Raw genomic sequence first — 124,915 nt, forward strand, 5'->3', positions numbered from 1 at the left:
GATTGAATGTTTTTATTTCTAACAATTTTTTTTATTTTTTATAACTATTCTAATTTGTCATATTAATTTTTCTGTCATTTTTAATAAAATTTTTAATATTTACATTAAACAAATAAATTTTTAACAAATTTTATCATAAAATAATTAAATTTCAAAAATATTATTATAAAATAAAATTATTCTTATTTAACAATTCATCTCACGAAAATAATTTTAGAAAATTTTAAGAATAATAAAAATGTATTAAAGATAAAAAAAAATATTGAATTTAAAATCCTTTAAATGGAAACTTGTCACTATTCCTGATTGACAAAATTGAAACTTGTCGGTTGTCACTAATAATTAGATCCACATGATGACATAAACATGGAGAACCATTCTGACGTGTTGCATAGTTTGTGTGTTAATCTGTCTCCATTCCTCATTCACATGCATTGCACAAAACATTGATGATGTTTGTTATGATACCTTAAATTTAGTGCTTAATTATTGAAAACAATTAAATAATTAATATTTAATTTAAAATATAAAAATTAATAAATTTTAAATATTTAAAATTTATTATAAATAAATTAATAAAAACCGAATATAAAAGACCCCGTGATATTCTCCAATATTGAAACTTGTCATTGGCAGACGTATAATAAATTTTAAACACCGAATATAAAAGACCCCGTGATATTCTCCAATATTAAAACTTGTCATTGGCAGACAGAAACATGAGAAAATCGATGAGAGACTATTTTAATAAAGACATTAAAAATATATATATATTTTAAATATTTATATATATTATATTATTATTAGATATTTTTATTAAATTAATTTATTATAGTAATAATAATAAATTCAGTTGTCTATATTATAATTATTAGATCTAATTTAATTCGATCAAATTATATTATTTAAATTAAATATCTTTAAATATTTTGATAAAAAGATAATTATATTCTTGACTTTTTATTTTTCGGATATTTAAATCTCTAAAGATTTAAAAATACAATTAAATCTTTAAAAAAATTTGAGTTTATTATTATTGTTATAAAAAAATCGATTTTATTCTAATTTGTTAAGAAATTTAAAAATAACTGGTTCATTAATACATTTAATAATAATGCGATACGTAAATGTCTTTACAAAAAGATGTTCTACGCGTTTTTATGGGAGTATCTCCAAATCAATGAAGAATATGACGCGTGTTATGGATTTAGTGACTCATATCATAAATTAAATATACAATGCAAAGGCTGAAAATTTCTTAAAGTTTTTCTTTTGGTAATAATAAAAGAACTTTCTAACAAATAAAATTAAGTACACATGAAGATTCTAATTTAGTTTATTAAAAAATACATATTGTATATGATTTTTTTATTATAGAAAAATGATTTTTTTATTTTTCATTAAAAAATACTATACATCATTTTTATAGTGTCGTATCCCATATAGTAACAATTTTTCTAGTTACAAACACGATTTAAAGGTGAGTTAGTACACCATTATATTGTTTTCATTCAATGAACATATATGTGTGGTGTATTTTGATCTTTCATATGCACCACTCATTTGGATATATATTTTATGTTGACTACTACCTTAATAAGACAAAAGTTAGTCATCATTAGGGTCCGTTTAAAAAGTTGTAAAAAGTAATTTTTTTAGTTTTGATTTATAAAAAATAATAGCATTAATATTTGGTGTAATTTTTAAAATTAAATTATAATTTTTTAAAAAATTATTTAGGAATTTATAGAAAAATTAAAAAAAATAACTTCTATCATAATACTACTACTTTTTATCATATTTTTATAAAATAAACATTTTTAGAACTAAAAATTCAAACACAAAATAACTTATTTATAAACTACTTTTAATATAACTATTTATTGTTTAAGTTATTTTTCTAAAAAGAACTTAATTAAGTTATTTTCCCAAACTGAGCCTTAATTGTCAAATTATAATAATTGGTTAATGACTGAAAAAATTAATAGTTAGTTAAATAGCATTTCACTAAATTATTTGAAAAAAATATAAAATTGATCTTTAATAATACTTTTAGTATTAGGTGAATTATTCTCTTAAAAAAGAAAAATTAATAAATTATCTAGTATTTTCTTTTCTAAACAATGTTAGAAATATTAGAATTTTAATATACTTTTCAAACAATGACAAATTAATATTTAAACTTTGTTTCAATAATCAAATATTGATACTTGACTTCTTTAGAGGAAGAAGCTAATTAACAAACTAAGGCAAAAACTAAGGTAAATGGTTAGTGACCGTTAAAGTACATACATAAGTCTCTAATATATTGACACTAAACTAATTAAACTCAAAGGGGATTATTAATGGTATTTATTAACATAGTGAGATAAAAAATATTGTTGTTACAAGGGTTAAGGGTATATGTAGAATTATAGTAAATTGAGCTCCCCTTGGAAATAATAGAACTAAGCAAACACACATAGAGAGACAAATACACAGCATTTAGGGCAAAACTACAAAAGTAAAGCACTATCCAAAAAAATGATACTATACATTAATAAATTTATTTTAAAAATTAATCTATTTAAGATAAGATAGTTCTGACACGTTAATGTAAACAGAAAGTATAGCTACAAAAAATATTGTTTATAGTAAAAGGTTAAATTTTAATCACTGTAACAATATTTAATAATAAATAAAAGATACGTTCATTTATTTTTATCACGATTTAGTGTTAATAGTTAAAATTTAGTGGCTAAACTCTATTTTTGTGATAGTGACATGGTCCAGAATATATCAACCCCCAATCACAAGGCAGAATATAAACCTCTTCAAACATTATCAAGTACTAATTAAGTTACATACATCTATCTAAGAGTCAGAGCCTCTATTTTCATTTTTAAAAAAATTGTTTGATAGATATATATATTAATAAACTGTATGAAATTTTAAGAGATAAGAATTAATTAAATTTGTTTATTTATTTTATTAAAGATAATTACATATAACATTTAAAAAATTAAAAACTTTAAAAAATATAAAAATTAATCAATTTTAAATAATTAAATAAAAATTAATTGCTAAATAAAAAACAACATAAAAATTCACTTGAAACTTGTCATTAGCAAGCAGAAACATGGGAAACCAATGTAGAATATGACGCGGGATATGGATTTATTGACTCGATCATAAACATCCAATGCAAAGGCTGAAATTAAAATTTCTTAAAGTTTTTCTTTTGGTAATAATAAAAGATTTTTTATGTGAAAAATAAAATTGAATAAACATGAAAATTATAATTTAATTTATTAAAAAATACATATTGTATATGACTTTTTTGTTATAAAAAAACAATATTTACTTTTTATTAAAAAAATACTATACATTATATAACATAAAAATAATTTCAAATATTTTAAACAAGTGATTGTTCTGGTGATTTTAACTGTTTATTTTAATTTAAAATATATATATATTATATATTAATTATTAAAATAACTGAAATATTATTATTTCAACAACATTTCAAAAATTTTCTATAGTACATTCCATACAGTAACAATTGTTTCTAGTAACAAGTCACCAAAAAAAAAAAAATGTTTCTAGTAACAAACACGATATAAATTAAGAAACACGATATAAATCAAGATTGAATTAGTACAACGTTGTTTTTATTCAATGAACATATATAAGTGGTGTATTTTGATTCTTTCATATGCACCACTCATTTGGATTTGCAAGTATTTTGATTCTTTCATATGCGCCACTCATTTATTTGGATTTGCAATTCTATGATGATTACCTTCTATTAACAGGAACCAAGAAGATTTTTGTGTATCTGTCCTAGCCGCATATCACCCGTTTATCGGTTTATGTCGTACAAGTACAATAGTGTAAGAGTTACATACCAAACTCTTTTTTTTTTTCTTTTTTTTAGTTCGAATCCGCCACCTCCTAAATAAATATGAAAAAATTATACCATTTAAGTTATGGCTCATTAATATTATATACCTAACTTTGATATGGCACAGATTCCTTGATGAGTAATTGAATATTCGCATCAAATGGGTTCTAAATAAATGATATGGAAAACACATTTAAATTTAATGTTATATACTTATATTGTTATTCATAGTTTTTCTCTCTTTCATTTAAATTAAAAAAAATCTAAAAATCTCCCCTATATTCAAATCAAGTATTTGTATATTCAAATCAAATTTAAAAAATATTTTAAAAAAAATAAAAAAAATTTATACACTAAAATTAATCATTATGTATTTATATATAAATATTTATATTATATATGTAAATTATTTTTAATATATATTATATATTTTATATTAATAATTTAATAATTGATTTTAGTATACACGTAATATAATAATAAATAAATAATAATAATAATAATAATAATAATAATAATTAAAAAACATTCTCTTAATCCCGTATTCTGATCTGTCCTTTCCCCTTACTACCTTTCCTCTCAAGCCTACAACATCTTCGCCATTGCAGCACTCGAATTACAACGCGAGGAGCCATCGGCGTTAAAAGGAAAATAAGATCAAATTTAATCTAATTTCAAAGTTGGTTGGCCAAAAAATCAAAAATAGATATACGAGGTTAATACAATTAAAAACATAATAAGACGGAAGTTAGTCATAATTAATTGTTAGATTTTAATGATTGATATTGATGACTGAAAAAATTAGTTAGTACTACAAGAAAATTAAAATACACATTCAGTTACATTTAAAAAATTAGTTAAAAATAAAAAAATGATGTTTTTGGCTAAGGTTATGTTTTTTTTTAAATTATTTTGAAAATTTTTTTGTAGGAGATGTCTTTTCAATTGTTACTTATTTTTGAAAGCTACGCTTTTTTATATCAAAAGTTACATTTTTAGTGTTTAAGAATTGGGTGTGCTTTTCAAATGATACTGTTCAGAACTAAAAAGTTACACTTTTCAACTTCCATACATATTAGAATAGGCTACACTGTCTTTGCTTCTGCTTCACCTTTAATTTAAAATATAGTTACATTATATACCATAACTATTCTATATAAATATAATTTTATAACCCTCAATTTTTTTTTATTTTATATATATATAATATTATTCTAATAATTTGTTGTGCTACTTAATATTTAGTAATATAATTATATATATAATTCTAATTTTTTAATTAAATTATTTAAATATTATAAAATAAAAATTAATATATAATATTAAATAATTTCTTTAAATAATAATGATCTTTTGACAAAATATATTTGTTGAGTAAAGATTAATTTTAAAGGATATATATAATGACAAATATTTATTGGATTAAAAGTCTAAATTTAGTTTAATGAGTGTGTTAGTAGGTTTAGTGTTTCACTTCTTAGCCCAAATTCATGTTCCTTTAGAACACTTCTAATGAATTAATTTAAAGTTTCAGCCCAATATACTTAATAAATACTGTTCAAAAAATACAATCCAAGAGAGAGGGTTCCTAAATATTCATGCTTGAAATAAAAGAAGGAAAGGTAAAAGGATATTTGGTATTATTATGGAACAGTTGGAGTAGTTCTAAAAAAGCAACAAAGATATAAGGATAATACCACTACTTCAAGGATATCAGTAAAGTAAAATTCAGAGAATAAAAGGACAAATACAACATGCAAAAGCAAATGTAGAAACCTTAAGGACAGCAAAGAGATAGTGGAACAGATACAAGAATGTAGAGGAGGTGGAGTAGCTCTTCGGACAACAGAGATAGTGGAGCAAAATAAAAATAGCATTGCATGTCGATAGAGACAGCTTCAACGGGCAGAATCAAGAAGAAAATTGAAGAGACAATGATAAGATTTTAAGAGCAAGCATCATTCTATAAAGTGGTCTAAACAACATCCTTTGAAGACATGAAAAATAGACTTATACAAGAACATCATTTTAAAATACTTGAGATGAAATCATACTCTTTTAATTTGTACTTCATTTTAAATTTTCTTTATTATGCCTATCTAATGTTATCTTTTTATAATGAAAAAAAGACTTATGTTGGTGAGTAAAAAAATATGAAAAAGCCTTAAGAGAAGAGGCAAGAGAAATGCATGAAAAAGCTAAAGAAATTTTTTGTATAATTTAGTTTTGTTGAACTAGAATTAGTTTTCCTTGTTAAGTTGGGATAGTACTTGATGGTAGCTAGACTTGAGTATAAACTTAGAATTTGATATTAGATGAATTAGGGTGTAATTCATTGGTATTAGTGTATGTAATCAATTTGATTATAGTGAAAATTCCACCATGGTTATGGTGGAGATTGGTGTAGGTTTCATGGCACTAAAAAATCGAACCAGAATACATGATGGCCTCATTCTCTTCTTTCCTTTTTTGTTTTTTTTTTTGTTTTAGAGACAAAAAGTAAAAAATCTCCTACATTCCCATCGAAGGACAGTCTAACAATAGACCTCCCTACTTCAACGGCAGCAACTACTCATACTGAAAAGAGAGAATGAGAATTTTCGTGTAGTCAATCGACTACAACATCTGAAAGTTTATTGTCAATGGACCTGATATTCCAACAAAACAAAATGTTGATGGAGATGTGGTGCCAAAAGAAGACAATGAATGGATAGAGGAAGAAAAGATGAAGGTTGAATTCAATACCAAGACAATCAACCTAATACAATGTGCTATCAGTTTTGAAGAATACAGAAAAATTTTAAGGTGCAAAATTGCCAAAAAAATTTGGGACAAGCTGAGACTCACCCATGAAGGAACCAAATAAGAGAGACCATAATTGATATGATGATTAAAGAGTACAAGATGTTCATCATGAAATAGGACGAAAGTATTGATGAGATGTTCGTAACGTTCTCAATAATCATCAACAACCTGGATGTCATGGGGAAGAGTTATTCTGAAGAAACATTAGTAAGGAATATATTAAGGAGTCTTATTAAAAAGTGAAAAGTGAAAAACATAGTTATATCTGAAAGAAATAATTTGATAAAAATTACCTATGATGAGCTAACAGGCAAGATGCTAGCTATGAAACTACTCATATGTCTCAAGACAGAGATGATAAAAAAAAGTACCATTAAAATTAAGAATGATAGTCAAAGAAGAGGAATCTGATGCCAGCATTTCATATGAGAAAATGGTGCTTTTTGCAAGAAAAATGAGGAGATTAATGAGATTCAAAAGCAAAAGTAAAGGAACAACTTCATCCAAGAATTTCAAAAAGGCTCAGTCAAAGTTTACTTGTCACCACTGCAAGGAGCCAGGCCACTTCAAGTTCGATTGCCCTCAATTAAAGAAAGGAGAAAAATAAAAAATGGATAAAAAGAAGGTGCAAATAGCAACTTGGGAAGACTTAGAAAATGATACTGTTTCTGAAAATGAAAGAGACGGTGATCATGAATTTCAAATGTGCTTGATGGCTGATCACACGAATATGGATGAGATAGATCTCTCTGATTTATCTATTAATGAGTTGTATTCTATTATCAAAGACTTTACTGTGAATTCTAAAAAACTCTTTGATAAATATATAAAATACAAGAAAAATAATAAAGTATTGAGAGCTGAAAAGAAACTTTTATGAGACAAGGTAAAGGCAATCGAAGCTTCTGATGCAAATTTTTTGAAAGAAGAAAATAATGCTTTGAGAATTGAATTAGACAAATTCAAACTCAAGCATTTGGTTTCAGCCTTTACTGATTTAATTACTGAAAATGAAAGGCTGAATGAGAAAATTAAGAATTTTAATGAAGACTTAGCAAAATTTGTTTAAGGTTTTCAAAATCTTGAAAAATTACTTGCTTGTAAAAGATTTAGGCTGGATTTGGTAAAGCTTTTTCAAGAGGTGCTTGTGCTTTTAAAAAGCACAAACACGTCATTTTGTGGTTGGTAAATTAAAAAGTCCAAGTGCTTGTGCTTGTGCTTGCAGCTTTTAAAAGTTAGGGGTGCTTTTGAAAGCACTTAGGAAGGAACTTTTTAAAGCTGGCTTATGCTTACCAAATTTAGTATTTTTAGTAATGATGTTTAGGATAAAATAAATTTTTATGATACTTATATAAAATTTTAAAGTTAAAAAATAAAAGAATTTATTTATTATATTTATGTTTATTATGAATTTTTTATTTTAACATTATTTTATTTTAAAATATTATATAAAATTTTAAAGAATTTGAAAAAAGAAATTATTTTTTGTTATAAACATGTTTATTATAATTTTTTTAACTTTTAAAAGCTGTTTTACCAAACATAATTGTGGTGCTTGTACTTATTAAAAGTTATTTTTAATTTGATTTTACCAAACGCAAGTGCTACAACTTTTAAAAAGCTGTCTTTTAAAAGACAGCTTTCATAAGCTACTTTTGAAAAACAAAAGTTTTACTAAACCAAGCCTTAGTTTTGAAAAATCTGGACTGAAATTCAAAGAGAAAAATAAATATGTTTTCAAACAAACATTTATAAAATCTAAAACTTTCTCTTCCAAAAATGTTAAGCAAAAAATTTTCAGCAAGCCACAAAATTCAACAAACAAGAACCATTACTATAAGTGCAATAGAAATGGTCATGTTCCTCAACAATGCTTCATTTTTTCAAGAATTTTTTGTGATAACAAAATGTATAAAATTGTTCATGATTTTAATGTTCTTGGACAACAAAAAAAATTTCACATAAGAGGATTCAAATGGATTTGGATACTTAAGGTTAGTTGAAAAACATGCAGGTTTGCCTTATATCCAAGAAGAAATCGAACATGTCATATCTTGATAGTAGATGTTCAAAGCATATGACCAGAAAGGCTACCTTCTTCATCAAACTCAACAAGTATGATGGAGGGTTTGTCACTTTCATAGATGATAGTAAAAGTAAAATAATTACCAAGGGTAAGGTTTGCAAAGATTTTTTTACTTGTATAGATAGTATTTTTCTAGTAGATGGGTTAAAGCATAATCTATTGAGCACAAGTCAATTGTGTGATATTGGATATGTAGTAACCTTTAAAAAATTAGATTGTAGAGTCATAAATAAAAAAAATAGAGATTGTTTTGTTTATTTACAAAAAGATGTGACAATGTATATGATCTCACTCTAGATGATCTTAAGATTCAACATGTAACTTTTTTTTCAATAGAATCTGAAAAATAGATGTGGCATAGGAGATTAAGACATGCTAGCATGTTCTAAATCTTTAAACTTGTTAAAAAAGGCTTAATAAGAGGTCTTCCTAACTTCAAGTTTGATAAAGACATCACGTATGATACTTGTCAAATGGGTAAACAAACCAAAACTTCTTTCAAATCCAAAGAAGATGCATTTACTAAGAAACCACTGAAATTGTTGTACCTTGACCTGTTTAGACCAATTAGGACTCAAAGTCTTGGAGAAAAAAACCTATGAAATGGTTATTGTGGATGACTATACTAGGTTTGATTGGGTGTTTTTTTTTAACTCGTAAGCATAAAGCATTTTCTATTTTTGAAAAATTTAACAAGAAGATTCAAAATAAAAAGGATCTAAAAATTGTCTTAATTCGAAGTGATCATGGTAAAGAATTTGAAAACTAACATTTTTAATCTTTTTGTGATGAACATGCATATCACATAACTTCTCTTTTCCTAAAATACCCCAATAAAATGGTGTTGTGAAAAGGAGAAATAAAAGTTTATAAGAAATGACTAGATCTAAATATTGTATGAATATGAAGTTCCTACATTCTTATAGGTTGAAGCTGTAAATACAACTTGTTATGTTTTAAATTGAACACTCACAAAAAAGTTTTTAAAAAAAATACCCTATAAAAATTTGAAAAGACATCCTCCTAATCTAAATTATTTTTCTGTGTTTGGATGAAAGTGTTTTATATTAAATATTAAAGAAAATTTGGATAAATTTGATCCAAAAACACATGAAGATATTTTTCTTAGTTACTCTACAAATAACAAGGCCTATAGGATCTATAACAAGAATTCTAAGACTGTTGAGGAGACTATGTATTTCACATTCTGTGAATCTAACAATATTCCTAGTGTTTATATTGACGAGAGTCCAGAAATTGAAGTTGAAGTGACCAAATCCACTGAGACAGATCAACAAAAGTCAAGTTCTCAATAAACTACACCTGCAAGCAACAAGAATCTCAATTTCGCAGGAGACAATTTGAAATTATCTCCTGTTATAGTAGAAAATCTTGATGCAAAAGTAATTGTGGATCAAGATGAACCTGAATCTTCAACCCAAATCAAAAGGCCTAGAGAATAGAAATTTTTGAAAAGTTATTATGAGGAATTCGTAATTGGTGATCCCTCAAAAGGAATGACATCTAGATCATCTCTAAAAAGAGTTGAATAAAATAATTCAGCTCTTATCTTAAATATTGAACCTCTAAATGTCTAAGAAGCACTTGTTGGTCTATCTTAGGTGTTAGCTATAAAAGAGAAATTACAGCAGTTTGATAAGAATCAATTTTGGACCATTGTGCCTCATTCAAATGGAAAGAAAGTCACAGGTATAAAAATGATTTTTCAGAAATAAACTAGGTAAAAATAGAACTATTGTCCGGAACAAAGCAAGATTAGTTGTTCAAAGTTATGATCAAAAGGAGGGTATTAATTTTGATGAATCATTCGCACCTGTAGATCGAATGGAAGCCATTGGATATCTCTTAGCCTATGCGACTCATTGTGAATTCAAGCTATTCCAAAAGGACGTAAAGTGTGAATTTCTTATTGGAATAATAGATAGAGAGGTCTATGTGGCTCAACCTCCTGGATTTGAATTTTTTTTTTAAATTATGTTTTCAAACTTGCTAAAGCCTTTTATGATTTAAGGCAAGCTCCTAAAATTTGGTGTGAGAAGTTTAGTTCATTTTTGTTGAAAAATAATTTTTAAAGAGGAACCACTGACACCACTCTATTTATTAGAAATTACCATGGTTATTTCATTCTTGTGCAAGTTTATGTTGATAATATATATCATTTTTGGTTCTGCTAATGAGGATTTGTGTTCATATTTTGCTAGGATTATGACTAGTGAATTTGACATAAACATGATGAGAGAGCTTACTTTCTTTTTAGACTTGCAAATTAAGCAAACTGTCGAGGGTATTTTTGTTCATAAAAAAATATGCCAAAAAACTTGTCAAGAAGTTTGGGCTGGACTGTGCCAAGCCAATGGAAATCCCATGCATCCCAGCAGCATCAAGCTAGACAAAGATAAACATGCTAGAGATGTGAATGAGACAAGATATAAGAAAATGATTGATTCTTTAGTGTATCTTACTTCATCAAGGCCTAATATCATTCAAAGTGTTGGTGTGTGTTCAAGATTTCAATCTAAGCCCAAAGAATCACATCTCTCAGCTATGAAGAGGATTATCCGATATGTGTTTGGTACCACTAATTATGATTTATGGTATTCCAAAACTGATTTCTTTTAATTAGTGGGTTATTGTGATGCAGATTTTGTTGAGGATAGAGTTCATAGAAGAAGCACTAGTGGCATTTGTTGCTTTCTTGGCAAATTACTCAATATATGGTCAAGCAAAAAGCAAGCAACAGTTGCCTTGTCCACTGTCGAAGTTGAGTATATTGCAGCCTCTTTATGTTGCTCTCAATTATTATGGTTAAAAACTCAGTTGGTTGATTACAAACTGAATGTATCTAATATTCTTTTATTTTGTGACAATATGAGTGTCATAAATATTTCAAAAAAAATCATGTTTTGCACTAAAAAACAAAACACATTGAAGTTAAATTTCATTACATAAGAGAACATATGCAAAATAGAAATTTAGACATTTAATTTGTTAAATCAGAATATCAACTAGTTGATATTTTTACTAAACCATTGATTAAAGAGAGATTCTGTAAGTTGCATACTGCATTGGGCATTATTGATTTATCTAATGTTTCTTGATCTTGATAATGTTCTGGTTCAGTATTTTATCTCACAGGTCGAAATGAGATTATTCTGGATAAATGATGAGTGGGCTTCATTAATTAAATTGTCACTACCTGAAATCGTTGGAGGCATATCAGATTTGGTGGCCCTAGTATGTTTGCTTGTCTACTCTCAAATGGACCACTTGTGTTTGAATGTGTTGGGCCTACTTTGGACATGGACTTTAAAATAATTGTTTTCAATTTTAATTTTTTTCATTTTCTGAAAATCTGGTTCATTTGGTTACAGCTGTGAAATTCAATTGTTTTCAAAAAATTTTCAACACTTTCAAGTTTAGACTTTTGCACTACTATATGTCTATATTAATGCTCCACTTTATGCACCGTTTCACACACAACTCTCTTCACTCCTTCACCTCATTCTTCATATTCTGTAACTGACCAGTGATTTATAAGAATGACCTGTAAGAAGAAAGCTGTCCGCAGAGACGCGCGACTTTCATAGTGGTGTTCATACTTTCCGTTCTGATCACTCTACTCCCATCTCCTTAAACTTTCATTCATCACCTTTTCCAATCAACTCTCCTCCATCTCCTCCTCCAACCACTTTTCCTGAAGAAATGGCTCGCACCAAAATCATTGTTCGCCATCCTGGAGTGTCTCCGAGGCCAACTCCATCTCAGCCAAGTTCCTCTCAGCCGAGTTCTTCTCGTTAAAAGAGATTTATCAGCGAAGAAGTAGAGCTCCCTCCATCTCCTACTCACCCTAGAGAGTTTAATTCTTACATAAAAGGGGGTGGTGCAGTAAAAAGAACAATGACTAAACATAGAAGCATCGAAGAGGAAACTAAAGCTCTATTTCAAAGTCATGATCCATTGATTCCTAAGTCAAACTCTACCAAAATCAGGCTCATGTGACTGGTATTATGAAGGATGTGCTCCAAGAATTTATAAATCTGACGGATCTTCTCATCAACTTTAGGGCTGAACGGAAAAGGGATGAAGCCTGAAGGTATGGAAAAACTACGCTTAAGAAGACGAAAGGCCACATTCTCTTTCTCGGGAATTATGTAGAGGAAATTGAAGCTGGGTGCAGCAGTACGGACAATGATGATGAGGATGAAGGTTCCGATGACTCCAACTCTGATGCCTAGATTGTCCCATCTCTACTCTGGCAAACTATCTCTAACTTCGTTTAAAGAGTATTTTTTAGACTCTTTTATTTTATCTTAGATGACTGTAGCCACTTAAATATTTTGCAGTAACTGCTACTTAAGACTGCCTATGTTAGGCCACTAACAATTTTTTGCAGGTTCTTTCATTTTCCTCCTTGATGACAAAAAGGGAAGAAAAGAAAAGTTAGAATTGGCTTAGGATGTTGATGATGCTTAATGATATCTACTGCCTTATATGTTAATGCTTAACTTTATTTGCTTTGTGTTATTGTTGTTGTGTTATATTTCTTTGGTATTAATTTTTTGGTTGTTTTGAATTATCTCTATTTTAAGAGTAAGCCTTGATTAAGGAGAAGAGAAATGCTGACATTAAAAGGGAGCACTATACATTTTGGATGATCATCAAAGGAAAGTATTATCAACTTATTTCAATTAAATTTTGATTTATATATGTATCCTTTTTAATCATTTTGTCATCAAGGGAAAGATTGCTGAGTAAATATTAATTTTGGGGCATATATATGATGACAAGCATTCATTGGATTAAAAGCCCAAATTTGATTTAATGAGTGTGTTAGTAGTGCAGGCCCAATGTTCCACTTCTCAACCCAAATTCATGTTGCCTCAGCACACTTCCAATGCACTAACTCAAGGTTCCAGCCCAATATACCTAATAAGCACCGTTTAGAAATACAAGGTAAGAGAGAGAGTCCTAAACATTCCTGCTTGAAATAAAAGAAAAAAAAATGTAACGAAATATTTGGCACTATTTTGGAACAGCTGGGGTTCTAGGAAAGCAACAGAGACATACACAAGGACAATACCACTATTCCAAGGACATCAATAAAACAAAATTCAAAAGGTGGAAGAGCAAATGCAATATGCAAATAAAAGCAAACGAAAAAAATTTAAGGACAACAAAGAGATAGTGGAGCAAATACAAGAGTGTAGAGAAGGTGAAGTAGCTTCTTGGACAGCAGAAATAGCGGAGTAAAATGAAAAAAGCATTACATGCCGATAGAGACAGCTTCAACGAACAGAATCAAAAAGAAAATTGAAGAGGCAATAATGAAATTTCAAGAGAGCAAGCATCATCCTAAGTAGTTTACACAATATCCAATAGAATCTTTATCCGCACTAATAACTCTTCCAATCAGTAAGTTCCACTTACCATATTTCTAGATCTATTGTTGCTTTTGTCTATGCTAATACACAGAAAGGAATCATAACAAATCGAGAATCAGAAGCCGAACCCTCAAAAAGAAAAGCTAAAATTAGAACCCAAAACCCCCAAAAATTCACAAGCCAATTGAAAATTAATACATACCTTGTCTATCTCAATTAGCCATTATAGTTCATCATCACTATCAAAATCACACACACCTTCGAACTGAACAAGTGAGATCCAATTAGAGAATGAACAAGAAACAGAAGATACAGAATAGAGAATATTTACCTAGTGACAGAGGATACGACGATAGTGAAGAAGAGATGAGTGGTGACGCAATGGCTTGGAGATGGTGCAGCAGCTCAGCAGCGAGCTCCAGTCGACAGCAGCACGATGACAGAGCTCAACGGTGGCGAGACATCCCTCCTTTCTCCCTTCGAGGTCCTCGGCTACGGCACAACAGCCCGACGGTGACAGAATTGCGACGGCGCGCAACAAGCTCTAGCAACAGCGTTGGAGATTTAGCAGCGACGGAGCACCCCCTTCTTCTCTCCTCCATCGTGTTTCCTCTCTTTCTCAAGCTCTCTTTCTTTCGCTGGCGCTCGAAGACGATGGCGACGATGGTTGAGCCCTAGCCGGCGTCATCCTCTTTTTCTTTCCTTCCCCTCTCCTCTTTTCTTCTTATTCTTCTTCCCATTCTCTCTTTTTCTAATTTCTTATCTTTTTCGTGTGCGTGTGTTGCGTGAATGAGGGTGAGGACAAAAAATTTTTTTTATTATGTGTTTATTTGGTGTTCTTATATTAGAAAATACTTCTAAAGCACATCCAAAATATAACAAATAGGTTATTCTTTAAAAGTGCTCTATTTGGTGAAAAAAATGTATCCATAGATATTAAGATAAGGCTACGCTTTATAAGTGATCTTTATAATATTTAAGGAGATATTTTTCAAGTGATACTACAACTGTGTTTTCTATTTTTCTATAAAAAGGTAACCCGGAGAAAAGCGTAGAATAGGCTACGCTTTTCAAATATAGCTTAAAAAAAGTGTGGTTTAATAGATGATTTTTTGTTGTGTAGTTAAATAGCATTTTTTAAAAGAGTAATACTACTACACATTCAAGTTATTTTATAGACCAAGTTCAATCAAATTAAATAATAAGACTTAAAATAATGTTAATCATAACTAATTTTTATTATATTAAACCAATTTAATTAAACTTGATTAACAAAAAAATTTGAATGATGTATAGTATTATTCTTCTCGAAATGATTTAAAAAAATTACAAATTGATCTTTAATAATACTTGTAGCATTAGATAGATCATTCTATTAAAAAAGAACATTAATAGATTATCTAATATTTTCTTTTCTAAATAATGTTAGTAATAATATTATGTTTTATTAAAACTGAAAGATAATTAGCTTTTTAATATCTTTTTTAAACAATGGAAATTAATAGTTAAACTTTGTTTCAATAATCAAATATTGATACTTGACTCTTTCTTTTCTTTTCTTTTTTTGTTTTTTTATTATAAAGGAAGAAGCTAACAAAGGGGCTTAATGGTTAGTGACCGCTAAAGTACACAAGTCCCTAGTATATTGACACTAAGGTAGTGTTTGGTAGAGAAATAGAGATAAAAAAATTGAAAGACAGAGACTAAGAGATTGAAATTAAAATAAATTTTAGTATTTTATTTGGTATAAAATGAAAGACAAAAATTGAAACAAGAATGAAATTCTAATTTAATTTGTATAAAGAGTAAAATTGAAATTAATTAATTGAAATAAGGGTATTTTAGGTATAAAATGTTATTAAAATTTCAGTTTCAATCTCTAAAAATTTTAGTTTCCTATGTCCTCACTTTTTAGAGGTACTGAAATACTGAAATTTTAAAGATAGAGACAAAAATTTTAGTACCAGTATCTAAACTAACAAACATGATCCTAATTCATAGTCTTTCAGTATCTGTCTCAATACCTCAAAACAAATGTTACCTAAACTAATTAAACTCAAAGGGGCTTAATGGTATTCATTAGTATAGTGAGATAATAAAAAATACAAAAATATTATTTGTACACTAAAATCAACTACTAAAATTAACTATTAATATATTTATGTATAAATATATGTATAATTTAATATATATTTATATTTCAGCATATATTTTATACTGATTGCTAATTTTAATGATTAATTTTAATATACACATAGCATAACTCTAAAAAATATACCTACACATTCTTTACATATTTATGATATTTTTTCTCTAAAATGCATCTTTTAAAGTTTGAACTCTAGACCTTAGTGGTGGGGAGGAGGTGAAATGTACCTGAGCTGAGGCTCTTTATATATATATATATATATATATATATGTAGTTGTTACAAGGGTATATGTAGAATTATATATAGTAAATTGGGCTCCCGTTAAAATTAAACTAAGCAAACACACACACACAGACAAATACACATCATCTAGGGCAAAACCACAAAGGTAAAGCCCTATCCTAACACATGCTCCAGAATATATCAACAATTACATTTAACATTTAAAAAACTCGGTAATACTAAAAAGTTAAAAAAAAAGTTAAAACTTGCTTTATTTAATATTTAAAATAAATTTTAATTATTTTTTGCTAACATTTTTTGTTATTAAATATTTTTATAAAAAATTAAAGATTAATTAGTCCAAAGTGGTTAACCCATGTCGCGTTTAGTCAATTATTATGTGCTTGATACGTGTAAATCAGCGTAAAGATAAAAGAGAAGCGTTGATACGTGTAGAAATTAAATATATATATATTGGAAAGTAGAAAATTTTAAAGGTTAGTGAAGAGACTGAATAGTCAAAACGTGCTATTGTAGATAATCTCACGTGTTATGAATCACTCACATGTTAATTGCATGCAAACTTGTTCATGTTTTAAATTACTCTAGCCAAATCATCATACCATGCAAACGTGTTATTTCCATCTTCAGTTCTTCACATGATATCACATATATCTTACATCTATAAATAAAGAAACACAACCACACTAAACAACACATCAAACTAAACCCTAATAATAATCACATACACTTACATCTTAGCTTAAACCTAAAATTGAACTTCATCAATTTACTTCACTTCCAAGCCATGGAATCTTCTACTCTTATTAGCTCTCTACCATTTTGGTATCTCCTTCTCTTACTTGTTGGATTCATCACCCCATTTCTCAAATTCCTCAAACACCAAATAACTTCAAAACGCAAACAAACTACATTGCTTCCTCCGGGACCAAAACCATGGCCTATAATTGGTAACCTACCTGAAATGCTAGCAAACAAACCAACATCTAGATGGATACATAAGATCATGAGTGATCTAAACACCGAAATCGCATGCATTTGTCTAGGTAACATTCATGTTATTCCCATCACTAGTCCTGAAATTGCTCGCGAATTATTGACAAAACAAGATTCAATTTTCGCGTCGAGGCCTATGAATTGGTCTAGTGAACATGTCTCAAGTGGGTTCTTGAGTACAATAGCAGCGCCCTATGGAGAACAATGGAAGAAAATGAAGAGAGTTATGGCCAATGAATTGGTGTCTCCAAGAAGACTCCAATGGCTACAAGACAAGAGGGTGGAGGAAGCCGACAACATCGTCCTCTATGTTTACAATCAATGCAACAAGAATGGTGGCGGTCTTGTGGATGCGAGGATTGTGGCACGACATTATTGTGGCAACATTATTAGAAGGTGGGATATCAATTAAAAAAAAAAAACTTTTCTTTTCTTTTTTGAGTTCAACTAGAAAATTGACTATTTTTTAGTTAATAACAATTTTTTTTACATTAAATTTTATATTATAAATTATAAATTTTAAATCTTTAAAAAAATATTTTACAATAAAAAACTGACTAATATTTATTAATTAAAAATTAGTTAAACCATATGTGTATTAATGTACATGTCGATTATGTGATATGATTAAATTTCATGATGACAAAGAAATATACTAGAAGACAAAAATTAGTTTAAAAAATAGATAAATACAGAAACAGACAAAATATTATTTGTTTTAAAAAAAAAAAAAGTTGGTCAATTTTTTTGTTAACCAAAATATTATGAGAAATGCAGATACAAATAGAAATATAACTTTTTTATTTGTAATAGTTTATATTTAGTGTTTCTATATTTTTTTTATCCAAAAAACCCTAGAAAATTTAAACATGAGGCCTTAATAAATAAAGGGCTTAATATTTTGAGACTTTTTAAAATTTATTCTTTGCACACATTGAATTGTATTATTATTATTCCAACAGGTTGGTATTCAATTCAAGGAACTTTGGTAAGGGAAGGGAAGATGGAGGACCCGGATTTGAGGAGGTGGAACATATTGATGCAATTTTCACTGTTTTGAGATACCTCTTTGCATTCTCTATCTCTGATTATGTTGCATGCTTGAGAGAGCTTGACTTGGATGGTCATAAGAAGAACTTGAAGATGGCCACTAAGTTGATAATGAAGTATCATGATCCCTTAATTGAAGATAGGGTTCAGCAATGGAAGAATGGTAAAAGAACATGTGAAGAGGACTTGCTTGATGTTCTAATCTCATTGAAAGATGCAAATGATAATCCACTTTTGACTGTTGATGAAATTAAGTGTCAAATTATGGTAATAACACTTGATACTCTACTATTTAACTTTTCAGTGCATAAGTTACACATTTTTAATGAACATTATTAAAGGTTGATATATAATCAAGGTGGAATTAAGAGAAAATGTTTTAAAAAATTACATATTGAGTGCAATGATGAGTATAATGAAAGTCTTTTTCAATTCATAAGTAAAACAAGAGTTCTGATTTTTACCAAATATCAAATTTAACTTTCATGCCTATATAATTGATGTAAAAGAGTTTTACGCATATAATTAATTATGTATTATTAATATATTATTAACAAAAAATTTATATTGTTAATGCATTAAATTTTTTTATATAAAAATTCATATACAATCTATATATAAAATTAACTGTTAAAAATTATTAAATAATAATTTAATAATTTTTAATTATTAATTTTACATAAAAATAATTGCATATACATATTTAACTTTTTTTTTTAAATAATGTTGGGTTTTCAAATAAAATTAGGGCGAGACATCCATTATTCAATCATATACATGCATACACATGAATCTTCAATTTGATTTTTTGATGAAAATTTAGATACAATCACATAATTGGAAGTTATTAAATAATTTAATTGATTTGACTAAATTTTTATTTTATTGTTCTCAACTATCAATCTCACCTGCATCGAATTTCCAGGATATGATGATTGCAACCGTGGACAATCCATCGAATGTCTTTGAATGGGGACTTGCCGAGATGCTAAATCGGCCGGAGACGCTCCGAAAGGCGGTGGAGGAATTAGATACCGTGGTTGGCAAGGAAAGACAAGTGCAAGAATCAGACATTCCAAAACTCAATTACATAAAAGCATGTGCAAGAGAAGTGTTTCGCCTTCACCCCATTGATGATATCAACGCTACTCATGTTTCCATGGAGGACACATTTGTTGCCAACAACACATACTTCATTCCAAAGGGTAGCCACATCGTTCTAAGACGGCAAGGAATCGGACAAAATCCAAGAATATGGGAAGAACCCTTGAAGTTTAAACCCGAACGCCATTTAGAAAAAGATAACAATAATATTGACGGGTTTAAGAATTTGAGTTTAAATGAGCCGAGTTTGAAGTTGATTACGTTTAGCACTGGAAGACGAGGATGTCCCGGAATCAATCTTGGTTCTACCATGACAATTATGTTGTTTGCTAGGATGTTGCATGGCTTCAATTGGAGTGTGCCACCGAATGAGACAACCATTGACCTCTCCGAAAGAGAAGAAGGTACCATAAAAGCAAAGCCACTCATGGCATTTGCAACGCCGCGGTTGCCGGCGGAGGTTTATGGAGTTTCTACTTAAGCTATTATTATGGAAATGTTCGATCGGTAATAAAAAAAATTAGCCAAAATCAAATTAGATTTAAGGTGAAAATTCAGGTGGAATCGACTACTGATAGTTGAGAGCTGTTAAATAATTTGACTGATTTGCCTAAATTTTCATCTAACGACTCTTAACTATCAACTTCACATGAATGAATCGACTGCACCTGAGTTTCCACCTAAATTTTGTTTTATTTAATATTTATTAATTATTATTAAAATTAATAAATATTAAATAAAATAAGTTTGGGCTATTTTTTTGTTTTTTTTAGTATTATTGATATAAATATTTGATTAAGTAATTAAGATAGTAATAATATATAAAACATGTGTTAAACTAGTTTTAGGGGGTGAAATCATGTGCTCCCAAAATAGGTGATAAATTATAGTTTCTATTTTAAAGGTATGTAATTTTTTATGAAACAGTTAATTCTTGAAATATTTTTATTTTAGTGCTTTAATATTTAAAGATTATATACTTTAATCTTTAAGAAATTTTCAGTTGCTCCGTTCCGAGAATAGTTCAGTGCTTAATTCACTACAACAAAACAGCATTTTGACGACGGTTTTTTTTAATGCTTGGTGACGGTTTTAACTGTCACTAAATGGTTTTGCGACGGCTTAAAAAAGCGTCACAGATTTGAGCGTCGCCAGCTGGCATCGTGACGGTTTTGGACCACCGTTGGTAAGGAGTGTCGCTAAATTGTTTGTGACGGTTTTTAAAGTATAAAACTGTCACTAATTTATAACACTTGTAAAAGTATTTTTTATACTGTATTTCGCGACGTTTTGAAACCGTCGTTAAATTACTAAATTATGTGACAGTTCTCAAGCATATTTAGTGACTATTTAAACCGTCACTAAGTTACTAGTTCTTATGACAATTTTTAGGCATATTTAGTGACTATTTAAACCGTCACAATATTTTTAGTGACATTTTTTCGATTTAAAACTGTTACTAAGTTATTTATTCCTGTGACAGTTTTTTCCTGTATTTAGTGACTGTTTTAAAATGTCATAATCTCTCCAACATCAAAATTTCTATTATTAAAAGTTGAATTCTCCATAAATGACTGTTTTTCAACAAATCCAAATTCAATCCCCCAAGTTTTACAAAAATAGCAACAATGTATTTCAAAAGTTGAATTCTACAAGTTTTAATTACATAGTAATAATCCATATGTAAATTCAAAAAATTCCTACTTAATCCAAACTTGTAAACCTAACAATTCAATCATAAAACTCCTTTAAACGTTGGATGGCCTATGTTGTTGAGGTTCATGACTGGCAGAAGAATATGGTCTTGTATGTGTCGGTGATTCAAAATCTGCAACCTACAATTGAAAATAAAAAATATATATTTTAGGAAATATTTTAGAAGGATACTTAACAAATCAACAAGTGTTATACAAGAGGCTATGATTACAAATTAAACTACAATCATTTTAGAAGTTGTTGATGATGAAAATTAAGTACGTAAGTCTATAAAATTAAGTATAACATATGTCTTTATCTTACCTCAGTAGGAAAACCGGGTGGTAATTGACCCTTTTGATGATTCACAAGAAAATTTACTTGTTCTTGTAGCAATTGTACTTGTAACTTCAAGTTTTGATATTCAGTTCTTGATGGTCCACTAGTTGTAGTAGATTGCATAGACTCTCTTGAGCGGGATAAGGATCCAATCATTTGAGATGGACGAACACCAAATCCCATACCTCTAACATAGCTTGAATTCTCTTTGCCAAATACTTTAACATATGCTTCATTTTCAGAAGCACCCTCACCAATTTCCTTTTGTAAGTCTTCCTGAAGTGATTCGTAGACAAATAATAATGTTACATATGCAATGTTAGTCCAATAGAATTTATCAATCATTTTACAAAGAAGTACTACAAGTTTATTAAGTAACAGGAGTACTACTATTTTAAAGAACAAAATCAAGCATTCAAGTCTGAAGAAATGTTCCTTTGATTAAGGACATATGCAGCAAGTAATTAAACCCCACCCCCACCCCCACTCTATCTAACTATGTTCATATCATTGTGGGAATAAATATAGATTAGAATTTTATCTTACATTCTTTTGTTGTGCTTCCTCATTGACAAATGTTCCATCTTTTTTCTTGTGAGTGATAGAAAACATTTCTCCTCTACTAAATTGTCGCCCAGTTTTAACTTCCTAACATTATTATAAGATTGGTCAAATCAAAGTATAACTAACACAAAAAATTAATAAAACAAAAATACTAAGAAAGTAAACAAATGTACAAGTTCATGGCGTTTCCTAGCAAGTGTTTTTGAGCCAAGAGTGTGAGGAATTTTTAATTGTTGCCGATTTATAATGCTCATTGAATAGCTTGCATCTATTATTCTTCCACTTATTTCCAAGATTTGACAAGATATACTTTTTGTGTTCATCATCATTAACAACAAATATTTTCTTCAAAAAAAAAAAACATAAATATGTAGTTAGTATACAAAACTTAAGGTAAACACAACAAATAATATTTTTCAAAACAAAAATATAATAAAAAATAGCATACCTTAATAGTATTCTCAAAAACAGCATCTTTGTATTGTAGTGGAACCTTATGCCATGTTTTGTACATTATAGGAAAATTATTAAAATTACTTGCAATGAGCCCTAAAACACCTCCCAAGAGTCCACCGGATTCTCCAATTGGCTGACCACTTCCATTCCATTCTATAAGAACTCGTTTCCTACTATGATGAAGGGAAAATGCATCTTTTACCTTAAGATGCATACTCTTTTCAACCCCTTGTTCATCTAAAAAGAAAATAAAAGAGCTATTATTTAAGACAGCTAGTAATTGAAAACAGATTATTTGAACTAGTAAATTAATAAAAAAATAACATACCTACAACAATAACAAACCATGTGGTGTTCCACTTCTTTCTAGAAATAGCAACTCCATTTACCTCTTCATTATTAAGAAAATCAGCATCTAATAGGCTATGACTATGAACTTCATTTTGAATGGATGAACTTTGAGTTATATGTTCTTGTTGACTCGTGCCTTTAGAAGATGTTGACCTAGAATGACTTGGAAGATGTCTTTTTTCTCGTGCCAAGATAACTTCAAAGTAAAAGAATTAGAAACTTCACAATATTTTTATCATAGTATGCTAAAAGAGGAGATAGTTACCATTTTCATCATTTGAGAGATAAACATTTTCTTTAGCATATACAACATTCGGTTCAATATGTTCATCTTCTTCCTCTTCAAATTGTACAAGCCTTCTCCTTTTAATACCTACAATAATATAAAAAAAATAAGAAAAAACAATATTAGGGAATGACTTTTAACTTGTTTGATGTATTGTACTCTTATTTTCGTGGATGTTCCTTGCCTTAATCTTCTCCAACAGTTGGGATTGAACTTCTTTTCAGTCATCAAGTTATGTTAAACTGATTTTTATATGAGGTTATAGATTTCAATCCTCTTGAATAGTTTAATCAATATTCTTTTTAGAATAATTTTTCGGGATAAGAAATATTTTTAAAACTTTTTTACATATATAATTATTCTGGAAAATAAATTGAATTAAATTATAAAAGCATAAAAGTTTTATTTTTTTCAAATAAAATTTAATCTCTAAATATTTTCAGCTCGAGTGCTTGGTTAGCTATGATATATTTATAAGCTAGTGCTTGATCCAAAGACATGGAGAATAATAATTCATAAAATTAAATAGTGCACTATTTTTTTTATATACAATAATAGTGCCACTATTCATAATATTTCATATTTTTTATATATAATAATAGTGTCACTATGCAGTAATTGCATATGCACTCCACTCTTTTCATATATATAGAGTTACTTTACCCTAATTGTTACTAAAATATGAAATATATAGTTATCTTAAACTGATTTTGATCATTTGTGTAAACTGATTTTTGTGTAAGAAAACGCAAAAAACATTGTTACAATAATAAAAACGGCAAATCTCTTACAATCATTTTGAATAGATGAACTTTGAGCTATATGCTCTTGTTGACTCGTGCCTTTAGAAGATGTTGACCTAGAATGACTTGAAAGATGTCTTTTTTCTCGTGCCAAGATAACTTCAAAGTAAAAAAATTAGAAACCTAATTAAAGAAATTAAAAACTTCACAATATTTTTATCATAGTATGCTAAAAGAGGAGATAGTTACCATTTTCATCATTTGAGAGATGAACATTTTTTCTAGCATATACAACATTCGGTTCAATATGTTCATCTTCTTCCTCTTCAAATTGTATAAGCCTTCTCCTTTTAATACCTGCAATAATATAAAAAAAATAAGAAAAAACAATATTAGGGGATGACACTTTAAGAATTGGGTAAAATTGAAAATTGAGATATGATCATTTCCTCTTGCATTAGGGGATGACACTAGTCTAGCATTTTCAATATCTTTGAGAGATTTTTTAGGACTTTGATAGTTCTTTATTAGCCTTCTTCTCTTCATACCTGTAAAAACATAAAAGAAATAAGAGAAAACTATATTACTTAAATAAAAAAATAACAATCATGTATAAGTTCACACTTTAAGAATTTGGTAAAATTGAAAATTGAGATATGATCATTTCCTCTTGTATTAGGAGATGACACTAATTTATCATCTTCAACATTTTTGAGGGATTTTTTAGGACTTTGATACTTCTTTATTAGCCTTTTTCTCTTCATACCTGTTAAAACATAGTAAAAAAATATAATTAAAGGGAATAAAGTATGAATAAAAAGAGCATGAATATTATTATAAAAAGTAAGAAAAGGAAATTATATTTTTCATGGACAAAGATAAACTAAGAGGGTTACAATTTAGGCCCAGAATGTGTCTTCAGTTCAAACTACTAACAAAAAAAAAAGGCCAAGAATCCATGATATTCGTGTCACATATTCTAAGAAGTTGCAACAAACACTATCTTTAATTTTAAGAGTAGACTTTGACTAGAACAAAAAAAATTTTAAATTCAATAACAGATCATATGAAATGATCATATTGATTGATAGGAACAAGGAATAGTTATATACTGGAGTATAACATAACAAGGCAGAGAAGAACAAAAGAGAAAAGAAGAGAAGGAAGGATATAATTAAAATTAAAAGGGTAAAAAGAATTGGTCAAGTCAGAGTCATTGAATTGAATTTCATACCCAATGGAATAAAAAATAGTAGATTAATAACTAAAAATACTAACAAAAAATAATAAAATGATTAAAAAAAAAGAGGAGTTCGAAAGTGTCATTACTTTGAACAATGTTGGGTGGGCTTCTGTGACAGGTGTTAAGCTCTCAACCAAGGACACAAAAAGAAACAAGATAAACCAGCTATCTTGATCGATGCTTTTCAGTTTCACAATTCAAGCGCTTTCCTTTCCTCCCACAGCTCACAGATCTGTCTACTTGAGCTTCCATTATTGCGTCAAAAACCAAAAACCAGATATTAAATACCAGAACTTGAAAATCTTCACCTCATTACAACTACCAACAACACACTTTTCAGATCAGTGCCAACATTTTGCCAGAAACCATAGTCAAATAGAATATGAGAGAGAGATCAAAGTGTTTAGTTGAAACATTTCATCGAGCAGGTTGTGTGCAAGTAAAATCAAAATGAATTTTAAGACAAACAAAATTTAAAGCTTCCAACAAAACAATCCTAATGAAATAAATAAATAAATAAATAAATAAATAAATAAAACCAAAATTCTTTGCTAGAAAATACAAATAATGGTACAATGTATGAGCCATAACAGTATATATTCACGTCCTAGGGCTAAAACCAAAATTCTTTGCTAGAAAATACAAATAATGGTAGCCTATAAAATTCCCTAAGATTATTTAATTATAGGTTATGACCATATTGGTAGGTTTATAAGGCATGTCAAAGATAAAATTTGGACGTACATATCTGGGATGAAGAGGAAGGTAGCTAAACTTAAATCTGATAGACTAACTGAGGGTGTATCACGAAGCTAAAAGGTTCTCGGCTCATGTTTTTTATCCACAATTATTGTTGTAGTCATCATGTATGACATTGGAAATTATCCAACAATCTGTTCTCTTGTTATGCATTGAGACTTTAGATTTAGTGTATGACATTGGTGCCTGGATATAACAGAGTATACAAAATGCTCTAAAAAGTAGATAACGATAAATAAAGTGTGTTTAAAGAGCTCACAAAATTGTGATTGAAAACACACCCATTTCCCCTGTAAAATTACCTTTGGGGAAAAGTAAATCAACTATTTCTTTTTATTTAAAAGTAATTTTAACCCTTTCAGTTTGCAACATATGCTTCAACATTCATGCTCATTCAAACTATTTCACTATTGTCGGTGTAATTAAGCTTATGAAAGAATACTTTCATCTTATCATACTAAGTTCTGCTCACACTATGACATACAAAGATGATAGTTCTCCTTTGGAGATCAAAGCGGGAACTATAATTCAGTAGGTGAAGCATAGGATCAAAAATTACAGTTCCGCTCAATAATCCTGGTTAAGAAGAACCCCACCCAAAAGTTCAAGTTCCACAATTCATAATTTTCCTCAATTTCAAAGTTGCTATAAAATAATAAATACAAAATAAAAAATTAAACTAAAGAAAGAAAAGGTTAAACACTAATTTTTATTCATACAATTGCACGGCAATAAAGTGGGATTTAGCTATTACATTATGTCTCTTCTGGAAATTCCTTCAAATGACACAAAATCTTAAACAAGCTTAGCTTATTAATAATTGCATAAAAAATTAAAGCCCAGACATCTAGAACATTCAATTGGTTTCACCTGGATCCATAATGTTCTTAGTTAATAAACCCAAAGGCTTTTGTTCTTCTTACGAAAGAAAATTAATATGAAATTAGGGCAAGCAATCACATTGCAGCCAATAAACACACTTCACAATAAAGAGTAACTCACCTCTCACCACAATGAGGACACTCAAAAGCCGACAACAAAATCTGCACAAAAGTTAAAGACAACAATGCATTATGCTTACATACCATAATCACAAATTCATGCTTCAAAAATTAATCATATAATTAAAGCACACAATAAATTTCTATTTAAAAAGACAAAGAAAAAAATTATTGAAGCATTACCATAACTCAATAAGGATAAAGCACACATACCTTTCTGAAGTGAGGAATTAAAGTGAGTAAAAATCTTGTAATCCACTGCGAAACACAATAGAAATGAAATTAAAATTACATCACTCTAAAAGGGGATATTATTATAGTGGAGGAGTGCTACTTGTCGAAGAGAGAGCTTGAGGCCTTGAAACAGAGAGAGATGACGAGGAGAGGTCTACCATATCAGTGCATCAATTTTATATTATCTATCCTTCTAATTAGAAATGTATCAAGTCAGCCATAATTTTAGTTGAAACATTTCATCGAACAGGTTGTGTGCAAGTAAAATCAAAATAAATTTTAAAACAAACAAAATTTAAAGCTTCCAACAAAACAATCCTCCATATAATAAGATACAAAGCATGATCTCTCAGACGAAGAATCAATGAAAAATTTAAAATCACAAGTAACAGTACCAAAGAATAACAATCATGTATAGGTTATTTGATTTACATTAATTCATTCACAATTTCACATTAAAAAATTAGCAAACAAAGCATAAAAGGAAGAGAAGAACCGAAGAAGTGAAAGTAGTGCGACTAACCTTCGATGGAGACACGAACGGAGACCGGCGGCGACACGGCGGCGACACGGCGGTGAGCTACTCCAACCTCGAACAGAGAAGACAAGGAGGACGCTGAGCTACAAGAGAGGGCCTGGGCTACAAGAGAGGACATAGAGGCGCCGACAGTACGGACGACGGTGACACTGTCTCAGAATCGTTGCAAAGAGAACTTAGGGTTTTGGCTGGATGATTTTGAACTTTGCTTGAGTTCAGAGATAGTGATTCATGAACAGGGGGTGTTGGGGGAAGGGGGTGAGTGAGGGCTGAACGTTGGGGAAAAAAATCAAAACAGTGCCGTTTAACAAGCACCATCCAATTTCATTTTAAAATATAGAAATGGTTATCAGAAATAGAAAATAAAAAAAGAAAAAAGAGAGAAAGGAATAAATTGCTAGTGACACTGAAAAAATTATATAAATAAGTGTCACTATTTTATTTAATAACGACTGTTTAAATAAGGGTCATAAAATAAGTGTAGCTATTCATTTAATTTAGTGTAGTGATTTTATCTGATCTATTAATTATCTTTCACGTTAGTAATATAAGTTCATTGTTGTTTTTAAATTTAAATAATAAACAAAATGATAAAATAGAAATTAACGTCGAAATAGTCTTTATTAGTGAGATAAACAAAATAAATAAAGAAAATCCAAAGCATTCATTTACTGTCAAAATAAAGAAAACCTCTTCCTACATATATATAATAAAAAAAAATAGAAATTCAAGTGCAGATAATTTCATATAAAATTAATAGTTAATAATCTTTAAATGATAATTTAGTCTCTCAACTATTAACATTATATAAAATTAACTCTACTTAAATTTTCAATAATAAAAAAGCCTATATATAACTCTTCAGTTTACGAAAGGTCATGGTATCAAATAATGTACAAGTTTTTTAAAATATATTTGTACTAATAAGTTGTTGTGGTCCTATAATTTCGTCCTTATTTAAAAAAAAGTAAATATTCTAAAAATATTCAATTTTTTAGGGACATTTGTTAGTACTAAATATCTAATTGAATATTTTGTAAAAATATAGAAATTTTTAGAATAATTAAACCTATTTTGAAATCATGTAATCTTATTACTTTATTTATTCCTACAAAAGTATTTCTCATTAATATTTAAAGACTAAGTGGATCGGATAAGGGTTTTTACTCTTATATGATTAAGGCGTTTAACATGAATTTTTATTTTAAATATATATATTCATTCATTCTTTCAGTATTTAAAACGGTGTGGTTTTTAGATGACTAAAATATTATCTCGATCATTATTATTGTGACAAGCTAATTAAGCAACTTCTCCCCACTAATAATTTCTTGAATGGTTTAAATAATGGTGTAGTATAGAAATGTGATTAACAATGGGATAATATAAAATTATGGATGATGACAATTTGTTGGGGGTGAAAAACTCATTTTAAATATACTTTTGCATCATCTTTTTTTTTTGTATTTTCCGTAATTTATCTCCGATAAAAAATTCTAATATTATATTTTTAAATCCTAAATTCTAAATCGATTTTTCATTATATATTCACTAACAACTCTATAATAGTTAAATTATTTCGGCCACTGCTGCCATGATCCACTTATTTTGACAATCAACGGAATTCTTTTCCATCATTTGTGTAATTTTGTTAGAATCCAATACCAATAAAAAAAATTTCACCCAAACATCACTTATTTATTTGGACAAAACAGAATTGACACAAATAAAAAAAATCCGAAACGTATTTCCCAAAAATAAATTAATTTATTGGTTTAAGAGCTTTTTTTTGTTAGTTGATATTAATCTTTTTTTATGAAGACTCATTAAACATATAGAAGTATATTTTGATTTCGTTTGACTAATAAATAATTAATATCAAATCACTTAAACTAAAACATCACTATTGTATGCCTATATTTCTTCAGGTATCTTTTTCCTTTTCCTTTACACGCTTGACGACGGATACCACATGCAATAATTGTGCAGCAACTAACAAATTGCATACAGCAACACAGGTCAATATATATTTGTTTATATTTTATAATCTAATAACTCCTGTATATTTAATACACAATAGTTTTATGGTATCGTTAATTTTGAATTATTAAAATTATGCAAATAATTTTATATTGATATTAAATTTACTGGTATGATTTATAACATATAATAAAATTTTAATGTAACAGAAGCCTTTAAATGTGATTTTTATATTTTAAATAAAAAAAGATTGAGAAAAAAAATTTTTTTCAACCAATAATTAGACAATATTTCTCTTTTCTTTTAAATTTCTCTTTCTAGTCCTTAATCTTTGCTTTTCACTATTTTATTAGTTAATTCTTGGATCGAAAAAAAAAAGTTTAGTTATCTACCAAATAAATTTTAAATATATTTTTTTAATTTTTAGATGTGTGCAATTTTTGTTAACTAATTTTTATTATTTTTCTAACAATACTTTAAAAAAATGAAGCAATGCCGTGAAATTTTAAAAATTACAACTATAAAAGCATAGCGACTACTATTCAAGATCTTTAAAATCAAATGGACTGCTAATGATATTTGAACGATGTTAAAACTTTAGTCAAATAAATATAATTTCTCCTTCTTAGTCAAGAGGAACATAAAAAGTATTCCTAGGTATATATGTCTTTGTCATAGGACTAGAATTAGAGAAACTAAGGATTAGAGAAAAAAATTTGGATATATGATTGAGATTGTATTGAAGTTGAGAAGAATATTATATATATTTGAGGATGAGGAAAAAGATGAATTATGACTTAAAATGAACTATGAACACAATTTCATTTACTTGAATTGAAAGAGAAAAATTACAAAATTGGAGGGGACCATGGCCATAGCTGATAGCTTCACCTATATTACACCTCTGATCTCTATTCTTTAATCATAAGAATAATTGTCTATAGATGAGTGAGCATCATGCTGGACATATGACTTGCCATGCTAAAGGACAAGTTAAGATTGGTTAAGTCTACTATCAAGAGTTTAATAATGATGGAAACTCGGGTGCAGTCGACTTCATGTGAAGTTGATAACTGAAAGTTGTTAAATAATTTGACTGATTTGACTAAATTTTTACCTAACGATTCTTAGTAATCAACTTTAAGCGAAGCCGTGGCACATGAGGTTTCATCTTTAATAATATAGTAATTGGTATAATAAAATTGCTGGTGAAAAAAATGGTCATGGCCAAGGTCTTTTTATAACAAATATATGTATCAATCATTCATCAAAGTATTGCAAGTAGGTAGCGAATAATATATTCCAAAGTCACCAAGCAAGTTCATGAATCAATCCACCAACTATTTCATCATTGATATCCACACTGCTTCTTTGATTTCAATTGTTGAATACCACATAATGTCCCGAGTTTTTAAAATTAAATAATGAATTATTTATGATTTATTTATCTTTATTAAGATTTTATTTTTCAAAAATTATTTCAGTAAAAATAAGTAAATAAAAAATTTAATCAATATATATTATAATAGTTGAAAATATTTTCTTATTTAAAAGTTTAAAATTTTAAGAGTTAAAAAATAATGAAAATTTGATAATTTAATTTAAATAATTAAAAATTTTAGTTTAATTTTTATAAATTAAAAAAATTAATTAAATTATCTCTAAACTAAAATTAGAATAATTATTTAAAATTATTTAATAAATTAATAAATAATATTTTTTAAATAATTATACTAAATTATATTTGTCTATAAATTACTATTCTATAAATTTCACTAATACGTGTAATGTCAATAGTGTAATAAGACAGTGAAAGCGATTCCTCCGCGGTCAAGGTCTTTTATTGTAATAACAAATATATGCCACTCGTTAATCATTATCATAGTACTGCAAATTGCAAATAAAATACCATTTAATTTGTTATAAGGTGAATTTCACTTTTAATTTAATAATCTTAAAAGAACCGAAAGTAAGTACCCTGGCCGAAAGTAAGTTCGAAGCATATGCTTTATGCTATAAATTAAATTAAACTGAATTATTATTCAATTTTATTAACTAGACTTTACATTCTTCCTTCATTCACATCCCACAGCTGGTTGTATGACTTGGTTGCAGCCACTACACATCTACAATAATCTCCATTTCTATAATTTACTCTTTGATTTAAGTTGATTCCGAATTAATTATTATATACCACATGTACCTGTTATACTCGGAACCTATAGCTCAAGCCTGATCCGACCTAAAAATCCGGAAGTAAATAATATCACGTCACTGATCGCAATCACATCATCTCTTAAACCGTTATTCACAACAGACTACATGCAATAATTGTGCAGCAAATAGCAAATTGCATACAGCAACACAGTTCAATATATACTTGTTAATATTTTATAATCTAATAACACCTGTATATTTAATACACATGTACAGTAGTTTTATGGTATCGTTAATTTTGAATTATTAAAATTATGCAAATAATTTTATAATGATATTAAATTCACTGGTATGATTTATAATATATAATAAACTTTTAATGTAACAGAAGCTTTTAAATGTGATTTTTAGATTTTAAATAAAAAAATATTGAGAACAAAATTTTTTTCAACCAATAATTAGACAATATTTTTCTTTTCTTTAATTTTCTCTTCCCATTCCTTAATCTTTGCTTTTCACTATTTTATTAGTTAATTCTTGGATGAAAAAAAAAGTTGGTTATCTAACAAATAAATTTTAAATATATATTTTTTATTTTTAGATGTGTGCAATTTTTGTTAACTAATTTTTATTATTTTCTAACAATACTTTAAAAGCATAGGATGACTATTTAAGATCTTTAAAATCAAATGGACTGCTATAATGATATTTGAAGGATGTTAAAACTTTAGTCAAATAAACAAAATTTCTCCTTCTTAGTCAAGAGGAACATAAAAAGTATCACTAGGTATATATGCCTTTATCTTAGGACTACTAGAATTAGAAAAACTAAGGATTAGAGAAGAAGGAAAAAAATTGGATATATGATTGAGATTGTATTGAAGTTGAGAAGAATATTATTATATATATTTGAGGATGAGGAAAAACATGAATTATGACTTAAAACGAACTAATTAAGAACACAATTCCATTGACTTGAATTGAAAAAGAAAAATTACAAAATTGGAGGGGACCGTACCATGGCCATAGCTGATAGCTCCACCTTTATTACACCTCTATTCTTTAATCATAAGAATCATTGTCTATAGATGAGTGAGAGCATCTATGCTGGACATATGACTTGCGATGCTAAAGGACAAATTAAGATTGGTTAAGTCTAATATCAAGAGTTTAATACAATTTTGTTAGATAATCAACTAGAGGTCTAGCTAATTTCAGCTAACTCTTAATGAATTGGACCCAAAAACTGAAATTATCAAACTTAAAAATCATCTATCCAATTACCTAACTTTTATTTTAATTACTCTGATCAATAAAAAAATCACTATTTCACTTAATGTCGAATTTTCACCATCGCGTTTCACTTCTTCAGTTCCATATCGTTGGTGAACTTCCTCTCCATGGTGGCACACTCTGCATATCTCTCCCTAGTCGTCTTCTCTCCCACAACTAACCCTAATCAGCGCCATCTAGTGCTCTGGCGGAAAAGACGTTGTCGTCGCGTGCGAGAAAGCCTTCTATGTCGACCGTGACGACACTTGTTGTCGCCTCTTTTTCGGACTCTAATCAAAGACACTGCTGCAGATTTGTCTTCTCCAGTGGGTCGGTCGAAGCTCCGCCTCCTTCAGCATTCATCGCATCATCATGAAAGACATTGTTGTCTCCAGGATGCGCGGACCCGTATCCTTCATATCAGTCGCATGATGCTGCTCTACTACCTCCTAATTCGTCTCTGAAAGGTAAGTTCATGGTTAGCATTTCATTTCAAAATGGATGTTGCTAATCTGTGCTAGCAAAATTCAGGAACTTTGGTTGTAGTCGATTTTGTTTTAATTTTTGCTGAATTGCTAGATATAGCTGAATTGCTTGTGATGATTAGAGGTTAGATGTTACTGTTATTAGAGATTGGATGTTGCTGTTATTAGGGATTGAATTTTGCTGAATTGCATGTGATTAGAGATTGGATGGTGCTGATTTTATTGATTGAATAGTTTTTTTATTAAAAAAATTTTGTTCTTTCCCATGTAAAAAGTGAATGTTATTTGTTTTTTATACTATTGTTTGTCTCCTGAATTGGTGGATTATGCATGCACCCGGCGCGCAAGGGTTATTGTTTTTTAAAGGTGGTTTGGGACTTCGATGCTAAAATTAGATTAAATTTAGTTTAATTTCAGTTGAATTTAAGTTTGATCTTAATAAAGGTCCAAAAGCCAATTTATTTGGAGTTCTGGATTGAAGGCAGGGATCTACTATATCGAGACCAGGTTAATTTAACAATACTATTATAACAAACTTACATTTCTTTCAAACTAATTGGTTTATCGCTTCTAAATCTTTCGCTAACAACTGATTTTACCATTTAGGACATCCGGAAGGAGTTTCGAAAGAAAAAAAATGCTTGAAATAGTTCTAGATACTAAGAATTCATTTATTGAACAAGTTCTGAAGGCGTTGGACGACCATCTTGTACACCGCAACCAACCCAAAAACAAGCATAAGGAGGTGAGAACCTTTTCTATAGTACCGAGTACGAAGATCATGCTGCAACAGGTGGAGTTACCTACAAAAAAGTCTTGCAAAAGAGAGAGAGACAACAGAAGAAGAAGGATGCCTAAAAAATTCATGATAATGTACACATGGGATATCGTCACCGTTTGAGACACTTTTGATTTATTTTCTTTTTTTTTTTTAAATTCTACTCGGCATGTTTCTCCATGTAGGTACCTAATTATTTTTGCAAAGATCTATGCGGATGTTACTTTTGTTAAGTATCAAGATGTTCCTTTTGCATACTAAATGGATGTTACTTTATACATTTTTTGAATTTTCTTGTGTTTCAGTTGTGGATGTCTGTATTTGTTTAAGAATTGCATGATTTTTCTTTTTTTTTTTAAATCTACTCGGCATGTTTCTCCATGTAGGTAGGCTTAGGATTCGGTGGTCCCAGAAGCTTTGGACCACTTAGTGGTCCCATTAGAAAACATGTGTTTAGAGTTTTTTTAACAATTGCTGCATAGTCATTGAACTCATTTTAATTACAAATTAACCCCATATATTTTATTTAATTATAGAAACTATTTTTTATTTTATAAATTATTATTTTATCAATTATCTATTATATTTATTAACAATCAAATACAAAAACAACAACCAATTATATCCTCTATTGATCCTAATAAAGTTTTTGGCCATTCCAATTGATTAAAATATTAAATTTGATCTCGTGACATTCGTCCATGGCTTCCAAATCGTGTTTCCTTGAAATTCAATCGATTGGTTTATCAAAACAATCGATTGAATGATAACTCAATCGATTGGATTACAGTGTATCACAGAACAATCGATTAAAAGTTGTAAGGTAGTTTTCGCTTAAAACAATCGATTTTATACTTTTCAATCGAATGAATGCCTCAAAACAATCGATTGTTTTTGTTACTCAATCGATTGAATTCACGAAAACAACATGGATTTGCCAAATACAATCGATTGGAAAGTGATGACATTGAAGTTTTAGCCAAATTCAATCGATTGGTAATGTAATCCAATCGATTGGAAGGTGATGAAGTTGAATTTTTTGCCAACTTCAATCGATTGGTAATGCTACCCAATCGATTGAAATTTGTCCTGCGCCTATTTCAATCTTGTTATCTTTTTAGAAATTATCTTATTATTCATCTATCTTATCTTTAAAATTCTATCTTCAATTTTTGCTGTTTTATTTTGATGTAGATAAATTAATCTTATCTTTTCCTTAATATTAACATTATAAATTGGTGAATAATCCATCACTAATTATTCAATCCCACCATTGAAATCGTGTATCATTTTCTTTGATTATAAAAATTTTAATTGTTTTTCTTTGGAACATCTATCTACTCAATATCTAATTTTTTTTAATTTTTTATCCGTCTATTTAATATCCACTATTTCTTCATCGTTAATCACCGTTGCAGCAATCAGCAAAGGTCCAATCAAGTTTTTTATTGTAGTGTTCAAAAAATAAACCATCGTTTTGATTACAAAATCGAGGTCAGTGAATAGAATCTCTAATTTTGCAATTATTCGTTTCGATACTTTATTCGTGAAATTGATTGTGTAAGAAAAACATATTTTTTATCTTTTATTAATTCATAGAAATTGAGAAATATTAAAAAGTAAATAGATGTTATTATTTTTTATTATTAATTAATTAGCTAGCAATCAGGGACGAATCTAGAGGGGGCGAGTAGTGGTCTGGACACCCCAAAATTTTAAGAAACTATACTTATCTATAACAATTTATATTAGGAATACAGAGGGTTTGGTGTCGATTATTTTTTTCCTATTTTACCCCTATGTTTATAATCTAAAACAACATACTCAATCACGTACTCACGTTCTGTAAATTTTGCATTAACCCATGACAGAATGATGTAACTGCTCGTTAAGATATTCTTATTAGATGTAAATTATTGTTACAAATATTTTTATTAAGATATGTTTTGAAGGAATAAAAGTAGAATAGTTCAATAAGGATTAATTTTTAAAAAAAATAAATTTACACTAATAATTTTTCTCTTCAAATTATTAACGTACTTTTCTAATATACTCTAAGTACCTACACAATATATAATATCAATTAGCATTCAAATTTAAGTTCCAATATTGTTATTAACGAGAGAGGTTTATTAATTTTTAAAAAAATTTACATACAATAAGTTTTGTATCAATATATCATGATTTATTTTAAAAATAATATTTATTCATCTAAGTTATAGAGTGTCTTGAAAAATCATATTTAAATAATTTTTTTTATTTTTTAACTATTTTATATTTTTAGATTAAAAACTTTGTATTTTTTTTATTCAAACTTTATTTTTATATTTTATTTTAATTGTCTTATTCAAAACTATTAATTTAAATTTTTATTTTGTAGGATAAATAAAAAGATGATATTTTTTAATAAATTAAATTATTGAAAAACTTACTTATTATAAAAGAAGTTAAGTATATTTCTTGATTATAAGAATACATATAATTCACTTTTGAATGCAATCAAAATAAATATAAATTTATTCAATTTTTTAAAATTTATATTAATTATTAAAATTATAACATAATCAATGTACTCCTATACAAATTTATTCTTATTTTTGTGTTTTATTTTAATTTTGTTAAACAAAAAAGTTTAAATATTATTTACTTTTAATTTTTAACTTTTACCACAAATCTACTTAATATACTAAAACTGGGTTTTCTCCCGACTGCTAAAGGTGACGTGTCGATCTCTCATGCCTCCGTTTTCCCTCCAAAACGAATTTTTTTTTTCTATTCTAAATTATTTTATTGCAATTATATTATAATTAATACTAAATGAATAGTATATAATTATACAAATTTAGTAACATATCTTTATTATAATTATATCAAATCAATATTTAATGCACTATTAAACTACTTATCAATTATCAATTATAAATACTTTTAATAATTTTAATGATAATAATAATATCAATAATAGTAATAATAATCTTTGTTACCCGTATATCAAATAATTTTTCTAAATTATTTTATAAAAAAGATCTTTAATATAATTATATTATAATTACTGCTAAATAAATAATATATAATTATACTAATTTAGCAACATATATTCATTATAATTATATCAAGTCAATATTTAATGCATTGTTAAACTACTTATCAGTTATTAATTAAAAATATTTTTAATAATTTTAATGATAATAATAATATCAATAATAGTAATAATAATAAAAAATATTTGTTACCCGATTCACGTATATCAAATATTTTTTCTAAATTATTTTATAAAAAAGATTTTTAATATCATTATATTGTAATTAATATTTAATTAATAATATATAATTATACTAATTTAAAAACATATTTTCATTATAATTGTATCAAATCAAAATTTAATACACTACTAAATTACTTATCAATTATCAATTAAAAATACTTTTTATTCAAATTATATTCCGTTAAATTATTTTTGATACATAACAAAGATTAGGAACATATGTTCATTATACTAATTGATTATGGTTAATAATTTCATTAAAATTATTCATTATTGTTCCTAACTGTATTCATCATATATTTCAATCTATTTTGATTCACATTCAAATTATTGTATTAATCTTCGTTCCTGGATATGATGAAATTAATATATAATTATACTAATTTAGGAATATATATTCATTATAATTGTATCAAATCAATATTTAATACATTATTAAAAAATTACCTTAATAATAGGTAATTTACATATTTATTTTTGTTTTACTAAAGTCTATATATAGTGTTTTCCTGTTGTACACGAATCTAAATTTGAGAGTCAATTCATAATTTTATATTTAGTGTTTTTTTACTACTTCATAGAATAAGAATGTATTCTTCGTTTTTTATTGAAGTTGATCTTTTTAAGGTATAATTTATAATTTTTTATAATATTTTTCATATACTCATTATATGATATTATTCTTTTGATAATTTTTTATTTGTTGTTATTCTAAGTTATTCTTATCGTCTAATATTTCAGTTCGATTGTCTTTTGCCACAATCGTTTACAATGCATCACATCCATGAAATACCTCATCGAGTTGTCTTCACTGATTCGGGTTCCAACTACATGGATGTAAGTGTTCAAAGAAGAGGTAATAGTCTCTACTTTACCGAAGGATGGTTGGATCTACTCACCTATTATGACCAACCCAATGGAATGTGGTTAAAGTTAGATTTCTTAAGAGGAGCTCGATTTTTGATTGAGGAATTGCATCCACGGAACTTTATAGGGCAAGTTCAAGTTCCATCCCCTCCATGCTTTTTACGTCTGCCTGAAAATCTTCGAAGTGGAGCACATAATGAAATTGAATTCCCTCAGTTTCAGTTCAGTTTTGCTAAATTCGTGACAAATTCAGATATGCAATTTCAACGATTGGTAATATATTTAAAATTTCTTAGTTTAAACTGTTCATTATTAGAATAATTTTTTAACATATTTTGATTTTTTTTTTCAAAAATTACCAACTTTCTTTTGCATGCATGCAATGCTATTGAGGGGAATAAGAGTTAGTTTGGTTTCTCGGTGTGGCAATTCTATACCTTGCCGCATTGCATGGATAGCGGATGATGAAGCTTATCTAACAAGAGGATGGTCTGAGTTTGCACGAATTCTAAATATTGAAACTTACGATGTTATTTCAGTTGGTTGTCGTTACACGAATGATTCTATACTATACGTGACTAAGAACTAGAATAGGTTCAATATTGTTTAGGTAATTTGGTTTCACTATTAGTATTTGATTAAATTATAATTATAGAATTTTAAATTATTGCATCAATTTATATATTACGATTATTTTTTGTGGATGTGCTATTTTTAAATAATTTAATACAATGAAGTAGTGTCCAATATTATTAAGTTTATTTTTATCCTTTATTTCTTTATTTGTATTTTCATTATATTTGACATAAAATAAACCTACACATATATTAAATTGGTGACCTAAAGACAATTTATTTGTCAATAAAAACAAATTTTATTTATAATTAGAATAAAATTTATTTACCAATAATCGGTGGCAAAAGTTGAAATTCACCCGTGTTTTAAATTGTAATTTATCGAGAATTTATTTAAGACAGCACGTGATAACATATTTTGAAAATAAGATAAATTATAATGTTAAGATAATTTTATATTTATAATTATTGTTTTAGATAATTATAATAAATTTAGATAATATAAAAATGCAATATAATCGAATATAAAATAAATCTAATCGAATTTTATATTATTTTATATTACTTATTTCCCTAATAATTTCTAATTTTACATTTTAAATTGAAATTCTAATTATAATATTAGTTTTAGAGAAATTTAATTAACCATATAGAAAATAATATACTAACAGTTTTAGTATATTATCTATGGCAAGCGAAATGATTTCGTCAGATTTTTTATTAAAATTGAAATTATAAATTGTTTAAAAAAAAGTTTATTAATAAAATTACTAATAGTCATATTTTTATACACATGATATATGTTTTTTATATATTATTTTAAAAATATAATAAAACATGAATAATGAATGAGTATGTTATTTTTTTTACTAGCTAATTAATGCAAAATTGAGTACCCTTTTTTATTCGATTGAGGTCATATTCTGATTGGTGAAAGTTTCAATCACCTTAATTAAATCCTGTCTTTGTGCCTTAACTTATACAAGTAGTAATATGTTACATATTATTTGGTATATCTAAGTAATTATTTCCCATAGTGGAGATGTAAAAAATCATATTAAGATTTATTACCAAATAATTAGTTGATGAATAATAGTAGATTATATTATTTTGAAAAAGTATTTTCATTATAATTATATCAAATCAATATTTAATTATGATAAAATATGTTAATTATAATTATATCATAGAATTATAATAATTACGATATTTATGTTATATATTTTAATTATTTATGTACATAAATAAAATAGAAATCAATTAAATTAAATTATCATGGTAAATAATATGTTGTATATTCTTACGATAAATAATTCATAGATAAAATTTAAATTACATCCGTGTCATATAATCATAATTTATTAATTTGTATAAAATAAAATTAGTAATAATCTAAATAATTATATCTTAACAAAATATAATTTGAAGTAATAGAATATTTTGTTAAAGGTAAATCAAATGAATAAGATTGAAAATTATATACCAATGAATAAGATTAAATAAATCAATGATTTTGTACTTTAATTAAGTAATTAATGCACGTGATAATTTTGTACTTTAATTTCGTTAATGATTTGTAATAAAATCATTGATTAATTACGATAATGATTTGTAATAAAATTATAATTTCGATAATGCTTTTATTACATTTGCTAATACACGTTCATTATTTAGTAAATCAATAATTTTGTACCTTAATATTTTGACAATTATTACTCAATTAACCAGTTAATTGAATTAATAATAATAATTTTTAATTTCAAATTTTGTATATTAAGTAATTATTAAAAATTGGGTAATAACGATTTACACAAGAAAATCATTGATAAATTCAATTAACTATAAAAAAGATAATATAATAACGGTTTTAGTATATTATTTAGAGCAAGATAAATTATTTCTTCAAATTAAATTTTATATAATTATAATAAATCTCTATAATTAAAGCAATATAAAACTGCTTCATATATAATAAGAATATTATACATATAAAATTAAAATTGAAATTAAGATTAACAAAATAATTTAAATATTATTGCAAAATCATATCGTTTATTTAAATTTAATGTCTATTTTAAAAATAATTTTAATTTAATAAATATATGTATTAGATTATATACACGGGTAATAATTGATTTTAAATTAAATAAATAAATAGTTTAGTAATATTTAAAAAAGATAATTTTAATTTAATAAATATTTATTACCCGTGAAATAATTTCAAAATAATCGCAGTGTCTTATCAACATAGTAATAAAATAATTTAAAATCATAATTTTTTTTAAAAACCATTATTTTGTTATATGAAATTGAAATTGAAATTTAATAATTTCTATTTATATAATTTTTTTCTATTAGTATCAAGTATTTTCATTAAAAATTCATATCATTTGTAATTAGTGTGTATATATATATATAAGTCGTAATAGTCAATTATTATTAACTTAGGACAGCTATTTATTAATTTATTTATCAAATCTCTGTTAGTCTGATTTTATATACCCAATATGCCTAAATAGGCTGAAGTACAAATTTCCTCACTGACTTCTTCTATCCACACATGATTTGAGAAGCCTGATTGCTCAAACAGAGTTCAGCGTCTCAGTTCTTAATTAAACTCACACTTGGTAGCATTAAATTAAATGAAATGAATTTGGCTAATTGTGCTGCCTATTATTCAAATCGTCAATGTTAGGTACTTAGATACATGAAAACTGGACCCATCAGCAGGCCCGTTATTACTTAGATACATGTTAGGCACGTTAATTTTAAAATTCACATGAATATTGTTTTAATATATTAAAATTTTAATGTGTCTAATATAAATGAATCTTGCTATAAATATAATATGTTTTAATATATAAAACATGCTATTTTGATAAATAGATCAAATGGTAAATTGGTATATGTCTAATTTCAAAATATATCATAGAAAAAAGAGGTTTATACTAGAACAGTTCATTTTTTATTCTATTGAATCTGTAAAACACGGGCATGTGTATCTGGCATGTTATTTTAACAGCAGCAACTAGAAAATTACACTATGTGAAAAGCGTCGCATGGTTTGTAATGAATTATTTAAGTGGTCAATATTAATAATAGCGGATATGGGTTAATTGGCGATTTGGCAATTTGATTATGCATGTGTTTTGACTTCTGGCGGCTCTCATCCAATTTTTTATTTTATTTTCACTCTTCTATTTTCTCTTTTGATTTGTTTTATTAATTCTATTTCTCCTATGATACTATAATATTCGTTTGTTTTCTTTTTAACTTACTTTCAAATTTGGTGAATAAAAAGTCTCCTATTCCTTTACTCTCAAATGAAAACCCAAGACGTGGACGTGAAAACATAATTCAAACACCAATATTGGTAACAACTAATTCAGGAAAAAACACTGATAGTATAAAAAATCGTGATGATCATCGTGGTAATAATCAGTGTTCTTCGAGTCTTCAGTCAACTATTGTACCAGCTTTTGAACATTTATCAAACAGGTACATGTGAAAATTATATAACATTAACTATTTCAATATTTCTTTGCTATTTTCTTATTGGAAAAACTGCTAATGACATTAGGATAGCTATTGGAAAGACAATGATCCAAGCTTCACAGGTTATAAAGTCTGTCACAAAGAGTGGAAATGAATTGTTTAGAGAGTCTCGACATTGCATTAGTGAATCATCAATTCAAGCATGCGGAAATTCTAATATTGATCCTCTTAGAGATTATGAAGGTTGATATCTTTGTTTTTTGCTTTATTTTCGATAAAGTTGGAATTAATTTCTAATCCTATTTATTTCTGCAAAAAAAAAAGTGAGAATTTGAACTTTTGTTATTATATTGATATACGTTTATCTCAATTCAATGATCGAAGCCGTTGATGATATCAATTATGAGCCAGAAGATATTGAAATATCACATGGGTTCCATGGTCTAAACCCAATAGATGAAGAAGGTATTGATGTATTCTCTTTTTTATTTTAAAATCTCTTGAATTCTAGACAACAATTAACTGATGTTATAAATTCTTTAGATACATTGGATCTTGGAGATCCCATATACCAATGTATACACTGTCAGGCCTTGATGTGGCTAGATGAATGCTTGGAAAAGTCAAGACGTAGCTCCAATCCTATATTTTCTTTATGTTGTATGGAAGGAAAGGTTGAATTGCCTTTCTTGAAGCATCCACCTCAAACGTTGCAAGAGTTACATAGTGGAACGGACGAAAAAAGCATATACTTTCTTAAAAACATAAGGGCTTTCAACGGAATGTTTGCATTCACTTCTATGGCAGGAAGAGTTGACCATTCGATAAACAAAGGTGGTGCACCTCCTATCTTTCGCATTGGAGGTCAAAATTATCACCGTATTGGCAGTTTACTACCACCGGAAAGTGAGAAACTAAAATTTGCCCAACTATACATTTATGATACTGATAATGAGATTACAAACCGCATGGAATCATTTAGGTAATTGTTCGACTCACGCGTGTAATCCTTCTGTTTCCTAATTTTATCTAAAATGCTGATTATAGTAATATAATATAATGAGGAGTTAAATTCTCATGCGATCTTCTCGAAGCTTGACAAATGAGTTAAAGTTCTCATATATTGTTTATTCATTAACAGGTCAAACATCAGTGCAGAATTGATGGAAACTGAAATTGTTTCGTCCTTGAAAGTCATGATGGATGAAAATAATGTCCTAGCAAAGGCATTTCGTTCAGCACGGGATATATACCAATTTGATGGGTCTGCTAATGTTAAGTTACGATTAATAACCAGAAGAAATACTGATGCAAGGACATATAATTTGCCAACGGCATCTGAAGTTGTTGCACTGATAGTTGGAGATATTGACGAGAGCGGAGTTAATAGAGATATAATAATTGAGACAAAATCAAGAATCTTGCAGAGGATAGAAGTATCACATCCAATGTACCTTGCTCTTCAATATCCTTTGTTGTTTCCATACGATGAGGATGGTTACAGATTACATATAGCTACTTCTTCTCGACCAAATGTCAGGAGAACTCAGAAAAGATCAACAATAAGCATGAGAGACTTCTTTGCATACAGACTTCAGAGAAGGACTAACGAGTCTCAGGTCCTTTTACAGTCAAGAAGATTACTGCAACAATTCATAGTAGATGCCTACACTATGGTTGAGTCAGAACGGCTTTTATACTTACGATTGAAACAACCAAACTTGAGGCTAGGCAAGTTCAAGCAATTGCATCAGTGTATGGTTCGTGGTGAAACTAATGCCATTAACACTGGACAAAGAATTATTCTCCCAAAGAGTTTTACTGGTGGTCCAAGGTACATGTTCAACAATTGCAAAGATGCTTTTGCAATATGTAAATATGCTGGATATCCAAGTTACTTTATCACTATGACATGTAATTCAAAATGGAATGAGATAAAAAGAGAGGTAACACCCCAAGGACTCCATGCAGAGGATAGACCAGACATCTTATGTAGAATACTCAAGTTGAAGGTTGATAAATTAATTAAGGAATTGAAGAGAGGAACATTCTTTGGAAAGATTATTGGATGTAAGTATAACTAATCTTCCTACGAGTTTTTATTTACTCTATCTATATTATCTATAGTTAATATTTTTAAATTTGCAGATTGTCTAATCATAGAGTTTCAGAAGAGAGGTCTACCTCATGCCCATCTTCTTTTATTCATGCATCCGGAATCAAAACCACGAACTGTTGATGACATAGACAAGGTTATTAAGACAGAGATTCCAGATAAAAGGGAAAATCCAAAATTGTATGCTGCTGTTGAGAAATATATGGTTCATGGTCCATGCGGTCATTTAAATAGAAAGAGCCAATGCATGATCAATGGTAAATGCTCAAAGTTTTTTCCCAAGGCATTTCGAGATAGGACAATTATTGACGAAGCAGGCTTTCCAAGATATCAAAGAAGAGATGATGGGTGAACTGTATCAAAGAAAAATATAGAGGTTGACAATTCATTCATAGTTCCATACAATCCCGACCTTCTTCTAAAATTTGGATGTCACATCAATGTTGAGTATACTTGCCAAACTTCAGCAATCAAATATCTGTTTAAGTATCTTCACAAGGGTAATGACAGGGTGACAGCTGCATTTTATCAAAGCAATGAATCTCAGGTAGATGAAATACGTAATTATTATGATTGTAGATATATATCAGCATGTGAATCTGCATGGAGATTGTTTGGTTATCCTATTCAAATGAAGGAACCAGCAGTAATAAGATTGCCATTTCATCTTCCTGATGATATGCCAATTGTCTACAAAGATACCGATACAATTCAGTCAGTTGTTGAGACTTCTTTTTTCAAGGAATCTATGTTGATTGGATGGTTCAAAGCAAATGAAGTCCATAATGATTCCAAAATTCTGACTTATTCTGAGTTTCCAACAAAATTTGTTTGGAATGGAGAGCATCATATGTGGACTCATAGAAAGCAAGGCTATGCCATAGGAAGGATATCTCATATACCACCAATGAATAAGGAAGATTACTATCTAAGGCTACTTTTGAACATTCAAAAGGGATGCACGAGTTTCAGTGATCTAAGAACAGTTGATGGTGTCGTTTATGACTCCTTCAAAGATGCATGCTATGCTCTAGGACTGTTGCAGGATGACAGAGAATTCATTGATGCAATCTCTGAAGCAGGAACATGGCACTCTGCAACTTTTTTAAGGAGACTTTTTGTTGTTTTATTAACATCAAATAACATGAGTAGGCCAGATTTTGTTTGGCAAAAGACTTGAAACTTTCTCTCCGATGACGTACTATATGAACAAAGAAGATTACTGCAAATGGAAGGTAACTATAGTCTATTATAATTTTTTCCCTGTTAGTATTCAATTTATCATATAATTATAACAAAAGTATTGGATAAGAAATTTTTGGAGTTATTTTCTTTAACAGAATGCTTTTTTTTGGGAATAAAATTATCATATATATCGCAAATTGTTTATTGGTGATCACTTTAACTTTTTCTCTTTCTCTGATAATATTTAGGAAATATAACAAAACATTACTTAAAAATTGGATTATATATATATATATATTAATTTCGTACTTGCTTTACTTCCTCCTCTTAATATAAATTTTGATTCATTGCTGTAAACCATATCTACTTAATCTAAGAAACCGTAACTAAATCCACATACTTCCAATACTTGCATTTGCATCGGTTATTTGTGTGTCTTTTTTATTTTATGTTATAATGATTTTGATATTCATGTTAATCACAATAATATTTTTTAAAAGGACATGTTACTAATGAAGCATTTTTTAAATAGAAAACAAGGAGTGTTATTTATCATTCAATAGTGCATTTCAAACATTTTTTACCAGAGATTAATTTAATAATTTTTCAAGTAATTGTGTTATTTTAAATTGAAAAAATACAGATTTGATCATGTCAGAAGTCCAAATAAAAGATATTGCACTTGCAAAAATTGAGGATTTGCTCCAGTCAAATGGCAGGTCATTGAAAGAATATTGTGGAATGCCATATCCTTCAGAAAATTTGGTGTCCAGCTTAGAAGACAAAATTATAATGAAAAAGTTGAACTTTGACGTTAATGCTCTTGCGAATGAACTAGGTGGGTATTTAGAAAGGCTAACTAATGAGCAAAAATTTGCATACGATCAAATAATTGGTGCTGTTAGCGGTAATATGGGTGGACTTTTCTTCTTATACGGTCAAGGTGGTTGTGAAAAAACGTTCTTATGGTCAACTATATCATGCTCAATTAGGTCTAAAGGAGGTATCGTTTTAAATGTTGCTTCGAGTGGGATTGCTGCACTTTTGTTGCCTAATGGAAGAACTGCACATTCAAGGTTTAAAATTCCTTTGGCCATAAATGAGGATTCTTTGTGTAGCATTAAACAAGGAAGTCCTCTTGCAAGGTTAATATCCAAGGCCAAATTAATCATATGGGATGAAGCTCCAATGATAAGTAAGTATTGTTACGAAGCTTTAGACAAATGCCTCAGAGACATCTTAAGGTGCTCAGATTCGTATAATGCTCATTTGCCATTTGGAGGTAAAGTTGTTGTTCTCGGAGGAGATTTTAGACAAATTTTACCTGTGATTCCTAGAGGCTCAAGGCAAGATATAATTCAGTCTTCTATTAATTCTTCATATTTGTGGCATAACTGTAAGGTTTTGAAGCTTACAAAAAACATGAGATTGTCACTAGATGAAAACAACAACATACAAGAACACAGAAATTTTGCAGAACAGCTACTCAAAATTGGTGATGGTTTGGCTGGTGATACAACAGATGGTGAATCGATCGTTCATATACCATCTGACATTTTGATTAAGAACTCTGAGACAGCTTTGGATGACCTCATTGATTTCGTGTATCCAGATATGTTATCCAATTTATCCGTTGAAAATTATTTCAAGGATAGAGCAATTTTTGCACCAACTTTGGATTGTGTCAGTGATGTCAACAACAAGATGACTGCAGGATTACCTGGACATGAAAGAGTCTACTTAAGTTCAGACTGTGTGTGCTGAAGAGGAAAATATGGAATTTGAGTTAGATGCTTTCTCGCCGGAGATTCTAAATGGAATAAATTGTTCAGGTCTACCACCACACAAGTTGGTTCTAAAGGTTGGCGCTCCTGTTATGTTGCTGCGAAATATAGACCAAACTAATGGTTTGTGCAATGGAATGAGGATGCAAGTTAGAAGAATGGAAAATCATGTGATAGAATGCAAGACTTTAACTGGTAACAAAGCTGGAAGTATTGTTCTTATCCCAAGACTGAATCTAATTCCAAATAATGAAACATTGCCGGTCAGGTTTCAAAGAAGACAATTCCCAATTATTATGTCATTTGCAATGACAATAAATAAGTCTCTGGGACAAACTCTATCGAAAGTTAGAATTTACCTTCCAAGGCCAGTTTTCACCCATGGTCAATTGTATGTTGCGTTATCAAGGGTAACGAGTAAAGATAGTCTGCGAGTGCTGTTGCAAGATCATGGACACTTGGAAGATAATTGCACGATGAATGTGGTATATAGAGAAGTTTTTGAGAGCCTATAATAAAAAGGTAATAACAAAATGTCTTACTAAATCTATTTATTTATTAAACTTTATTACTATCACTTAAAAAAATTTAGAAATTCTAGGAACTAATAGATGAATTTTTATTGTACATTAATAGTTTGAGAATATTAAAATTATCCTAAAAATTCGTATAATTTTATTCTCTTGACAAACAATTTTATAATTACGTTAATCATATAATTTTATATACAAACATTGATACAATGTTGTTTTATGTATATATTTTGCAGGTATCAAAGGATAGCATTGAATTGTTATTCATTAGGTTTAAACTATTTATTGTTTATTACAAAACTTTCTGCATTAGGATTCCCTATTAATTTGTTCTTCATTTTGAGCTGATTTTGATATTTTCTTATTTCACAGTAAACTAACATATAAAACTTTGTTGGTAGATTTAAGTATTACTAGATTATTTATGGTCATATTGAGTATATATGCCTGATTTATTGAAAAAAGTAGATTAAATAACTATTTTATAGTTAATACAATTAACACTATATTAAAAAAAGAAAAACAATGCATACAAGTTATTTTTTTATTAATTAAATTATTATAATTAAAATGAAATTTAACATAACAACTTAAAATTATAATTTCAATCTTATCACGTGCATGGCATGGGTGATTAAACTTGTAAAAATATATGACTTTGTGGATGTGGATGAGAATGGAGAAGAAGAAGACAGAAGGTTTCTGGATTTTAGAGAGAGGAGAGAGGTGCAGAAATGGCATTCGAACGTTTAAAAAGGGGAGATAGTGGGTGTGAATACGCAGGATTATCTGCTTTAATACATAGCACGTTTCAATTTCAATCGATTGGATTACATTACCAATCGATTGAATTTGACAAAAAGTTCAATGTCATCACTTTTCAATCAATTGGATTGCATTACCAATCGATTGAAGTTGGCAAAAAATTCAACTTCATCACCTTCCAATCGATTGGATTACATTATCAATCGATTGAATTTGGCTAAAACTTTAATGTCATCACTTTCCAATCGATTGTATTTGGCAAATCCATGTTATTTTCGTGAATTCAATCGATTGAGTAACACAAACAATGGATTGTTTTGAGGCATTCATTCGATTGGAAAGTATAAACAATCGATTGTTTTAAGCGAAAATCATTCTACCTTACAACTTTTAATCGATTGTTCTGTGATACACTGTAATCCAATCGATTGAGTTATAATTCAATCGATTGTTTTGATAAACCAATCGATTGAATTTCAAGGAAACACGATTTGGAAGCCATGGGCGAACGTCATGAGATCAAATTTAATATTTTAATCGATTGAAATGGCCAAAAGCTTTATTAGGATCAATGGAGGATATAATTGGTTGTTGTTTTTGTATTTGATTGTTAATAATATAATAGATAATTGATAAAATAATAATTTATAAAATAAAAAATAGTTTCTATAATTAAATAAAATATATGGGGTTAATTTGTAATTAAAATTAGTTCAAGGACTATGTAGCAATGGTTAAAAAAACTATAAAACATGTTTTCTAATGGGACCATTAAGTGGTCCAAAGGTTTTGGGACCACCGAATCCTGAGCCATGTAGGTACTGATTATTTTTGTAAAGATTTAAGTGAAAGTTACTTCTGTTAAACATTAGAATGTTCCTTTTTTCATATTAAATAGATGTTATTTTATACATTTTTCGAGTTTTCTTGTGTTGCAGTTGTGGATGACTGTATTTCTTTAAGAATCGTATAGTCTTTTTCTTTAAATTCTGTGTTGCAGTTGTGGATGACTGTATTTCTTTAAGAATCATATAGTCTTTTTCTTTAAATTCTACTCGACATGTTTCTCCATGTAGGTACCTGATTATTTTTGCAAAGATCTAAATGAATGTTATTTTTGTTAAGCATTAGGATGTTCTTTTTTCATACTAAATAGATGTTACTTTAATAGAAATAATGTGAATGACAAATCAAAAAAGCTTCGAATTGTGGAGGGAGAGGGGCTGCGATAGTCGGGCAGCGCTGCTATGACTTGCGAGGAAGAGGTCGATGCGGTGGTCGTCGGAATTGCTGCCAACGCAAGAGAAAAGGACTACGGTAGTCGTCTTTACTGCTGCGAATTGCAGAATGGAAGGGCTATGGCATTTGGGCGAGAGCTCCCTCCAACAGTGACGTGTGTGGCGGAATGTAATAATGGCGAGGCAGTGTTTTGAGTGACAGAAGGTCCACACAAGGAGAGGGATGATTACTAGGAGAAAATGTATTTAGGCCTTTAGAGAGGTTACTTTTTCTAACCCTAATTACTCAAAATTTAATTAATACTAATTATTCAAATTTTGATTTTTTTTAAATTTAAAATTTAATTATTAAATAATGTTTAAGTTGGCTTATTCAAGTATTAATTCTCTATACTTTTTTAATTTAATAATATAGTAGTTGGTATAATAAAATTGGTGGTGAAAGCAATTGTGATGACCAAGGTCTTTTTATAACAAATATATGTATCAATCATTCATCAAAGTATTGCAAGTAGCGAATAATATATTCCAAAGTCACCAAGCAATAAGTTCATGAATCAATCCACCAACTATTTCGTCTTTGATATCCACACTACTTCACTCCTTTGATTTGAATTGTTGTATACCACATCATGGCCGATGATGGAGCGGCCGGGGCGGCGTCTTCCTCGTCGCCGGCCCCGTGGAAGTGGGCGACGTCATCCTTATCATCAGAAGGAGGCATGTATGATGTTTTTCTGAACTTTAGAGGCGAGGACACAAGGTTCTTATTCACAGATTATCTCTATCATGGCCTGGCCGATGTAAAAAAACTGCAAGTATTCAGGGATGATCCGGGTCTGGAACTAGGTGACGCCATTAAACCTACTCTGATGGAAACCATTAAAAGATCTAGCATTCATATTGTTGTGATGAGTAAAAACTATGTATGTTCTTCATGGTGCCTCCTGGAACTAGAGCAGATGCTCAAGTACTCCATAAACAATGGGAACAAACGATCCATTATCCCAGTTTTTTATCACGTGAAGCCCGCAGAAGTGAGATATCAGATTAGCACCGAATCTAAGGAAGCCATGCAGAAACATGAAGAAAGAGAAGGCAGAAGCGTGGAAGTCTGCTCTGTCTACAGTTTGCAATCTTAGTGGAGAACACATTGTTGAGCAGGGAGATCAGTGAGTTCTTTTTAATTAATTACCTAATTAATTGAACTCATAATTTTTTATCATCTTAATAATTAATAAAGATGGAGGGGACAAGTTAAGTTTTTTTTTTATTAGGTCACTCTAAAATTTATGTGTTTAATTTTAGAGTGTTTAATTTCTTTTTATTAGGTCACTCTAATATTGTTAAGGGAATTACCTAATTATGTGTTTAATTTCTTTTTATTAGGTCACTCTAAAATTTACAATGAATCATGATAAAGATTTTTTTTATTAATTAGTTTGTAGACATAATTTTTTCTAAAATAATAATTACGTACAAAGATATTAATATTGTGTGTTGTGATTTGTAGTTTTGAATCAGGGGTCATAGGCAAGATTGCTGAACAAGTTTCTGAAAAACTTTTAGAGATCAGGCAACAAATAAATAGATTTGTTTCTCAATTTGAAGTGGTTGAATCACTTTTGAACCTTGAATCTTGTGATACTGTTGGTGTGATGGGAATTTATGAAGATCGTAAATTAGGCAAAAGTTACATAAGAGTATTTGCTTTTGAGGTGTACTATAAGATCAAATATAAGTTCCAAGCAGCAGGTTTTCTTGTTGATGTTAGTGAACTTCTAAGGAAAACCACCGATGACAATCGCTTGGAAATTTTCCAAAAGGAGCTTCTTTCTGATATGCATGTGAAGACCATGCATGAGTTGAAGCATAAAAAGATGCTTCTGGTTCTGGAAGGGGTTGATAGTGAAGAGCATTTGGAGTTGCTAGTGGGAATGAGAATAAGTGATTGGTTTGGTGGTGGTAGTAGGATCCTCATAGCAACAGAAAACAGAAATCTCTTTGAGGATTGTCCTGCTGTGATGAATGGTGTTAAGCTTGAGAAACATTGCATACGTGAAGGTGAATTGGTGAAGGAAAAGATTGTGAAGGAGAAGAAGGTAGTGGGATTTGTGAAAGAATTCATCGATGTAATTAATCAACTGAAGGAAGAAAAGGGGAGGAATGTTGTTTCCATTGTTGGCATGGGTGGGTCGGGCAAGACTACCCTTGCTAAAAAGATCTATGATAGCAATGAGGTCAGGAAGGTATTCCCTTACCGTGCATGGGCAACTGTTTCCAAACAGTGCATTGAAAAGGAAGTTTATAGAAACCTTCTGGAGTGTTTGAACGTATCAAAATCTGAATCTGAAAAATTAAGTAAAAAGGAGTTGAAGGAGAAGGTGAAAAAATGTTTGAATGGGCAAAGGGGAAAGTATTTGATAGTGCTCGATGATGTGTGGAACCCTCAGGCGTGGAACAAGTTGGAGTATCTTCTCCCAGAAAAGAATAGTGGGAGCAAGATATTGATGACTACGCGGAATGATAGGGTGGCAAACCGTGCAATGTCAAGGGAACCTCACCATCAGCTTGGCCCTTTGAATGAAGAAGAAAGTTGGGAATTGTTCCGTAGCGAGGTGTTTGGTGGAGAAGAGTGTCCTTCTTATTTAGAGCCTATTGGTAAATCAATTGCCGAAAGTTGCAAGGGTTTGCCATTGGCTGTCGAAACCATAGCAGGGCTTGTCAAAGAAAGGAAGAGATCAAATACAGAGTGGCAAAGTATTAAGAATATAATTCTTAAATGGGATGATGATGATGATGATGATGATGGCGAAGATGGCGATGATGATGATTATAAGAAGCCGATGACGATGAGTAGGATGATGAAGATATTGAAGACGAGCTATGATGATTTACGTCCAACATTGAAGCGATGCTTTCTATATCTTGGGGTGTTTCCGGAAGATTGCAAGATTGCAGCAAGGGAGTTAATTGAACTATGGAATGCAGAAGGCTTGACAAAAGTAATAGAAGATGGAACTTCAAATGCATCACAGCCTGAAGACCTTGGTGAGGAACGCTTGAAGATGTTAGTGGATCGTAACTTGGTACAAGTGGTGAGTAGGAAGAGTGATGGGGAAGGCGTGAAAACATGTCGGATTCACGATCTCTTCCGGAAACTGTGCATATCACTGAATAACAAACCAGATAACAACGACAATGATTGTAGATTATTGTCCTTTCCCAGAAACGTAGGATCCTACTATGCCTGTTCAGTCGAGACATGTAATGAATCACCAACTCTTTCACTATTCTTTTATGGAGATGCAGAGGGGTGGGCCCAACATATTTCAGAAAACCGCCGTGTTAAGGTGCTGTATTTTTTTCAATGGGTAAGTAATAGTTCAAGAAGTGTTGAGTATTTGGAGAGTTTGAGTTTGACACCCGACCTCAAGTACTTGAGAATGGACTTTTCTGACTCAGATGGGTTGCATAACTTTCCAAGCTTAGAAACATTACATATACTGCACGACGGTTGGGCGATTGACCTAAGCATTGGGGGCTTAATGAAACTGAGACATCTGTATAGTCAATGTCAGCTGAATTTATTAGGAGTTGAAGATAAAATGCAGGATCTTCAAACTCTCCCTTGTGTGACTGCCGATTCACATCTATGGTCCTTTGTCCACGGTGGCTTACTTTCCCAACTTGAGAAAGCTGGCTTTAATTTTCAGTAAAAGATACCGAGACAGTTCAGCAGAGAAAAACATAAAGAGCCTGCGTGGCCTAAGCAAGCTACGTGAGCTGACACTTAAGTTTGTTCACTTTAGTGGAGTTTCATTAGATAATGCACTTCCGTCAAGTCTTACCAAGATTTCCTTGTCAGTTTTTACGAATTTGAAATCCAAGGACATGAATACCTTGGGACTAATGCCCAAGCTTCAAATTCTAAAATTGACTTGGGGAAGTTGTACCGAAGAAACTCTTGATATTGGTAGTGCTGGGAGCTTTCCGTGTCTTGAAGTGTTCATCATGAGACACGTGAGAAGTGTCGCATATCTTAAATCAGGACAAGGTGCGATGCCTCATCTTCGACGTGCGGTCTTCTGTTACTGCCCTCACTTGAAGGAGGTCACTCAACGAATGCGTTCCTTGGGTAGTAACTTGGAATTTTTAAACGACGTGATTGATTTGTGTGAGACGTTTGATATCAATGTCACTGCTTCCTCCCAAAAGGAGGTATATATTTCTTTTACTGAAATTCATAGGCACATGCATATGATTTATGCTATTTAATTTCCTTTTCATGCAAGTTAATTCTTTTCTATGCTTTTGCTAAGATGAATCATTCTAACATGTATCTATGTATTATCAATTCCTGCAGAACTCTCCTCCATAATTATTCATGTCATTACAGGTGGTCCTGCAGTCTCACTGTATTGTAGCGGAGTGTGATTCTCTCTCTCTCTCTCATATGTCTACTTTGATATATATCAGTTTTTCTTGATCCAATAAAACATATTGCTTTGTATTAGAATAATGACATAGCAAGATCCTCAGAATATCATTATTGAATGTAAGCCATCACACTAATCTATGACAGCAGTTTCTGATATAGCTAGCAAAGATCAGATATGAATATAGCTAAAAAGTTCATCGATTGCGAGTTAGCTCACACCAAAATCCGATAAACAACATGATGATTGATTTCTTAGATGAACTATGACTAACGAGTATGATTGCATATAGAGTTGGTTCTCTAGATTTTCTCTATCACTAAATATGAGATGAGTATTTTATACTTTTAGTGTAGCGTTAAATACTAAACCCCTTCTATAACGGCTTAAGATTTAAAATCACTCATCATATGTCTATTTTGATATATATCAGTTCCTTTTTTTCACCCAAATAAGCTTATCACTCTATTAGGACAATGACATAGCAAAGCAAGCATGTCAGAATATCATTATTGAAAATAAGCCATCACAATAATCTATGCTAGCAGAATTTGGTATGCCTAACAAAGACAAATATAAATATAATTAAAAAGTTCATATTTTGTGTGACTGAACTCTCACCAAAATCTGAAAAAGAAAGAGAAAACGATGATCGATTTCTTTGATAAACTATGACTATGCACTATACAAAAAATATTTGTTGATCAGAAACATTTTCTGATACTATGTGGCTCTCTATTAATTAAGCAATCTAAGAAAAATATGAGAAAGTCTCCAGAGTCAACAAATTCTAATAAATTTAGTCCGTATTTAGCCAATATTTAGGAAGACAAAAAAATAGTCAGAACTTGACTTATTTAACATTCATTAATTAATTGTTGCGACTATTTTATAATAGCTGGCAATACTATTTTATAATCATTTATATGTTTCTTTATACATCATAATAATGTGAATTGTAATAAAAATATTGAGACTCAGTAACTGCACAGAAACTTGGCTCCGTGTTTGGTCGTAATGTAATGACTTCACCCAATCTTCATTATCTCTATTTCAATTTCTATTACTCATAACATTCGTTGACTCTTGGTTATTGTTAGTGCAATTGAAACCTTCCAAAGACTGTTTCCATGGCAGGTTCATCATCAGATCACGATGCGACACCATTGTCATATTTCAAGACTCAAGTATGATGTTTTCCTGAGTTTTAGAGGCTACACAAGGCTCAGATTCACAGACGCACTCTATCATGCTTTGGTCAACAAAAGAATCGAGACTTTCAGAGATAGAGAGAATCTGAGAACAGGCGAGGAACTCGAAGGTGCTCTTGTTGAAGCAATTGAAAGATCAAGGATGTCAGTTCTTATACTGTGTGATGAGTATCCAACTTCCAAGTGGTGCCTTGATGAACTCCTCAAGATCATGGAGTGTTCGGAGCACGGAACAAAGCGACGGGTGTTACCAGTTTATTACTATGTGGAAAAATCAGATGTGCAGTACCAGCTCAATGAATATGCAAAAGCCATGACTAATCATCAAGAAAAAGTCAGATACAATCACAAGTTGGAAGCATGGAGGTCAGCCTTGTCTCAAGTTGGCAAGATTTATGGTCCACTCTGTAATCAGAATACGTGAGTACTTTAATTTGCACACAAAGCTTTATTTATAAAATATTTTCATTAACACCTCTAGTTGTCAATTTTATGTTATGATATACATAGCGGTAGCTTTCTAAATAGATCATTTCTATATATTTTTCATTTGTTTGGTGATAGTTTTTGTATATTTGTGTAAAGTTAAAGAAGACAAATTAAAATACAAAGAAAATACAAAGATCTAGGATTCATATTGTTGTGATGAGTGAAAACTATGTATCGTCCTCATGGTGCCTCCTGGAACTAGAGCAGATGCTCAAGTACTCCAACAATGGAACAAAACGTCCCGTTTTTCCAGTTTTTTATCACGTGAAGCCCGCAGAAGTGAGATATCAGGTTAGCACCAAATCTAAGGAAGCCATGGGAAAACATGAAGAGAGACAAGGCAAAGACAAGGCGGATGCGTGGAAGTTGGCTTTATCTACAGTTTGCGGGTTAAGTGGAGAACACATTGTTGACAAGGGAGATCAGTGAGTTACTTAATGAATTACCTAATTGATTGAACTCATAATTTTTAATCATCTTAATTAATAAAGATTGGGAGGACAAGTTAAGTTTACAATGAATCACGATAAAGTTTATTTTTTTCATTAATTAGTTGGTAGGCATAATTTTTTCTAAATAATAATTACGTATCAAAAGATATTAATATTGTGTTTTATGATTTGTAGTTATGAAACAGGGGTCATAGGCAAGATTGCTGAACAAGTCTCTGCAAAACTTCTAGAGATCAGGCAACAATTAAATAGATTTGATTCTCAATTTGGAGTGGTTGAATCACTTTTGAACCTTGAATCTTGTGATACTGTTGGTGTGGTGGGAATTTATGAAGATCCTAAAATAGGCAAAAGTTACATAACAACATTTGCTTTTGAGCTATACTATAAGATCAAATATAAGTTCCAAGCAGCAGGTTTTCTTGTTGATGTTAGTGAACTTCTAAGGAAAACCACCGATGACAATCGCTTGGAAATTTTCCAGAAGGAGCTTCTTTCTGATATGGATGTGAAGACCATGCATGAGTTGAAGCATAAAAAGATGCTTCTGGTTCTGGAAGGGGTTGATAGTGAAGAGCATTTGAAGTTGATAGTCGGAATGGGAATAAATGATTGGTTTGGTGGTGGTAGTAGGATCCTCATAGCAACAGAAAACAGAAATCTCTTTGAGGATTGTCCTGCTGTGATGGATGGTGTTAAGCTTGAGAAACATTGCATACGTGAAGGTGAATTGGTGGAGGAAAAGATTGTGAAGGAGAAGGTAGTGGGATTTGTGAAAGAATTCATCGATGTTATTAATCAACTGAAGGAAGAAGATTCAAACGGGAGGAATGTTGTTTCCATTGTTGGCATGGGTGGGTTGGGCAAGACTACTCTTGCCAGAATGGTCTACAATAGCGATGGGGCCAGAGAGCTATTTCCTTGCCGTGCATGGGCAACCGTTTCCAAAGAGTGCATGCCAACTGAAGTTTTCAAAAACCTTCTCAAGTGTTTGAAGGTACCCGAAGCTGTATATAAAAATGCAGGTGAAGAGGAGTTGAAAGATATGGTGAGAAACCGTTTGAATGGGAAAAAGTATTTGGTAGTGCTTGACGATCTCTGGGAAGCAAACTTATGGGACAAGCTAAAGGCTCCTTTACCGGATAACGACAATGGCAGCATGATACTAGTAACTACTCGTAATGATCAAATGGCGAATTATGCAAGGTCAAAGGAGCCTCACCAACAACTAAACTTGTTGGATGAAGATCAAAGTTGGGAACTGTTTCGCAATAAGGTGTTTGGCAGAGAAGAGTGTCTTCCTCCTTTAGAGCTTATTGGAAGATCAATTGCTTTCGAAAGCTGCAAAGGTTTACCATTGGCTATCAAAACCACAGCCGGGATCGTCGCGAAGAAGGAGAGATCAGAGGATGCATGGGAAGAAATCAAGAACCTGCTCCCTTATTGGTCTTTTACTAAAGACAAGGAAGGTAAGAAGATGATGGAGATATTGAAGCTTAGCTACGATGATCTGTCTGAGAAAATGAAGCCATGCTTCCTATATCTTGGGGTGTTTCCTGAAGATGAAGAGATTCTGGTGAGAGACTTAATCCTACTATGGATATCAGAAGACTTCATAAAGCCAATCCAAACTGGAAGAAGATTGATAGAACCTGAAGATATTGGTGAGAAATACTTGAAGGATATTCTTAATGTTAGAAACAAGAGAGTAAACTGGAGAAAGAATTTGTGTATTATTGAGTGTATTCAAGTTATCTGCTCAAGTTGTCTAGAATGATACAATATAAAGGGTATTTATAGATACTAAGAGAATCGTAATAATAAAAACATAATCTCCTATAATAAATATTCAGATATACTAAATAATACTAATTGATGCTAATTGATCCTAATTATATTCTAATATCCCCTCAAACTTAAGTGACAACTTGAGCTTGAAACTTATTTAAAAATTAATACAACGAAATAAAAAAATGCATAAACTAATAGAACGGATGCAGACGGAACTGCCGGAAGAAAGCGTAGGCGGAACTGTCGCTGTCGGAAGGAAGCGCAGGTGGAACTGCCGCGGGTGCAGACGGAACTGCCGAAAGGAAGCGCAGATGGAACTGCCGAAAGGAAGCGCAGATGGAACTGCCGCTGTCTGAAGGAACTAGGAAGCGTAGACAGAACTGCCGCTTGTCGGAAGGAAGCGCAGACGGAACTGCCGCTTGTCGGAAGGAAGCGCAGACGGAACTGCCGCTTGTCGGAAGTAAGCGGAACTACCGCTTGTCGGAAGGAAGCGCAGACGAACTGCCGCTTGAAGGAAGTGCAGACGAAACTGCTAGAAAGAGCCACAAGGAAACACAGATGAAACCTAGACCGAACTGCCACAAGAAAACGCAGACGGAACTACTACGAAAGAACGCAAACGGAACTTTCACGAGAGAACGCAAATGGAACTGCCACGAGAGAACGCAGACGAGACTGTCGAAAGAGAGCAAAAACTATATGATTTCTTCATGAGAATAGGTAAGCAGCGGATGACAATGGTGTTTAATCATTCGACTCGAAAAAATACAAGAAAGAGAAAATAGGCTAGTTGGTGAGGTGAAAAAGTATCAAAGGAGTGACAAAAGGAAAGAAGAATGAAATAGAAAAAAAATGCAAAAATTACAAAAACAATCTATCATCTTCAAGGAGGATACCATGGCTCTGATACCATGTTAGAAACAAGAGAGTAAACGGGAGAAAAGATTTGTGTATTATTGAGTGTATTAAAGTTGTCTGCTCAAGTTGTCTATTCAGGTTGTCTAGAATAATACAATATAAATGATATTTATAGGTACTAAAAGAATCGTAATAATAAAAACGTAATCTCCTATAATAAATATTTAGATATACTAAATAATACTAATTGATGCTAATTGATCCTAATTATATTCTAACACTTAAAATTAGAATAATTATTTAAAATTATTTAATAAATTAATAAATAATATTCTTAAAATAATTATACTAAATTACATTTGTCTATAAATTATCATTCTATATTTTAATTTTATTAAAAGATAAATTTCACTAATACGTGTAATGTCAATAGTGTAATAAGACAGTGAATGCAATTCCTCCGCGGTCAAGGTCTTTTACTGTAATAACAAATATATGCCACTCGTTAATCATTATCATAGTACTACAAATTGCAAATAAAATCCCTAAACTCATCATCAGCACAAGTAAGGGCATAAAGTCATAAACCCACCAACTGTATATATCATTTAATTTGTTATAAGGTGAATTTCACTTTTAATTTAATAATCTTAAAAGAACCGAAAGTAGGTACCCTGGCCGAAAGTAAGTTCGAAGCATATGCTTTATGCTATAAATTAAACTGAATTATTATTCAAGTTTATTAACTAGACTTTACATTCTTCCTTCATTCACATCTCACAGCTGGTTGTATGACTTGGTTGCAGCCACTGCACATATACAATAATCTCCATTTCTATAATTTACTCTTTGATTTAAGTTGATTCCGAGTTAATTATTATATACCACATAATGTCATATGATGGAGCCGCCGAGGCGTCGTCTTCGTCATTGCCGCCGGCACCGTGGGTGTGGGCGACGTCATCCTTATCAGAAGGCATGTATGATGTTTTTCTGAACTTTAGAGGCGAGGATTCTAGGTTCGCATTCACAGATTATCTCTATCATGGATTGGCCGACGTAAAAAAACTGCAAGTATTCAGAGATGATCCGGGTCTGGAACTAGGTGACAAAATCACAACTCTGATGGAAGCAATTAAAAGATCAAGGATTCATATTGTTGTGATGAGTGAAAACTATGTATCTTCCCGATGGTGCCTCCTGGAACTACAGCAGATGCTCAAGTTATCCGACGATGGAAAGAAACGGCCCGTTATCCCAATTTTTTTATACGTGGAGCCGTCAGAAGTGAGATTTAGCGACAAATCCAAGGAAGCCATGGAGAAACATGAAAAGAGATACGGCAAAGACACGGCGGACGCGTGGACATCCGCTCTAAATGAAGTTTGCGGCCGCAGCGGAGAACACATTTTTCCTGTTCCCAAAACGCAGTAAGTTAATCTTAATTAATGACCTAATTAATTGATATACATGAATACATGATAATGAACTTTTTTTATTACATTGGTAAAACATCATTTATCAACTTAAGTCAAAGATTAGAGACTTAAATAACTAGTTACTCATTTTTAAATTAAAAGAGATCCCAAGATTTATTTAAATTCGCAAATTTGATAACTATTTATGGCTATATTTTTAGGATAAGAGGTGGATATAGTCTCCGTATAATGATAATAATAATTATAATTGGTCTGATAAGAATATTCTTTTCGAGCTATATGTCGGCTTTGTGTTGATCCTGAAGCATCCGTTAGCTCGAATTGAATTGAGAATATTCTTGTGAATTTGGATCCGAGCATGGTACTTACAAAAGAAATTCCGACGTCCAAGTTAATAAAGAATTATTTTAAGAAAAGCGAATATATAATTGGTGAGTTGTTTGTACGATAGTCTTTTTTTTCTCCTGTGGCTATATTTAGCCTTATGCTCGATTTATAGCTTAGTTGGTATTGAATGGGTCCTCGGCTCCAGCCGAGATCTTCATGACCGATCTAGTGGCGAGATCGTGGGCGGTATTCTATTAGGATAGAGTCGTTTAGTTAATTTTCAGAATGGGTCGTGCCGAGGTATAAGTCAGTTTCTCTGAGATAATAGGGGTACAGTACACAGCCCCCAAGCTTGACTTGGGAAACGTAGTTTAGCAAGTTGAGCTTTATGTTGTGAGGTTAAACCTCGGCACTTAGGGCAGCCCCTAAACTCAACCCACGTCAACGGCTTGTCAAGCTTGGGTTGTCGTTTAGGATACCCGGTGGCTACAAAAAGGTGGAATTTAATGTTTTACCTTGTTAATTGGTCCGTAATTTATTGCGTGGGTAAATTGAAATTTGGACCGTTTTTTGTTGGGCATGTGGACAACTTTTGTTTTATCTTTCCAGTAACTTAGTGGGTTGCAATAAAAAATTTATTACCGTTTCCTCATTGGAAAGAAACGCTACATGCGGGTTACTACTCTGCTGCTTAAGTGGAAAAGATATGTCTTCGCAAGGTTTGTTTTCTCCCTTTGTTGTCTCTTTTGTTATCTTCCATTTTTTCGGAAAAAAATGGCTAGAGAAAAGGACAAAATCAAGGCTGTTGAAGTTAATAAAGAGAATCCTTACCACTGGGTTCATGATGATGTTAGAACCCTTGCGTCATCGTTCAGTGACACTGCATCACTTCACGAGCTTCAAGCTTTGAAGCTTGCTAAGGATGGCTCAGGTGTTCGCGTCGAACTCCTCCCCTGTTCTAGTGAGGAGAGAGTATGCGAGAGGAGGGGGATTGGGGATATTTTTACATGTATACCCCTTGCTTTACTAAGTTGCATGTCACGTTTCCATTTTCTGATTTCGAAAGCCAAGTCTTGACTCAACTCAACTGTGCGCCTTTGCAACTGCATCCTAATTCTTGGGCATTTTTGCGCGCTTATGAATGTTTGATGGGATTTTTGGAATATCCCCCTTCTTTGAATATCTTCTTTTCTCTTTTTCAGTCTAAGAGAGTGTGAAAAGGCCTCTGAATTTTTCTTAGTAGCCACCCCGGACGCTCCCTTTTTCTCCTGTATAAATCATCTTTCAAGAATTTTAAATCTTTGTTTGTGAAAGTTCGTTCTTTGGAAACAGAATACCCTTTCTACCTGGATGATGAGCTAATAGAGAAATTTCCTTTGTATTGGTTGTCGGAGCAGATTCTCGAGGCTGATAAGAGAAGTGAGGAAGAGGACCTTGTTTTAAATTTTCTTATAGAGAGTTTCGCCACTGGTGAATGTTTGTCTATATATGAATTGTTGAGTTTTGACAAAGAAAATGATAAAGAAGGGCTAAGATTGTATATAGGTAACTGTTGGTTTTGCTGTTGTAAGTCTTATATGGTTTTTGATTTCTGATGTTTTGTGGTTTGCATTTCGTAGGTGGCTGAGTACCCCATCTAAGCACTTCCAGGCTTCAATCCTACCTAAGTCGGAAGAAGGAGAAGGTCGGTGGTAGTTCTGGGGCGGTGAAAGAAGTTGGTGGTGATGCTGCCCAGTCTTTTGCTCAGCAATCTGTCTCTCTGAAGAGGAAGAGAGATGGCTCGGATAAATCTCTAGAGGTTATTTTCGAAGAATGCCAGAAAGCTATAATTGGTGAAAAGTCAGTTTTTGAAAGGCAGAAAAACTACATGGTTTTATTGAAGGAGCTAACTCCCAATCCCTTTGGAGTGAGGAATTTCCCATTAGTGAGCTTGCCGACTGAGTTTCCCAGTATTCCGGGAATATGCGGCTTACTCGCTAGACTAGTATGGAAGGAATTGGGAGATTTATTCAGGTTAGTGGATTTTTGTTCTCTTGCATTTAGACTTTGAATTTTACCTGTTTATTGATTGGCTTTTTGTGTGGATTGTTGCTTTGTGTCCTCTTTGTGTTGGTCACGCGACCAAGCTGCTAGGTGCGGAGCAGCAGGCTGCTGTGGATAGGACAACTACCTTAGAGCATTTTCTAAAGGAGAGGGACGACGTCATTGTGGACGTAACTGCAAAAATGAAAAATGGGGAGGAGGAAATTCTGAAGTTGCAGGATTAGATTCGCCTTTTGCAAGCCGCGATCAAGGAAAATGATAAGATTAAGGGCGAGATGACAACTCGTATTCAAGAGCTAGAGGATGAAGTGCTTGAAATGTTCGCGCCGGGGTTCGACCGTGCAGTTAGCCCAGGTCACGTTATTTTCTCCCAATTTTGATGTGGGGAAACTAGATGTGACGAAGATAGTGGTCAACGGAGAGCTCGTGGAAGTCAAGGCAGGCGAAGAGCACGCTGAAAATGTTCCCCCTCCCTGCTAAAAAGTATTTGGTTATTTGTATTTCTCTAATTATAGTTATTTGGAAATGTTTTTTGCTTTCCGATTTGTTCGGAGTATTTTGAACTTGTCATGCCCGACGTTTTGGTGTCGGTTTTGACTTACGTTTTATGGATTGCACATGGATGAGAGTTGATTCCAACTTCTGTTTTGTTGGTTAGATTTGATTTTGTGAATAATCGAATAGGGGCGCAGAGTTTGTTTTATTCGCATTCGAAAAAGGAAATCCTTTTCATTTGGATGCCGATTCCTGAATCGATTCTATTTTGATCTCTTTGCCCGAAGTATGGTTTCAGTTTTTGTATTGATAGTATTTTGAATAGCTGTTGCCTGGATACGAGTGCTATTTCCATATTTTGTTTCGTTGGTTTGATGTTTTCGGAAATGTATGAGATAATCAATCAGGTAGAAAGTGATAGATTTATGTGAAATAAATGATCTTTTCGTTTAGGAAGTGCGAAGTGGTCGGCCTCGTTAAAACCTGTCCGAGTAAAATCTTCCGTAGGGATAAAACCTCGTGATCAGGAAAAATAGTACCTGGCCATTTCCCTTTTACAATGGAGATTCAACTGTAATAGATCTTTAAAGATGAGATATTCCAAGTGTTGGGGAGAGCCATTCCTTCCAGTGTTTCAAGAGAATATGCCCCTTTTCCAATGACTTTGGAGACGCGGAAAGGGCCTTCCCAATTAGCAGCTAGTTTTTCATGTCCCGACGGCTTTCGAACTTCTTCGATTTGCCTAAGTACTAAGTCTCCTTCTTTTAAGGTCCTCGGTTATACCTTTTTATTGTATTGCTTTCGCATTGTTGCCTGCATGGCCCTTTGCCTTAGTTGGGTTAGACTTTGTTCCTAGCTTATTAGATCAAGTTCGGCCGACCTGGCCTCCGTGTTGCTCTGTTCGTCAAAGTACTCGGTCCGAATAGATCCTTGACTAATTTTGATAGGTATCATGTAGTCTGCACCATAGACTAGTCGGAACGTGTTTTCTTTTGTTGAGGATTATGGTGTTGTGTTATAGCTCCACAGCACTTCTGGTATAAGCTCTGCCCAACGTCCCCTAGCATCTGTTAATTTCTTTTTTAAGGCCTGCAAAATAACTTTGTTAGCCGCCTCTGCGAACCCATTGGTTGTGGGTGTTCAATGGAGAAAAAACGATGTTTGATATGCAGATCGGCCAAGTATGAAGCAATTTTCTTATCAGTGAATTGCCTGCCATTATTTGATATGATCTCCCTAGGTAAATCAAATCTACATATAATTGACTTCCAAATAAAATTTTGTACCTTTTCTGCTGTTATTTTTGCAAGAAGCTGTGCTTCTATCCATTTTGTGAAATAGTCGATTGCTACCAAAAGAAACTTTACTTGCCCTGGTGAGATTGGGAATGGTCCGAGTGTATCCATCCTCCATTTGTGGAATGACCAGATGACGTCTGAGGTGTGCAATAGTCCGGCCGAGTTGTGAATGAGCGGTGCGTATTTTTGACATGCATCGCACTTTTGCACTTTATTCCTACAATCTTCTCTCAACGTCGGCTAGTAATAACCTACTCGGAGGATTTTTGTGGCCAAACTTCTACTTCATGTGTGGTGTCCACAAGTTCCTTTGTGTACTTCTTCTATGGCGTTTTCCATTTCTACTCGGCTGAGGCATTTTAGTAATGGCCTAGAGACACCTCGTTTGTATAGGTCCATTCCCATCATAGTGTAGTGATTTGCTTTGTATTTGAATGACCTTGGATTTTCATTTTCTGGTATTTCTCCAGTTCTCAAGTAGCGAATAAATGGGCTTCGCCAATCCTCTTCCTGTGACATACTTAGAACATATTTTATATCTAAACTTGGTTTTGTTAGTGTGAGATGGTTTAACTTGTCCGATTGATCGGTTACTCTATATGTGGCTAATTTAGATAAAATATCGGCCCTATAGTTTTGTTCCCTAGGTATATGTGCTATTTCAAAATTTTGGAAAAGTTGTAGCATAGTTTTGACCGAGTCTAAATACTTTTCTAAGAGTGGATCTCGTACCTAAAAGTGGCTGTTTACCTGCTGTACTACTAGGAGTGAATCGCAGTACACTTTTAGGCTTGTGACTTCTACTTCCCTGGCTAGCCTTAGGCCTACCAGTAGAGCTTCATATTCGGCTTGGTTATCGGTTATTTTAAAGAGGAATTTGATTGATTGTTTGGCTCGAACTCTGGTACTGTCCTTCAGAAGGATTCCTGCTCCACATCCATTTTCATTTGATGCTCCATCTACGTATAGTTCCCATGTCTTGGGTGTTTCTTCTTTGTTCGTGAACTCCGAGATGAAGTCGGTCAAAGCTTGGGCTTTAGGTGATCCTCGTGATTGGTATGAAATATCGAATTCAGAGAGCTCTATCGCCCATTTTGTGAGTCGGCCCGCTAAGTCTGGTCGTGATAATATTTGTCGCAGGGGGTGACCAGTCCGAACTATTATTGGATGTGTTTGAAAGTAATGTCACAGACGCCGAGCAGTAATAACCAATCCGAATGTTAATTTTTCTATCATCGGGTATCTGGTCTCGGCATCTTGTAAGACTTTGTCATGAAGTATACTGGGTGTTGCTCTTTCCCTGTTTCTGTTACAAGCACAGAGCTAACCGTGTTAGTGGAAATTGAAAGGAATACGAAAAGTGGCTTACCTTGTTCTGGTATTTTGAGTATGGGTGGCGATCCTAGGATTTGTTTGAGTTCGACGAAGGCCTTTTCACATTCTTCTGTCCAGATGAATTTGTCAGCACTCTTCATTGTGTTGAAAAAATGGTATGATCTGGCGGCTGCCGTTGGTAGAAATCAGGACAGGGCAGCCAGACGACCTGTGAGGCGTTGCACCTCTTTGATAGATCGAGGTGACTGCATGTTTATGAATGCTTGGCACTTGTCGGGATTGGCTTCTATTCCCCTATTTGTAAGTAGGAATCCAAGGAATTTACCTTTTTGTACTCTGAATGCACATTTTTTCGGGTTTAGCCTCATATTATATTTTCTGAGTTGTTGAAAAACCTCTTGAAGATCGGCTTCATGTTGTTTCTCTGAAGTTGACTTGACGACCATATCGTCGACATAAATCTCGATGTTTCGTCCAACTTGATCTTTGATTTGTCCATCAGTCTCTGATAGGTTGTCCCTGCATTTTTTAGTCCGAAAGGCATTACTTTATAGCAAAAGTTACCTTGGTCAGTGATAAATGCCGTTTTGTCTTCGTCATCTGGGTGCATTTTTATTTGATAATAACCGGAATATGCATCCATGAAGCTGAGCACTTGATATCCTGAGGTGTCGTCTACTAGCCTATCAATGTTCGGCAGTGGGTAGGAATCCTTAGGGCAAGCTTTATTCAAATCTGTAAAATCTACACACATTCGCCATTTTCCCGAGCTTTTCTTGACCATCACCATGTTTACTAGCCATGAGGAAAAGCGAATTTCTCGGATGAAGCCTGCGTCAAGTAGTTTTTGTATTTCTGCTGCTGTTGCATTTCTTCTTTCCATGCCCAGATTTCACTTCTTTTGTCTTACAGGTCGGGTGTTAGGGTTGACTACCAACTTGTGACATATAAAGTTCGGACCAAACCCTGGCATATCAGCAGGGGTCTATGCAAATAGGTCGGCATTGGCCTTTAGTGTGTGTATCAGATTTTGTTTTGTTCCTGTAGAAAAAGCGGAACCGATGTTAGTGAACTGATTCATTTGACCAAGTTGTACCTTTTCCAGGTCATCCGTTAGGGGTGGGGTGACTGTTGTCTTCTCTTGGATCCATCTTAGCCAGAGTTGGTATGCTTTCCGGGTTGTATATAGAGTGGATTCTCAAAATGGTCTCCTTTGAGATGGCCTTCAAACCTGTATTGTAGCATTGTTTGGCTTCCTTATGGTCAGCATGCACTGTTGCCACCATGTTATCCTGCACAGGGAACTTGACACACAGGTGAATTGTGGAGACAATAGCTCCAAAAGAATTAAGGGACAGACGTCCCAAAATAACATTATAAGGGCTAACACAATCGACTACTAAAAATTGGATATCTAATGTTTTTGAGTTCGGGGGTTCCCCCAGTGTTGTTCTTAGCCATACATAACCTGATACATGGACTTTTTCACCGGAGAATCCTACCAATTCTCCGCCTGATGGTTGCAATGCCTTGTCACTTAGCTGCATCTTCCTGAATGTGGAATAGAACAAGACGTCGGTACTGCTTCCTGGGTTGAGCAGGACTTTTTTTTACTGTTAGCTCTCCTACTCGCATTGAGATCACCATTGGATCGTCTAAATTTAAGGATTGAGATTTAAAGTCCGCAGCACTGAAGCCGATCTAGGTGGCTGAGGTTGGGGTTGGCACGCCTTGATGAGACCCTTCCATAGTCATCATAGATCGGTCGCTTCTCTTTCTGGCTGTGTTAGTAGCTCCACCTCCAGCGAAGCCACCTAAAATGTAATTTATAACTCCCTTAGAAGTGGGGGTTTCGATCGGTCCATGTCATGTCCCTTTTTCTTTGCGATCCAAGTTATAGCTCGGCCTGTCTGTATCCCTGGTTTGTTCTTTTTGGTTTCTAGAAGTGACGTATTTGTCCAATTGGCCCTGCCTTGCCAATCTTTCCAGTAGATCTCTGGCTACGACGCATTCATCGGTGGTGTGGCCGAACTTTTGGTGAAATGCACAATGCTTGTTTCTGTCAACATACTTCTGGTCCTGGTATGTTCTTGCTTTGCTTGGTGGTTTTATCAGCTTGTTGTGTAGTATCTCCTTAATGATGTCCTCTCTTCTTGTGTTGAATCTGGTATATTAATCAAACTTTGGGGTTAGTTTGAAAGGCTTTTTGGAGTCCTTATTTTGGGACCTATGAGGTTTTTCCTCTCCCTTCTGAGATGGTGGTTTTTCATTCCTCTGAACTTCGCATAATTCCTCGATTTCGATCTACCCGATTGCTTTTTCTCTGAACTCTTCCAATGTCTTTGGCTTTGCGACGGCTATTGCTTCCTGGAACTTCTTAGGTCGAAGACCACTTTTTATTGCGTGAAGTTGTACTTCTGGGTTGAGGTATGGGATTTCCATGGTAACCGTTGTGAAGGGCGTCATGTAATCCTTCAATCTCTCATGTTGTCTTTGTTTGATCGTACTGAGGTAATCTGAGTCTCTCACGTAGATTTTGGAAGCTGCAAAGTGGTTTATGAACAATTTAGCAAACTCTTCGAAGCTTGATATCAACCCTACAGGCAAGTTAGAAAACCACAGTAGAGCAGCTCCGTCTAAAGAGGTTGGAAAAGATCGGCACAAGATGGGATCAGAGTCACTATTGAGAAACATCATGGATTCGAATTTTGTGACATGGACTTTAGGATCTCCGATCCCCTTGTACGGTGTTAAAGTCATTGGAAGTCTAAAATTTTTAGGAATTTTAAAACTCATTTTTTCTACCGGGAAAGGATTAGTCCGCCGTCTTCCTATTTTGGGAGGTGTGTCCCCTGTCTTTGCGTTTGATTCTGACTGATGCTCCTGGTGTTGATTATTGTTTGCCTTCTTATCATCGTTCTTTCCTTCACCATTATTCTGCATTGTTGCTAACATTTCGGCCATTCGTTGGTTTTCTGCTAGTAGAGCAGCGTTAGCAGCCAAGAGTTCGGCATTAGTCGGATTGGCCTGAGGAGTCACTGAATGATCCGTCATGCTTCAGCTCCTGAAAAGAAAAAGGAGAATACAAGGCGGAAAAAATAGCGTTAGATTGAAAAATTAAAACGCGAGGCGGGGCCCACGGTGGGCGCCAAATGTTCTGGTAAGGATACTCTTTCCGAGCTATATGTCGGCTTTGTGTTGATCCTGAAGCATTCGTTAGCTCGAACTGAACTGAGAATATCCTCGTGAACTCGGATCCGAGAGTGGTACCTGCAAAAGGGACTCCGACGCCCAAGTCAGTAAAGAATTATTTTAAGAAAAGTGAGTATATAATCCGTGAGCTGTTTGTACGATAGTCTTTTTTTTTCTCCTATGGCTATAGTCGGCCTTATGCTCGATTTATAGCCTAGTTGGTATTGAATGGGTCCTCGGCTTCAGCCGAGATCTTCGTGACCGATCTCGTGGAGAGATCGTGGGCGGTGTTTTGTTAGGATATAGTCGTTTAGTTAATTTTCAGAATGAGTCGTGCCGAGGTATAAGTCAGTTTCTCCGAGATAATAATAATAATAATAATAATAATAATAATAATAATAATAATAATATATTTTAGCAGTTGAATTAGTCATATTCTTGATCTTTTATTAGTTGGTATGCATATTTTTTTTCTCTAAAATAATAATTGCAAAGATATTAATAATATTGTGTGTTTGATTTGTAGGAAGTATGAAACAGGGGTCATAGGCAAGATTGTTGAACAAGTCTCTGCAAAACTTCAACAGATCAAGCAACAATTAAATAGATTTGATTCTCAATTTCAAGTGGTTGAATCACTTTTGAACCTTGAATCTTGTGATACTGTTGGGGTGGTGGGAATTTATGAGGATCCTAAAATTGGCAAAAGTTACATAACAACATTTGCTTTTGAGCTATACTATAAGATCAAACATAACTTCCAAGCGGCAGGTTTTCTTGTTGATATTAGTAAATTTCTAAGGAAAACTACTGACAATCATTTGGAAAATCTCCAAAAGGAGCTTCTTTCTGATATGGATGTGAAGACTATGCAGGAGTTGGAATATAAAAAGATGCTTCTGGTTATGGAAGGGGTTGATAGTAAAGAGCATTTGGAGTTGCTAGTGGGAATGGGAATAAGTGATTGGTTTGGTGGTGGTAGTAGGATCCTCATAGCAACAGAAAACAGAAATCTGTTTGAGGATTGTCCTGCTGTGATGAATGGTGTTAAGCTTGAGAAACATTGCATACGCGAAGGTGAATTGGTGAAGGAAAAGATTGTGAAGGAGAAGAAGGTAGTGGGATTTGTGAAAGAATTCATCGATGTTATTAATCAACTGAAGGAAGAAGATTCAAATGGGAGGAATGTTGTTTCCATTGTTGGCATGGGTGGATCAGGAAAGACTACCCTTGCCCGAATGATCTATGACAGCAATGAGGTGAGGCAGGTATTCCCTTGCCGTGCGTGGGCAACTGTTTCCAAACAGTGCATTGAAAAGGAAGTTTACAGAAACCTTCTCGAGTCTTTGAAGGTACCAAAATCTGAATCTGAAAAATTAAGTGAAGAGGAGTTGAAGGAGAAGGTGAAAAAATGTTTGAATGGGCAACGGGGAAAGTACTTGGTAGTGCTGGATGATGTGTGGGATACTCAAGCGTGGAACAAGCTGAAGGATTATGTTCTACCAGAAAAGAATAATGGGAGCAGGATATTGGTTACTACGAGAAATGATAGGGTGGCAAACTATGCAATGTCAAAGGAACCTCACCATCAACTTGGCCCTTTGAATGAAGAAGACAGTTGGGAATTGTTTCGCAGCGAGGTGCTTGGTGGAGAAGAGTGTCCTTCTGATTTAGAGCCTATTGGTGAATCAATTGCCAAAAGTTGCAAGGGTTTGCCCTTGGCTATCGTAACCATAGCAGGGGTTGTCAAAAAGAGGAAGAGATCAAAAACAGAGTGGGAAAAAATTGAGAAATTAATTCCTTATTGGTGTGATGATGATGATATCGACAGGATGATGAAGATATTGAACACGAGCTATGAAGATTTACCTCCAGAATTGAAGCCATGCTTTCGATATCTTGGGGTGTTTCCGGAAGATTGCAAGATTGCAGCAAAGGAGATAATTGAACTATGGAATGCAGAAGGCTTGACAAAAGTAAGAGAAACTGGAAGATCAAATGCACCAGAGCCTGAAGACATTGGTGAGGAGCGCTTGAAGGAGCTAGTGGATCGTAACTTGGTACAAGTGGTGAGTAGGAAGAGTGATGGGGAAGGCGCGAAAACATGTCGGATCCACGATCTCTTCCGGGAACTGTGCATATCACTGAGTAACAAACCAGATAACAACAACAATGCTTGTAGATCATTGTCCTTTCCCAGAAACGTAGGATCCTACTATACCTGTTCAGTAGAGACATGTAATGAATCACCAACTCTTTCACTATTCTTTTATGGAGATGCAGAGGGGTGGGCCCAACATATTTCAGAAAATCGCCGTGTTAAGGTGCTGTATTTTTCTCAATGGGTAAGTAATAGTTCAAGAAGTGTTAAGTATTTGGAGAGTTTGAGTTTGACACCCGACCTCAAGTACTTGAGAATGGACTTTTCTGACTCAGATGGGTTGCATAACTTTCCAAGTTTAGAAACATTGCATATACTCCACGACGCTTGGCCGATTGACCTAAGCATTGGGGGCTTAAAGAAACTGAGACATCTTTATAGTCAATGTCTCCTGAATTTATTAGGAGTTGAAGATAAAATGCAGAATCTTCAAACTCTATGTCGTGTGATTGCCGATTCACATCTATGGTCCTTTCTCTACAGTGGCTACTTCCCCAACTTGAGAAAGCTGGCTTTAATTTTAACTAAAAAAGACCCAGAAAGTTCAGCAGAGAAAAACTTAAAGAGCCTGCGTGGCCTAAGCGAGCTACGTAAGCTGAAACTTAAGTTTGTTCACTTTAGTGGAGTTTCATTAGATAATGCACTTCCGTCAAATCTTATCAAGATTACCTTGTCAGCGTTTACGGGTTTGAAATCCAAGGACATGAATACCTTGGGACTAATGCCCAACCTTCAAATTTTAAAATTGACTTGGGGAGGTTGTGCCGAAGAAACTCTTGATATTGGTAGTGCTGGGAGCTTTCCGTGTCTTGAAGTGTTCATCATGAGACACGTGAGAAGTGTCGCATATCTTAAATCAGGACAAGGTGCGATGCCTCATCTTCGACGTGCGGTCTTCTGTTACTGCCCTCACTTGAAGGAGGTCACTCAACGAATGCGTTCCTTGGGTAGTAACTTGGAGTATGTAAACGATGATGATGATGATGATGATTGATTGATTGATTTCTGTGAAGCATTGGATATCAATGTCACTGCTTCCTCCCAAAAGGAGGTATATCTTTCTGTGATTCTCTAATATTGCATTTTTTTTTCCTGTTCTCTCTCTCTCTGTCTTTGTTTCTCTGAATAAAATTGTCAGTTGTTTTTATTTCGAACGACACTTTTTCGTTCTTATTTTGGTATTGTAATTCCTTGAGCACATTTGTATTATGATTCTCTATTACACTGAACATGACATATTTTCTTTCATGTTATAAATAAATATGATATGAGTTCAATTATTAGTGTATAGCATTAAATATTCTGGATCATGTCTAAGATTCAGAATCACTCCATCATATGTCTACTTTGATATATATCAGATTTTCTTGATCCAATAAAACATATTGCTTTGTATTAGAATAATGACATAGCAAGATCCTCAGAATATCATTATTGAATGTACCATCACACTAATCTATGGCAGCAGTTTCTGATATAGCTATCAAAGATCGGATATGAATATAGCCAAAAAGTTCATCCATTGCGAGTTAGCTCAGACCAAAATCCTATAAAGAACATGATGATTGATTTCTTAGATGAACTATGACTAATGAGTATGATTGCATATAGAGTTGGTAGGTTCTCTAGATTTTCTCTATCACTAAATATGAGATGAGTATTTTATACTTTTAGTGTAGCGTTAAATACTAAACCCCTTCTATAATGGCTTAAGATTTAAAATCACTCATCATATGTCTATTTTGATGTATATCAGTTCCTTTTTTTCACCCAAATAACCATATCACTCTATTAGGACAATGACATAGCAAGCATGTCAGAATATCATTATTGAAAATAAGCCATCACAATAATTTATGTTAGCAGAATTTGGTATGCCTAACAAAGCCAGATATAAATATAATTAAAAGTTCATATTTTGTGTGACTGAACTCTCACCAAAATCTGAAAAAGAAAGAGAAAACGATGATCGATTTCTTTGATAAACTATGACTATGCACTATACAAAAAATATTTGTTGATCAGAAACATTTTATGATACTATGTGGCTCTCTATTAATTAAGCAATCTAAGAAAAATATGAGAAAGTCTCCAGAGTCAACAAATTCTAATAAATTTAATTCGTATTTAGCCAATATTTAAGAAAACAAAAAAAATAGTCCAAACTTGACTTATTTAACATTTATTAATTGGTGTGACAATTAATGAATATTAAATAAAATAAATTATGACTGTTTTTTGTTAATTTTACTAGTGTATGTTCCCGTACCTTGTACGGGATAATACATAAAATTATATTAAAAATTTTATTAAAAAATTAAATAATATATATAGTAATTATTATTATAAATATTTTATAAAGTTATAATTAAAATCAAACTCTCAAAATTTTTAATATTAAAATATTAAAAATAATTAGTATTTGTCTTAATCAATTTGAGTTTGTTAAGTGATTATATCACTCGTCTGCTTAAACAACTATTAGGAGTTAGAATCTTGCCTTGTGTATTGTTACGGTAGGTAACCGGAGATTGGTCCAATGGATGGCGTTCGGCGGCCCAAGTGTATAATAGAGGAGGACTCCAGGTAGGTTCGCAACTCGGGAGGCTCCGTCCGACTTGTGCTCGCGTGCGAATGGGGGGTGGTACCTGCAAAGACACTCCGATGCCTAAGTTAGCAAGGGTGTAAGCAGGTCTTAGAGAGTATTGGACTTAGGAATACCTGAGGCGTGTCAGTGTACTTATAGTGGTGAGCCAATAACCACCGTTGGAGTAGTGCCGTATCTTTAGGATAATAACCGTCCCACTATCGTAGGGAGGTTAAGATATGGCTTTAGGAAGTGGTTAGAGAGATTTTAGGGGCGGTTACTCATTTGAATGAGTATTTATATGCCAGCTAATCTCACAACCGACTTCTTTGTACTAAGTCGGGGTTGACACCGACCTCTTGAATGGAGGTGGGTGCTTTGCTAGGCTTAATCTATTGGATCAGGCCTTTCAATTGGACCTGGGCCCTTAACCTTGGACCAGGGTATGAACATTGCCCCTACTTGAGCCCAAATCTTTTTAAAGTTTAGGTTCAAGTATTTAGCTCGGGTTTGTAGTCGACCTGTTTGAAAGAACACGGATCTTGGAAACCGACGTGATTTTCGCGACTTTTGGTTTCTGACAGTTACGTCAATTCAAGCGTCGTGTCCGTTGAGGGATTATTTAGGGATTGAGGGCTTTGGTAACGGTGCAGTCGCATTTAATGACTGCCCCGTTTTTACCACTATGCCCCTTAGCCTATTTATAAATACTTTCCCTCTCTTTCCATTTTCCGTTTCTGCAATCTTTCAAACTTCTCCTTATCCTGTTCGTGTTGCATTCTTGTGTTTGAAGACTTCAGCTCTCTCCAACCTTCATTTTCGGATAAAGGTTAGTTCTGCTTTTCCCATGTCATTTTTGTTTGCATGTTTTGTTTGGCGAGTAGATAGGTTGACCCGTAGGTTCTAGTTTCGAATCTTTCTTCTTTAGCGGCCTTGTTTTTTGATTTTCTTTTTCTTTTTCCTTTTTGTAGGTTTTCTGCCACTTTCTCTTTTATAAAAAATGGCTTCTGTAGACATTCTTTCTCAGTGGGTTGACGATACGGTTCTTGGGGAGGAACCGTTGGTTGACGCTGAGTTCATCACCCACCTCCGTACTCATCACAGGCTCTGTACTTCGGATGAGGACGAGCCCAAATATGAACTGATAATCCCGGGTCCTGAAGACCGGGTCTGTTTTGGGAGAGTTGATGAGGCAGCCTCTCATTTTTTCTTTATATATGAATGCATGATCACCCGTTTGGGTGTTTTTCTTCCTTTCTCGGATTTTGAGATATCCGTTCTGCACCATTGTAAGGTTGCCCCTACTCAACTCCATCCCAATTCCTGGGGTTTTTTGAAGATTTATCAGTTTATAAGCCACGCTCTGGACTTCCCGACTTCCTTGAGAATCTTTTTTATCTTTTCCATATGACTAAGCCCTTTAGTGGGCTAAATAATAAGCAACAATGGGTATCCTTCCGAGCCATTCAAGGTCGGAGGATTTTCACCCTTTTTGACGAGTCTTTCCACGACTTCAAAAACTTCTTCTTCAAGGTTCAAGCTGTAGAGGGTCACCACCCCTTTTTTCTGGATGAGCATTCCTCCCCTCGCTTTCCCCTTTACTGGCTGCCGGCCACCCCTTGCGAAAAGATTGGTCTAGACGACCTAGACGAGGTGGAGGCGGCCATTGTAGGGTTTTTCCGAGAGGCGTGGGGGAAGTCCCCCTACTTGGATACCAGGAAAATTCTCCAGGGTACACCGACCTTTGTTCAATCTCAAATAGGTAGTGCATGCATTCTTTATCTCCGAGTAGTTTTCGCCGACTTATATTTTGCCGACGAGTTGTTGCCTTATATTTTACCGACTTGTAACTCGGTTGTTATTTGTTTTCTTTTGTAGATATGGCAAAAAGGAACGCTCAGGAGGCCTACCAAAGGGTCCGGGAGGCTAAGGCGAAGTCCCGGGCTAGGTCCGGGGTGGTCATCTCTCCACCCCCTCCGCCTCCTCCTCCTAAGAACACTGGCACTCCTACTCAACCTATTGTACTTTCTTCCTCGAGCTTGCCCCGACCACCCCCTTCTGCCCAAATTCTCGCTGAACCTGAGAAGAAGAAGCGCAAGACTTCAGAGTCTGGCTCTTCTTCCTTCGATGGTGGGGTTAAGGCGGATGCTATGGCATTCGTCCGAAAGAACATCTATCCTTTTATACATATGGATGATGTTTCTGTTCGGAACCACCTTACCACCATGGCTGAGGAGAGTTTTAGGACGGCGGGTGTCTGTGGCAAGCTTTTGGATATCTTTGAGAAGGCTCCCCTTAGCTCCTTGGGTGCAACCTCGAGGGTTGAGGAGTTAGAGGGGAGACTTCGTATTTTTGAAAAACATGAAAAGGAGCTAAAAGAGGAGAGGGATAGGTTGAGGAAGGAGAGGGATCACCTGAAGGAGGAGGAGGGTAAGCTACGGGCCCAATGTACCTTGGAGGCTAATCTGAGGAAGACGGCGCAAGACAGCTACCACAGCTTATTTCAAGATATTGTGGCCGTGAGGAAGGACTTGCTGAATTCTCGGAACGCATATGCCGAGTTGGAGGACTCTATCGCCGATGGTGCCGAGGAGTCCTGGAGGATTTTCTTGGAACAAGTCAGAGTTATCGCTCCCGACTTGGACCTTTCTCCGCTCCATCCCGACAAGGTGGTTATTGACGGCGCCATCGTTGATCCTCCCGTCCCCGAGGTCATTTCCGAGTCAGACCTGAAGACTCGAGGACAGAGAATTATCGAGTCTCCTCCTCATCCTACAGATGCCTCCGGTTCTTCTTCCGTTCCTCCTCCCGGTCCTGGTGGTGTTCCTCCTGGTGGTGGTGATTCCTCTGCAGCTTCCAAGAAATGACTTCTTTTTATTTTTGTGGCTATATGGGGGCCCGGCCTGTGGGTCCCCCTTTTTTGAACTTATATTTATTTGTTGGTGGTTTGTGAACAATTTGCTTTTGGCCTTTTAAGGCCGTAAACAAAATATTCCGTTTGTTGCCCTTTTTTGGATAAGGGTTTAAACAAAATAAATTCCCTTTTTTGGATAAGGGTTTTCTAGTCAAAGTGGGTGCCCCTTTTTGGATAGGGGTTATAAGTTACTTTGCGCGTATGCATGCTTTTTTATTTTGATATGTTTGATCTTTTCGGAAAAGCCTTTTGTTTGCTTGCATTGTTTTCTTGAGCCTTTTTCGTGCAAAGGCCTGTGTGCAAACTTTAAACTTTCTCAGGCTCTCCTATCTCTTTTGTTATCCTTTTTACTCAGCTTTTGCTTTAGTGAGTTTTTATGACTTAGGTTATTTTTGCGATGCGTTTTTCTTCTTACTCGGTGTTATACTCCGATCTGTGGATCAAAGTTTTCCAAGTTTCCTTACTCGGGATCACTCTCCGACTTATGAGTCGGGTTGATTTACGAGTTTTTTACGATCGACTTATATAACCTCTTTACACCGACTTGTACCTCGTCGTTTTATCCTGACGACCGTCTAGGTCGGTTCATGGGATTTTCACGTTTTGTCGAGCTTAAGTCGGCGCGTTTCGTAGAAAGACTTAGAAAAATAAAGGAGGATATTTAATAGAGACATATGAATGAAAAAAGATCTTTATTAATCGGGAAGGTACCTTTTTGCTACTAAGGGTCTTGACAGTATATTTTTCCTTAGCCTCTACTATGATGCCTCGTTAAAAACCCCTCTCCAGAAAAAACCCTTTTTTGGGAAAAAATCATGAAGCTGGGAAAAGAGTACATCAGGGAGTAGAGTTCGCTTCTAGCTGTAGTACCTTTTCATATTACAAGCATGCCACGACCTTGGTAACTCAGTGCCATCCAGGTCGGTTATTTTATAATAACCTTTCCCTAACACTTCTTTAATTTTGTATGGCCCTTTCCAATTGGCGGCGAGCTTTCCTTCCCCCGTCTTGTTGACTCCAATGTCGTTTCTGGTTAGGACCAAGTCGTCTACGGCGAATGTTCTTCGAATGACTTTCTTGTTGTATCTGGTAGTCATCCTTTGCTTTAATGCCGCTTCTCTTATCTGGGCGTTCTCTCGGACTTCGGGGAGCAAGTCGAGCTCCTCTTTGTGCCCCTGTACATTTCCGACCTCATCATGGAGAATTACCCTTGGGCTTTGCTCACTGATTTCTATAGGAATCATGGCTTCTACGCCGTAGACTAGTCGAAAGGGTGTTTCTCCTGTGGCGGATTGGGGGGTCGTCCTATAAGCCCATAGCACTTGGGGGAGCTCGTCAGCCCAAGCTCCCTTGGCTTCTTGTAATCTCTTCTTCAGTCCTGCCAGTATGACTTTGTTAGCTGCCTCGGCTTGCCCATTGGCTTGTGGGTGTTCTACCGAGGTGAATTGATGTTTGATTTTCATACTGGCTACAAAACTTCTGAAGGAGGCGTCGGTGAACTGAGTCCCATTATCCGTGGTGATGGAATAAGGTATTCCATACCTTGTGATAATGTTTTTGTAGAGGAACCTGCGACTTCTTTGAGCGGTGATAGTAGCTAGTGGTTCTGCTTCTATCCACTTTGTGAAGTAATCTATTCCCACGATCAAGTATTTGACTTGCCCTGGTGCTTGGGGAAAAGGACCTAACAAATCCATTCCCCATTTTGCGAAGGGCCAGGGGGAAGTTATACTGATGAGCTCTTCTGGTGGAGCCACGTGGAAATTTGCATGCATCTGACATGGCTGGCATTTTTTCACAAAGTCTGTTGCCTCTTTCTGCAAGGTCGGCCAATAGAATCCTGCTCGGATCACTTTTCTGGCCAGCGACCTCGCTCCGAGATGGTTTCCGCAGATCCCACTATGTACTTCCTCCAACACCTCGGTGGTTTTTGAGGTCGGTACGCACTTTAGTAATGGCGTTGATATCCCTCTTCTGTAAAGGACATTTCTCACCAAAGTATAATGTTGTGCTTCCCTTCGGATCTTTTTAGCCTCTTTCTCCTCTTTGGGGAGGATGTCGAACTTCAGGTATTCGACTAAGGGGTTCATCCATCCGAGGTTTAGGCCGACTACCTCAAGTACCTTTTGTTGATCCTCTGCTTTTGATACCGAGGGTTCTTGGAGGGTTTCCTGGATCAGGCTTCTATTGTTTCCTCCGGGTTTGGTACTTGCTAACTTGGATAGGGCGTCAACTCTGCTATTTAGATCCCGAGTTATGTGCTTAACCTCAGTTTCCGCAAAGCGCCCGAGGTGTTCCAAGGTTTTTTCCAAGTATTTCTTCATATTGGGGTCCTTTGCCTGATACTCTCCACTTATTTGGGAAGTTACCACTTGTGAGTCACTGTGGACCATCACCTTTGTAGCGCCAACTTCTTCTGCTAACTTTAATCCGGCAATCAAGGCTTCATATTCTGCCTGATTGTTTGAAGCCGGAAATTCAAATTTTAAGGAGACCTCTATCTGGGTCCCTTTTTCATCTACCAATATTATGCATGCGCCGCTCCCTGTCTTGTTGGAGGATCCGTCTACATAGAGTTCCCATGTGGTCGGTTTTTCCTCTTGTTCACCTGCGTATTCCGCGATGAAGTCGGCGAGGCATTGGGCTTTAATTGCAGTCCGAGTTTCGTATCTCAAATCGAACTCGGAGAGTTCTATCGCCCATTGAACCATTCTCCCTGCAATGTCCGTCTTTTGGAGGATTTGCTTTATGGGTTGGTTTGTGCGGACTCTTATTGTATGAGCCTGAAAGTAAGGTCGTAGCCTTCGTGAGGCTATCACTAAGGAGTAGGCAAACTTCTCTAGTTTGTGGTACCTTAGCTCAGGGCCTTGTAGAACCTTACTGGTAAAGTAGACCGGGTGTTGACCGACCTCGTCTTCTGTGATCAGGGCTGATGAGACAGCCCTGTTTGCGACGGATAGGTATAGGACTAGGTCTTTTCCCGGTATTGGTCGGGTCAAGATAGGAGGTTGGCTTAAGAATTTTTTGAACTCTTGGAACGCCTCCTCACATTCCGGAGTCCATTCAAACTGGCATCCCTTCCTTAACAGGGAGAATAATGGAAGGGATTTTAGTGCCGATCCTGCCATAAATCTGGAGAGGGCTGCAAGTCGGCCGTTGAGCTGTTGAACCTCTCTTAAACAAGTCGGGCTCTTCATTTCTAGGATGGCTCTGCACTTGTCGGGATTGGTCTCAATCCCTCTTTGTGTTAGCATGAAGCCTAGAAATTTCCCTGCCTCTACTGCGAAGGCGCATTTTGCGGGATTTAATCTCATCCCATGCAACCTTATAGTGTCGAAGACTTGTGAGAGGTCGGTTAAGAGGTCGACTTCTTGCTTGGTTTTTACTAACATGTCGTCGACGTATACCTCCATTAGGCTCCCTAAATGGGAGGAAAACACTTTGTTCATCAGCCTTTGATACGTGGCTCCTGCATTCTTCAATCCGAATGGCATGACCACGTAGCAATAGTTGGCTTTTGGTGTGATGAACGATGTTTTCTCCTGGTCGGGTTCATGCATCGGGATCTGGTTATATCCCGAGTAGGCGTCCATGAATGATAGGTATTGGTACCCTGAGCTGGAGTCTACCAGGGTATCAATATTCGGTAGAGGATAAGGGTCCTTAGGACACGCCTTATTCAAGTCGGTATAGTCGACGCACATTCTCCATTTACCGTTTTGTTTTTTGACTAGCACTACATTGGCTAGCCATGTTGGGTATTTGACCTCTCTGATAAAGCCGGCTTCCAGGAGCGCCTGTACTTGCTCTTCTACTATGGAGGCCCTCTCTGGGCCGAGCTTGCGTCTTCTTTGATGTACAGGTCGGGACCCTGGGTAAACCGAGAGCCTGTGAGACATGAGCTCGGGATCAATCCCGGGCATGTCGGAAGCCTTCCAGGCGAAGAGGTCGGAATTAGCTTTTAGGAGTTCACCCAACCTTTGTTTCAGGGTTTCCCCTAGGTTGGCTCCTATGTAGGTATTCTTTCCTTCCTCTTCACCGACTTGTATCTCCTCGGTTTTTCCTCCCGGCTGAGGTCGTAGCTCTTCTCTGGTTCTTGTCCCACCTAACTCTATGGTGTGGACTTCTTTGCCCTTTCCTCTCAGATTTAGGCTTTCGTTATAGCACTTCCTTGCCAATTTTTGATCTCCCCTCACCGTGGCTATTCCTCCTGGAGTTGGGAATTTCATGCAGAGGTGAGGAGTTGATACCACTGCTCCAAGACGATTAAGGGTAGTCCTGCCAATTAGGGCATTGTAGGCTGACCCTTCATCGATGACTATGAAGTCTATGCTTAGAGTTCTCGATTTTTCCCCTTTTCCGAAAGTTGTGTGAAGGGGTAAAAAACCTAGCGGCTTTATTGGCGTATCCCCTAACCCATATAGAGTGTCGGGGTAGGCTCTCAGCTCTTTCTCATCTAACCCTAGTTTGTCGAAGGCGGGCTTGAAAAGGATGTCCGCCGAGCTTCCTTGGTCTACTAGGGTTCTATGGAGATGGGCATTAGCTAGGATCATGGTTATTACCACGGGATCATCATGCCCGGGTATTATCCCTTGCCCATCTTCTTTTGTAAATGAGATAGTGGGGAAGTCGGGGGTCTCTTCCTCGACTTGGTAGACTCTTTTGAGATGTCTTTTGCGAGAAGATTTGGTGATCCCTCCTCCCGCAAATCCTCCTGAGATCATGTGAATGTGTCTCTCAGGGGTCTGTGGTGGAGGATCTCTCCTGTCCATGTCGTCTCGCTTTCTCTTTCCATGGGTGTCCGACCTCTCCATGAGATATCTATCAAGCCGACCTTCTCTAGCCAGCTTTTCTATCACATTTTTGAGGTCGTAACAGTCGTTGGTGGAGTGACCATATATCTTATGGTACTCGCAATATTCGCTGCGACTTCCCCCTTTTTTATTTTTAATAGGTCTTGGGGGTGGCAGCCTTTCAGTGTTGCAGATCTCTCTGTATACATCCACTATAGAAGTCTTTAGAGGAGTATAAGAGTGATACTTTCTGGGCCTTTCGAGACCGGGTTCTTCCTTCTTCCTGACTTCCCTTTCCCTCTCCCTAGAGGAGGAAGTAGGTCCAGGTCGTGAACTTAGGTCTCTTAATTTGGCATTCTCTTCCATGTTGATGTACTTCTCGGCCCTTTCTTGTACATCACTTAGAGAAACGGGGTGTCTTTTAGATATGGACTGTGAGAAGGGACCTTCTCTAAGTCCATTGACTAACCCCATTATTACTGCCTCCGTGGGCAGGTCTTGGATTTCTAAACATGCTTTATTGAACCTTTCCATATAGGCTCGTAGAGATTCTCCGACCTCCTGTTTTATCCCCAGGAGGCTCGGTGCATGTTTTACCTTATCTTTTTGGATTGAGAACCTCATCAAGAATTTTCTTGAGAGGTCTTCAAAACTGGTGATGGATCTTGGGGGAAGGCTATCGAACCACTTCATCGCTGCTTTCGACAAAGTGGTCGGGAAAGCCTTGCATCTCGTAGCGTCGGAGGCGTCAGCCAGATACATCCGACTTTTAAAATTGCTAAGATGATGCTTTGGATCCGTAGTTCCATCATAGAGGTCCATATCAGGGCTTTTGAAGTTTCTTGGAACTTTTGCCCTCATTATGTCCTCGCTGAAAGGATCTTCTCCGCCTGGGAGTTGATCTTCTCCTTCATCGCGGGAGTTCTTGAGAGAGGATTCTAGCTGCAAGAGTTTTCTTTCTAACTCTTTTCGCCGTTCCATCTCTTCTTTAAGGTACCTTTCGGTTTCCTTTTGCCTTTCCCGTTCTTGTTCCAATTGCTCCAGGCGGCTATGGACCAATCCTATTAGTTCAGCTACGTGGGATGGTCCCTCCTTTTCTGATTCACGCCCATCTGAGGAATTTACCTTCGGATTCTTTACTCCGGAGGTACCCTCTCTATGTTGATCATTGTCTTGATGTTGGGCTGTGTCTTCATTGTCATTGCCCATGTCTAGATTCTCTTGCTCAGAATCCGTTTCGACATGGCCTTCTTCATGGGATCTTTCTGCCATCGAGGGATGATCTCGCGGGTCCCCGGCAACGGCGCCAATGTTACGGTAGGTAACCGGAGATTGGTCCAATGGATGGCGTTCGGCGGCCCAAGTGTATAATAGAGGAGGACTCCAGGTAGGTTCGCAACTCGGGAGGCTCCGTCCGACTTGTGCTCGCGTGCGAATGGGGGGTGGTACCTGCAAAGACACTCCGATGCCTAAGTTAGCAAGGGTGTAAGCAGGTCTTAGAGAGTATTGGACTTAGGAATACCTGAGGCGTGTCAGTGTACTTATAGTGGTGAGCCAATAACCACCGTTGGAGTAGTGCCGTATCTTTAGGATAATAACCGTCCCACTATCGTAGGGAGGTTAAGATATGGCTTTAGGAAGTGGTTAGAGAGATTTTAGGGGCGGTTACTCATTTGAATGAGTATTTATATGCCAGCTAATCTCACAACCGACTTCTTTGTACTAAGTCGGGGTTGACACCGACCTCTTGAATGGAGGTGGGTGCTTTGCTAGGCTTAATCTATTGGATCAGGCCTTTCAATTGGACCTGGGCCCTTAACCTTGGACCAGGGTATGAACATGTATATAATAATCCATTGACTAGCGATAAACCCTTAATAAATAGAGTATCAATATGTGGTTAGACTTGGCAGGAGTTTTCGAATATGCAGGTACCCGACCCGTCCATACCCGGATGAAAAGGGTAATATCTTGACCCGAGTCAGGACAGATTTTGCTCAAGACAGGATATGGACGGGTTTAGAGTGTACCCGCCCCAAATATATACGTATAAACACTTTTTAGAAATTAGAATTTGCCTCACATCACACATGATTCATAGTTTCGGTCTATACTTTATAGCCATGCAAGATAAACTCAATCATCCTTAGCTAAAATCTTCTTCTCGACTTCTTCACAAAAAAACCGCATAGCTCCTGTTATATTGTTGCTGAGTCCATCGTCACTTACCTATTCACAACTCTCATCTTCCTTCATAGCCAGAGACGGACCCACGTTTAATATGCCCCCACAATTTTTTTTTTAAAAAGTAATACTTATATACATATATACCGCTTATTATATTATATTTATATCAAAATAAAATATAAATAGTTTTTTTGTATTTTATGTTAAAAAATATTTTGTTAAACTTAACACATAATAATAATTATATTGTTAAATTTGATTTAGTATGAAAAATAAATAAATACACTCAAAAAATAGTGATGATTAATTATATTATATTAGTTAATTAATTAATACTTAAATTAAAACTTAGTTTTCTAATTAAATACAACTTAAATTATTAGTGATTTTTTAAAAATTGTTTAAGATAAAAAAATTTATTATCTATGTATTAATATACTGTAATTATTTTGGTTAAAAAATTTATTTATACTATAAAAATTATAATAAGTAGATTTGACAAATAAGTAAAATAATTGTTTAAAAATATATATAAAAAAATAATATTTAATCATGTTAAAAATAAAAAAAGATCCTTATAAATATTTTTTTGTTATTTTAAATATTATACTATGTGTATGAAATTATATTTTTATTATTTTAATATTATAATAATGATTGTGTGTATATTTATAGTTCTTATCAATATGTATTAGATAGTTCTAATTTTAAATTTTGAATATATCTAAACTAATTTAGATTGATCAAGTGATCAACTTAGTCGTCCGCTTAAATAAGTATTGAGGGTTCGAATTCTGTCTCGTATGTATAGCAACTCGTTGCCGGCCAATTGTAGATTCTTAAATGGAATTCAAATTCACGACGGATTAGTCCTTAACTTGTTGAATATCGTGGGAAGCAAAAAAATATCTATACCTAAATTTTATTATATTTTTGTCTCCATTACTAAATTTTTCTGGGTCCGGCACTGTTCACAGCTTATGTCATCAGCGCTGCTCATCCCGTTACCGTCGTTGTTGAGCCCGTCGCCACCATTCTCCTGCCGAGTTTCTTTTCTCTAGGTAAATTTTCCTCTCTCTCTCTCTTTCTCTTTCTCTCTCTCATTGTGAGTCTGTTAAGTTCTTCTCTTCTTCTATAGACTCATTACTTAGTCACCTTCGCTATGTCCGGATGTTGCCGTTGCAGTTTCATCTGAGTCTGTCACCGAATAAAATAGAATTTTTATTCAAGTTAAAAATAGATATGCATGAGATTATTTTTGCATGTAATTTTTGAATTTTCTCATGTAAATTTAATCTATGTGGTTGAGTATTTTAGTATGGGATCATCGTAGTTTTGTTGTGACACTAATGTGATAAAAGTTTCGGTAATTTCATAACTAATATATGAGATAGACCAGATTATTAAAGTAATAAGAGAAATAACACTTAGATTTACGCGTAAAATTTATAAGAGGTTATCTCAGGAAAATCTACTTAATATACTAAAATTGGGTTTTCCCCCAGCTAATAAGGGTGACGTGTCGCTCTCTCGTGAGTCCATTTTCCCTCCAAAATGAATGAATTTTTTCATCTATTCTAAATTATTTATTATAATTATATTATTATTATATTATATTTAATATTTAATGAATAATATATAATTCTACTAATTTAGGAACATATCTTCATTATAATTATATCAAATCAATATTTAATGCACTATTAAACTACTTATCAATTATAATGCGTAATTACTGTACATAATAAAAAATTGCCTTAATAGTAATTAATTTACATATTTATATTTGTTTTACTAAGGTCTATAAATAGTGTTTTCCTGTCGTACATGAATCTAAATTTGAGAGTCAGCTCATAATTTTATATTTAGTATTTTTTTTACTACTTCATAGAATAAGAATGTATTCTTTGTTTTTTATTGAAGTTGATCCTTTTAAGGTACAATTTATAATTTTTTGTAATGTTTTTCATATACTCATTCTATTATATTATTCTTTTAATAATTTATTAATTGTTGTTACTCTAAGTTATTCTTATCGTCTAATGTTCCAGTTCAATTGTCTTTTGCCATAATCGTTTACAATGTATCACATCCATGAAATACCTCATCGAGTTGTCTTCACTGATTCGGGTTTCAACTACATGAATGTAAGCGTTCAAAGAAGGGGCAATAATCTCTACTTTACCGAAGGATGGTTAGATCTACTCACATATTATGACCAACCTAATGGAATGTGGTTAAAGATAGCTTTCTTGGGAGGAGTTCGATTTTTTATTGAGGAATTGTTTCCACGAATTTCAACAATTCGTAATATATTTAAATTTTCTTATTTTAAGTTTTTTGTTATTAGAATAATTTTATAACATATTGTTATTTTTTTGAGAAACTACCGGCTTTCTTTTGCATGCATGCAATGCCATTCAGGGGTTTAAGTTTATTTTTGAGAAATTTTTTATTCCTTTTTAAGAAATTTCCTTTTTAATAAAATAAAGTGGTGTCAGATATATTTAAGACTTTAAGTTTATTTTTATCCTTTATTTATTTAATTGTATTTTCATTATATTCGAAAAAAAATCTCCACCTAAATATATAGTAAATCATTGACCTAAACACAATTTCTTTGCCGATAAAAACGGATTTTATTTAGAAAAAATAATGAAACATGCAATTTTTTTGATGATATATACAAAGTGTAATAGAAATATAGTAAGTAAATATTATGTTATAATAATATCTTTAATTGTATAATAATTAGCTCATGAATAATGTATGATTATATTATTTTGAAAAAATATTTTTATTATAATTATATCAAATTAATATTTAATATATTATTAAACTAATTATCAATTAATGATATTTTTTATTTTAATAGTAATAATAATAATAGTCTATCCTTTTATTAAAACACTCATCTAACTGAATTAATCTAAATATTTAATAAAAATAAAAGATGAATCTGTGTTTTGAATGATAATACAATTGTATATTTTTAAAGACTGTAAGGATGTGAGTAAATAAGTGATATAATAAAAAAATGCTTCTAAATATATATTCTTTCTGTATTAATATACGTATGCATGTCACCTCCATATTTATTTTTTAGATCACTTAATATTCATTAAGCGTAATAGAAACCATAAAAACTAATAAATAATTACTTGAGTTTTTCGTTATTCCTATATATAGGCTTTATTTTTTTTAATACAGTTTATATCCATTTATATTTATTTTTTATATAACAATAATATTATATATATTTATATACCACTTTTTTTTAACTCATTCTTATAAATATTGCCATATAATTAATATAGATAACATATATAATGAATAAATATCTTTATTGAATTAATTATAACAATTCATACAAGATAATAATATAGTAATAACCTAATTATAGCAAGAATTTTCATTAAAATAATTGACTAATAATTTGAATATAATTGATATAATTAAATTGATATAATCGATATGATTGAGAGTATATGGCAATTATAGCAATTATATCAATTTCAAGCATAATTAACGTGACTTCATAATAATAATTCACGTGTCTAATAACCTATTATGCAATAATAATAATAATAATAATAATAATAATAATAATAATAATAATAATAATTTCGAATTCATATAATTGATATTTGATATAATTCTAATTCTCATTCATATTTAATAATTTTATCAGTATATATTCATAATTTTAATCAATATAATAATAATAATAATAATAATAATAATAATAATAATAATTATTATTATTATTATTATTATTATTATTATTATTATATGGACACAAGAATAATTAGTTAACAAATTAAATTTAAATTATGGAGTTTTATTTCTCAATCAAATTATTAATGATTTTATTTTTTACATTTACAGTCAATTTTGACTATAAAAAAAAATTATTTTGATTATTTTTTATTTTATTTATTTACATTCATAATTAAAATTGATATAATTATAGTAAGTTTCTATAATTATAGCAATATAAACCTGCTTCATATATAATAATAATATTATACATATTTATATATTTCCTGTTTCATCTCTTTTCTCAAAATTTTGTTATATAATTAATGTGGACAGTATAATATATATATATATATATATATATATATATATATATATATATATATACTAAAACTGGGTTTTTCCCCAACTAATAAAAGTGAGGTGTCGATTTTTCATTAATCCATTTTTTCGCTAAAATGAATGCACTATTTTCTCTTCTAGGTTTATTTTATAAAAATATCTTTATTATAGTTATATAAAATTAATATTTAATGCATTATTAAACTACTTATCAATTATCAATCAAAAATATTTTTAATTATTTTGATAATAATAATAATAATAATAATAATAATAATATTATTATTATTATTATTATTATGATAATTATATAATAATGGCACCGGTTATTAATAACCAATTTATATTTCTCTAAATAAATTTATTTTAGAAAATATCTTTATTATAATTATATTACAATATTATAATTAATATTTAATGAATAATACATAATTATACTAATTTAAGAAAATATCTTTATTATCTATTTATTCTATTATATAAAAATCAGATTTTTGCACTTAATGATAGAATTGATGTGGCATACTCTTGATGTGTTTTCTTATTTATTTCATTTAATTCGTTAAAGCAAATCAATTATAATTAATTAATTATATTAATTAATTAATTTGATTAGACATTCAAATCTTACCATTTATTATAATTTATATGAATTGATTAATTATAATTAATTATATCAATTAATTAATTTGGTTAATTATATTAATTATTTGATTTGATTGGAGTAAATATCAAATTTTTTAATAAATAATAAATGTGATAACGAAATATATGAATTAATTTAATTAGTTTATTTTTTTTCAATATCATCTATTTATACAAGATCAAATAATTTTTACTCGTTCGCTCTCTTTTCTCTCTCTTTCACTCCCCCCTCTCTTCCTCTCTTTCTCTTTCTTTCGTGTTTAAAGTACAATTTTTTTAATTTATTTAATTATTATTTTTTATCTTTATTTATACATTTTATTTTTTTATTTTTTAAAAATTTTTATTTATTTAATTGCTTCTTATTAGGCGCATGCTTTTTTTTCTTTTAACTTTTGATTAATAAAAAAGATGTGTCATCTTTACATTGTTTTTAAATAATCTTACTATAATTTTATTTTGTAATATTATATTTTGTCATGTATACTTCAATTCATATATATATATATATATATATATATATATATATATATATATTTCTTTTTTTGTGATCCACAATTAATATATACATTGTTCGTGTATGTGGTTTATTTGTTAATGCCTTTATTGATTCTCTTTATTTTTTTTGTGTGTCTCTTTGTTACTCTTTATTTTAGTTATATTCATTGATTTTTTTGTATTGATATTCTTTTTATTTGAAATATCATGACAATTTAGAGTGTATATTGTGATCCATGTGATATTCGTTAATTGGTGTATCTTTTTAGATGGTTTATGTTATAATGTGTTTAAGAAGTTGACTTAAAATTATAATATGATAAAATTATACTTTTTTTAATGCTATTTTTACTTATTTTAAATTATTTATTTTACTTTTACTTCTCATATATAGATTTATTATAATTCATCACAGGTTCTTTTTTAATTTAAGTGATTTTTTGGATTATATTTTATCATTGATACTTTTATTTTGTTTAGTGTGTTTTTTTTAGTCTGTGTTTAATATAATAATCTGTAAATATCTATTTTATCTATTTTATTATATAAAAATTAAATTTCTGCACTTAATGATAAAACTGTCGTGGCATGTTTCTGATGGTGTTTTTGATTTATTTCTTTTAATTCATTAAATTTAATTTATTATAATAAATTAATTATATCAACTAATTGATTTGGTTAATTATTTAAATATCATACAATTTATTATAATTTCTATCAATCAATTAATTATAATTCAAATTGAATGATTATTTTGTTATGAAATTATTATTTTCTAATCTATTCATGCGCAATACATATATTAATTATAATCATAAATTAAGCTATTTTATATTAAATGACTTATATAATGGTCATCTTATTAATTATCATAAATGCTTAATTAAATAAGTCATTATTACTTTTGATTTAGAATTAAATGAAAATAAAACCAGAGATACTATTTTATTTGGCTTTTGTGTTTAATGAGTGTCACACTTATATATAAATAGTAACTTTCGAATTTTGGTCCCCAACACATCAAAACCACATCCATAACTCTTTTTTCCATAAAAGGAATTGCGATTCAACTCTATCAGGGATACAGAAGGTTTTCAAAGAACAAGAAAATGGTATGAATTTGAACGAATTCTAAATGTTCGAACTTACGATATTGTTTCAGTTGGTTGTCGTTACGGGAATGACTCTAATCTATAGGTGTCTAAGGAGTAGAATAGATTAAATATTATTTAAGTAATTTATTTCTAATATTGGTATTTGATTAGATTAGTTTTAGAGAAATTTAAATTGTTGACTCAATTTATATATTACGACTATTTTTTCTGAATATATTATTAAGTTTATTACGACTATTTATATTATTAAGTTTATTACGACTATTTTTTCTGAATATATTTTTTCTGAATATATTACGACTATTTTTTCTAATTTTTAAGTTTATTTTCTTTCTTGAATATATGTATCATCTTTTTTTTCTCATTTTATATTTTAGATTAGTGTGTAATTATTAAGAAAAATATATTTAAAAAAAAGAAATATTAAAACATCACTATTTAAGAAAAAGGAAAGATACGTAAAAAAAAAGAAAACAACAAATTAAAACATCACTATTAAAAAAAAATAATAAAGTCAAGATTGAGGAATATATATGGATATAAAAAATAAAAAATTATTGCATAATTGTTGAATAAAAAATAATTATATATATATATATATAACAAAAAATAATTAATATATGTGATTTAAATATTTTTAATAACTGATAAGATGAAATTTAACAAAATATAATTTATATATTTTTTTATTTATGTATATATATATATAATTGTTTATATATATATATAGAATTATTTAACAAAATTAATATATACGTATATATAAATAAAAAATTTATTATAATTTTTAGAAATTACACATGAACTGTTTTTTTTTCTTAAATAAATTTATTCTAATTATATTACAATTAGCTCATGAATAATATATGATTATATTAATTTAAGAAAATATATTCATTATAATTATATTAAATCAATATTTAATGCGTAATTAAATTACTTATCAATTATCGATATTTTTAATCATTCTAATTATATCAATGGATATAGTTCTAATTTTCATTCAAGTAAAATAATTTTATTAGGAGATAGTTAATGCAAACATTAATCGTGACCCATTTAATTTGATAATAATAATAATAAGGTATACATGGTACATGCATTATATTTTAAAAAGGTAAAATATATTTAAAAAAAATTAGGGTATCAACAATCAATTGTGATTAATATCAATATCAATAATTAATTCTTATTATTTTTGTACTACTAAAGGCTGTATATAGTATTTTTTTAATAGAATAAAAAAGGTTGTGATTCATAACATTTTTGTAAAGTTATATTGTATGGACACAAAATTAATTAGATAACAAATTGAATTTTAATTAATATGTTTTATTTTCTGCTCATATTTTTTTATTAATTATTTTACTTTTTATAATTACAGTAAATATTGAATGTAAAAAAGAAAAAAAATAATATTGAATGTTATCTATTTTATTTATTTAGAGTCATAATTAAATTTGATATAATTATAGCAAGTATCTAGAATTAATAATAACATGATACTATAATTTTAAGTTGTATAATATAATAAAAAAATGTAGCAATTTATGTATGCTTCCTATATAGCAATAATATTATATATATTTATATCTCCTCTTTTGGCTCTTTCCTAAACATATTGACATATAATTAATGTCGATAGTATATATATATTGAGTAAGTATTTCTATTGAATTAATCATAAAGGTTAATAAAATATAATGGCATAAATTTTATCTAATTATAACAAATATCTCAATTGAAAATATTTGCTAATTATTATCATGTATAATTAGTGTGTGTATATATATATATATATATATATATATATATATATATATATATATATATAATGATTAATAGTGAATTGTTACAATTATTTATCATCTAGAAAATTCGTACCTCATACATAGATCTTCTTCTATTTATTATTTCTCATACCTAAGGGTTACTAACTATGATTCTATCAACAATATTACCTATGGTAGATTATGTAATGAAAAAGTTTGAAAAATAAAGGCAAGAATTATAAAGTTATGGAAAGTCCCATCCAAATTTGACAAGAACAAGACGACCTACATAGAAATGATTCTCATGGATGATAAGTTAAGTTGATTATTTTTCATGATTCTTTCAAGTAATGCTAGGTCCATTTTATAAATATTTTTTGTTTATATTTTAAGTTTATTTGATAAGTAAATCATTGCACGAATCAAATACAGTGCAATTTTATAGATTTATAAGTGCTAATAGCCTTTATATTTAATTTGTTTTATATTGTGATAATAGCCAATATATTTGTTGGTGGATTTGACTATTACTATATTATATTTATGATCACATTCGGTATATATGTCTGATTTATTGAAAAAAGTAGATTATTAAAACCGATTAATAATTATTTTAGAGTTAATCCAATTAACACTAGATTAAAAAAATCAAACAATGCATAACATATTATTTTTTATTAATCAAATTATTATAATTCAAATTAATTTTAAAAATAATTTAAAATTATAATTTCAATCTTATCACGTGCATGGCACGGGTAATTAAACTTGTATATATTTATAACCCAAGTAGAAGATTGTTAAGAAATTATTATTTCTTAATATATTTATGGATAATACATATATTAATTATAATCGTAAATTAAGTAATTTCACATTAAATGACTTATATAACGGTGATCTTATTTATTGTCATAAATGTTAAATTAAATAAGTCATTATTACTTTTGATTTAGATAAATGAGATTAAAATCATAGATACTATTTTATTTGAGTTTTAGGGTTTAATGAGTGTCACACTCAAATATAAATAATGACTTTAGAATTTTGGTCTCTAACACATCAAACTCGCCTTCATAACTCTTTTCCCACAGTAAAATTGTGATTCAGCCCTATAAAAAATACAGAATGTTTTAGTTGACGAAGATCAAAGAACCACAAGAGCCTAGCTCTCTGATCTCAATCATACTCTCGAATGAAGAGACGTTTTCGCACTCTTAGTTATAATTTTTAATGATTTAACATGGATGATCTTGAGGTTGAGAAATCCTAAAATTTTCAGCTAAAATACAAATTTTATTCAATTAAATGATAATAAATAATTTTATTGAATTAAATTATATTAATGTGATCATTGGATGATAAAGAATGCATGAAAAATAAATAAATAATATTTTAAGAGTATAGAAATATCAAATTGTCATTTCAATTTACTTTTTTAATCAACGATAATAAATATCTTAAATTAATTAAATTTTTACAAAATTTATACACCTAAAACTATTTCATTTTTTCAAAATCTTTTGAAAATACAATTGTTCAATGAGAGGTTGACTATTGAGAATTGAATATAATATTTTTAAATTCGTATTTTCAATAAAAAGATTTACTTAGTTCTATCCATCCTAAATAATTCTATATTCACTATTACTTATCCATCTAAATAATTCTAACATTGATAGAATATTATTTTTAGATGCAAAAAATTTAAAATATATTTATTCTATTTCAAAAATTAATATTCATATTTAACTTTGAATTCCAACTAATATGACAAAAAATATTATATTTTTCGTTAAAAAATTAAAGTAAAATATCTATAAATATATTTTTGTGCTTTAGCTTTAGATTTTTCAAAAAAATTTGGTAAGTTAATGGAATCAAATCATATTTCTATAACATATATAAGAATGTATATTACACATAAATTAAAAAATTGGGTATAATAAGAACAAATACATAAATTAAAATAAAATTTAGAAAAATAAGAACCAATGAAATATTGAAGGAAATAAATATAAATAGAAGAGAAATAATTTAATAAATTTTATGTGTATATAAAAGAAGAATAAAAAGAAGATATACAGTACTTTATTTAATTTAGCAAAATTTATGGGAATAAACACATAGAATAAGATAATAAAAAATAATAATAAAAAGAAGCTAAACATCTTAATTAATATCAAAAAATAAAAATAATAAAATAATGATAATCTATCATAATCTTAATCTTTTAATATAATTAATGAATAATAATATAATTAGTCTATCATAATATTAATATAATCTTTTAATATAATTAATTTTAATTAAATAATAAAATAAATTGAATATAAATATGTCTAATTTAATCGTATAAAAAATAGTAAATTTTTTACAATTAGACATATTATAGATTATTATTATTATTATTAGTGACATATAAATATTAAAATTATATTAATACATTAATAGAAATATATTATTATAATAAAAAGTTGCAAGAATTAAAATAACTGAAATTTATTAATTTTAATTAATTAAATTAGCATAAAATAAGAAAGAGATGATTAATAAGATTAAAAAAATATTACTGAACAAAGTAAATATCACAATAATTATATTACTAATTGAAAAATAATCTATTTAATCAATCCAAATTTTTATTGAAAATAGAAAACTAAAGATTATCAATGAATAAAAATAAATAGGATATAATACATTAAAGAATAATTTTGGTAGTATAAATAATAAAATTAAATTATTATATACAATTTTTACTTTTTACCTTATTATGATTGAAGTTAACATTAATGGTAAAAAACTAATTTTAAATTGTCCCAATTTGTATTTTACAACATATTTAAAGCACCATTCATAATTTTTTATTTTGTGATTAATCAATATTTTTTAAATTTTTTGGTTAAGTCTTCTGTGTTTTATGATTGATAAATTTTTTTACAAAACACAAATTTATGATGAGTTATTACAATCAAAATTAATTAAAAAAATCAAGAAAAAATTATAAAAAATCAAATAAAAGATAAAAAATAGAATAAACAATTATTTTGAAACTAAAAATTTGTTAATTGTGCTAGAAATTCTAAAAATTTGTATCTTATTTATAATTAATTTTGTTACTCACTTTAACCTTATTATTCATTTATTGTATCTAAAAAGTATATAATGTCACACTTTATTTTCAAAAAGATGAAACTCTTCAAATACACGGGATAATATATAATTTAAGAACAATAAAATAAAAATATCTAGAATTTTATAATAGTATTTGAAATTTTCAATGACGATAATACAAAATGTTTAAATCAACCAAATGAATTCAATAGTCATTCTTTGCACATTTTATTTAAATTTGAATCTTAAAATTTACTTTTATCTTTTTTTTTTCTAATATAAATTTTTTTGACAAAAAATAAAGAAAAAAATTTATTAGACCAAAAAAATATCCGATCAAAAAAATATTATAAGGAGATTTATAATTAGAGAAGAAAAGAATAAAAGTATTAATAATAATTAATAAAAAGAAACGAAGCTTGTATTAAAGAATGTTAGAAAAGAAATAATAAAGTTCATATTAATAATAATAATGTTGAGGAATAATGTTGCTGCTTTAGGCTTCTAACCTTCGTCTTTGGCCATCTTTTTTTTTCTGTTCTTTGCTTTTTTTTTTTTAAATTATCAAGTCATAAAAAAAATAAAGAACAATTCAAGAAAATAAAAACAGCAAGATCGAAAATAGTAAGATCAATAGTAACTATACAAATCAAAATACATAGGAGAAAATAAAACTATTATATGATAGAATTAACTTGAGTATATTTCATCATTAAATAAACAAAGTTAATGCACAACAAAATTACATGTAAAGAGAAAAAAAATAAAAAAGAGTTAAAATATCCAAAGTGATAAAAAGATTATTTTATAGAAGACTATAAAATAATGAACTTCTAACTAAATTAAACTGTATTTATTATTATTAGAAAGGGTAAGAGAGAGCAGTAGAGAAAATGTTTGTGTGTATTCAAGTTGTGTAAAATGATACAATATGGAAGGATATTTATAGGTGCTAAGAGAATCGAAATAATAAAGACGTAATATCCTATAATAAATATTTAGATATGTTAAATAATGCTAATTGATCTAATTGATCCTAATTATACTCTAACAATTATATATATTCAATTAATTGATATACATAATATTAAATTGTGTGATACTTAAATATTTCAATTAGTTGATATAATTAATCCACCGTAATGAATATATTTAATGAGTTAAAAGAAATAAATCAGGAAACATTCTAAGAAACATACCACGTCAACTTTATCATTAAGTGCAAAAATTTGATTTTTATATAATAGAATAAATAGAATAGATAGATATCTCATTATTCGTTATTTTAACTTATCTATTATATATTTTTTTATATTTACCACTCAATATATTAAAATACAATTTATATATCTAGATAAGAATTACATAGATATTTAATTAAAAGAGCATTTAATTTTTTAAAATATAATAACAGTTTTAATTTCTTTGATTTTTCTTTTTACATTTTTTTGTGTGTTTTTTTAAATAAAAAACAAGCCTATAGCAAAAATAGGAAGAGATTGTAGTATTTATTGAAGAGGGAAAAAATAAATATAATTAAAATTCGTACATTTAAAATGTGTTTAAATTCGAAAAATGAGATGAGACATGAGAACCCACAGACACTGGCTTTAATGAATCTGTTTACACCATTCAACTCAGTGTTTTTTAGCTTTCTGTTTTCTTTTCTTCTATTTCATATGAATTTATCAGTGCCAAACATGCATCGCATATAATATTTTTTAACTCCATCCTAATCCATATATTATCTTTGCTAAACAAAATATAAAAGGAAAAAAAGACAGTAAATAAATTAAAGTTATTATTATTTAAAGAGACAGTAAATATTAGTATTTTGGTATTTTAAATTATTTAAGATCTAAAAACATTAATTTAAAAAAGTTAAATTAAAATTAATTCAAACATTGATATTTAAATTATAAAAAAATTGATTTTCATATTTTATAAAATATCATACTGGCGATAATTGTAAATATGATGCTACTTAAAATTAAATAAAGTAACACAGATAAAACAAATTAAAAAATAAAAAATAACTTAATCTTGTATAAAATTTACCTATAAAATTCTGTACCGAAAAATGAATTTAATTTTAATATATTAATAATATAAAATATTTTATATAATCATTCAATTCAATTAGATTTATCTATTTAGGTCATTATTAAAAAATAAATTTAAGATACCAACATACAATTACTTTAAATTAAGCAACAATTATCAATACTATATAAAAGACACACTATTCTACTAAAAATGATTGCTATAAGGAATAATTTTCTAATTTTCTATACTAATATTAGAAAGTTTATATAATACTATATAATAATATTATCATTATCAATACTATATGATATCAAAACCAAAAAAAATCACCGTGCTAATATAATATTATCAATATTATATAAATGATCTTTGTATTTATTTTTTTGTGTGTATATAATATTTAATTAACACATTAAGACATATATAATATTTTGTTAATATATATATAATATAAAATAATTTACAAATTATTATTAATTCGTATATAATGTATAATTAAATTTAATGAATTCAATTAGAATAAACAATAAATTATTTATTTTATTTCAGACTTTATAAATGAATAAATTAATTAACTAATATAACAAATTATAATTAATATAGTAAAATTAATTAAGTAATATATATTATAATAAATTATATTAATATTTAAAATATCTAATCAAATCAATTAGCTGATATAATTAAGTTATGGTAATAAATTGTATTGAATGAGTTAAAATAATTAAATCGAAAAACACTCTCCGAAACATGCCACGTCAGCTCAATCATTAAGTGCAGATATCCGATTTTTATATAATAGAATAGATAGATTTGGTTATTAAACATTTTCGAATATTTAACTTTTAAGATTATATTGTATTTGGATTTTATTTAAATTTATATATAAAAATATTAATACCGACTAATTAATGGTTCAAAGTCATTACAAACAAGGGTCTCATCGGTAAGACGGTAATTGCCTCGACTCAGGCACTACTCCTTCATAACCCTGTTTGCAGTATATTTATAATTTAAATCATGGATCATGGCTAACATTGAGAAGCACTCCATATTCCTATTTATCTTTTGAAAATATTTGGTAAATAAAAAAAATTAATAAAAAATAATCATAACTTATTTTATTTAATATTCATTAATTATTGTGATAATTAATGAATATTAATTAAAACAAATTTTAACAAATGCGTGATTAAAATAAATAAATAAGAAAACCCCACGATATTTGCTCCTGTTTAATGACAATGACATAGCAAGCAGTTAAGAATATCATAGCATTATAGCAATGAGGTCAGGGATATAGTATTAAATACTCGAGAGCTAAATACATTATCAATCTCAATAAAAATATAAAATAATAACGAATAATATTATACGAACAAGTTTTTTTATAAATTAAATTTAATTAAATAAATTTAATATCAACAAAAATTATTCTTATTACTTTCACTTATTTATTGGTCTAAATTTTATTATTCAATTTAGTTGGACTTAATTTAAAAAAAATTATAAATATAATGTTTTTCAGTAATAATAACTAATATAAAAAATTAGCTGATTTCCATTAAAAGTTTTCTGTTACAATGAAGTCTTATGCTAATATTAGAATTGAAAACATTATTTTAATTTGTATGTTAGAGATTTTGTACGTATATTAATTATGTTAAATTTATATTTAAATTGTGTTTTAATTTAATATATTTAGTTAAATTGGATAAAATTTTATTATAATTATGTTAATGTTTTTTATTTCTCTTAAAATTTAATATCCGTGGATATCCTCAAATTTAAAATAATCACAATAGCTGGCAATACTATTTTATAATCATTTATATGTTTTCTTTATACATCATAATAATGTGAATTGTAATTAAAATATTTATATTCAGTAACCGCAGAGAAACTTGGCTCCGTGTTTGGTCGTAATGTAATGACTTCACCCAATCTCCATTATCTCTATTTCAATTTCTATTACTCATAACATTCGTTGACTCTTGGTTATTGTTAATGCAATTGAAACCTTCCAAGGACTGTTTCCATGGCAGGTTCATCGTCAGATCACGATGCGACACCATTGTCATATTTCAAGTATGATGTTTTCCTGAGTTTTAGAGGCTACACAAGGCTCAGATTCACAGACGCACTCTATCATGCTTTGGTCAACAAAAGAATCGAGACTTTCAGAGATAGAGAGAATCTGAGAACAGGCGAGGAACTCGAAGGTGCTCTTGTTGAAGCAATTGAAAGATCAAGGATGTCAGTTCTTATACTGTGTGATGAGTATCCAACTTCCAAGTGGTGCCTTGATGAACTCCTCAAGATCATGGAGTGTTCGGAGCACGGAACAAAGCGACGGGTGTTACCAGTTTATTACTATGTGGAAAAATCAGATGTGCAGTACCAGCTCAATGAATATGCAAAAGCCATGACTAATCATCAAGAAAAAGTCAGATACAATCACAAGTTGGAAGCATGGAGGTCAGCCTTGTCTCAAGTTGGCAAGATTTATGGTCCACTCTGTAATCAGAATACGTGAGTACTTTAATTTGCACACAAAGCTTTATTTATAAAATATTTTCATTAACACCTCTAGTTGTCAATTTTATGTTATGATATACATAGCGGTAGCTTTCTAAATAGATCATTTCTATATATTTTTCATTTGTTTGGTGATAGTTTTTGTATATTTGTGTAAAGTTAAAGAAGACAAAAAGAAAATATAATGTATTGCATATGTGCTTTGCAGACCTTGGGGTGTGATTATTGACAACACTGTTGAAGAGGTCTCAAGGAGACTTCCTTCTATTCCTTTGTATATTGATCGCCCACTTGGATTAGATTCTCAGCTTGAAGAGGCGAAATCACTTCTAGAGATTGATTCTCATTCTGCCTGTTTCATGCTGGGAATTCATGGAGATGGTGAACTAAGAAAATTTGTTTTGGAGCTATATAATGAGATTAGAGGTCATCTTAAAGCTGGAAGTTTTCTTTCTAATGTTCGTGAAAAAACAAAAAGAGGTGGCCTAGAAGGTCAGCAAAAAACGCTTTTGTCTGAGATGGGAGAGGAAGTGAAGACTGAGATAGGAAGCATATCCAGAGGATCCTCTGAAATTAGACAACGGCTTGGCCAAAAGAGAGTTCTTCTAGTTTTGGATGATGTTGATAGCATACAACCATTGGAATCATTAGCAGGGGCAGGTGATTGGTTTGGTCCTGGTAGTAGGATCATTACAACAACAAGAAATGAAGGTGTGCTAGATAAGCATGCATTAAAAAAAGGTGTTGAGATTAAGAAATTTTGCTTCGATGAAGGTGAATTCGAAGGCATGGAATCAGTTGACAAACAAAAGAGGTATGTTGTGGAAGAAGATGTAGTAGGTTTTGAGGATGACATCGCCATTTTAATTAAGAAGTTGCAAGACGAGGATTCACACAATAATGTTGTCTCCATCATTGGTATGGGTGGGTTGGGCAAGACTACTCTTGCTCGAAAGATCTACAGCAGCAAAGAGGTCAAGAAATTGTTCCCTTATCGCGCATGGACTTATGTTTCCAAAGACTACAACAAAAAGGAAGTTTTGTTGAGAATTCTTGACTGCTTGATGAGTTCAACATCTAAATTTAAAGATTCAAGTGAGGAGGTTTTGAAGAATGAAGTGGGAAAGTGTTTGAAATGGAGCAAATACCTTGTGGTGCTTGATGATATCTGAGAACCTGAAGCATGGGACGATTTGAGGGATACCTTTCCAAATGATAAAAATGGCAGCAAAATACTAATAACAAGTCGTAATGAAATGGTGGCAAACTATACAAATCCAAGTAAGCCTCCTCACTTTCTTCGCTTACTTGACCAAAAAGAAAGTTGGGAATTGTTTTGCAAGAAAGTGTTTTTGGGTGAAGAGTGTCCTTCAAATCTAGATCCCTTTGGTAGATCAATTGTCAAAAGTTGTAGGGGTTTACCACTTGCTATCATCACCTTAGCAGGGCTTGTTGCCAAGAGAAAAAGGACAGAACAAGAGTGGTTGAGAATTAAGTGTTATGTCAGTTGGCATCTTGCTCAAGACAAGACCAAAGTCATGAATGTACTAAAACTTAGCTACGACTATTTGCCTAGAAGATTGAAGCCATGTTTTCTGTACCTTGGAATCTACCCTGAAGATTATGAGATCCCTGTGAAAGAACTTATCCAGTTATGGATAGCTGAAGGGTTCATACAACCACATGAAAGTGGAACTCCAAATTCACCAGAACCAGAAGATGTCGGTGAAGATTACTTGGGTGAGTTGGTAGATCGTAGCTTGATACAAGTAACTGGTACAAGGAGCTATGGAGGTGTGAAAACATGCAAGATTCATGATCTCCTCCGCGAACTCTGCATATTAGAAAGCAAAGCTAATAACTCCTTAGAGGTTTTCACAGAGTCCAACATCCCTGCCAACAACACAAGCAACCCTCATAGATTGTCTTTTCTGTGCAATGCACAATCTTATGTCTCCTCAGTCAAACTGGACACTCGTTAGTTGTTCTTTTTTGCCGGAGCCGGAAGGATGAACTGCAAAGAAAGTTGTCTTAAAAATTTCCAGTCTATACAAGTGCTACACTTGCAAGATCAAGTGTATTTCACATCAGATTCTAATGATCTGGAAACAATGATCCACCTGAAGTACTTGAGAATAAAGCGTCCAGCTAATAGAAAGGTATATCTGGAACCTTCCAAAGTTAGAAACACTGGATTTGGAGAGTTGGTCGCCATTCACTATCCTAGATGGATTTTGGAAGCTTGATCGACTGAGACATGTTTATGTGAGATGCAGCACAAAGCTACCTCCAGCAGCGCCACAAGCACTAACAATATTGTGGAACCTCCAAACCCTCTATGGAGTGGCTCTTGATCAAACAATAGCATCTCTGTTCAGCAACAACATCTTTCCCAACTTGAGAAAACTGGCCTTGCAGTACGGTTCACGTAAAGATGATACAGATTCTCTGTTCTCAAGGTTTAGCAAGAAGAAAACAGACCAGGCTTGTACAAGTGATTATTCTTGTACAACACTGCATGAACTATTAAAGAGCCTCAAGTACCTAAGCAAGCTCCGTAGGCTAAAACTCCTCTGCAATGATGCACAGTTTGGGGCAACTAGCCAACCTGCAAAGTTTAAGCATATATTCAGGGTCTTATGAGGTCCCTCTCTCGTGCGTGGGCGGAGGTTTCTCACGGCTTCAAGTGCTGAAACTCGAATACTCATCTGGATACAACCGGGGTGTGTTGGACGGAGGTGAAATAATGCCTCCTCTTCGGTGTTTGGTGATGAAGCAGTGTCTTCGAGTGACTGCGCTTCCTGAACAGCTCTGGTCCTTGACTACCTTACAAAAGGTGGATGTTGTTGGCCCCTCCGACGAATTGGAAAAAAGCCTCCGAAATGTTGAGGTCAAGAAGGGTTGCAAGCTCACTGTAAACGGATATACAGATCTGGATGACCTACCTCTCCGTCGTCGTCGTACGTGACTACCACCTGTTTGTGTCTCGATTCTTTCTCTGTATCTACTACCAAAAGGTGTTTGTATAACTGAACTTCACCTTCAAAGATCTCTAGCATGTCACATGCCAAATTCCAACAGTAACACAGGCTTCACCTATTTACATCCCTACACATAGACGTATAATTTTTTATGATAATGAGATCGAATATTCTTAACCAAATTGATGTTATATATAATATTCATGGTTAATTAGTCAAGGATTTAGATTTCCAATTAAGAGATATATAAATTTTGGAGAAATTCTATACATACAAGTCATTTATTTCTTCTTCTTTTTCTTTCTCCATGCCTCCTCTTTTTTTTCTCCTTCTTCTTCTTTTTCCGTGCCTCTTCTTCTTTTTCTTCTTTTTCTTCTTCTTCTTCGTTTCTGCACGTTCTTCTTCCTCTTCTTCTTTTCTTTCTTTTCTTGCCTTCTCTTTCTCTTTCTTCATTTACGTGCTTTTTTCTGCACGTTCTTCTTCTTCCTCTTCTTCTTCTTCTTCTCATTCTTCGTTTCTGCACGTTCTTCTTCCTCTTCTTCTTCTTCTTTTCTTTCTTTTCTTGCCTTCTCTTTCTCCTTCTTCATTTACGTGCTTTTTTCTTTGTTTTCTTTCTTTGTTATTCTCGATTTCCGTTATTTTTTGACATCAAATTCTGAAATTATTTTTGAAGAAGAAGAAGCAGCAGAAGATGAGAAGAAAAAGAGAAAGAATTCTGTATTTTGGGTGTATTTCTTAAATCCTTTGGATGTATTTTCGTAATTCTCTTCTTCTCATTCTTCGTTTCTGCACGTTCTTCTTCCTCTTCTTCTTCTTCTTTTCTTTCTTTTCTTGCCTTCTCTTTCTCCTTCTTCATTTACGTGCTTTTTTCTTTGTTTTCTTTCTTTGTTATTCTCGATTTCCGTTATTTTTTGACATCAAATTCTGAAATTATTTTTGAAGAAGAAGAAGCAGCAGAAGATGAGAAGAAAAAAGAGAAAGAATTCTGTATTTTGGGTGTATTTCTTAAATCCTTTGGATGTATTTTCGTAATTCTTTGGGTGTATTTTTGTAATTCTTTGGGTGTATTTTTATAATCGTTTAGGTGAATTCCTATAACTGTTTGAGTGTATTTATGTAATTGTTTGGGTGTATTTATGTAATTGTTTGGGTGTATTTCTGAAGTTTCATTATCTTCAAAACGATTTCAAAGTAGAGTAGTATTGCTTGATCATAAAATATTATGTTTGATCCATGGGAAATAAAATTTTAGTTTAAATTTGACCAATTAGAAAACAACACGCCACTAATCACTAATCACCAAATAGACCCGGCCGAAGTCAATCCACCGGCTAGTGTAAATTGTAGTAAATAAACAATGCACCGGGAAAGCAATTAATCTTGAAAGCTAGCAATACTATTTTATAATCATTTACATGGTTTTCAATATAATCATAATTATAGTATTTAGACTCAGCAATTACAAAGAAATTTTCCTCCGTGCTTGCATTGTTTGTAGACTTCACCTAATCTCCATTTCAATTTCTATCTTGTTGATTCTTGAGCATCATTAGTCATTACTGAACTTCAAAGCTTCCAAAGACTGTTGCCATGGCAAGTTCATCATCAGGTCAAGGTGCAACACCATATTCACTTTTCAAGTATGATGTTTTTCTGAGCTTTAGAGGCTACACAAGACTCAGATTCACAGACGCACTCTATCATGCTTTGATCAACAACGGAATCGACACCTTCAGAGATAACGACGAGCTGAGAATAGGCGAGGAACTTGAAGGTGCTCTTCTAGAAGCAATTGAAAGATCAAGGACGTCAATTCTTATACTCTTGTGATCAGTATCCAACTTCCAAGTGGTGCCTTGATGAACTCGTTAAGATCATGGAATGTTCGGAATGGAAGGAAGCGACCGGTGTTACCAGTTTACTACTATGTGGAAAGATCAGATGTGCAGTACCAGCTCAATGAATATGCAAAAGCCATGACTGATCATCAAGAAAAAGGCAGATACAATCACAAGTTGGAAGCATGGAGGTCAGCCTTGTCTCAAGTAGGCAAGATTTATGGTCAACGCTGTGATCAGAATACGTGAGTAGCTACTTTATTTACGATTCATTTGTCTATCAGTATTTTATATATTTCTATAAAAGAAGTTAAAATGCAAAGAAAATGCGTATGTTCTTTGCAGACCATTTGGTATGGCTATTAACAAGATTGTGGTAGAGGTCATAGAAGGACTTCCTCCTTTGCCTCTGTATATTCACCGTCCACTTGGATGTGATTTTAAACTTGAAGAGGCAAAATCACTTCTACAGATTGATTCATCTCATGCTAGCCGTTTGATGCTGGGAATTCATGGAGATGGTGACCTAAGTCAATTTGTTGCGGAGTTGTATAACAAGATTAGGTGTGACTTTGCAACTGCAAGTTTTCTTTCCAGTATCAGTAAGAAAACAAATGCAAGTGGCGGTGGCCTAGAAGATCTACAAAAAACGCTTCTTTCTGAGATGAAAGAGAAGGTAGACAATAAGATCGGAAGCACATTTAGTGGATCTTTTGAAATGAAACGAAGACTAGGCCAAAAAAGAGTTCTTCTGGTTTTGGATGATGTTGATAATATACAACAACTGAAATCACTAGCTGGAGAAATCGATTGGTTTGGTCCTGGCAGTAGGATCATCATAACAACAAGATATGAATATGTGCTAGATGAGCATGCTGGTGTTGATATTAAGAAATATCGCTTCGATGAAGGTGGCAACAGAGGAAGCTCTACTATGATGGAAGAAAATGTAGTGGGATTGGAGAAAGACTTGGATGTAATAATTGATCAACTCAAAGAAGAAGATCCAAAGGGGAGGAATGTTGTTTCCATTGTTGGCATGGGTGGGTTGGGCAAGACTACTCTTGCCCGAAAGGTCTACAATAGCGATGAGGCCAGAGAGCTATTTCCTTGCCGCGCATGAGCAACCGTTTCCAAAGAGTGCATGTCAATGGAAGTTTTCAAAAACCTTCTCAAGTGTTTGAAGGTACCCGAAGCTGAATATAAAAATGCAGGTGAAGAGAAGTTGAAGGATATGGTGAGAAACCGTTTGAATGGGAAAAAATATTTGGTAGTGCTTGACGATCTCTGGGAAGCAAACGTATGGGACAAGGTAAAGGCTCCTTTACCGGATAACAACAATGGCAGCATGATACTAGTAACTACTCGTAATGATCAAATAGCGAATTATGCAAGGTCAAAGGAGCCTCACCACCAACTACACTTCTTAGATGAAAATCAAAGTTGGGAAATGTTTCGCAATAAGGTGTTTGGTAGAGAAGAGTGTCCTCCTCCTTTAGAGCTTATTGGAAGATCAATTGCTTTCGAAAGCTGCAAAGGTTTACCATTGGCTATCAAAACCACAGCCGGGATTGTCGCCAAGAAGGAGAGATCAGAGGATGCATGGGAAGAAATCAAGAACCTGCTTCCTTACTGGTCTGTTGCTGAAGACAAGGAAGGTGAAGAGATGATGAAGATATTGAAGTATAGCTACGATGATCTGTCTGAGAAAATGAAGCCATGCTTCCTATATCTTGGGGTGTTTCCTGAAGATGAAGAGATTCCGGTGAGAGACTTAATCCTACTATGGATATCAGAAGACTTCATAAAGCCAATCCAAACTGGAAGAAGATTGATAGAACCTGAAGATATTGGTGAGAAATACTTGAAGGAGCTAGTGGATCGTAACTTGGTACAAGTTGTGAAGAGGAAGAGTGATGGCAAAGGCGTGAAAACATGTCAGATCCACGATCTCATCCGGGAACTGTGCATATTGGTGAGTAACGACAACCCTGATAACAGTAACAATGCTCGTAGGTTGTCGTTTTCCAGGAACAAAGGATCCTATGCATGTTCGGTAACATGTAATCATTCAAGCACTTGTTCCTTGTTCGTTTATGGAGATTACAGCGAGTGGTCAAATCATATTCCAGAAGATTGCCCAGTTAATGTGCTATATTTGAATGGATTCGATGGGTTAACAACTGAAAAGAATGCTGAGTACTTGGAGAGGTTGAAAAACCTCAAGTTCTTGAAAATGGATTATCCTGTCTTACATCGGTTATTTAAGCTTCAGAGTTTACAAACAACAAAAGTAATGTCCAGTTGGAAAGAAGGGATAATAAGTGTTGATGAGGGGTTAAAGCAAATGAGACATTTTCGTAGCCGCCGTGGTGAGCATTTATTGGTAGATGAAAGGGTAAAAGATAGACTGCAGAATTTCCAAACCCTGTGTTATGTTTATGCAGACTCACAACTAGGGCTCTTACTCAACAATTGCTACTTTCCCAACTTGAGAACACTGGGTTTAGTGATAAGTAAAGACGAATGTCAATTAGTAGACGAAAACTTGAGGAGCCTGCACCGCCTAAGCGAACTACGTAAACTGAAACTTATTTTTTTTTACATCTCTGAAAGAGTTCCATTAGGTAAAATTATATTTCCTTCAAATCTTACCAAGATTGTCTTGTATTGGTGTAAGGATTTGAATGACCAAGACATGAATGCTTTGGGACGGATTCGCAGCCTTCAAATTTTAAAATTAAGCGATGTAGAATGTGACCAAGATGTCGTTAATTGCGGTGGGGCTGGGAGCTTTCCGCAGCTTCAAGTGTTAATCATGATATATGTATGTGTCTCAAGTGTTACATTAGAAGTTGGTGCGATGTCTAGACTTCGACGTGCTGTCTTTCGTCAGTGCTTTCGCTTGACGTTGCAGTCCCTTCCTGAACGAATGCTTTCCCCGGGATTCGACTTGCATTTTATTGAACCTGATTATCGTTATCGTTATTGTGGTGATGATGATGATGATGACAGATGACGACGACTAATAATGATTGATTGATTACTGAGGCATTGAAAGTCAATGTCACTGCTTCTGTCCCAAAAGCAGGTATATATTTATTCTACTGAGACTCATAAGCACAGGCATATATATGATTTATGCTGCCTGATTACCTTTTTCATGCAACTTCTTTTTTATGCTTTTGCTAATAAGGTGAATCATTCATTTTATTTGTGCATAACTCTCCTCCATAATACATATCATTACATGTGCATGTTCTGTTGAAGGTTTGAATGACATGTAATTTCTTTCATGTTATAAATAAATGAGATGAATTCATATTGTTAGTGTATAGCGTTAAATCCTTGATCATGGCTAAGATTCCAAATCACTCCATCATATGTCTACTTTGATATATATCAGTTTTTCTTGACCCCAAATTAGGACAATGACAAATATCATTATTGAATGTGAGTCATTTCACTAATCTATGCCGGCATATTCTGATATAGCTAACAAAGATCAGATATGAATATAACCAAAAAGTTCATAGATTGCGATTTCACTCTCACCAAGATCTGATAAAGATAAAGAAAACAATCTTTGATTTCTTTGATGAACAGAGTAATGAGTATATACTATTCAAAAATGTACTGTTGACCTCAAATATCTTATATGTGGTCCTTCGTTAATCAAACACACCTACATAAAAATATATACACTACCATGGAAATTAATAATGGATATGTACCTCTAAATACTTTAATTTGTAGTATTATGTGGTCATGCAATATATGTGTCACAGCCCACAATGAGGTATAACTGGCGTTTAAGGAAATAGTCTTCCAGCAAATCTAACATATTCGAATATGAGAAAATAAGAAAATGAGCCCAAGAAGAACACAAACCTCATACAGTTATCATTTTTACTTTTAGACACTTGAACCCCAAATTTATTCCAATTAATTTTCTTAAAACTTCTACCAAAAGTCAAAAATCTTTTCTCCTCTCTCCTCTCTCTTTTCACTGTGGTCACGTCACTTAGCAAGAAAGAAAGAAAGAAAAAAGGAAAGTGCAGTAGCATTGGAGAGTGAAGAACAAAAAACTTGTTTCCAAATCCAAACAAGAAGGAAAGGCGACAACCAAGAAGCTAGTCACACACGGCCGGCCAGACCATATCAAAAAGTATCTTCCTTCTTTTGTACTACACCAAGGAACCAAGAAGAAAATCACAAAGTTCAAGCATAGAAGAAGCAATCATGGAAAAGATGAGGTCAACCATGGTCAGAAGTTCATCAACCCTCAAAATCAAATTTGTAGCCAAAACAAGACTCTACGGTCAAGATTGAAGAAACTTGAAGAAAAAAGATGAGAGAGAATGGGTAACCGGTTAAACCAATGACCCAATGACCCAGTGATCTAACCGGTTCGGTTCTAACAACTATGTATCACGAGACAAAAATAAAAATATCTCCTAAGTTTCTTTGAAAAAAAACAAAAGTACTATTCAATAAAAAAAGAAGTTAAGATTCAATCTCCATTTTCTTCCTTTAGCTACTGATAACCATCAAATCAAAAAATCATATTATCCCAATATACCAAAAAGAAAAACCATATTATCCCTTAATGGATATTTTTTAAGGTTTAATTATTTTATAGGTGTATATATAATTTCATTAAATTTTATTAATTTATATATTATTTATATTCTAACAATATCTAAAAAATACGTGTAATACAAGTTTTCCAATTTTTTCATTAAAAACAATTGTTAATAGAAATCAAATTGATAACTTTTATTTGATTTCTGATAATATAACTTCTCTATATATATAATATTCATGGTTAATTAGTTAAGGATTTAGATTTCCAATTAAGAGATATATAAATTTTGTGGAATATTATAAATATTTAATGATCCATATTTTAAAAAATAATAAAAATTTAATAAAATTAGTGGAGTGCAAAAAGTAAATAAAAAATATGTGAATTTTCAAATGAAGAAGAGAGTAGTATTGCTTCATCATAAAATATTATGTTTGATCCATGGGGGAATAATATTTTAGTTTAAAGTTGACCAACTAGAAAACAACACTCCACTAATCAGTAATCACCAAATAGACCCGGCCGAAGTCAATCCACCGGCTAATGTAAATTGTAGTAAATAAACAATGCACCGGGAAAGCAATTAATCTTGAAAGCTATCAAAACTATTTTATAATCATTTGCATGGTTTTCAATATAATCATATTAATGTAAAGGAAAAGTATAGGTGAACAATAAAAATATTAAACAATGTAAACAATAGATATATTGGATGGTCATTTTATTAGTGTACAGATGGTTATTTTAATATTAAAATTTAGATGATTAATTTGAAAGTGTAGCGTGTTTTTATTTGATTGGTGATTGTTCATATTGTTGAACAAAGTCATTGTCCCTAGCATTCCCCTAATGTAAATTGTAATTATAGTATTTAGACTCAGCAATTACAAAGAAATTTCCCTCCGTGCTTGCATTGTTTGTAGACTTCACCTAATCTCCATTTCAATTTCTATCTTGTTGATTCTTGAGCATCATTTCTGAACTTCAAAGCTTCCAAAGACTGTTGCCATGGCAAGTTCATCATCAGATCAAGGTGCAACACCATATTCACATTTCAAGTATGATGTTTTCCTGAGTTTTAAAGGCTACACAAGGCTCAGATTCACAGACGCACTCTATCATGCTTTGGTCAACAAAAGAATCGAGACTTTCAGAGATAGCGAGAAGCTCAGAATAGGCCAGGAACTCGAAGGTGCTCTTCTAGAAGCAATTGAAAGATCAAGGATGTCAATTCTTATACTGTGTGATGAGTATCCAACCTCCAAGTGGTGCCTTGATGAACTTGTCAAGATCATGGAGTGTTCCCACAACGGAACAAAGCGACCAGTGTTACCAGTTTATTACTATGTGACAAAATCAGATGTGCAGTACCAACTCAATGAATATGCAAAAGCCATGATTGATCATCAAAACAAAGGCAGATACAATCACAAGTTGAAAGCATGGAGGTCAGCCTTGTCCCAAGTAGGCAAGATTTATGGTCAACGCTGTAATCAGAATACGTGAGTAGTTACTTTAGCTGACAACTATTTTCAATTACTTCTGATTATCAGTTTCATATGATCACAATTATTTGATGTACCCGTGATTGAAAAAACAAAACATGAGAGATTACATATATGAATTAGCTAATGAGTATCTTAGTGTCATTGAATAAGAGAAGAAAAAAGTTGTTTTAATGCATTAATAATCTATTTAATATATAAAACTTAAAGAATATATGTTTTATTAGAACATTATTCCACCTCTGGTATGCTTATTAGTCAAGTGTCATCTTAGCCAGACACCTTTTTATGTTTCTTTTATGTTTTGACCTTTCTTTGTTCCATTATTATAAGATAACTTCAATCATTTTTCAAGGATTCGTTTGTCTATAGTAGTTTATATATTTGCAGACCATGGGGTATGGCTCTTGACAACATTGTTGAAGAGGTCACAAAAAGACTTCCTCCGATGCCTTTGTGTATTGACCGTCCACTTGGATGTGATTCTGAACTTGAAGAGGCAAAATCACTTCTAGAGATTGATTCTCGTGCTACATGTTTGATGCTGGGAATTCATGGAGATGGTGAACTAAGCAAGTTTGTTGCGGAGCTGTATAACAAGATTAGGCCTCACTTTGTAACTGCAAGTTTTCTGTCCAATATGAGTGAGAAAACAAATGAAAGTGGTGGTGGCCTAGAAGATCTTCAAGAAACGCTTCTTTCTGAGATGGGAGAGGAAATAAAGACCAAGATCGGAAGCACCTTCAAAGGATCCTCTGAGATAAAACAGAGACTAGGCCAAAAAAGAGTTCTTTTGGTATTGGATGATGTTGATAATATAAAACAACTGAAATCACTAGCTGGAGGAATTGATTGGTTTGGTCCTGGTAGCAGAATCATTATAACAACAAGATATGAAGATGTGCTAGATGAGCATGTTTTAAATAATGGTATTGAGGTTAAGAAGTATTGCTATGATGAAGGTGAATTCGATGGCAACAAAGGAAGTTACACTATGATGGAAGAAAATATAGTTGGATTACAGAAAGACTTTGATGAGGTAATTAATCAACTCAAGGAAGAAGATTCTCCAAGGAATGTTGTTTCCATTGTTTGCATGGGTGGGTTGGGAAAGACTACCCTTGCTCGAAAGATCTATAACAGCAAAGAGGTCAGGAAGCTATTCCCTTGCCGTGCATGGACAACTGTTTCCAAAGAGTACATGGAAAAAGAAGTGTTTAGAAACCTTCTCAACTCTCTGACTTCACAAAAATCTAAATATGAAAATTTACGTGAAGAGGAGTTGAAGGAGAAGGTGAGGAAATGCTTGAATGGGAAGAAGTATTTGGTAGTGCTTGATGATGTTTGGGAAACAGAAGCGTGGGACAAGTTAAAGGATTATTTACCAGATAACAAGAATGGAAGCATGATACTGATAACTACACGTAAAAATCATGTGGCGTATTATGCAAGGTCAAAGGATCCTCACCACCAACAAAACTTCTTGGATAAAGATCAAAGCTGGGAAATGTTTCGCAACAAGGTGTTTGGCAGAGAAGAGTGTCCTCATCATTTAGAGCCTATTGGCAGATCAATTGCAGAAAGTTGCAAAGGTTTGCCATTAGCTGTCAAAACCATAGCCGGAATTGTTTCAAAGAGGGAGAGATCAGAGGATGCATGGGAAAAAATCAAGAACCTTCTCCCTTATTGGAGTGTTTTCGAGGACAAAGAAGGTGTTAAGCTGATGCAGATATTGAAGCTTAGCTACGATGACTTACCTGAAAAAATGAAGCCATGCTTTCTATATTTGGGGGTGTATCCAGAAGATTGTAAGATTCGAGTGAGGGACTTAATCGAGCTATGGATAGTTGAAGGCTTCATACAACCACCAGAACACACCAGAATGAGATCAAAGGCACTGCAACCTGAAGATATCGGTGAACAATACTTGAAGGAACTGGTGGATCGTAACTTGGTACAAGTCATACACAGGAAGAGTGATGGGGAAAGCGTGAGAACATGTCAGATCCATGATCTCATCCGGGAACTGTGCATAACAGAGAGCGCTAGAAATATCAATGCTCGTAAATTGTCCTTCTCTTGCAACGCAAGATCGTATACCTGTTCAGCAACATGCAATGAATCACGCACTTGTTCCTTGTTCTTCTTTGGAGATCCAGAAAATTGGTCCAGTCATATCCCACCAGAAGAAAGCTTCCGAGTTCATGTGCTGTACTTCTCAACAAGCTTCCTATATAAAGAGGGAGAAGAGGAAAATATCAAGAACTTGCTCCACCTAAGATACCTCAGGGTGCGCCTAAGTTTTACCACAAACTTGTTACCTACACTTGACAAGTTAGAAACATTGCGTATTCTGGATAATCCTCTTGAGATTGTCGACATAAGATTTGGGATTGAGCAATTGAATTATGTTCGCAGCGTTACCGGAGTGAAGCTATTAGCAGACACAAGAAGAAGAATGCAGAATCTGCGAACCCTGTATCACGTGTGTCTTGATTCAGAGGCAGAGTTCCTACTCAACAACGGCTACTTTCCTAACTTGACATCGCTGGGTTTAAACCTATCTTCATTTCGGAAAAAGACAATGAAGCCCTTGAGCTTGCATTGCCCAAAAAGTGTGAACAAGCTCAAGTTATGCTATTATAATCCCGAAAATTTCTCATTGGATGCAATTGTGTTTCCGCCAAATCTTACCAAGATTTCGTTATTGTGTACGAATGAGTTGAACTACGGTGTCATGAATGCTTTGGGACGGATTGCTAGTCTCCGAGTTTTAAAATTATGTGGAGGACTAAGCTCTGATGAAACTCTCCATCTTGGTGGTGCTGGAAGTTTCCCGCAGCTAAAAGTGTTTATCATGAGAGCCGTGTCTGTTTCATATCTTACAATGGAAGAAGGTGCGATGCCTCGTCTTCGACGTGTGTTCATCCGTGAGTGCTTTGAATTGGAGTGAGTTCCTAAACATATGTGTTCTTTAGGTAGTAACTTTCAGTATGTAGACTTTCCTTATAAGGATCGTGATTCTGAACTGATATGGTCTTTAAGCTCGATCGATTGAAGATCACTCAGAATAAAAGAAAAATCATCTATAAAATTGTAAGTAGGTTATATATTCATTATGATCATTTATTTTTTATTTTTATTCTGATTTATTGATTGTCTTTCACATGAATATATGATATTATAGGTCTATTATTGTTTTTTAATTTGAATTTAAAAAACTTAATAAAATAAAAATTATAATCTAACTATTCTATATTAGTAGATAAAATAAAATAAATAAAGAAAATAACAATTGATTTTAGACGTTTAATAGTTTTGATTTGATCGGCTTTGACAAATTGAAATTACAAAGTTTGAATATTTGTTTAGTTAAACTAACTAAATAACAATGTTACATGGTCATCACCAATTAGCCACCATGTACGTATATGTTGGTGTTTAGGAGAAGAGTGTTAAGGGGCAAAAAAATGTGTGATTTGTAATCATCAATTAGAGTGAGATTTTATTCGGTGGTGTGGGATTACTCACTTTTTTTTTGCTAGTTAAGTGCTAATCAAATTTTAATAAAACTGCTGGTTTCCTAAACTTTCTCTTAAAAACAGATTTGTTTATATCTTATTGTTATGCTATAACAAATTTAATTATTCTGATGTTGAATTACCATATTTTTTTAAATATGAATAAGATAAATTACTTAAAGAATTATACATATTATAATTAAAACAGAATCGTGATTTTTTTTCACAACCACGGTGCTAAAATGTCCAACAAAATACTAAGCTGCACAATCATAAGAACCGCTAGTATTTAATAAAATAAAAATATTATTTGTACATCAAAATTAGTTACTAAAATTAGTTATAAATGTATTTGTTTATAAATACACGTATGATTTAATTTATTTTTAATATGTATTTATATTTCAACATATATTTTATACTAATAACTGATTTTAGTATATCCGTAGCATTATCCTTAATAAAATAGGATTCGCAGGTCATTCAAACCCTCAACAGAACACATGACAATACAAACAAGAGATTATCAATAAGTAGAAATTACAGAAAACAACAAATCAGTTTGGTTATCATCACTATAACAATACCCATATATTGGAGGAAATCTACATACACCCTAGTAGAGAAAAGCACCAAGATTGCATGATCACATAATACTACAAATTAAAGTATACTACCAGTACTACTTTAATTTAATTTAGAGGTATATTGTATATATCCATTATTAATTTCCATGGTAGTGTATATATTTTTATGTAGGTGTGTTTGATTAACGAAGGATCTCATATAAGATATTTAAGGTCAACAGTACATTTTTGAATAGTATATACTCATTATTCTGTTCATCAAAGAAATCAATGATTGTTTTCTTTATCTTTATCAGATTTTGGTGAGAGCTAAATCGCAATCTAGGAACTTTTTTGGTTATATTCATATCTGATCTTTGTTAGCTATATCAGAATATGCCGGCATAGATTAGTGTAATGACTCACATTCAGTAATGATATTTGTCGTTGTCCTAATACAGAGCAATGTTTTTTGGGGTCAAGAAAAACTGATATATATCAAAGTAGACATATGATGGGGTGATTTGGAATCTTAGCCATGATCAAGGATTTAACGATATACACTAACAATATGAATTCATCTCATTTATTTATAACATGAAAGAAATTACATGTCATTCAAACCTTCAACAGAAAATGCACAACGTAAAAGGGAATCACAATACAAATGTGTTTGAGGAATTACAATACCAAAATAGCACAAAAAAGTGTCACTCAAAATAAAAACAAGCACTATATTCAAATAAAAGAAAGAAAAGAAAAACAGTGCAATCACAGTCCATTACAATACAATGAGGCTGCAGGACCACATGTAATGATATGTATTATGGAGGAGAGTTCTGCACAAATAAAATGAATGATTCACCTTATTAGCAAAAGCATAAGAAACAAGTTGCATGAAAAAGGTAATCAGGTAGTATATTAGTCATAGAAGTCATAGTCATAGGAGTCATCCTCATCATAGCCGTTATAGTAGTCATAGTAGTCATCCTTATCATATTCGTCATAGCCGGCATAGTCGCCATCATACTCATAAGGTTCTATAAAATGCAAGTTACTATCCAAGGAAAGCATTTGTTCAGGAAGGGACTGCAACATCAAGCCAGGGCACTTATAAAAGACAGCACGTCGAAGTCTAGGCATCGCACCATCTTCTAATGTAACACACGTGACATTCACACATATCATGATAAACACTTGAAGCTGCGGAAAGCTTCCAGCACTACCACAATTAAGGACATCTTGGTCACATTTTACGTAAATTAATTTTAAAATTTGAAGGCTGCGAATCCGTCCCAAAGCATTCATGTCTTGGTACTTCAAACCCTTACACCAATTCAAGACAATCTTGCTAAGATTTGACGGAAATGTAATTTTACCTAATGGTACTCTTTCAGAGGCGGAAAACTTAAGTTTCAGTGTACGTAGCTCGCTTAGGCGGTGCAGGCTCCTCAAGTTTTCGTCTACTAATTGACATTCGTCTTCACTTATCACTAAACCCAGTGTTCTCAACTTGGGAAAGTAGCCATTGTTGAGTAAGAGCCCTAGTTGTGAATCTGCATAAACATAACGCAGGGTCTGGAAATTCTGCAGTCCATCTTTTACCCTTTCCTCTACCAATAAATGCTCACCATGGGGGCTACGAAAATGTCTCATTTGCTTTAACCCCTCATCAACACTTATTTTCTCTTCGGACAAACTGGACAGTGCATGCATTGTTTGTAAACTCAGAAGCTTAAATAACCCATGTGGGAAACAATAATTCAATTTCAAGAACTTGAGGCTTTTCAACCTCTCCAAGTCCTCAGCATGCATTTCAAGTGTTAGCTGCAAATCCAATACACGTAAATATAGCACATTAACTGGGCAATCTTGTGGAATATGATTTGACCACTCCTTGACATCTCCATAAACGAACAAGGAACAAGCGCTTGAATGATTACATGTTACCGAACATACATAGGATCGATCGTTCCTGGAAAAGGACAACCTGCGAGGACTGTTACTGTTATCAGGGTTGTCGTTACTCACCAATATGCACAGATCCCGGATGAGATCGTGGAGCTGACATGTTTTGACGCCTTTGCCATCACTCCTCCTCTTGGCCACTTGTACCAAGTTACGATCCACTAGCTCCTTCAAGTATTGCTCACCAATATCTTCAGGTTCTATCAATCTTCTTCCAGTTTGGATTGGCTTTATGAAGTCTTCTGATATCCATAGTTGGATTAACTCTCTCACCAGAATCTCTTCATCTTCAGGAAACACCCCAAGATATAGGAAGCATGGCTTCATTTTCTCAGACAGATCATCGTAGCTAAGCTTCAATATCTCCATCATCTTCTTACCTTCCTTGTCTTCAGTAAAAGACCAGTAAGGGAGCAGGTTCTTGATTTCTTCCCATGCATCCTCTGATCTCTCCTTCTTCGCGACAATCCCGGCTGTGGTTTTGATAGCCAATGGTAAACCTTTGCAGCTTTTGAAAGCAATTGATCTTCCAATAAGCTCTAAAGGAGGAGGACACTCTTCTCTGCCAAACACCTTATTGCGGAATATTTCCCAACTTTGATCTTCATCCAACAAGTTTAGTTGGTGGTGAGGCTCCTTTGACCTTGCATAATTCGCCACTTGATCATTACGAGTAGTTACTAGTATCATGCTGCCATTGTTGTTATCCGGTAAAGGAGCCTTTAGCTTGTCCCATACGTTTGCTTCCCAGAGATCGTCAAGCACTACCAAATACTTTTTCCCATTCAAATGGTTTCTCACCTTTTCTTTCAACTTCTCTTCATCACCTGCATTTTCTTCGGGTACCTTCAAACACTTGAGAAGGTTTTTGAAAACTTCCATTGACGTGCACTCTTTGGAAACGGTTGCCCATGCGCGGCAAGGAAATAGCTCTCTGGCCTCATCGCTATTGTAGACCTTTCGGGCAAGAGTAGTCTTGCCCAACCCACCCATGCCAACAATGGAAACAACATTCCTAGCAGAATCTTCTTCTTTGAGTTGATTAATTATTACATCCAAGTCTTCCTCCAATCCCACTACATTTTCTTCCATCATAGTAGAGCTTCCTCCGTTGCCTTCGAATTCACCTTCATCGAAGCGATATTTCTTAATATCAACACCAGCATGCTCATCTAGCACATCTTCATATCTTGTTGTTATGATGATCCTACTGCCAGGACCAAACCAATCGATTTCTCCAGCTAGTGATCTCAGTTGTTGTATATTATCAACATCATCCAAAATCAGAAGAACTCCTTTTTTGCCTAGTCTTCGTTTTATTTCAAAAGATCCACTGAATGTGCTTCCGATCTTATTGTTTACCTTCTCTTTCATCTCAGAAAGAAGCGTTTTTTGTAGATCTTCTAGGCCACCGCCACTTGCATTTGTTTTCTTACTGATACCGGAAAGAAAACTTGCAGATGCAAAGTCACACCTAATCTTGTTATACAACTCCGCAACAAATTGACTTAGGTCACCTTCTCCATGAATTCCCAGCATCAAACGGCTAGCATGAGATGAACCAATCTGTAGAAGTGATTTTGCCTCTTTAAGTTTAGAATCACATCCAAGTGGATGGTGAATATACAGAGGCAACGGAGGAAGTCCTTCTATGACCTTTTCGACAATCTTGTCAATAGCCATACCAAATGGTCTGCAAAAACATACACATTTTCTTTGCATTTTAACTTGTCTGATCTTCTTTTATAGAAATATATAAAATACTAATAGACAAATGAATCGTAAATAAAGTAGCTACTCACGTATTTTGATCACAGCGTTGACCGTAAATCTTGCCTACTTGAGACAAGGCTGACCTCCATGCTTCCAACTTGTGATTGTATCTTCCTTTTTCTTGATGAGCAGCCATGGCTTTTGCATATTCATTGAGCTGGTACTGCACATCTGATTTTTCCACATAGTAGTAAACCGGTAACACCGGTCGCTTCCTTCCATTCTCTGAACACTCCATGATCTTGACGAGTTCATCAAGGCACCACTTGGAAGTAGGATACTCATCACAGAGTACAAGAATTGACATCCTTGATCTTTCAATTGCTTCAAGAAGAGCACCTTCCAGTTCCTCGCCTATTCTGAGCTCGTCGTTATCTCGGAAGGTGTCGATTCCGTTGTTGATCAAAGCATGATAGAGTGCGTCTGTGAATCTGAGTCTTGTGTAGCCTCTAAAACTCAGAAAAACATCATACTTGAAATGTGATACACCTTGATCAGATGATGAGGAACCTGCCATAGTAACAGTCTTTGGAAGGATTTAATTGCAAAATTAAAAATCAGCGAAAGATATAAAAGCAATAGAAACAGAAATGGAGAGTAGGTGAATTGAAGTCATTAGTCATTACAAACAAAAGCGCTAACGAGTTTCTTTGTAGTTGCTGAGTCTAAATATTTTAAATATACAATTTGCACTATTGCTAGCTTTCATGATTGCTTTCCCGCTCCCATTTGTTGCTTTTTGCATTATTTATTTATTTAATTTTTTGATGAACGACTACTAGGAAGAAATTCCTTACCTCGTGGACACAATGATTTGGAGAGTCTCATTTTATTTGCTTTTTGCTGTCTTTTCCTTATATTAAATATTTTTTTAAGATAAATTATTAAGTTTTATCTTTTATGTAATCAAGAGGCATGTTTTTATGTTGGTGACTTGACTGACTTCTAAGGTGGCTAGACCAAAACAATCGCTAAGATTGTTAAGGACAAATGTCCAATCTGAAAGGAACACGTGGTACTTTTAAAGAGCGCAGACCAGAGAAGTTAATTGGGTGTGAAATTGTTAATGGACAGGGATAAATAGTTTAAATCTCTAATCAAAATTAATTAAACTTTTAACTTAGAGGGATTATTATTACTTAATTTAATTTCACTGCCTCCAAAAAATGAACTTATTGTTATCAGCTTATTATTATTAAATATTGTATCAATTTTGATAATAAATTGTTGCAGAATTTGCACTTTTTAAAATTTTTAAAAAAGTGGGTTACAAAATAAGTTTTTAACATCATTGTTATATTTTAATTATAAAAAAATGCTACTAAAATGGTCTGATTTTCACATCTCTCTTTACAAATTAATTTAAACGTCATGATCCAATCTGGCTGTGACGCTTAGGAAAATTTTCCAAAGCAAGCTTTAGAAATTGATATTACAGAAAATAGAAAAAAATAGAACTTCCAATTATGCTAAAAAGCAACACATTTTCAGTCTCATATTTAAAACATAATCATCATATTTACATAAAATTCGACTTTAATATTACAGCAAAGCATAATCTATTAGTTTTATCTACTAGAATATTTATAAACAACATATTTAATAACTAATGTCGGATCCTGTCTGTGTCACATGGAGCAGTTTAACAAGTCTATAGAGCTTTAAAACCATTTACACAAAACATCAAACCCTTAAACAGTAAAGGGCTCACCAACACAAACAAAATTAGAGCGGAACTAATGAAGTTGGATTAGGATCAAGACCCATATCTAAAAAAAATGAAAGAACAGAATGAGTTTTTACAACTCAGTGAGTAAGTAGAGCATTTATAGCCCTACAAGCTAAGAGACAGTTGTATAATTAGTAAACTCTTAGTTAAAATAAATTCACTACTTTAATAACAGTGACAAAATTATACTCAAACACAATGATAATTAATTATAAATATCAAATATTCAAACTTCTTTATTGATGGTAATTAATCAGTAGCTAAGAGAATGGGGGTTGAATCTTAGCCCCTTTATGTTGAATATTACTTTCTGATTTTTAAAGGAACTTCAGGAGATATTTCTGCTTTTTGTCTCATAACAAGTCAAGAGACATTTTCTTTTTGTCTCGTAACCGATTAGGAGATATTTTTCAATTTTGTCCCCAACACAATAAAAACAGAACAGGAGTAGAAGAGAAAGAGAGAATCACACCCAAAAGTATCCTGGTTCAGCTACTAAGTGTAATGCAGCCTACATCCAGTCTCCATCACAACAGTGATGAAATTTTACTATAATCATCAGATTACATACACCAATTTTTTCCTAGAATCTATCCAACCCTATCTAGGACAAATCCAGATTCTATCTCCAAATCTGAACTTGACTTGGAGTCCTACCAAACTTTCAACCACAAAGTACTAACCCAACTTGCATGGAAATCCCCACAAAATCATGAAACACAACATACAGATATACAAAGAAACTCTGAGACATCTATGACTTTTTTTCTAGTATTAACCATTACCTTTTTCTTCTCACTGGCTTTTTCTTACAAATCTTACTATGTTTGCCTTTTACTATGAGACTTAGACAGACAACACTAAGAAAAAGAAAATAGAATGAAACCCATTGAAGGAGAAGAACTCTGTTAGCTTAGGGTAGCTATGAGAACTTTGTGCTTTCTCTCCTTGTCTCAACCCTTGGCCGTTCATCCTTATTATAGAAGGGGAAGCTTCTAAGGTTGAAACTGGTTCAACCAAGCAACTTCTTCTCCAACCCAGAGTAGCAGCGGTTCAGACAGAGAGAAGAGAGAGGAAAAACCGAAAGCAAACCAACATGCATGTACCTCTCTCAACCTTTCTCATCAAGTTCCTTTATTTTGAGCCCTTGATCTTGACTTTGACTCCAAGAAAGAACTCTGACCCTTGATGAACCTCTAACCCTTGACAGCTTCACGCTTTTCATATTTGCTTCTTCCTCTTCCGTAGCTCCAGTAGCTACCTTCTATCTTGGAATAACAAAAATGAAAATGAGCTTTAGCCACTGAGATCTTCTTCTCTGACCAAGACAGATTTTTCACGCTTCTTGGCATGGAAGATCTTGAAGCTCTTTTTGAAATCTTGCCTTCAATGGCAAAAATTTAGCCATACTTTGCTTCAAATCTTCCTTTTCTACTGGCTTTCTTCATTCTAGCATTTTCTTCTTCCATAGGCCACTGTTAACTTTTTCTCTGATAACTTGTTTTCTTTATTCTTCTTTTGATTGAATGACAATCGAAAATAAGAGAGAGATGAGAGAGAAGATACAAGGAATTCAATGTAAAATTAACTCAATTTAATTTTATGTTTTGGTTACCTATGCAAGCAATTAATTCATTTGAATTTTGAATTCCATTCCACAATCTAGTAGGTAACCGAGGCTTGCTTGGAGTCTTTCTTTCTTCCTTCAATTTGGACCAAGGCTTTGTTGGTCTAAGAAGAAAATTGTTTTGGGCTGTGTACTTATTTCTTGGCCCAATTAGCTTTGCTATCCCTTTAAATAATTTTCTAATTAATATATTAATAATATTTGATCATCATAATAATTCAAGTTTTTCAAACTCAACAATCTCCCCCTTGATGACAAACATTATTAAGAATGAATTGAAAATGATTAGGATTAGAAAACTCCCTTAAAAATTTGGCCGAATCCTCCCCCTTTCAATTGATCAAATTGCTCTCCCGTAAGGTGTGCATATATCCTATGGAAGCAGTACCTGTAAACATGCTTAAGCAGTTCCAAAAAAAAATTTATATTTTTAAAACATGGAACTTTAAGATGCAAAACCATATTTATCAATTAAGAGCTTGATTTTTGAGCAAATATATTTTTATAAACATAATCAAGGCTCAAGTTGTTATTCTTCTAATAACATGCTGCTCTTAGAAAAAAGTTGCACTAGCAAATTTATGAAACAGAGTAGGACAAAGTACATTCAGAATACATAGCAAACAAAGCAACTAGCCGGCCTTCAAAACAGAGCAAAAATGATGGATCAGAGCAAGGCCAATAAAACATAGCACAAATAATAATTAAAATTAGAGAATCAGCCAGCAACCCTAATCTTAATTTCAAATCATCCAACCCATTGCTTCTCCTTTTTTCATCAAGGAAGGAACCTGCAAAATAGATGAGCTTTCGCGCCTCTTTATAGGACCTGACCATTATGCTGGACATATTAGAGAACTCTGTAAGGACATCTTTTATTGTTTCTGAGAACCGAGACTTGTCAGAAGAATCCGGAGGAAGACTTTCATCTTCACTTTCAGTGAATACTGATGCCTTGGAACTCTTAGTCTTTTTTTCTTTAGCAGAATTGGGAACTCCTCCGCCTTTGATTACAGTGACCATGTTCTCAACTGGCTCATTGCTGAGATCCACATTAAAATACTTAAAGATACATGTCAGAAACATACCATATGGCAAATTGGATTTCTTTTCACTGCGGACACAGTCCCACATATGTTTAATCATCAGATAGGCAAATGAAATAGAAGCAGAGTTTAGAATTACAAACAGCACAAGGTTGTCACAAATAGTAACCTTCTGGTAAGAGCCACTTTGAGGCATCAAAATATGAGTGATGATTCGGTGTAGTAAGGCTCGCACAGGACCGAGAGCCTTATGGGTTAGATTTGTGCCATCAAGAGCAGAAAAATTTTCACACACCGGAGTCAGAGCAACTTGAAGGAAAACACCAGTATGGTTATCCCATTTACCAGACATGTATGCCCTGGCCCCTTCATCTTGATACCCTAGAGCAGCACTTACAGTATCATGATTCAAAGTGAGATGACCTTTTTGACATATGAATGCAGTGCACCATCATGAAACATCATGTTAGCATAGAATTCACGTACCAAGTTTGGGTAAACTAGTTTTTGAACTTTGAAAATAGGAGACCATTTCAAATCATCAAAATATGCAATGAAATTAATTCCTTTTTCAAAAAGATTTTCAAGATTAACCACATAAGAGGCATAGAGATGACGATTTACCAACACTTGAGAGTGAAACTCAAAAGCTGTACAAGATATAAAGCGGAAAGGATCAAAGTGAGAGTGGCTTTTACCATATTTATTTTTGAAGTCAAATGAATCAAGGTTGGAAGGTTCTCTGGTGTCATGAAGGATAGGCTTCTTTGAATGTTGAGACCGACTTGAGGGATGAGGGGTAGAACGTCGTGGTGGTGGTGATGACGGACGTGGAGATGGAGGTGATGTGTCTCCTTCTTCTCTTTGAACTTCTCTTTGATGATGCTGCTTCCTGCCCTGTTAAAGTCCTTGCATGGATTCCTTTTCTTGCCATGGAGTCCGTAGAGTGAGAAGAGGGTGAAGAGGTCGAATGAGAATGAATGTGTATGTGTATATGGGATTGTGGACCTTTAGATGATGGAGAATTTTGGGTTGTGGGGGTTCGAGTGCTTCGGCGAGTGGCAAGTTTCTTTCTCATGATGAAGAGAATGGAATGGAGAGGGAGAATCTGAAGAGAGGGCCGAAGAGAGTAGAAAGTGGAGAGAAGTTACATCATCATAAATGCTTAGTGGATGAAAACTCATTTAAAGCAATTAGCATTTAATAAAAACAGTTTTAACAAGAAATTAAAAATTAAAAAGACCTTTTCTTGAAAGGTGGGAGAAGATATGGGAAAAAGATTTGATTTGACAAAAACTTCCTTTTAAAAGATATGATGTGAAATCCTTTCAAAAATAAATTATTTAAAAAATAATTTATTAAAAACGTGATTCCAAAAAAATAATGAGCCAGTATCATGGAATGGGCTCAAAGGTGGTTGAACGGGCTTGAGTCCAAGATATCATATTTCAATCTCCCCCTGTGTAATGACTTGTTCATCATGTGCCTAGATTTGTCTCCCTGCTGC

General features: G+C 32.2%; 10 protein-coding genes and 1 pseudogene across 17 annotated transcripts; 9 read left to right on the forward strand and 2 right to left on the reverse strand.

Annotated features, from left to right (window-relative positions):
- The first annotated feature begins 17,292 nt into the window (after window positions 1-17,292).
- On the forward strand, window positions 17,293-20,619 carry LOC130976321 (isoleucine N-monooxygenase 2-like). The gene is made up of 3 exons (XM_057901159.1): window positions 17,293-17,964; window positions 18,531-18,885; window positions 19,544-20,619. Exons 1-3 carry the CDS (start codon window positions 17,360-17,362, stop codon window positions 20,201-20,203), a joined length of 1,620 nt encoding a protein of 539 aa, XP_057757142.1. The 5' UTR covers window positions 17,293-17,359; the 3' UTR covers window positions 20,204-20,619.
- Window positions 20,620-21,246: 627 nt separating this feature from the next.
- Window positions 21,247-28,246, reverse strand: LOC130976250 (uncharacterized). Of its 8 annotated transcripts, none has more exons than XM_057901056.1 (14): window positions 27,917-28,242; window positions 27,373-27,417; window positions 27,161-27,201; window positions 25,486-25,635; window positions 24,823-24,922; window positions 24,605-24,703; window positions 24,406-24,512; window positions 24,205-24,315; window positions 23,393-23,500; window positions 23,105-23,323; window positions 22,769-23,013; window positions 22,303-22,404; window positions 21,742-22,032; window positions 21,247-21,557 (listed from the first exon to the last, which is right to left on the reverse strand). In XM_057901056.1, the coding sequence occupies exons 5-14, from the start codon at window positions 24,918-24,920 to the stop codon at window positions 21,471-21,473; spliced, it is 1,467 nt and encodes a 488-aa protein (XP_057757039.1). In that variant the 5' UTR covers window positions 24,921-24,922; window positions 25,486-25,635; window positions 27,161-27,201; window positions 27,373-27,417; window positions 27,917-28,242; the 3' UTR covers window positions 21,247-21,470. The 8 variants fall into 8 exon arrangements, 6 of the variants coding, with proteins under 6 accessions (XP_057757039.1, XP_057757038.1, XP_057757041.1 ...); XM_057901055.1 differs by having other exon boundaries at window positions 25,486-25,644; XR_009084636.1 differs by lacking the exon at window positions 21,247-21,557 and adding an exon at window positions 22,494-22,665 and having other exon boundaries at window positions 21,895-22,032; window positions 25,486-25,644; window positions 27,917-28,245.
- Window positions 28,247-46,757: 18,511 nt separating this feature from the next.
- On the forward strand, window positions 46,758-47,870 carry LOC130975928 (ATP-dependent DNA helicase PIF1-like). The gene has a single exon (XM_057900643.1). It carries the CDS (start codon window positions 46,758-46,760, stop codon window positions 47,868-47,870), a length of 1,113 nt encoding a protein of 370 aa, XP_057756626.1.
- Window positions 47,871-47,880: 10 nt separating this feature from the next.
- On the forward strand, window positions 47,881-48,405 carry LOC130975929 (uncharacterized). Its single transcript, XM_057900644.1, has one exon. It carries the CDS (start codon window positions 47,881-47,883, stop codon window positions 48,403-48,405), a length of 525 nt encoding a protein of 174 aa, XP_057756627.1.
- Window positions 48,406-51,504: 3,099 nt separating this feature from the next.
- LOC130975930 (uncharacterized) lies at window positions 51,505-58,825 on the forward strand. Its single transcript, XM_057900645.1, has 5 exons — window positions 51,505-51,598; window positions 51,940-54,141; window positions 54,239-54,647; window positions 55,949-56,496; window positions 57,192-58,825. The coding sequence occupies exons 1-5, from the start codon at window positions 51,510-51,512 to the stop codon at window positions 58,792-58,794; spliced, it is 4,851 nt and encodes a 1,616-aa protein (XP_057756628.1). The 5' UTR covers window positions 51,505-51,509; the 3' UTR covers window positions 58,795-58,825.
- Window positions 58,826-60,429: 1,604 nt separating this feature from the next.
- Window positions 60,430-73,185, forward strand: LOC130974017 (disease resistance protein RPP13-like). Its single transcript, XM_057898729.1, has 2 exons — window positions 60,430-61,096; window positions 70,322-73,185. Exons 1-2 carry the CDS (start codon window positions 60,558-60,560, stop codon window positions 72,948-72,950), a joined length of 3,168 nt encoding a protein of 1,055 aa, XP_057754712.1. The 5' UTR covers window positions 60,430-60,557; the 3' UTR covers window positions 72,951-73,185.
- A 26,478-nt stretch (window positions 73,186-99,663) lies between these two features.
- On the forward strand, window positions 99,664-103,508 carry LOC130976688 (putative disease resistance RPP13-like protein 3; annotated as a pseudogene).
- LOC130975931 (TMV resistance protein N-like) lies at window positions 103,013-106,208 on the forward strand. Its single transcript, XM_057900647.1, has 4 exons — window positions 103,013-103,180; window positions 104,820-105,055; window positions 105,145-105,330; window positions 105,431-106,208. Exons 1-4 carry the CDS (start codon window positions 103,013-103,015, stop codon window positions 106,206-106,208), a joined length of 1,368 nt encoding a protein of 455 aa, XP_057756630.1.
- LOC130976484 (putative late blight resistance protein homolog R1B-12) lies at window positions 104,747-108,278 on the forward strand. The gene is made up of 2 exons (XM_057901357.1): window positions 104,747-105,330; window positions 105,431-108,278. Exon 2 carries the CDS (start codon window positions 106,230-106,232, stop codon window positions 108,102-108,104), a length of 1,875 nt encoding a protein of 624 aa, XP_057757340.1. The 5' UTR covers window positions 104,747-105,330; window positions 105,431-106,229; the 3' UTR covers window positions 108,105-108,278.
- Window positions 108,279-110,562: 2,284 nt separating this feature from the next.
- On the forward strand, window positions 110,563-114,326 carry LOC130976465 (disease resistance protein RPP13-like). The gene is made up of 2 exons (XM_057901341.1): window positions 110,563-111,175; window positions 111,569-114,326. Exons 1-2 carry the CDS (start codon window positions 110,682-110,684, stop codon window positions 114,129-114,131), a joined length of 3,057 nt encoding a protein of 1,018 aa, XP_057757324.1. The 5' UTR covers window positions 110,563-110,681; the 3' UTR covers window positions 114,132-114,326.
- A 1,498-nt stretch (window positions 114,327-115,824) lies between these two features.
- On the reverse strand, window positions 115,825-119,601 carry LOC130973653 (disease resistance protein RPP13-like). Its single transcript, XM_057898270.1, has 2 exons — window positions 119,036-119,601; window positions 115,825-118,926 (listed from the first exon to the last, which is right to left on the reverse strand). Exons 1-2 carry the CDS (start codon window positions 119,521-119,523, stop codon window positions 116,187-116,189), a joined length of 3,228 nt encoding a protein of 1,075 aa, XP_057754253.1. The 5' UTR covers window positions 119,524-119,601; the 3' UTR covers window positions 115,825-116,186.
- Between the last annotated feature and the right edge of the window lie 5,314 nt (window positions 119,602-124,915).

Source organism: Arachis stenosperma, chromosome 4, assembly GCF_014773155.1.
Source record: "Arachis stenosperma cultivar V10309 chromosome 4, arast.V10309.gnm1.PFL2, whole genome shotgun sequence".
Classification (NCBI taxonomy): Eukaryota; Viridiplantae; Streptophyta; class Magnoliopsida; order Fabales; family Fabaceae; genus Arachis; species Arachis stenosperma.

Excerpts from the sequence above, each read along its gene's own strand:
- LOC130973653 (XM_057898270.1), bottom strand. The coding sequence starts at position 119,523 with ATGGCAGGTTCCTCATCATCTGATCAAGGTGTATCACATTTCAAGTAT. Across the intron at positions 118,927-119,035 it reads CAACGCTGTGATCAAAATAC|ACCATTTGGTATGGCTATTG; the intron begins GTGAGTAGCTAC and ends ATGTTTTTGCAG.
- LOC130975928 (XM_057900643.1), top strand. The coding sequence starts at position 46,758 with ATGTCAGAAGTCCAAATAAAAGATATTGCACTTGCAAAAATTGAGGAT.
- LOC130976250 (XM_057901056.1), bottom strand. The coding sequence starts at position 24,920 with ATGAAGAGAAAAAGGCTAATAAAGAAGTATCAAAGTCCTAAAAAATCC. Across the intron at positions 23,501-24,204 it reads TTCATCTATTCAAAATGATT|GTATTAAAAGGAGAAGGCTT; the intron begins GTAAGAGATTTG and ends ATATTATTGTAG. Across the intron at positions 23,014-23,104 it reads ATGGTTTGTTATTGTTGTAG|ATGAACAAGGGGTTGAAAAG; the intron begins GTATGTTATTTT and ends TTTTCTTTTTAG.
- LOC130974017 (XM_057898729.1), top strand. The coding sequence starts at position 60,558 with ATGTCATATGATGGAGCCGCCGAGGCGTCGTCTTCGTCATTGCCGCCG. Across the intron at positions 61,097-70,321 it reads TTTCCTGTTCCCAAAACGCA|GAAGTATGAAACAGGGGTCA; the intron begins GTAAGTTAATCT and ends TTTGATTTGTAG.
- LOC130975931 (XM_057900647.1), top strand. The coding sequence starts at position 103,013 with ATGCCTCCTCTTCGGTGTTTGGTGATGAAGCAGTGTCTTCGAGTGACT. Across the intron at positions 103,181-104,819 it reads AGAAGGGTTGCAAGCTCACT|CTTCCAAAGACTGTTGCCAT; the intron begins GTAAACGGATAT and ends TGAACTTCAAAG. Across the intron at positions 105,331-105,430 it reads CAACGCTGTGATCAGAATAC|ACCATTTGGTATGGCTATTA; the intron begins GTGAGTAGCTAC and ends TGTTCTTTGCAG.
- LOC130976321 (XM_057901159.1), top strand. The coding sequence starts at position 17,360 with ATGGAATCTTCTACTCTTATTAGCTCTCTACCATTTTGGTATCTCCTT. Across the intron at positions 17,965-18,530 it reads TGTGGCAACATTATTAGAAG|GTTGGTATTCAATTCAAGGA; the intron begins GTGGGATATCAA and ends TTATTCCAACAG. Across the intron at positions 18,886-19,543 it reads AAATTAAGTGTCAAATTATG|GATATGATGATTGCAACCGT; the intron begins GTAATAACACTT and ends TCGAATTTCCAG.
- LOC130975930 (XM_057900645.1), top strand. The coding sequence starts at position 51,510 with ATGAAGAAAGAGAAGGCAGAAGCGTGGAAGTCTGCTCTGTCTACAGTT. Across the intron at positions 54,142-54,238 it reads AAAGCTGGCTTTAATTTTCA|TGGAGTTTCATTAGATAATG; the intron begins GTAAAAGATACC and ends TGTTCACTTTAG. Across the intron at positions 56,497-57,191 it reads CCACTCTGTAATCAGAATAC|TTATGAAACAGGGGTCATAG; the intron begins GTGAGTACTTTA and ends TATGATTTGTAG.
- LOC130976465 (XM_057901341.1), top strand. The coding sequence starts at position 110,682 with ATGGCAAGTTCATCATCAGATCAAGGTGCAACACCATATTCACATTTC. Across the intron at positions 111,176-111,568 it reads CAACGCTGTAATCAGAATAC|ACCATGGGGTATGGCTCTTG; the intron begins GTGAGTAGTTAC and ends ATATATTTGCAG.
- LOC130975929 (XM_057900644.1), top strand. The coding sequence starts at position 47,881 with ATGGAATTTGAGTTAGATGCTTTCTCGCCGGAGATTCTAAATGGAATA.
- LOC130976484 (XM_057901357.1), top strand. The coding sequence starts at position 106,230 with ATGTCAATGGAAGTTTTCAAAAACCTTCTCAAGTGTTTGAAGGTACCC.